This window comes from Chiloscyllium punctatum, chromosome 15, assembly GCF_047496795.1.
Source record: "Chiloscyllium punctatum isolate Juve2018m chromosome 15, sChiPun1.3, whole genome shotgun sequence".
In the NCBI taxonomy this organism is placed as follows: Eukaryota; Metazoa; Chordata; class Chondrichthyes; order Orectolobiformes; family Hemiscylliidae; genus Chiloscyllium; species Chiloscyllium punctatum.
In genome coordinates this window covers 65,230,827-65,370,580 of record NC_092753.1, presented here as the reverse complement: position 1 = coordinate 65,370,580, position 139,754 = coordinate 65,230,827, and the positions used below count along the sequence as shown (strand labels likewise).

Genomic DNA, 139,754 nt, shown 5'->3' with positions numbered 1-139,754 from the left:
TGTGTACTGCCTCTTTAGAGTCAGCTATGAAAGTATCTCTGACACGCCCCTTTATGTCATCAGCCAGGGCTCCCTGATTGAACCAGATTAACAGCCCCTCATATTGCATGCAGTCCAGCTGGCTGACCTCATTGCAATCGCTACAAGGTCCTTGAATATCAAGGGGAGATGGATAGCTTTTCTTGTTGGAGATGGTCATTGCCATTGTGTGAAGTCAAAGTTACTTCAACTTTTCAGCACAAGCTTGAACATTGTTCAACTCGTGCTGTTATGAACAAAGATAGTTTCAGTATCTGAAGAGTTACAAATGATAGTCCAATCAACAGCAAGCATCCTTACTTCTAATGGAAAGAAGGTGTCATTAATAAAGCAGCTGATGATTGTTGTGACTCAGATAACAACCACAACTATCTTCTTTTATACTTAATATGACTCTAATCATTGAAGAGTTTCTCTACCCTTCCAGTTTCGAGTGAACTAGATTTTACTAGGATTCCTTGAAATAATACTCAGTCAAATACTGTCTTCATATAAAGGGAAAATCAGTCCTATCCTCTCAGTTCAGCACTTTTGTCAATGTTTGGACCTAGGTTACAGTGAGGTTTTGAGCAAAGTGACCCAGCATAACTCAAGCTAGGCACTGTGAGAAGGCTAGGGTTGACTAAATACCACTTGATATTACTATCAATGCTAACTTCCATCACTTTGCCGATTATCAAGAGTAGACTTATGGGGTGGTAATTAGCCAGACTGCATGTATATTTTTTATGGAGAGGATATACCTGACAACTTTCCATGCTGGTGTACAAGTGCCAGAGATTTAACAGCTTGCGTAAGTACCCAATAATATTTGAGCATAAACCTTCAATACTATTGCTGAAATGTTGTCATTATAGGCTCATAGTTTTTGCAGCATCCAGTGCCTTCAACTGCTTCTTGATATCATATAGAGTGAATCAAATTGACATCTGTGATGCTGATTATGGGTCCTCTGGAGTGGCAGCAGTTTGAGGATTGACATTCCAGGCTAAAACTATTTGCTGTCATTGCTGTTTCCCCTGCACACCAACATTTCATCCCCAACTCCCCTATCTCTCTACTGCCTTTCCCTCTACCCCTAAATACACAAGTAAGCAAGAACTTTAAAATATTTTAAATTGTGTGTATATATAAATCATAATGTATCTACTAAGGACAGATAATACAAAATCTACATTAGAAAGTGAGGACTGCAAACGCTGGAGATCAGAGTCAAGAGTGTGGTGCTGGAAAAGCACAACAGGTCAGGCAGCATCCAAGAAGCAGGAGAATCGATGTTTCGGGCATAAGCCCTTCATCAGGAGTGAGGCTTGTGGGCCAGGAGGGTCTGAGAGATAAATGGGAGGGGGTTGGGCTGGGCGGAGGGGGTTGGGCTGGGCGGAGGGGGTTGGGCTGGGGGAAGGGGGTTGGGCTGGGGGAAGGGGGTTGGAGGGGGTTGGGCTGGGGGGTGGGAGGGGGTTGGGCTGGGGGGTGGGAGGAGGTAGCTGGGGATGTGATAGGTCAGAGGGGAGGGTGGAGTGAATAGGTGGGAAGGAAGGAAGGAAGGAAGGAAGGAAGGAAGGAAGGAAGGAAGGAAGGAAGGAAGGAAGGAAGGAAGGAAGGAAGGAAGGAAGGAAGGAAGGAAGGAAGGAAGGAAGGAAGGAAGGAAGGAAGGAAGGAAGGAAGGAAGGAAGGAAGGAAGGAAGGAAGGAAGGAAGGAAGGAAGGAAGGAAGGAAGGAAGGAAGGAAGGAAGGAAGGAAGGAAGGAAGATGGGCAGGTAGGACCAGTCAATGGAGCAGTGCCGAGTTGGAGGCTTGGGACTGGGATAATGTGGAGGGAGGGGCAATGAGTAAACTGGTGAAACCCACATTGATCCTGTGTGGTTGCAGCATCCCAAGGCAGAAGATTAGACATTCTTCCTCCAGGTGTTAGGTGGTAAGGATGGAGGAGGCCCATGACCTGCATGTCCTTGGTGGAGTGGGAGAGGGAGTTAAAATGTTCAGCCATGGGGGTGTGGGGTTGGTTGGTGTGGTTGTCCCAGAGTTGCAAGAGGCAGCTGGTTCAAGTTGAAGCTACATTTATTTAGCATTTTCTTTCTGTCTTAACAGTTGGGATCTCTCTCCAGATTGGCCATTTTATCTTTTCTTAAACTCTTCAGTAAAGATTGAAGCAAGGCATCTATTCAGCATCATCTCCTGTGATTTTATCTTGCTCATCCATTAAATGCCTAAAAGGTCTGCTCCTTGTTTTTATTAGAATGCTTTACTATTTTAATCGATGAATCCTAAATTCTGTACAATAAGGTCAATTTTAATTCCCCAAAATTTACAGAAATTAAAAGCTATTGATGATCTAAACTATTCACCAGTAATGCAACAAGTAATCTATGTAAATATATGATTATCAAGTTTTTATAGAAGTGAAAAGTGATCCATAAATATGAAATGTCTAAAAATCCAAAGCCCTAACTACATAAATTTCATTTCACTAAATGCATTTCAAAATGTTGAACAGTGAAGAATGTGCCACTGTTTTTTTGTTTTGCAAGTTAATAAGTGACAGCAAAAGCCAGTGAATTCCATTTATCAAATGGCATAGTTTTAAATTACAGTTTAGCCTCAATAAAAGACCTTGTCTACATTGTCACCATGGAGTTCCAAAGCTTTCGAAATCTGTTTTATGCTGTTATAGAAAATGTCTCTCACTGTAGCATCATCCTTGGCTATTACAAACTCCACAATGATGACACCTACATAAACAAAAATACTAATTTAACTAATCTCACAGTTGGCAATAGTTTTGCATGTCAGTGGTAGCATATATTTTGAACTATAACTCAAATATGCAGACTACGATGTTATTCTCCACACTGTTCCAGTCTAGACAGTAGTCCAGATAATTGCGCTCGTGATCTGGAGTGGAAGATACTGAAAATTTCTGGAGTAGGCATATTTTGTTCCTCAAAATACATATTGTATTTAGAACACCAAGACTGCATTACCAATTTGTTTTTGTTTCTCAAAGTGTAAACCGCTGAAATCTTTGCTGGAATAGAACGTTATCTCAGCCAGAAACGACACGAGTAAAGTTACAGTCACGAACTAAAAGGAAACACAGGTTTGCTGAAGCCCACATATTAGAAATATTTTACAACTGTTACGATTGTAGTGAAAATAGGCTGCCAATATTCAACTTTCATCATTTGACATTAATTCAAGGACTAAAAGAATATTACTGACCTAAAATGACTGCTGTGACCATCATCCAAGCACAGGAATCCCACATAAAGTATATACAACCAGCTACTTTGGGTCACCATTTTAATCAAGAAACAGTCAAATTTAGTGAGGTGTGACATATCTTTTTCTCCCAATAAAAGTTGCTTATAACTAGCAAACTTGAAATGAAACAATTACGCAGATAGCAGAATAAGCAAAGGACAGCATTGGAACAGTAAGCTTTTGAGCAAAAAGCAAACAAGAGAAAACAACATGGACGGAGAACAGCACAAATACTGGGAATTATTCCCACTACCTGCCTCTCACAATCTCCATCAAGCTGAGAAACTAGCTGATGAAAAGCAACTTGGAATAACAATGATTTCCTGAGAATTCTAGGATATCTACAGCTTCACCACTGCAAAGGAAACAAGACAAATGCAGCCAAATAATTGAACCCAGGTCTTTTCATTTTTTTTTCCAATCCAAAAGGACTCTTAAGATCATGTCTTTCCTGTCTTTAGTACACAGCCCACTTTGATGCTCAGCAGTTGTATTTATATTTGTTGTTGAATTGTATTATTTCTTGTTTTGGGGTAATAGGCATTAATACTCCATCCTCTTTCACCTGAGAAAACTTTGGATTTTCCTTTCCCTCATTTTTTGAACTGGCTAATTAAATTTAAAGTGCAATAGCTATGTGACAAAGAATAATATTTTACTAAAAATGTTGGTTAAAAAGAGAAGAGTTGTGACTTTCCTTACCTGTTCATAACACAATGCATTAGTTATTAAAGCGCTTGGATGTGCAAATCCCCAGATTTAAAGCTATTAAGAGCAGATACATTCCCAATTCACTATAGCTTTCCAAATTAAGCCTGAAATATTTTCACAAATGGATGATTACCATCCTAACCGTGGTCCCTTATTATCACATTTTTAAAACTTAAAATATTATTTTACTATGTCCAGAAGATCAACTACTAGATGTTACAGAAAAATACAACAAACAGTAGCTGGCACTTCAGCTACTCATACCTATTCCTCTGTTCAGATTATTTAGTTAAATACATTGTGACTGTATAGATCAACATCTCTGGATATCAGAATAAACTACTGAATCAGATTTGTAGATCTTGTTGGAATGTCTTTGTCCAGAATGATCCAGTTGCGCATAAATTACGGGTCCCTATTGTAAAGTAAAAAAAAATTATTCAGATTTTAATGCTGACATTTTAAAATTACAGATGGACAGTATTTAACATTTTCACACCTAAAAGGTTATTTTAACAAACTAAGTCAAAACTTCAGTTGGAAGTTCAGAATGCTTCTGCAAAACCCTGCTGTGAGAAATGCTGTGTTGCAGATGTTGCTTTCTGATATGAAATATTTAAGACATTATCTGGCATAAGATAACGTGAATCAAGGGGAAAGCACATCAGGGTTAGGAGCAATATTACATATGTGCTGTCGTATGACACCTGTCAGAAACACTACAAAATAAAAATCATGTTCACTGATTTATTCTTTCTATTCAACTAGGTTTACCCCTGTAGCATAAGGAGACTTTAATGGTGCAATCAATCTGAGCTCTTACAATATGGGCACTAAACAATAAAGCATTTGTCTCTTTAGTTCTTCTGATATCCATATTGTGAAGATTTAAATAACAAAAATATAACATTGAATGCATCATTTCTCATACTGATGCTCACTCCCAATTTTGGATCACCACAGGTCTTCAAAATCAGTCCTCCTAGTGTGGTATCTCATGCACTTGTACTATAATAGTTTGAAAACAGCTGCTAGAATTTGCAACATTGTAAAGCATCAGTCTATTGAGAACTTAATGGAGGACAGAGAAGTCCTAGTTCTGAAACCATAACCATTTTGACTGCTCTACCTATATTGGAGATTTTTATCAAGGAATGAAAATGTATGAATCTCTGTTGTTGGAGTTTTGTTCACCTATCACCTCACATGACTTCCTTTCTTCTGCAATTTGTAAAGTGAAGCTGGAAACAATGATGGCAGTAGTAAATAGGAAAAAATTGCAGTTAACCAAAGGGTCGAACTTTAAGGTCAACGATATCTGTGCCACCTTAACCAAATTTTCCATAACTAAGCTTGACCAAAATTGATGTGGCCAGATCAGTAAATAATAATTGAATAGCTTGCATCCATAATTGGTAAACAGCTCACGTCCATTATATTGGATATCTTTTGACTTTCAAGGTTTGTGTAAAGAATTATAGCTCAGGTGCCAGTTGTCGTGGTTGTGGGTATGTTCGCTGAGCTGGGAAGTTGACTTGCAGACTTTTCATCCCCTGTCTGGATGACACCTTCAGTGCTTTGGAGCCTCCTGTGAAGCGCTGCTGTACGTCTGGAGTTTATTTGGTTCTGTTTCTGTTGCTTCAGTTGCTGGTTCCAGTTGTTTGTTGTAGTGGCCGGTATATTGGGTCCAGGTCTATGTGCTTGTTGATGGAGTCCATGGCTGAGTGCCATGCATCTAGAAATTCTCTGGCTGTCCTCTGTTTAGCTCAATTGAATTTGTGGTCCTTGTCATCTGTGTGTATGGCTACTAAGGATAGTTGGTCATGGTGTTTAATGGCTAGTTGGTATTCGTGGATGTGGATTGTTAGTTGACTGCCTGTTTGCCCTATACAGTGTTGCATGCAGTCTTTGCATGGAATCCTGTAAATTACATTAGTCTTACATATGATAGGTATGGGGTCTTTTGTCCTGGTGAGTTGTGACCGTGGCTGTCAGTTTATGGGCTGTCATGAATCCCTGTGGTCTGAGACATCTGGGCTGTTAGTTCCAAGATGTCTTTTATGTAAGGTAGCATGGCTAGTGAGTTAGATCGTGGCATGTCCTTGTCGCGTTGTTTGTCTGTTAGGCATCTGCAAATGAAGTTGCGGGGATATGAGTTCTTGACGAATAGTCTATAGAGATGTTTCTTCTTCCCTTCATAGGTTGGGAGTGTTGCAGCGCATTGTAGTCCTTTTGAACAGGTTATGAATGCAGTTTCTCTTGTGTGTATTTGGGTGGTTGCTGTTGTAATTCAGGACCTGGCCAGGGTGTGTGGCTTTCCTGTACACTTTTGTGGTGCATTCACGGTTCTGTGTGTTTTGTACCATCACACCCAGGAATCCAGGACCCAATATACCGGCCACTACAACGAACAATTGGAACCGGCAAATGGAAGCAACAGAAATGGAACCAAATAAATTCCAGAAGAGACAGTACAGTAGCACTTCACAGGAGGTTCCAAAGTACCGAAAGTGTCAGCTAGACAAGGGACAAAACATCGACAAACCAACTTCCCAGCTCAGCGAACATACCCACAACCATGATAATTTTTTGATTTGTTCACCTGGAAATAGTCAGGAATAAAACAGTACCAGAAATCTCAAGCTTTTACAATAGAGGGGGCAGCTTAGGCCAATAGGCTCCCAAGTAGGAAGGATGAAAAGTTAAGATGTGAAAAATTGAACAAATTGACCACAAAGATGACTTGCAGAAAAGGAGAAACTCAAGTGTCCACTACTTTTACGTTACAATAAGTTGTTTTGTTGGAAAGAAAGAAACCTCACCAATGTGCTTACTCTACACTCAAATGTACAAATTGAGTCACAGAGATGTACAGCATGGAAACAGATCCTTCGGTCCAACCCATCCATGCTGATCAGATATCCCAATCCAATCTAGTCCCACCTGCCAGCACCCGGCCCATATCCCTCCAAACCCTTCCTATTCATATACCCATCCTGAATCCTTTTAAAATCTGCAATTGTACTAGCCTCCAAAACTTCCTCTGGCAGCTCATTCCACCCTCTGCGTGAAAAGGTTGCCTCTTAGGTCTCTTTTATATATTTCCCCTCTCACCCTATGACCTAATACTATGACCTCTAGTTCTGGACTCTCCCACCCCAGGGAAAAGACTTTGTCTTTATCCTATACATGCCCCTCATGATTTTATAAACCTCTATAACGTCAGCCTCTGACGTTCCAGTGAAAACAGCTCTAGCATATTCAACCTCTCCCTATAGCTCAAATCCTCCAACCCCTGTAAATCTTTTCTGAACCCTTTCAAGTTTCACAACATCTTTCCGATAGGAAGGAGACCAGAATTACACACAATATCCCAACAGTGGCCTAATATTGGTTAAATCACTGAAATCAAGTCTACCTTCAATGAGCATGAGCAAATGTGTGCACATACATGTTGATATTTGATTCATGTTACAAGGAAGTATTAATGCGACACTCCTGGATCCTGCTAGGGCACAAATGATAAAAGGGAAGAATGAGAGTTGGGGGCTTGTGTTTAAAAGTGGTAATCAAATTCACACTGAAAAGAATACAAAAAATTAAATAATGTGTATGAATGTGCTATAGCACAGAGACAGAACTGACAAGTGGCAGTACCCAAGTCAGCAGTTTGCTAGACTGTCTAACCTTTTGGGTGATCAATGAAGGAGAGGATGCAGTAATGCACAATTTGGCAGAAAAATCCTAGTTTCTTGACCCATTTATTTTACTGTGTAATTTATATCATAACATTTAAAAAAAAACTCGGCCAGTATTTCCTAAAGCCAGTAAATGAAGATCAGACTTGCCCTTGCCTATTAAATTGCTAATAGCTTTTACACAAAAGGTGCTGGAAATGGGAGTTGGAATCACTGTAGTGCCCTCTATGGGCATCTGAAAGCTGTACAAGCAGAGGAGGTTTTTGGCCTCAACTAATAATGAAGGTAATAACATTCAACATTGGTTATACACAAATCAGACACCAGCCTCAAGTGAATGAAATAGTGTGTGTAAATATTTAAATCCAGGATCTGCTGGCCAAGATGTACTATACTATCCTAGGTTGTGTGAAAGCAGTGTTTGCACTCTGGCTATCCCATTCAAATACAGTATACTGAAATGCATCGTTCCTGTACCTAGACCAAATTTTCCACAAAAAGTTGGGGCTTGCCCATTTCAGTTCAAATATCTTTCCAATTTGGTAAAACTTAATTCCTATCAAACATCTTCTGGCACTGAAAATTGACCTTTACAATTTTGTAGCAGTGACATTCAGGTTTTTTTTTGAAAAAATTATTAATCCTTCTTAATCCAAATCTATACTTCCCTCTTTTTCAGTTTGTTTTCTGTCTGGGGTTTTAGATTGACACTTACCTAATAAGACTGTTTAACAACCTTTCACTCTGATTTTATGATGAAAATACACACTCACAAAAAGCAAAAGCAAAATGTGACTGAACAAACAAAATGCTAAAAGTACTCAGCTGATTAGGCAGTAGGGGAGGAAAAAGGTAGTGTTAAAATTTCAGGTGAATGAACTTTCACCAGAACCATGGACCACTTGGACAAAAATTACCAATCTGTATTATATCTTCCTCTCTCCACAGCCAATGCCCAATCGCTCGAGTGTTTACAGGACTTAAGCAAACTATCTCAGCAAAGGTAAAAAAGTCTATCACGTCTGGAAAAAAATAAAAATAAACCACACTAAATGAAGTCAGAAAACAAGTTAGTTTGCAGGTCAGATCACCTCAAGAGATTTTAGTTTAATTTTTAGATTCTACGGAAGGTTTACACCTTTCAATACATCTTGTACAAAACATAAAGGACAATATGTCAATTGGAAACTTAAAGCTAAATAAACTATGTATTTGAGGTGCTTATTGAAAAAAAGTTTAATGAAGAGGCTCAAATGAAGGATTTGACAATAAACAAAACAATATATAAAAGTTTACTTGATTGAGAAAGAAAACAAAAGAACAAATCATACCTGGAATGGGCCAACAGACCTATGATTCATTGAGTCCTTCACACCTGATACTGCTGAATTCCTCAGGGGTTGTTCAGTTGGGAAGATATTTTCTACAGAACTGCCATTTATTTCAATGCACATTGAAGCATAAAGGAAGCACCAACATGCATGTTTGGGACAGGGAGGAAGCAATTACAAATGCTAATAAGGTACAAGCTAACTGGCACATACATTGACACATGCACAAAATACAAAGCTTCAAATTAAGCATTGAGAACCCATTTCAGCCACTTAATGTAATGCAACACTTCACTTTAAAAAAAAAAGTCAAATAACTGATTTTGTTTTTGTGCAGTGCATGCTGAGAATTGAAATAGTATATTGTCTAAATTCTAATTCAAAATGGGTTTCCAATACCTTGAGTACAAAACTTAAAAAACAAACAAACATGCAACAGATTTATAAATACACATTAACAGAAGTGTGCAAAAAGGTTTGTTTCAATACAGTACCAATTTCTTGGCACAGACAACCACAAATAACATATTAAATCAAAGGTAGCTAGAACTCAATACCAGACAACTTGGGAAATAAACCACACACATTTAAAAATAAATCCTTTACACCTCAAAGTCAGGCAAAAGTCTCACAGAAAGTTCTGTGTATGAATCAAGCCATCAAGGGAAAACATCAAGTAGATAAAAGGGAGAGCTCTAACAACTGCAGACATCATCCATGGTTTCCAACTTTCACAAATAAGGACAATGATGAGATAACATTTCCAAAACACCAGCAAAAAAAACCCCAAACATCAAATGACTTCAGTGTCAATAGCAAGTTTAAAAAAAACTGACAGAGGTCTAAAATCACATTTTATAAATGGTCAGTGTCAAACTGTAATAGTTCTAGGAAAGAGCAGAACTAAATAGTGATAGAGGTAAAAAGTTAGTTGCATTATTTTTGGTTGCAGTCCAGATTGTTCAAAATCATTCCAGTCTAATAAGACTGAGCCAATACAATAGCTTCTTTCTACTAAGCAACATCCAATGAATAAAGACGTTTGTATTGAACTAACCTGAAGCTCTAAAGAAATAAATGATGAAAAGTACAAATAGTTGTTTTGTGATGCATCTCTCAATTGGAAGTCTATTATTAACTTGAAATATGCAATTTCTGGCTTAGTTTGCAGGATTGGACTACTACAGTATGTACAGTTTTGGTTCATATGAAAGAAATACAGCATTGTTTTCAATTGCAATTCAGAGAAAATACACTTGACTCATTCTGGGATGAAAGGCTTAACTTATGAAGGAAGATTGAACAAGTCAGTCACTACTCAATAGCCTTTTGAAAAATAAGAGATGACCTTGTTAAAACATTAAAAAATCCAAGGAGACTTTACAGAGTCAAAGCATAATTGCCCTTGTGGAAGAGACAAGATGATAGGGGACACAATTTAAAAATAAGAGGGGGGGTCACCCATTTAGCGGGATGAGGAGAATTTTTTTTTCTGAGAAGGTCAATGGTCTGTGGAATTCTCTTCTGCAGACAGCAGTGGAGGTTGAGTAATTGAACTTATTCAAGGTAGAGATAAATAGATACTTGAGGAGGGGTAGGACCAGACAAGGAGCTGGAGTTGAGATTGCAATCTTATTCAATGGCAAATCAGGCTCGAGGGGCTGAATGGCCTATTCCTAATTTCTATGTTCCGTTGCAGTCCTGTCATTACTTCCCATGAAAACTTTATGATTGGAAGGCCGAGTGAAAAAAAGCCTGAGCAAGCACTTCCTGTTAGTTAATAAAGGTGGCATTAGTAGGTATCTACCAAGAAGCCATCAGTTAACATCAATGAAACCATTTCAGTTGAAGATTGAGAATGCCTCAGGAAAGCAGTAGAGGTAATTAGAAGAAGTATGCCCTGTGCGAATTGTTAAAAATACCCAGCATTTATTCATAATGGGACATATACTTCTAATGACAGAAGCTGGCAGTTTAATGTCTGAGGATAGAAGATTGGTATTTGTCAACTTCTCAGTTTATACTAGCCAGTATTTTATCAAATTTAGTCGAGATGTTGGCATCTCTAACCAAGGCAAGCATTTATTGCCCATTCCCCCAGTGCCTTTGTGAAGGAAGTGATGTTGCTTTCCCGAGCTATAGGTTCACATTACACTGCTGTCAGAAAGAAATTCTAGGATTTTGACCTAGCACAGGTGAGTAAACAGCAAAATATTTCAAACTAAGGACTTGTGCTTAAAGGTGATATTCCCCATGCGCACACTGCCCTTGTTCTTCTTGGTGTTAGAAGTTAAAGGTTGGAAGTGTCAGGTTGATGGCTTGAGTATTAGACACTATAATACTGGAAAAAGGAAAAAAGTACATGCAAGAACAATAAGGAGTGATCTCCATTAAAGCTTTTAATAGATCTGTGACTTCAACTGAATCTTTCACCCAAGAAATGACAGGAAGTGGTCTTTAAAGTTGCTTTAGTATGTTGCTGCAATACATTTTACAGAAGTTACGCATTGTAGCCACAGAGGACCGATGCTGGAGGGAGTTAAAGGTGATGGAGCAGGTGTTGAGCTTCTTGAACATGGTTAGAGTGGAACTTCTTCTAGCAAGTGTGTAATATTCCACTGCACCCCTGACCTGTGCCTTCTCGATGGTGGGTGGGCTTTAAGAGTTGGGAGATGGATTACACAGAATTCCTAGCCTCTGACTTGCTTTTAAGCCACAGTACTTGTATGGTCAGACTAGTTCAGTTTCTGGTCAATTGCAACACCCACAATGTGCCACAAACAAACTTGATAATGAAAATTTGCAGAAAAATGATTTGCGTAACACAACTTTTCTCTCCAACAGAGCAAAACAAAATCACCATTCCTTCACATCTGACCACAAAATACCTTCCATTAATGGAGGGCATCAGGTGCCTGACCATTATTCTTCATATTGAATAAAGGCTCTGAATCAGAAAGCGAGAGTGGTAGACTAAGACACGGCTAGGCATACAAATGATAATGACTGAAAATAAGCTTACATTTTGAAAAGCAAGTCCCAGACCATTTGAAAATCAAATTTAAGCTGTCTTAAAGTCTAAGAGTCTTAAAAGACAATTCCAGCCAACTTAACAACATCCTTGTAGGGATGTTACTGAACTAACAATCCAAGAAGTATGGATAATACTCCACAGAAGAGTTCCATTCCCACCATAGCAGCTGGTGGAATTTAAATTCAATTGGTTAGTAAATCTGGAATAAAAGAAAGCTCATTTCATTAATGGCCATGAAACCATCAGATTGTTGTAAATATCCATCTGGTGCAACTAATATCCTATAGCGAAGGAAATAAGCTGTGCTTATTTGGACTGATCTATATCCGACTCCAGGCCCATCACAATATGATTGGCTTGTCACTGCTTCCTGAAATGAGCTAGCAAACCACGTAGTTCTATCAAACTATTACTGCAGGTGAACCTATACTGTTTAAGTTACACTAGTTCAAGAAAAAGTCTCACTGTCACCACCTTCTGAAGTTCAATTAAAGTTGGGCAACAAATACTGACCTTCAGGACTATAAAATAATTTGATATGTTAGCAGATGGTGAACACCATTCACAAAATACCACATCAGGAAAATAGATTTCTCCTTACATATTTCTTCTCAAGGAATATTTACACTTCAAAACAAGATGAAAAGGAGTTCAAAACAAAAGTTTAAAAAAACTTTTATCAAGTATTTCAACATCAAATGCAAAAGTATTTCTTCACTCTAGATTTTCTAATAATGTTTTTCATCATGTAAAGGTTTCTTTAGGTATATGTCAAATGAATTTATAATTTTTATTTTGAACCAACTGACAAGAAAATAATGACTGCTTATTCCTAGAATGTTGAACATCAATTTTCTATTGTTCAACTTCATGACCTGATTGCAAAATTATTTTTTTCAATACAAAACTGTTTCACCAAACTAAGTTGACATGATTCACAAATTTGAAATCCTGTTCTGTTCAACTTTACTTTGTTTTAGTAACATTAATGACTCAGGAGTGATGCCAGAGAATTGCAAACACTCAGCCATTGTTCAAAAGCACTTATAAAAATTGGCCCAGCAATTAAAGACCAGTCAGTGTGACTTTGTGGTGGGGAAACCCCACAAACAATCAATCATTCAGAATAGAATTAACAGTTACTTAGAAAAATGGGGGTTAATTCAGAAGAGTCCACATGGAATCTTTAAGGCAAACTTTTGACTAACTTGCTGGAGAATTTTGAAGAGGTAGTAGAGAGGGTTGATAAGGGCAAGGCTATTGTGGTCGTGTACATGAACTTTCAAAGGATGTTTAATTCAAATCAATACACCAAACCTGTCAGGAAAGTGTTAGGTCATGGAATAAAATGAACAGAAACAACATGGATACAAAATTGTTCAAGTGACAGGAAACAAAAAGAGTAATGGTTAAAAAGCATTTTTCAGGATGAAAGGAGGCTTGTAGTGGAGATCTCCAGGGGTTGGTATTAGGACCCTTGCTTTTCTCCATTTATATTAAAGACTCAGATCTTGGAGTACAGGAGAAATTTGTGGACAATAAGAATTGAAGGTGTTACAAACTAGGAGAGCATAGAGCTTCCAACAGACACTGACAAGCTGGTGGACTTGGCAAATAAGTGGCAATGAAATTCAATGCAGAAAGGTATGATTAATATGCTTCGGTACAAAAAGCAACCTAAAGACAGTATAAAACAAGGGTTACTAATCTAAAGGGACTGCAGAGGCAGAGCGATTTGGATGTATAGGTGTATAAGTTATTCAAGGTGGCAGAATAGAGGAAACGTAACAAAACACACAGTAGTCTAAACTTCGTTAATAGGGACATGGAATGCACAAGCAGAGAAAGTAAACTCGACCTATTTAAGCCAAGATTAGGCCTTAGCTGCAGTACTGTGTGCACTTCTGGTCACAATAAATTAAGGTGGATGTGAATGCAATGGAGAAAGTGCATAAGAGTTTACAAGAATGGTTCCAAGGATGAGAAACCTTAGTTTGAGAATAGATTGCGAAAATAGCGAGTGTTGTCGTGGGGTTCCATGGAGAGGCGAAAACTATGAAAAGACCTGATAAAAGTTTTCCAAATCATGAGGGATCTGGACAAAGTAGATAACAGAAACTGTTCCCACTCATAAAAGGATTGAGAACCAGAGGGGCACTGTTATAAAGTGCTTTACAAAAGAAGCAAATGTAAGGGGAGATAAAACTTTTTCATAAAGTGAATGGTCCACGTTTCGATGATTATTTATTTTAAAACAACATGCAGGGTTATGTGGGAAAGGCAGGATTTTGGCAATAGGTTAAAATGCTCAGGGGGGAGACTGTGCAGACACAGTGGGCTAAATGGTCTTCGGAATCATAACTGTGATGCCAATTCTCCTTTGCAAATCAAGTTGCCAAGTTAGAGGTGTTACTTCCACAGAAGCACTCAATGTTAACCATGTTTTAGTCAAGCAGGACCCAGATCAGGCAACTTCTCTTCATTCAAGTTTGAAATTTTTATTGGATGTTAGAGCAATTCACACAAAATGCAATCTAAACACAGGCCTCTAGTTTTAGTGTGAGTATCATATTTTCAACCACACATTTTTCACATGTAGAATCAAAGTAAATAAAGCAGGAGCAAGTCACTTAGCTTGAGTCTGCTCTTTCATTCATTAAGATTATTGCATCTTCTACCACTGTTCCTATATAATTTGATATCTTAATATTTAGACATCTTTGGTTTCAGCCTCCACAGCTCCCTTGGGTAGAGTGTTCTGAAGATTAAACATCCAAATAAAGAAATTCTTTCTCGTTGCCAAATTGCCTATTTCTTGCAATGAGACTGTATCCTGATCTTAGATACCCTAGCCAGGGGGAACAACTTCCTACATTTATAATATCAAAGCCTGTAAGAATTATGCAGTGAATGAGATCCCCTTTCACATCAAAACTTGAGAGAATGTAGATCAACCTCTTCAATCTCTAATTATAGGTCAATCCTGCAATCCCAGGGATCAGTCTGGTAAACACTTAGAATCCCTACAGTGTGGAAACAGACCCTTCAGACCCTCCAAAGAGTAAACCAGCCAGACCCATTCCCCTACCCTACTAATGTACATTTTTACCCCTGACAAATGCACCTAATCTACACATTCTTGAACATTATGGGCAATTTAGCATGGCCAATTTACCTAACCTGCACATCTTTGTGATTGTGGGAGGAATCCGGAGCACCCGGGGAGAATGGGCAAACTCCACACAGACAGTCACCAGAGGCTGGACTCAAACCCAGGTCCCTAGCGCTGTGAGGCAGCAGTGCTAACCACTGAGTCACCATGCTGCCCTGCCAGTTCCTGACACGGAACAAATTTTTTCCTACTTTGACTCTATTTTTTTCTCCTCTTATGCAGTCCTTTCCCACTTACATCCGTGATTTCTGCTTTACATCAATTTTAACTTGTTGAACTCCTTCACTGGCAAGTATATTTTTCTTAGGTAAAGAGAGCAAAACTATAGACAATACTCCAGGTGTGATCTCACGAAGGCTCTATACAATTGCAGCAAGATTTCTTTACTCCTGTTCTCAAATCCTATTACAATAAAGACAACATACTCTCTGCCTTTTTAGTTGCCTGCTGCATGTGCACAGTAGCATTCAGCAAGGACACCTGGCTCCTTTTGCACATCAACATTTTCCAGTCTCTCACCATTTAAGCAATAGTCCTTATTTGTATTTTTCTTACCAAAGTAGACAATTTCACATTTTTCCCAAATTATATTCCATCTACTGTGATATTGTCTACTTACTCACCTTATCCAAATGCCCTTGAAGCTTCTTTTCATCATCCTAATAATTTACACAGTCTTGTGTCATCAGTAATTCTGGAAATATTACAGTGGGTCCTCACATCCACTGATACAGATTACAACCAGCTGCGGGTGCAGGCACTGATCCTTGTAGTGGCCTCCTGGTTAACAGCCTGCTAACCTGAAAATGACCTATTTATTCCAGCTGTTTTCTGTATATCAACCAATTTGCAATCTATGCCAATCTGCTACTCCCATGTGCTCCAATACTGCTATAGATTATCTAAATAAATTACATTCCCTCATCTAATTTGCTAATCCTCAAAAAATCTTGAATAGGTTTGTCAAACATTATTTCCTTTCATAGATTCATGTTCTGTCCAATCCTACCACTAAGTGTCCAAGTAACACATCTTCTATAATCACTACTAACATTTTCCCGAATACTAATATCAAGTTAATGTGTCAATACATAGTTTCCAAATTTCTCTCTCCCTCCTTTCTTAAATGATGAGGTTACACTTGCGACCTTCCAATCTACAGGAGTTAATCGAGCCACGTGCCAATTGGCATAGGGATAAGAAAATTAGGAAAGTAAACACGTGGTTAAGGGATTGGAGTGGGAAAGAGGGATTCCACTTCATGGGGCATTGGCATCAGTTTTCGAACCGGGGGGTTCTGTACCGTTGGGACGGTCTCCACCTGAACCAATCAGGTACCAATGTTCTAGCGAAGAGGATAAATAGGGTGGTCAGTAGGACTTTAAACTACTGAGTTGGGGGGGGGGGGGGGGGGGGGGGGGGGGGGGGGGAAGAAGGGAAAGTGAAAGCGACAGGGAGTATGGAGTTAAATGGAAAGATAAGCAGCAGGATAGCATGTTTGCAGGCGGATTTAAACTTGAGGCAGACTGGGAATGCAGCAAAAAGGAAGGATAACTTAGGACATCTTATGACTTTCAATATATCTAATGATAAGAAAGTTAGCATTAAGGCACTTTACCTGAATGCTCATAGCATTCGTAACAAAGCAGATGAACTAATGGCACAGATCATCGTGAATGATTATGATGTGGTAGGCATCACAGAGGCGTGGTTGCAGGGGGGTCAGGACTGGCAGTTAAACATCCAAGGATTTTCAACTTATCGAAAAGACAGGGAGGTGGGCAGAGGGGGCGGGGTTACCTTGTTAGTTAAGAACAAAATTAAATCTATGGCACTGAATAACATAGCGCGGATGATGTGGAGTCTGTGAGGGTGGAATTGAGGAACCACAAAGGCAAAAAAACCATAATAGGAGTTATGTACAGACCTCCTAACAGTGGTCAGGACCAGGGGCGCAACATGTACAGGGAAATACAGAAGGCATGTCAGAAAGGCAAGGTCACAGTGATCATGGGAGACTTCAATATGCAGGTGCACTGGTAAATAATGTTGCCAGTGGATCCAAAGAAAGGGAATTCATGGAATGCTTACAGGATGGCTTTTTGGAACAGCTGGACATGGAGCCCACAAGGGAGCAGGCTATTCTGGACCTAGTGCTATGTAATGAACCAGATTTTATTTTAAAAAATCTTAAAATAAGGGAACACTTAGGAAGCAGCGATCATAATATGGTAGAGTTCAGTCTGCAGTTTGAAAGAGAGAAGGCAAAATTGGATGTAATGGTGTTATAGTTAAATAAAGGTAATTATGAGGGCATGAGAGAGGAACTGACGAAAATAGACTGGAAAAGAGCCTAGCAGGGAAGACAGTAGAACAAAAATGGCAGGAGTTTGTGGGTAAAATTGAGGACATTGTACAGAGGTTAATCCCCAAGAAAACAAAGATTATCCGGGGAGGAATTAGACAGCCATGGCTGACTAAGGAAGTCAGGAAATGTATTAAAGAAAGAGAGAGATCCTATAAAGTGGCCAAGAGCATTGGGAAGGCTACAAAAACAAACAGAGGATAACAAAGAGAGAAATAAGGAAGGAGAGGATCAAATATGAAGGTAGGCTAGCCAGTAATATTAGAAATGATAGAAAAAGTTTCTTTCAATACATAAGAAACAAACAACAGTCAAAAGTAGACATTGGGCCACTTCAAACTGATGCTGGAAGCCTAGTAATGGCAGATAAGGAAATAGCTGGAGAACTTAATAAGTACTTTGCATCAGTCTTCACAGTGGAAGACATGAGTAAATATCCCAACAATTAAAGGGAGTCAGGGGGCTGAGTTGAGTATGGTTGCCATTACAAAAGAGAAAGTGCTAGAAAAGCTAAAAGGTCTTAAAATTGATAAATCTCCTAGCCCCGATGGGCTACGTCCTAGAGTTCTGAGGGAGGTGGCTGAGGAAATAGCGGAGGCGTTGGTTGAGATCTTTCAAAAGTCACTAGAGTCACGGAAAGTCCCGGATGATTGGAAGATGTTGTAACCCCCTTGTTCAAGAAAGGATCAAGACAAAAGATGGAAAATTATAGGCCAATTAGCCTAACCTTGGTTGTTGGTAAAATTCTAGAATCCATCATTAAGGATGAGATTTCTAAATTCTTGGAAAAGCAGGGTCGGATTAGAACAAGTCAACATGGATTTAGTAAGGGGAAGTCATGCCTGACAAACCTGTTGGAATTCTTTGAAGAGGTGACAAGTAGGTTAGACCAGGGAAACCCAGTGAATGTGGGGGTCTATCTAGACTTCCAAAAGGCCTTTGATAAGGTGCCACACGGGAGGCTGCTGAGTAAGGTGAGGGCCCATGGTGTTCGAGGTGAGCTACTGGTATAGATTGAGGATTGGCTGTCTGACAGAAGGCAGAGAGTTGGGATAAAAGGTTCTTTTTCGGAATGGCAGCCGGTGACAAGTGGTGTCCCGCAGGGTTCAGTGTTGGGTATGCAGCTGTTCACGTTATATATTAATGATATGAAGGGACTGGGGGCTTTCTAGCAAAGTTTGCAGATGATACAAAGTTAGGTGGACAGGCAGGTAGTACTGAGGAAGTGGGGAGACTGCAGAAGGAGGATTCTCTAAAGGTAAACATGCAGGTTGAGTCCGTGATTAAGAAAGCGAATGCAATGTTGTCATTTATCTCAAGAGGGTTGGAATATAAAAGCACCGTTGTGCTACTGAGACTTTATAAAGCTCTGGTTAGGCCCCATTTGGAGTACTGTGTCCAGTTTTGGTCCCTACACCTCAGGAAGGACATACTGGTACTGGAGCGTGTCCAGCAGAGATTCACACGGATGATCCCTGGAATGGTAGGTCTAACATACGAGGAATGGCTGAGGATCCTGGGATTGTATTCATTGGAGTTTAGAAGATTAAGGGGAGATCTAATAGAAATTTACAAGATAATACATGGCTTGGAAAGGGTGGACGCTAGGAAATTGTTTCCGTTAGGCGAGGAGACTAGGACCCGTGGACACAGCCTTAGAATTAGAGGGGGTAAATTCAGAACAGAAATGCGGAGACATTTCTTCAGCCAGAGTGTGGTGGGCCTGTGGAATTCATTGCTGCGGAGTACAGTGGAGTCCGGGATGTTAAATGTCTTCAAAGTAGAGATTGATAAATTCTTGATGTCACAAGGAATTAAGAGCTACGGGGAGAATGCGGGTAAGTGGAGTTGAAATGCCCATCAGCCATGATTGAATGGCGGAGTGGACTCGATGGGCCGAATGGCCTTACTTCCACTCTTATGTCTTATGGTCTTAAAACCTATGCATTTGGAAGATGAGCACCAATGCATTCACTATCTCTAGACTTACCACTCTTTCAACATTCTGGGGTATAGATCATGTTGATCAATGATTTATTTACTTTCAGTCCTGTTAATTTCTCCAATATTACTACTTTTCAAAATAATGCTAATTTCTTCTGCTCCTCATTCTCATAAGGTTCTTCAATTATCTACTATTCCCGGGAGGGTTTTTGCACGAACAATTTACTTTGCAGTATTTCTTATTCTCTGTTGTAAATTTTTCTGTCTGCCTTTAATGTTCCCAATTTTTCCTTCCTAATCTTTTCCTTTTTATGAAACATACCTATAGATGCTTTTACAGCAAGTTTGTGTTATGCTGGTTTACTTAAAATTTATTTTCACTTCATCAGGGTCTTGGTCCTCCTTTGCCAAATTATAAAATGCTCCCAATCTTCAAGGTTACTACTTTGGCCAACCTTAGAAGTATTTTCCCTTGATTTAACATAATCTTGAATTTCTTTTGTTAGCAATGGTTCGCTGACCTTTCATGCGAGGTTTTTGTGCCTCAGAAAGAATGCAGATTTGTTATGGTTTAACTATTTAAATGGTATTATGCATTTTAATGTTAGTTCCAATGCAGAAAATCCAGTTAGAAAGCCTTCCTTCAGGGGCATTTTAGATCAAGATTATTAAGCTTTCTCATTGCACAATACTAACAGTCCATTCTATAGCTAGTTCCTCAACATAGGAAATAACTCAACCATGCACACAGTTTACATCACTACAGTATTAAATATTGATCTTTTAGATTTTGCTGAATTTTAGCCACCACTTACTAGTATCAGGATCAGTTCTTTCCGGTTCCACTGAATTGCATGGAGAACAAAAATAATTCATGAAAAAATCAATCATGACAACATTCTGAATTATGATACATTACATAACAATTAGTAGCATATTTCAAATTACACCCAAATCTCCTCAATGTTACCACAAAATTTAGAAGTTTGCATGCATCAATTCTTTTAGCCACGATACACTAATTTTTCAGCATATTACATATCAAATATTTAACAGAGAGCAAAATTGCAAGCCACTAATTTGCCTTTTTACTAAACAGGATCTTTTCTCGTCTAAGTACATTGCTTTTCAAATTTTACTAATGCTGTATGTACATTTAACTGTAAGTTTCCCTAGGCTGTATGTTTCAGATCTATCACCCATGTAACCACTGACTGTAATGGTCTTTGTAATGGTCTCCTTGCTGGAGAGGCAGAACACCTCATATTAGCATGAAAAATAAATCATGACACAGAAAGCATGACTGTTGCGAACTGTATATTAAAATTAACACTTTTAATAATATATAGATGAATTTAAAGTTTATCTATGTTGAATTAAGGAATAAAGCATATTCACATTACAATTGTGTTTGTATTTTAGATCCTATTATTTTACCAACTGAAGAGAGAGGTGTATGAAGATAGTAACGGGGAATATAAACTAAAAATAGGTTGGTAAATGTAGATGATTACAAATTTTCAATTTTAACAAAGTATTCAAAATTTCTTGAGTCAGTACATAATTAGCCTCAGCCAAAAAAATGGTAAATAGTGAGATTGTCTTGGTAAGGAAGGAACAAGATTGCTTTAATTCAATATCTTGCCTCAATCAACACACGAAAACTAAATCAAAAGCCTGCAGACAAAAGGGTAAGAAGATTAATGCATCAACAGGAAACAGACTGTCAGACTTCAAGCTTGTAAGAATGTAGAAGTGGTCAGACAATGACTTTTCAGACTTTAATAAAAGCTGTGGTAGTGCCACTGTATTGATGGGTATCACAATTACAGCACTGCTCATGCCCGAAACGTCGATTCTCCTGCTCCTTGGATGCTGCCTGACCTGCTGTGCTTTTCCAGCAACACATTTTCAGCTCTGATCTCCAGCATCTGCAGTCCTCACTTTCTCCAGAAAGGTCAAGCTAGGCAACTATTGACTGGTTAGCTTTACATCAGTACTGGAAAAAGGACTACAGACAATAATACCAAATTAAACAAAAAATATTGGAAGGCATGGACTCATTATGGTAATCAAGATGGATTTGTAATGGGAGATCAGATTTGATTAGCTCAATAGTATTGTTTGGAGGGAATAAGTATTGGGGGTCGGGAGGGAGCAAAGAAGTGGGGCTAGAGGCACAGAAACAGAAACTGCTGGAAAAACTCAGATCTGGCAGCATCTGTATAGAGAGAGAGAGAGAGTTGAAAAGTATGGTGCTGACAAAGCGCAGCCTGTCAGGCATCATCCGAGGAGAGTCAACATTTTGGGCATAAGCCCATCATCAGGATGAGAGATAAATAGGAGGGTGGAGGTAGGACTGAAAGGTGGGGGGGTGGGGGGAAAAGAGGGGGAAAAAGAGGGTGGTAGCTGGGAAGGCTCTCACCCCTACCCCCACCATCCTATTTATCTATCAGCCCCCTTTCTCTACCCCCCCCCCGATGAAGAGCTAATGCCCGAAATGTCGGCTCTCCTCCTTGGATGCTGCCTGACTTGCTATGCTTTTCTTTTCCAGTGCCACACCTTTCAACTCTGACTCTCCAGCATCTGCAGTCCTCTCTTTCCCCCAGCCGGTGTAGAGAACAAGCAGAGTGAACATTTTAGGTCTAGTGATCCTTCTTCAGAACTTTTCTGAAGAAGGATCACTAGACCTGAACGTTAACTCTGCTTGCTCTCTACAAATGCTACCAGACCCACTGAGTTTTTCCAGCAATTTCTGTTTTTGTTTCTGATTATCAATTTTTGCAGTTTTATTTTGTTTAGGGGGTAGATGCATAACTGTTTCAATTTTTTACATGACATAGACACACATGGCAAAATTGAAGGGACCAACTATTTGCATGCTAACTTTTGGATTGCAGCATGTCGAGTCAGATACAAAAGGGAGACTGCTTACCAACTCAAGTGGCATCTTTTTTACTACTCAGTATAGCTTTGGAATAAAATCTCTTTTGAAACATACACAGTATTACTCATGGTCCCACCAAACTGTGCAAGTCATGGGTTCTTGGTCAGGAAATGAAAATCCATTTGCTAAAAATAATAGCTCAACAGACAAATTAAACTAGATTTTAAATCTCCAGCACAGCTAACCATAAATGACTAAGCTGCTGAAATGTTCCCAAAATACTCAAGACCTAATAATCAAAATGTTGGGAGTTCTTCAGTCAAAACCACTTTTCCATCACTATTGCACTTTTTCATGAGGTAAAAGGCTTCACTTTTCTAATGGCATTTCATCTAATGGTCAGAATGACAGATAATTAGAATGGTTTAAAGTGAAAATGAGCAAGAGAAAAAGAGTAAGAGTGAGAGAAATCAGAGGAACAGCATAAGAAAAATAAAATGTTCAAAAATAGAAAATCACAACACGATCATCCCGTAGGGGCTAAGCATCTGTATTAATATGTTAGTCAAATGATACCATTACCAGAGGAGGCTGAGGAGGGACATGATTGAGATGTGTAAAATTATAGGGGTATAGATAAGTTGGACAGGAAGAGACTATTCTCCTTGGTGGAGGGGTCAATGACCAGGAGCCACAGACTTCAAAGAATTAGGGGGTTTAAAGGGGATGAGAGGATGTTCACCCAGAGTGTGGTGGGAATTTGGAACTCATTGCCTAAAAGGATGGTAGAGGCAGAAACTCTAAGAACATTTAAGCAGCATCAAGATATATGCTTTGGCTTTACAAGTGTGTAAGACAATGGCCAAATGCTGGAAAATGGGATTAGAATAGTTATAGTATTTGACCAGAATGGATGGGATGGGCCTTCTTCTGTGCTACAGACCACCATGACTCTATTGATCAGAATTACAAAACACATTTAGGATAATAGGGAAATGTATCAAGATATTTTTTGGAAGTATGGAAGTGCACAGCCCCTTTTTGTTTTAACTGTTGTGTAGGTATGGTAGATAAAAAGGACTGTAGGGATATTCAGTTTGTTGTGCAATTGTATGGCTTACAGCAGGGTTACCTGAACATTTTTCCATTGCGACCCCATGGTGAGGCTTGAACATTGTCATGACCCTTCAGTGAGACCTGTGAAAGTGAAGTGTGTTTAGAAATACAAGAGAGGGGTGTTGGCCTTTGAGGGCAGTGACAGTAGGGATATGGGTTCTATACTTTGGTCAGAGCTGGCAACTCCAAAAGTTCTATTTGGTAACTCGATTAGGAAGTGCTGGCCTAGATGGAACACTTGAATGCAACAAAATAACATTTGGCTCTAATTTATTAATTAATTGCTAAGAAATACCAGAGTAATATCTAACCAAAAGTTTGCCATTTTAAAAAATATTCTTTTATTTATTTTTGCTGCATTCAGCTGCAACAGCAGTGTCCATTTTCTAAACTAAACTCTCACTTTTTAAAAAGAAAGCTAGTCATAAAAGTTAAACCACAACTACAGTGAACAGCTGCAGTGCAAAATTTTGAGATGATCTCATAGAAACATACTGGTACCATGCATTGTAAATTTAAATGCCATCCATGATTAAAAATGCACACTTCCTTCATTAGTAACGTGCTTCAAATTGTGAAACAATTTCATAATGCTACAAGGATTTCTATACCTATACCTAATGTAGGTCCAGTATTGCTTTGTGTTTGGCCAAACAGTAGTAGTTTTAAACCAAACAGGTAAAGTTCTGTTACAAATTCTTGGAATCAGTGGTGCCTTTCTTCTCTGAAGGTGATGCCTACGTACCTCAAGTGTAAATCGACTCTTGTCCAATACATCACACACTTGTATGAATGAGACAATACATCCACTTTGACATATGAATTAGATAGTGTTAAATTGAAATGCTCACCTGTACCTCAATAGCAAGAAGCCTGCAGTATAGCAGAAAATTGATTTTACTTAACTAAGATAGTTTCCTGCTGATGTAAATGCAGTTTATTCCTCCTTTTGCATTGTGAATAGATGCTGCACAACTTAAAATTTATTGAGTCCTATTAATACTGTATTCACTTTATGTGAATTTAAAACGGACTATATCAGGGCTTCTTGACGGGGCTTTTGAGAGATTGGAGGGAAACACATCAAAAAGGCCATGGTTCAGGCCACAAGAGGTGTAACACTGTCACAATCTTGGTTCACACTATTGCAGAGCAGTTAAGAACAGCAAGAGTAAGAGTAAACAGGAATTAAGAAGGTAAATTGTGGGACTGTCTGACAATTTAAATGACTATACTTTGACATTATATAGACTTTAAAATTTGTAATGTACATTATTCACTCTGACAGCAAGATGGGGAAGAAATGGGATTATACAATATCAGAAATTGTCCAGAATAGCAGGAAAGTGAGGTAGGAGAATTGGGTCTGCCATGGCTGCCAATTTACACATGGTAACTCGAGCTTTACACCAACACATGAAATTTGTAATCAACTTCTGAAAATATTTCATCACTAGATCATTCCTTCTCAATGTGTAAACAGCTGGATTGTGCATGTGATTACCTGGTGAAATGGTGAATATCAGGAAATGTTTGCACAGATAAAATTATAGGCGAAAAGCCATAAATCATCCAAGCGCAGGCACTGTTGCAATAGTATAAAAATTACATTGCTCATAATATCCAATTTTCTTTCACATTCGTACATTGTCGGCGGGTATTATTTTCCATCTTGCCACAAGACCTTAAAATTCCATATTGTTTAAATTATAAATAGGTTATTCTGTTCTAGATTTCATTTAGAATATCATTTACTGGACATACCCATATCTTGCCCTTTTTGGAAAAGACATTTTGCAATGCAAAGGGACTGGCTACAGAAGGGAAAATGTTGCATTTACAATGAACACAAGCTGTTTGATTGGAGTCACTCGAGTCTACAATACTTTGAGAGGTCACATGACCCAGTTTGTGGGTGTGAAGAAGCATCTGGATTTGAACACAGTCAGAGATTAACTTGCTGGAGCAACAACCTTTGCCCTCTTTTCTCCAAAACCCCCCTCAAAGTTTGACTTAAAAACCTACAGAAAGACCACGTCACCACGTGGAGGCTACCCAGAGATAGAAATTTTCATCGTCGCAATCAAACATTCTTAAAGGAAAATCAGAAATCTACTATCTCCAGGTAAAAATAGGTCAGCCCTCTGTAAATGATTGAGGAAGACACATTGGTGTCAACACCTTGCGTGAAAAGTGAGCTTGGCTACAGTTCAGCATTTGGGACAATCTGCAAATCATTTTTGTTTTAGAAACTTACCTATTACTTTGCCAAAGTTCTTTTAAGATAACACTTCACAGAGTATATCGCTGTGTATTAGTTTTAAAGACTGGTAGCACTACATATAGTTGCACAGTTTAAACTGCCAAGGAGTGGCACAAGAATAGATTTATTTCACTCCTTTGGAATCAGTTGTAACACTCATTATCATCGATTGTGCTATCCTGTCCTATTCTTAGATTAGAACTTTCTCTTCATCATTATCTTCCAATTGTTCTCCTATTTTCAAATTATTTATTGTCTTACAATCAAGTCAAGCAATGTTGCCTTCCTTGATGGAATTGAAATATACTGACCAGAGAGCAGTACATGACAACAGATGCATCCTATGTATTAAGGTAGTTTCTGTGAAATTAAACAAAAAAAGGTCCATGTGGTCACATGAACTTTCAATATGCTTAACAGATAATCCAACTAAAAGAAGCACAAATCTGGTCTTATTCATTACAGAATCGTAAAGCCTTGACTTATGCAAGTTTTGAGACTAAGCAGGCACTAAATGCACACCCACATTTCCAATGCAGGAACTCTGGCCATTCATCTACTACAAGCCCACCAACTCCCACAGCTACCTAGGTGCCACCTCCTTTCACCCTACCTCCTGTAAAAAAACCATCCCTTATTCCCAATTCCTCTGCCTCCGACACATCTGTTCCCAGGATGACCAATTCCACCTTAGAAAATCCCAGATGGCTTCCTTCTTCCAAGATCACAATTTCCCTTCCTATGTGGTTGACGATGCCCTCCAGTGCATCTCCTCCACTTCCTGCACCACCGCCCTTGAAACCCACCCCTCCCAGTGCAACAAGGACAGCACCCCCCTGGTCCTCACCTTCCACCCCGACCAACTTCTCCATACGTCGCATCATCCTCTGCCACCTGCAAACAGACCCCAACACCTGAGAAATGTTTCCCTCCCTACCCCTATCAGTGTTCCGGAGAGACCATTCCCTCCACAACTCCCTCGTCAGGTCCAGGACCACCGCCAGCACACATCCCATTCCCGGCACCTTCCCCTGCCACCGCAGGAATTGCAAAACCTGTGCCCACACCACTCCCCTCACCTCTGTCCAAGGCCCCAAAGGAGCCTTCCACATGTGGCAGAAATTTACCTGTACCTTTACAAATGTCACCTACTGAATCCGTTGCAGCCAATGTGTTCTCCTGTACATCTGGGAGACAGAACCCCTTCTTGCGTGTGAGATGTTTCCGTGAACATCTCTGGGACGCCCGCACCCACCAACCTCACTGCTCTGTAGCTGAACACTTTAACTCCCCCTCCCACCCTGTCAAGGACATGCAGGTCCTGGACTTCCTCCACCGCCAAACCATTACGACCCGACGCCAGGAGGAAGGACATTCATATTTCACCTTGGGACCCTGCAACCACATGGGATCAATGTGGATTTCATCAGTTTCCTAATTTCCCATCCCCCAACATTATCCCAGTGCCAAGCCTCCAACTCAGTCCTGTCCTCCTGACCTGTCCAATAGCTTCTCCATCACCTTCATCCACCTATCACTTTCTTAGCTACCTTCTCCCCAGCCCCACCCCCCTCCCATTTATCTCTCAGCTCCCCGATCCACAATCCTCATCCCTGATGAAGGGCTTATGCCTGAAACATTGATGCTCCTGCTCCTCAGATGCTGCCTGACCTGTTGTGCTTTTTCCAGCACCACACTCTCGACTCTGATCTCCAGCATCTGCAGTCGTCACTTTCTCCATTCATCTACTCCACAACTCATCAAACCAACCTGTGGTGTCTTCTATCACAACCTGGATGAGATCATTTATTCCTGGGGGTTTCCACAGGCTATGACTCAGGTCCTAGCTGACTAAATTCCACAAGTACTCAGGGACAGTGTTCCTGCCAGCTTGTTAGAGGTCTGTGCATGGCAGCAACTTCCAGAACCAGAAGTCAATGGTGCAAATAGTGTTGATAGCCTGATTGCATGTGCACAGCTTAGAGAGAGAATGCACCTCAGGAGAATCTCTACAGGTATCTTGATTGATATTAACTATGTGCATTTAAAAAAAGTAAAATAACCTTGACAGATTACAGCAAAAGTAAACTTAGAAGTTAAAACTTGTGCACAATACATGTTTATCATTCACTTAGAGTCATAGTCATTGAGATATACAGCACAGCTACAGACCTTTTGGTCCAACTCATCCATGCCGACCAGATATCCTAAACTAATCTAGTTCCATTTGCCAACATTTGGCCCATATCTTACTAAACCGTTCCTATTCATGTACCCATCCAGATGCCTTTGAAATGGTGTAATTGTACCAGTCTCCACCACTTCCTCTGGGAGCTCATTCTATACACGCACCACCCTGTGTGTGAAAAAGTTGCCCCTTAAGCCGCTTTTAAATCTTTCCCCTCTCACCTCTAGATTAGGACTCCCCCTACTCTGGGGAAAAAAAAAAGACCTTGGCTGTTCAATCTATCTATGCCCCTCAATAAATCTTTATAAGGCCATCCCTCAGCCCCCAACACTCCAGGGAAAACAGCCCCAGCCGATTTAGCCTCTCCCTATAGCTCAAAAACCCTCTAACCCTGGCAACATCCTTGTGAGCCTTTTTTGAACCCTTTCAAATTTCACAATATCCTTCCTATAGCAGGGAGACCAGAAATGAACTTAGTATTCCACTCTTGAACGCTGTGGTCAATATTTTGGTTGCAATGATTGAAACTGATTAATAAACATACATGAAGTGCTCCACTGATACATGGTTTCTATGCAACCAGTAACTATAACATCGGGTAAATCAGAAGAAAAGGAGTTAACCATATAATTTAATAGAAATACATGGAGATGCTTTTCCTAATTATGAAAAATGTATCTGCTGATCCAAACAGATAGGAAAGATTGCAGATTTCATTCTTCTTCTGTGCAGATTTCAGACAAGGGTGAGGATTGTTGGAATTGGTTTTAACATGCTTACCGATGAAAATGGGGAGAAACAACCATAGTTTGCTTTAATAATCATGATCCAAAGTCAGCCACTGTAAAGTGCTATATGTACTTTCTTCATTAGCCTACTGCTCAAAATGGAGTGAAAACAGAGCATACATATACACTCCATGCCACAGATTCCAAATAAGTAAGATGGCTTGCAAATTGAAAATGCAAATATAAAAGTTGATTAATTGTGAGAAATTGGATAAGTAAACATTGGCTACAAGTATTTTAAGTTCAAGAGAAAATAAATTTGGATATGCACACAATTTAAATCGGAATCAGCCACAGTTTTAAACAGAAGCTCAATTGCTTATTTAAGGGGATCTGGTAGCATAGCAGGAAATGTTCCTGGACTAGTAATCCAGTAGCTCTGGTTCATAGTCTGGTGCCACTGTTATCATATCCCATTGTTACAGCTGGTAGAATTTAAATTCAATTAATAGAATCTAGAATTGAAAGCTGATCTCAGTGATGGTGTCCAAGAAACTGTTTATTAATAAACAAGGTGGGTTTTTTATAATTTCCTCTAAGGAAGGAAAGTACTTTTTGCCTGGCCTGGCTGAGATGCGACTCCAGACCCACAACAATACAATGGACTCTTAATTACTTTCTGAAATGACCTAGCAAGCATCATCCATATTCCATAAAAGAAAAACAAATTGCAATGCTGAACTCACATATTATCATTTGCTGTTATTCATGTTGAGTTTAGAAAGAGTTACCTAATATAAGCATTCCGTTGACCATCTTTTTTTCTCTTGATAAAGTACACAATGCCAATAATTAGCAGTAATCCTACAACTGCTCCGATGACTGCACCTGCAATGATGGAATGTTTGGGTAAAGAACCTGGAAAAAGGAACAAAATTATATCAGAATGATTTTTAAAATATTTTTGGGGTTTCCCCCAAACACATTTCAAAGAATAGAATTACTGCTGAAGTGCACTCACAAGCAATACAATCAGGAATTTTGGGTTATCTTAGACAGAATACCACAAATTCCACTAAACATAGATCATGGCATTTGTTGAAATATTCCTGAACTCATTGGATTTTCAAATGGTTCCAGTGGATTGGAAAATTGCTAATGAGACACCCCTGTTCAAGAAGCCAGGTTGACAGAAAACAATAAACTACAGGTCAGTCAGCTGAATGTCTGTTGCTGGGAAAATGCTAGGGTCCATTATGAAGGAAGGCATAGCAGATATTTAGTAAAGCTGAATGCAATCAGATTCAGTAGAGTTTCATGAAAGGAAAATCACGTTCAAAAATCTGCTCAAGCTGTTTGAGGATGTAACAAGCAGAGTTGATAAAGGGGAACTGATGGATGTAATATGTTTGGATTTCCATTTGGCATGTGATAAGGTGCTACGAGACAGGAGCTCATGGTATTGAGGGTAATGCATTAGCGTAGACTGAATTTTGATCCACACACAGAAGGCAGACAGTCAGAATTAATGTATTTTAGGTTTTAAAAATAGGAAAATTTTGTTAGGACTATACAGGGTTTTGGTGAGATTGCACCTGGAGTACTGTGTAGAGTATTTAGGAAAGGATTGGAGGCAGTTCAAAAAGAGATTCTCTAGGATGGCTTCTGTGTTGAAGGGATTAAGTTATTGAGGACAGCTAAAAAGGTTGAGCCTTTAGAAAAGTTTAGAGTTCTGAGTTTAGAAAAATGAGGGTTGATCTTACTGAAACATAAGATTCTGAGGGGCTTAACAGACTAGATTTTGAGAAAATGTTTCCACTAGTGGAGGAATCTCAAATTAGGAGACATGGTTATAGAATAAGGAAACACTTATTTAATATTGAGATGCAAAACAATTTATTCTCCTGAAGGATAGTAAATATCTACAATTCTCTACCCCAGATAGTTTTCGAGATTAGATCACTGAAAGCATTTAAAGAGGAGGCATATAGATTTATGAAAAACAAAAATCAATAAGCTAAGGGGGCATGAACAGCTGGCATGAAAGAGGAGTTGAGGCCTGGGGCAGATCAGCCACACGTGATCAACAATGGCCTCCAGTGCATCTCCACCACTTCCTGCACCTTGGCCCTCAAAACCACTCCTTTAACCGCAACAAGGATCGAACACCCTAGTTCTCGTCTTCCACCCCACTAATCTCCAGATACAGCTCATTATCCTCAGCCATTTTTGCCACCTACAGTCAGGTCTCACCACCAGAGATATATTTCCCTCCCCTCTATCTGTATTCCACAGAGACCATTCCCTTCCCAACTCCCTTGTTAGGTCCATGCCTCCCCACCAACACACCCTCCATACCAGGCACTTTCCCTTGCCACTGCATGAGGTGTAAAACCTGCACCCACGCCTCCTCCTCACCTCCTTCCAAAGCCCCAAAGGATCTTTTCATATCTAGCAGAGATTTTCCTGCATATACACCCACCTCATCTACTGTGTCCATTGCTCTTGATGTGGTCTCTTTTACATCAGGGAGATAGAACGCCAACTCAGAACATTTCAGGGAATATCTCTGGGACACATGCACCAAACAACCCCACCGCCCTGTGGCCGACCACTTCAACTCACCCTCCCATTCCCCCAAGGATGTGTAAGTCCTGGGCTGCCTCCACCACCAAATCAAAGCCACCATCAACTGGTGGAAGAATGTCTCATCTTCTGCCATGGGACCCTTCAACCACACGGCATTAAGACTGACTTCAGGAGTTCCCAAATCTCCACTCCCCTAACTTCATCCCAGGTCCAACTCTCCAACTCAGTGCCACCCTCTTGACCTGTCCATCTTCTTTCCCACCTATGTGCTCCATCCTCCCCACCAACCTATTACAATTACCCCCCCCACCTGTATCTACATATTACCTTCCCACCTTCCTTACTCCACCCCCACATTTATTTCTCATCCTCCTCCCACCTCCACTTTCCTGATGAAGAGCTTCTGCCCAAAACGTCAACTCTCCTGCTCCTTGGATGCTGTTTGACCAGCTGTGCTTTTCCAGCAACACATTTTTCTGACTCTCCAGCATCTGTAGTACTCACTTTCTCCTTCTAGGATGGCAGGGCAGGTTTCAGGGCTTCATAAACTACTCTTCCTCCTCCTATTTCTTTTGTTCTTATGTGCAACAATTGTACAGCAAGCCAAAGCAGCATCAGCGAAGAGAATAGATAGTGCCATTTCAGATCCAGATTCTTCCCCAAACATTAACATTTTTGTTCTCTCAAATGATGACTGAGGTTATATTTTTAATGAATGTTTCCAATATCTGTAGTATCCTACATTGAAGGATTTATAGCTCTTCCTCTAAAAGATAAATAAGATTTTCTTCAATATGTCCAGTTGAGCAGGCAGGATTATGGATTTAATAACTCAGCACCTCCAATATGCCACAATTTGTGATGAGTCCACATAAACATTCAGGAAGGAAATATTAAAAATGACTTGATATTTTTTGCTCACCTTGTTCAACAACACTCAAGAGAATTTCTGCAGCAGTCTTACTGTAGTCAAATGGATTAATCACTTGACAGGTATAAGTTCCATTATCTTTAAAATCGATATTCTTTATAATAATGGAAACATCGCTCTTGTTGATGTTACCATCCCAAGCAATGCGGTCAGGAAATTGAGACTTGGATTGTCCTGCTAAATAATATAATATCTGTCCAAAAAGATAGAATGGATGAAGTCACATTTCAAAAATATTATTCATTAATCAATTATCTTATCAATAAATCTTCAATAAACAATTGTTGAGTTTTATATTCAATTTTCAATGGTTACAAAGTGAAGGTACTCAGAGACCAAATGTATAACAAATGACATGGAATACCTAACTTTCCAAAGTTTACTTAACGAGCAGTTTAGCATTCTTCAAGAACAAGAGAAAATTAATTCTGGAGTAGTTATAAGGAGGTAGAAGTTCTCATTGGTTGCATGAACTTATGGCACAGCAGTTCTCTCCTTGTTTACAAATCTCAGAACAAGTACTGTTCCTCAGAGTGCCAGTCACATGAATGCCAACAGGCACTTGTATAAGATCTGTGTGCTGTGTGGAATGGCCTCTGACCTTGGCACAAGAACTCTCATCACATGATGAAAAATCAAGTGACATTCAATCAGTAATTATGTAAGCAGCTGCATGTAAAAGCAGAATCAGACTAATGTGACCCATAAAATGATAATTTATATTTTACAGTGCTTCTAATGTCATAAAAACACAAAGCATTCTCACGGAAGCATTATAAAACAAATGATACAGGGCCAGATAAGGAGATATTGGGTCAAATAATGAAACATTTAATTAGAAAAGATGCATGTTTAGGAGCATCTTAGGAAAGGTGTAAGGAGAGAATTCCTCAGTTCAAGGCTGAAGTGATTCAAGGCACTGCCACCAACAATGGAGTGATTCAAATCAAGAATCAACAAACTAGAATTAAAGGAGCATAGATATTTTGGAGGGCTGGGGTGCTGGTGGAACTTAGAGGTACAGAGAGACAAAAGTTACAGTGAATGGAACTTGCTAAGGTTATACTTGCACTGGAGGTGATATAGGGAAGCTTCATTAAATAGGTCCCTGGTGTAGGAGGGTTGTTCTAGGCAGAGTAAATTGGTTCTACATTCTCTGCAGTTTAGAAGGATAAGAGATGATCTCATTCAAGACTCTGAAAGGGCTTGAGAGATTGCTCCTACTAGTTACAAAAAAATCAAAACTATGGGAGCATAATGGAGGTCAGCGTGTTCAAACATGTCAAAGGGAGCATATATCATTTGTGAATTTGCTAAGGCCATTTCAGAAACCTAACTGAAAATGATTCAAACATGGAATTCTGAAAACAAATCAAAAGTTTGAACATACTTTAGAGAGGTTAAAGTGGTTGGAGATGGGGCAATAATTCACAAGGACTTTAAGGCAAGTGTTGGCTTTTCAGCGTGGCTAGGGCAGGGTGATAATTGGTCTAGGAACATCAGTTAATCTGGGGTCTTAAGTGGTCATGTTGGGTGGCAGCAGTTTTATGGAAATATAGTTGAAGCTGGATGAGGTCACTTTCATGGAAAAGATGAGTTTGGAGAGAGGCTGAGGGATGATGGGAGAAAAACAACACCTATATGACATTCAGGGTTAGGAAATCTGGGACCTTAGAGGAAATTTAGCCCAGTGGCATAGTAATAATGATAGTAATAGCAGCTATCAAATGAAAGGAGGATCAGATGGTGCTTTCTATGATCTAAGCATTTCTAGCGATACATGGCAAAAACAGTTGTTGAACATATCTTTTCCTTTTAAGTCTCTGTCCCTTGCAATTAAAAGGGATCAGAGAGAAGTGTGAAAGCAAATAATTATTTTACTTGGCACTGGAGCATCAAAAATGGAGACAAGTCAGGTTGAATAAATTGGTCATTCAGCCTCTTGGGTGTTCCATCTTTCAAGTAGCTTTCACTACATTTGACTTTGTCCTGAATACCACTGCCTCCCTTTTTGGATCGTCAGTGTTACAATGATGTGGAGGTGCCAGTTTGGACTGGACGACATAGTTAAAAATCACACAACACCAGGTGATAGTCCAACAGATCTATTTGGAAGTACAAGCTTTCAGAGCACTGCTCCTTCATCTAACCCCACATCTTTAATGGATTGTCTGAGCTGAGATGTCATTTTCCTTTTAATAAAACCTTAAGTTATCTCAGGAATGTGACTTGGAAGACATCTGGGATTTACATATTAATCAAACCTGCAACACATTCTAAGTGATTAAGACTTAACAGCAATTTAGCTTTGTTCAAAACATCACATCAGTTGTATAACACATTGATCTTTTACTATAAATTCTGTGTCATGTGATCCTGCTCCACTAGCTACCTGATGAAGGTGCTTCCAATTAAACCTTTTGGACTATAACCTGGTGTTGTGAGATTTTTAACTGTACTACAATGGCAGTTTTCTAGTCCTCTGGGTCCTTTCCAGAATCAAAGGAATGTTTGACGATTCCGAATGCATCCACTATCTCTGTAGCTAATTCCTTCAAGATCCCAAAATGCAACCCATCAGGTCCAAGTAACCTACTGACCTTTAGCCCTTTTCTCTAGTGATAGTTACTGCATTTGTTTCCTCTCCCTGTTTTGCTTCCTGATTATTTAGTAGTTTTGGGATGCAATTAATGTGCTGCACCATGAACAATGGTGAAAAGTACTTATTCAAATCCTCTGCCATTTCTTGGTTTCCTATTAATTCTCCAACCATGTTCACTTTGGCCACTCTCCCTTTAGTTTTATGTTTCAAGAAGCTGACTGTCCATTTATATATTGCTTACTAGTTTGCTATCAGTTTATTCTCTTCCTTTCGTGGGTCATTTTGTTGCCTTTTAGTTAACCATGGTCAGTTTATCCATTTGGATGTTAGCTCACTTGGATAGATGGTTAGTGTGTGATGCAGAGCAATGCTGACAAGGTGGGTTCAATTCCTGTACTGTTGAGGTCACCATACAAGTCCTGCCTTCTCAGCCTTGCCCCTTGCCTGGAGTATGGTGACCCTCAGATTAGAGAGAGATGACTGGTAATGATTTTAATGCGAAAGCAATTCTGTGGTCCTCTGGGACGATGGCAATTTTATATCCTGTTTGAGTCCATCAACCTTACGAGGATGTTTGTTTGCTGAGAGTCATGGACCATTTACATTTGTCATTGTTCCTCATCTGTCTTTTCTGATAAACTCCTTTCCCAGTCCACTCCAGCCAATGCTGCCCTCATCCCTATGAAATTACCCTTATTTAGGTTTAGCATACTTATTTCTGACCCAAGTTTTTTACTCTCACACTGAATGCTAAGTTCTATCTGGTTATGGTCACTGTTCCTATAAGGGTAACTTTTACACTGACGTCATTTATTAAAACTTCCTCATTACACCTTACCAATTCCAAAACCAAACTGAACCTGGTTGGATCTATAACACACTGATACAGGAAGCAAAAGCCGCTGAATATCACAACAGGTCAGGCAGCATCCATTGAAAGAAAGCAAGCGAATGTTTCAAGTCTAGATGACTCTTTAATACAAGAAATTGTCCTGAATACATATGATAAGCTCTTCCTTGTGCCTACCTTTGCCAATTTGACTTTAATTAAGATTAAAACGAGCCATGATTAATGTTCTATACTAATACAACCTGGTCAACACAGATCGGACTACACTAATCTCATTTTCCCGTTGCTGGCTATAGCTCTGTACCCTATGATAATGTAACTGAATATCTAAATAACTCTTAAATATTACAAGAGTTCTTGGCTTTACTACCCTTTTAGGCAGGAAATTCCAGATTCACTGAACCCTCAGTGGAAAAAGAAATATTGTCTTAGCCTTCTATCTCTTACCCTAAATCTATACAGCCAAGTTATTGACCCCTCTACTAATGAAAAAATGCCTTTCGATCCGTCACACCTATACCTCTCAATCATATATACCCCTGTCAGATGCCATCTCAACTTTCACAGCTCAGAGGAAAACAATCCCAGCCTATAGGAAGGGTTTGGTGGGATATGGGCCAGGTGCTGGTAGGTGGGACTAAATTGGGTTGGGATATCTGGTCGGCATAGACGAATTGGACCAAATGTCTGTTTCCATGCTGTACATCTCTATGAGTCTATGATTTTATTCAATCTTTCCTCAAAGTGGAGATTCCCCAGCCCAGGCACCACCCTAATAAATCTTCTCTGTATCCTCTCTAATAAAATGACATCCTTCCCATTAATAAGACTGCCAGAACTGCATGCACTACCCCAGTTGTGGTCCAATCGGTGTTTTCTTTAGTTACAATATAACTTCCTTACTTTTGTATTCTGTCATTTAGCTAATTAAGACAACTATCCTGACACCTTCTTAACCTACTACCTTCAGGAAATTGTGGATACATACACCAAGATCCCTCTAATTGTCAGTACTTTCCAGGGTCTACCATTTGCCATGCAATGCCTGCCTTGTTCACCTTTCTCAAGTGCATTACTTCACACTTTAATGGATTGAATTCCATTTGCTACTACTCTTCCTAGTCAACCAATATCCTCCTGCAGTTTATGGTTATCCTCCACACTATTTACCAAGTTTTGCATCATCCATTAACTTCGCCATCATACTCCCTATATTTAAATCATAGTCCTTAATGCCTACTACAATACCAGGGACCCCAAAACTGAGGCCTACAGATTTCCAGTCACAAGAAACATTCCTCTGCCATCATCTTTTGCTTTCTGCTATTCAGCCAATTTTGGTTCCAACATGCCACCTTCTCTTGGGTTCCATAGACTCTGACCAATCTGTCACGAGGGTTTTTAATGAAGGCCTTGCTGAAATCCATGTAAACCACATTGAATGCATTGCTCTCATCAACACTCCTGGTTATCTCCTAAAAACAACTAATCAAATTTGCTAATCATGACCATCCCTTAACAAATCCATGCTTACTTTCCTTAATTAATCCATATCTCTTCAAGCGCAGATACACTGTGTACCTTAGAATTCTTTCTAACAGCTTCCCTACCACCAAGGTTAGACTGACTGCTTGTAATTTCCTTGTCCATATCTTGTAGCCATTGCATTTAGATGGCTAATCCAGTTCAGATTCTGCTGAATGGTAACCACCAGGATGTTGACAATGGAGACTTCAGTCTTGGTAATTCCACTGAATGTCAAGAGATGACAGTTAGACTCTTACTTACTTGAGGAGTTGCACTGTAGGCAGTTGAGAGGTGGTTCACTAGATTGATTTCTGAAAACAGGGGTTTGTCTTACAAAGAGATATTGAATAGTTTAAGCCTATGCTCTCTAGAGTTTAGAAGAATAAGAGACAATCTAATGGAGGTATACAAACTGCTAAAGTGGACTACCAAAGTGGACGTAAAGAGGATGTTTCCTCTTGTGGAGTAATGTGCAACAAAAGGTTGTAGTTTTAGCACAACGGGTAACAGATTAAAACAGATTAGAGAAATTACTTCTCTCAAAGGGTCATGAATCTGAGCAATTCACTACCCGAGAGTGTAGTGGATGCTGGAACATTTGAGTCAATTGGAGGAGATGGACAGATTTTAAATTAGCAAGAGGTTGAAAGGTTATGGAGAGAGGGCAGTAAAGTCAAGTTGAGGCTGAGGTGAGATCAGTCAAGACTGTATTGAATAGTGGAGTAGGCTCAAGGCGCTGAATTTTGTACTCCTCTCCTAATTTTTGTATTCTTAAGTTCAAATGGGCATTGCTTGGCACTTGAGTGGCCTGAATCTCATTGCTATTTGTCAGACCAAGCCTGAAAATTGTCCAGGTCTTGCTGATTTTTGATATGGACTGATTCAGTATCTGACAAGTCACAAATGTTGTTGAATATTGTGTAATCATCAACAAATTTCCTCACTTTTCACTTTATGATAGAGGGAAATTTTGAAAAGCTCTCTTCAAAATGTCAGCACAAATTTCTTTTCAAAACTCTCTCAGCTTGGGGACACACAAACTTATATCTTTCTACTGGGATTACTGTTCTCTCAAACTGAAAACTTTAATCTTCTGAACTGAAGTCAAACTAAATCAAACTAAGTATGGTATTCAGGAAAGCTCTGGCATAAAGGCATGCACTCTTTATGAAATGGGGAGAAAATTCAGAAGTCTGAAGTGCAAAGAGACTTGGGATTTCTAGTCCAGGATTCTCTCAAGGTAAACTTGCAGGTTGAGTCAGTAGTTACGAAGGCAATTGCAATGATGGCATTTACTTTCAGAGGACTTAAATAGAAAAGCAGGAATGCATCTACTTCCGAGGCTCTAAAAGGCTCTGCTCAGACCACATTTAGAGATTGAGTGCAGTTTCGGGCCCTATATTTCAGGAAGAATGTACTAGACCTGCAGCATAAGACCATAAGACATTGGAGTGGAAGTAAGGCCATTCGGCCCATCGAGTCCACTCCGCCATTCAATCACAGCTGATTGGCATTTCAACTCCACTTACCCGCATTCTCCCCGTAGCCTTTAACTCCTTGTGACATCAAGAATCTATCAATCTCAGCCTTGAAGACATTTAGCGTCCCGGCCTCCACTGCACTCCGTGGCAATGAATTCCACAGGCTCACCACTCTCTGGCTGAAGAAATGTCTCCGCATTTGTGTTCTGAATTTACCCCCTCTAATTCTAAGGCTGTGTCCACGGGTCCTAGTCTCCTCACCTAACGGAAACAATTTCCTAGCACGTTCACAAGAATGGTCCCAGGAATGAAAAGCTAACATATGGAGAACAATTAAGGATTCTATGTTTATACTTGATGGAATTTAGAAGGATAAAGGGGGGGGGTGGGGGGAATCTAATTGAAACTTACAAAATAGTGAATTGCCTGGACAGAGTGGATGTTGGGAAGATGTTTCCATTGGTCGGACAGACTAGGACCTGAGCGCATACCCTACCTTTTAGAACAGAGATAAGGAGAAACTTCTTCATCCAGAGAGTGGTGAATCTATAGAATTCATTGCCACAGAAGCTGTGGAGGCCAGTTCATTGAGTGTATTTAAAACTGAGATAGATAGGTTCTTGAGTATCAAGGCCATCAAGGGTTAGAGAGAAAGCTGGAGAATGGGGCTGAGAAACTTATCAGCCATGATTGAGTGGTGGAGCAGGCCCAGTGGGCTGAATGGCCTTACTTCTGCTTCTATGCCTTATGGTGTACTTAAAGTTTGGACACAAAATTAGGACACAGGTACAGCAAGCATATAGGAAGTCCTGCTGTAATCATGCAGGGTTTTGTTGGGACTAGAATCTCTACAGTATGGAAACAGGCCCTTCAGCCCAACAAGTCCACACCGACCCTCCGAACAGTAACCCACCCAGACCCATTCCCCTACCCGATCTTTACCCCTGGCCAATACACCCAACACTATGGGCAATTTAGCATGGTCAATTCACTTGACATGCACATCTTTGGATTGTGGAAGGAAACCAGAGCATCTGGAGGAAACCCATGCAGACACAGGGACAATGTGCAAACTTCATACAGACAGTCCCCCTGAGGCTGGAATCAAACCCGGATCCCTGGTGCTGCGAGGCTGCAGTGCTAACCACTGAGCCACCGTGCTGCTGACTACACCTAAAATATTGAGTACCTTTGGTCTACTTAATGAAGCATGTAGTTTAAATGGAGATTGTACAGTAAAGGCTCACTTGATTGTTATCTGGGATGAAAGCGATGTTCTCGGCTGAGGAAATTGGAGCTATAGTCCCTGGACAACTGGTGGTCTTATCGAAACACACAAAACACAAAGAGGCTTCAGAGGGTAGAAACAAGTTGTTTCCCCTTGCTACAAAATCTAGAACACAGCAGCACCGTCTCAGGATAAAGGATTAATCACTTAGGACTGAGCTGAGAAACTGGTTCATCCAAAAGAATGTCAACCTTTGGATTTCTCTACTCTCGAGATATATGGCTGCACCATCACTGAAAACAATTAAGGCTGTGATAGACAAATGTTTGATCCTTCAGGAAATGAGAACGTGAAGAAAAGTGAAGATCAGGCTTAATGGGCTACACGGGTCCATTCCTGCTCCAAGTTACTTATGTTCTTAAGAAGATATCTCTTCAACTCCTACATGCTCCTTTGAACTATCTCAGAACTGATAATTCCATGGTGATTTAAAAGACAACACAAATGAAAGAATTTGGTAAGTTAAAAGAGGATGTTGACATTATAATACAGTTCCGACTCATTGAAATACCAGGTCTATTACTCACAAGCTGATCTTTCCCACCAGTTCCTGGTTTGAAACTCCAATAAACCGACAAAGTCCTTTGGTCAACCTTGTTTGATTTAAATGTACATGACAATCTGACATCTGTCCCATTTTCCACGATCATTTCTGATTTTGCATAAATTTCAAAGCCAGACATAGGATGGATTACTGAAAGAAAAAAAATGGACAATTGCTCATTCAAGGGTAAATGTATCTGAATTTCTTGTTATATTTGTTAGATAATCCTATTCAGAAATTTTGAATCTAATCATAATCAATCATTATAACTTTTGCATGTTTTCTCCAGTTCTCTTAAACTGAAAGCATTGACATTGTTCAATGCACACAAATACCCTATTGCTTCTTTTCTGAGGCTTAAAAGAAAACACAAACTGAAAATGGTAATGACAGGAATTTTACACACAACAGTCCAAATGGTCTGGTTATACTGAAACTTACAACAACTAAATGCTCAGGCAGGTACAATGTAATTGAAAAATCCAATACAATCAGTGAGTCTACTCTCCTCATGAATGTTGTCGAGCTTCCTGCAAACTGCTAACATTCTTGCAACTGTGATTTGGTGGGAGCTTCCACTCATACTTTGTTCATCTTCTAGTATAAGTTACTGTTGAATGAAGACTAGCTGGGTTTTTTTCCCAAAATAGTGCACTAACTTCATAGTCACCATTGAATGTAAAATCTTATCTGATCAACCTCACTGATTTTTTTTAAAGCAACAGAGCAGACAATGGCATTGTAGTAGATTTAATGTACCTGGTGTTTAATAAGAACTTGGATAAAAGGTGCCGTTATAGACTAATAGGTTATAGAATAGGGAGTTGGTGACAAGTGGCAGAACGAATTGCTAACTGACTTCAAGAAAGCACAGAGTTGTAGTAAAGGGCACTCATTCAGAGTGGCAGATGCAAGTGGTGCTCCACAAGGATCAGTGCTGGTACCACTGCTTTCCACAAATCAAGACTAATGGCATGGACACTGTAATAAAAGATACTTTCGAAATTTGTAAACGACAACTAGGCTGGTGGGCAAGGGTGAGTTGATAATCAATGTAGAGGAGAAATGCAACAAGAACATCTCAGTAAACTTGTTGAATGAGCAAATGAAATTAAACACAAAAATATGAGACAGTACATTTTCATTGGAAGAATGGGCAGGGCACTTGTAACTTAGAAGTTACTTGTAACTTAAAAAATTACAGTAAAAACAAAACAAATTGGATATATTCAGCAGACAGGTAGCACCTGTCAAAATAAGCAGAATTAACATTTCAGGGTCAAGATGATCTTTCATCAGAAAGATCAGAGATCAGAATTCTGATTATGAGACTGTTTGGAGAAGCTTTCTTTGAGGCCAGGAGCAAGGGATGTTGCCTTGCTGTTGACAGCAAAATCCAGGCCAGCGAACCTGTGATCGCATTTGAGAAGCAATTTGTGCTACCCCAATTATTCAGGGGGACAGACATCCTTCCTTTTGGCAGAGGAACAACAGTAGCCCTGCTCCAAGGAAAGAATATCTCCCTTGACACTAGATTTTACTCAGGTCTTCTGTATAGCTTTTTGCCAAGATATCCTGGAACTCCTTGGTCAGCCTGTTCAACCCAGTAGTTTTATAAAGTTTTGCAGATAAATTTATGGGAAGGCTTTAATAAGTTAACGTTAATGTAATTAACTATAATTAATTACATAGGACAGGAAAGATACTAGGTACTCTTACGTGAGCACACTGAGGATTCAGTGGACTTAGCCCAGACAATGGTGATCAAAATGCTCACCCATGCATAGGGTCCGAATATCCAGAAAAACTGACTGGATATAGAGTCATAGAGATGTACAGCACGGAAACAGACCCTTCGGTCCAACTCATCCACGCCGACCAGATATCCCAACTCAATCGAGTCCCACCTGCCAGCACCTGGCCCATATCCCTCCAAAACTTTCCTAATCATATACCCATCCTGAATCCTTTTAAATGCTGCAATTGTACTAGCCTCCACCACTTCCTCTGGCAGCTCATTCCATACACATGCCACCCTCAGCGTGAAAAGGTTGCCCCTTAGGTCTCTTTTATTTCTTTCCCCTCTCACCCTAAACATATACCCTCTAGTTCTGGACTCCCCCAGAATGAAAAAGCTTTGTCTATTTACCCTATCCATGCCCCTGATGATTTTATAAACTTCTATAATGTCACCCCTCAGCCTCCGACGCTCCAGGGAAAACAGCCCTAGCGTATTCAACCTCTCCCTATAGCCCAAATCCTCCAATCCTGGCAATATCCTTGTAAATCTTTTCTGAACCCTTTCAAGTCTCATAGGAAGGAGACCAGAATTGCAAGCAACATTCCAATAAATATCCTGTACAGCCGCAACATGACCTCCCAACTCCTGTACTCAATACTCTGACCAATAAAGGAAAGCATACCAAACGCCTTCTTTACTATCCTATCTACCTGCGACTCCACTTTCAAGGAACTATGAACCTGCACTCCAAGGTCTTTGTTCAGCAACACTCCCTAGGACCTTACCATTAAGTGTATAAGTCCTGCTAAGATTTGCTTTCCCAAAATGCAACACTTATCTAAATTAAACTCCATCTGCCACTTCTCAGCCCATTGGCCCATCTGATCAAGATCCCGTTGTAATCTGAGGTAACCTTCTTCACTGTCCATTACACCTCCAATTTTGGTGTCATCAGCAATCGTACTAACTATACCTCTTATGCTCACATCCAAATCATTTATATAAATGATGAAAAGTAGTGGACCCAGCACTGATCCTTGTGGCACTCCACTGGTCTTCAGTCTGAAAAACAACCCTCCACCACCAGCCTCTGTCTTCTACCTTTGAGCTAGACCTTAGTGCAACAATACAAATGTCCTACAACCAACACCTAGAGCTCCATTATTTGGGGATGAGTGATCATTTGGAGGGGCTCAAGGGAATCCACTGACTCATTGTTGAATAACTTCATATTACCTTCAGTGCCAGTCAAGCAAATAAGGTGTAGGAGCAGAATTAGGCCATTCAGCCCATTGAGTCTGCTCTGTCATTCAATCATGGCTGATATGGTCCTCACCCCAATTTTCCTACCTTCTCTCCGTAACCCTTCAACCCATTACCAATAGATTGCAGCAAGTGAATCAGCCAGTGAGTAGACAAGATCTCCACCTGGAAGGCCATTTCCAGCGATGGTGTGCAGGTCTCAATACATAGTCACTTTCTTTTTGTGATAAATATTTAGACTTTTTAAAAAGTTTGCATTTTACATGAAAATTAGCTTTGTGGTTGATAATGCAAGTGAAAGCTGTGGACTACAGGAAGGTATGAATGAACTGGTTATGTTTGCAGAACAATGGATTATATCTTGAGAACTGTGAGGCAATGCATTTGGGATGGCAAACATAGCAGGGAAATAGGAGGATTCTGGACCTAGGAATGCACATCCACATATCCTTGAAAACAGCAGGATACATAGATAAAACGATTAAAGCGTATACAACATTCTATTGTCATCTGAGAGGTTAAAGTACAAGCAGAGATGTAATTCGAGAACTGAACTCCGGCTATGGCCTAATTAATGCTTTACAATATGTGCACTTTTGGTTACCAAATTCCAAGGAGGATATATCCACACTAGCTAGGTTACAGAGGAGATTTACAAAATGTTGTTAAGAATTGGACATTTTATCTAAGAGGGAAGGTTTAGAAGGGTGATTTGTTTTGGATAAGAGAAAAGAGAAGATTTAATGATGTTTATAAAATTTGAAAGGACTAATTTTCCACAGTAGAGTTGAACACAAACTTAAGAGTAATTGGTAAAAGTAATTAATCATAATAAAGAAATAGGAGTAGGAATTCCTGTACTGTCATTCAGTGAGAGTGATCTTCTACTTCAACGGTTTCCTGCACAAGTCCTTGTACACCTTGATGTTTTTAGTGCATGACACCACAGGTGAATATTGTGAACAGTTTGCCCTTGATCTAAAGGAAAATATACTGGCATTGCAGATAGAACAAAAAACATTCACTACATGGATATCAGATATTGTGGGACTGTCTTCTGAGAAACAAAGAATAGGTTGGGCCTGTACCCATTAGATATTAGAAGAATGATAGGAAACCTGGTTGAAACATACAAGATTCTTAGGGGACTTACAGGGTAGATGTGGAAAGGTTGTTTCTACATCTGGAAGAGACTATTACCAGTGGGTATAATCACAGAATATAGATTGCACATTTATGACAGTGATGAGGAATTTCTTCTGAGGGTAATGAATCTGTGGAATACTGCACAGGCCTGTCGAGGTTAAGACACAGATTTTTAATCAAGGTTAAGGTTAATTCAATGTAAGGGAATCAAAGGTTATAGGGAAAAGGTAGGAAAGTGGAGTTGAACATTAAAAGATCAGCCATAATCTCATTGAATGATGGAGCAGACTCAACGGGCTGAAGGGCCTGCTTCTATTCTTACATCTTATTGTCTTAAAGTACAACAAGCAAAACGAAGAATTGGAATGTGGCATATGGATAGCTCTTTCTTGCCAACATAGACATAATAAGTCAAATTGCTTAATGTTGCACCATCATTGTACAACAATTACATACAGCTTGAAAGAAACTCATGTTTAAGATGGTATAGGCATTGAAGTGCTGCTGCAACACTATAGCTAATTGATCAGCTTGAGAATTTCATCACATTCTAAAGTGTACTCTGAATTATTGTAAATGCAAACTGTAAAATACAAAGTCAACATGTAAACCTATGTAGTTATCAGTGTGTTGTTTCTAGCATTCTATGCAGGACACAGTTATATGAAAAAAAACTTCTAATTAGCTTTAATTATGCCACTTAGAACGATCGCAGCATTGGGTGTGGTATCAAAACAATTATTGGGTCGAGATTGCCTTTGTAATCGCCAGCGCAAACTGGCAGCTACAGCCATACAATGCAAGAATCTATGGAGAAAAACCTGACCCAAAACGAAAAAGTGATCTTTCAGACTTCACGGTAAATAAACAGCAGACACTTAGAGGGTAAAACCGTGAATCTACACCAGGCTCAACTGATTTTCAATCTCACTACACGACATACAATAGCCTCACAGCAAAGGCAGTAACTAACAGGGGAAGAAAGGTCAAATTACCGCAATCGAATATAAGAACAAGAACTTTATCATTCATCAAACACGATCCCTTACCAAATGCCAGCAAGAAGATTCTATCCCAGTAGCCCGCCATGCATATTTTAAACGATTCCACACTCTCATTCTCCTGTGAGTAAAACGATTGCAGAAAGAAGCCACAGAAAACCAGGCTTCTGTCGCTCACAGCTCCTGAGTCTCTACACCCCTCCCCCCCGACACACACACACTTCCTCCTCCTCCTCCTCCTCCTCCTTTACACACAGACACCCCTTCCCCCTACACAATCCCCCCTCCCTTACACACACTCATTCTTAACACATTCCCCTTCCGCAACACATTCTTCCTCCCACTAAACACAGCCCCTCTTCCATAAACTCTCCCACCCCCCAAACACTCATTCTTAATACACTCCCCCACCCCCAACTCATTCCTAATACACTCCCCCACCACCACCCCCCACACATTCCTGGTATATCCCCCACCCCCAACTTATTTCTAATACACATCCGCACACCCCCCCCCCCACACACACATCCCTAATATACCCCCCACCCCAACTCATTCCTAATACACATCCTCACACACACCCCCCCCCCCCCATTTGGAACGCACCCCCACCCACCCCACTCATTCCTAATACACACCCTCTTCCCCCACTCATTCCTAATACATACCCCACTCATTCCTAATACATACCCTCTTCCCCCATTCATTCCTAATACACCCCCACCCCCCAAATGCACACTCCTAATAGACCCCCCACCCTCCCAATCATTCCTAATACACATCTGCAGCCCCCACACACTCCCCACGCCCCCACTTATTCCTAACCCACTCCATTCCCCACTCATTCCTAATACACATCCCCACTCCTCACACACACCCTCTTCCCCCACTCATTCCTAATACACGCCCCCATCCCCATAACACTTATTCCTAATACACTCCCTGCCCCTAAACACACCTCCCCAATACACTCCCCTACCCCACATCTCCCTTCTACATTCCCCATAAACTGCCCCTCACACATTCCCCCCACCACACATATACCTCCACCCTACAATCTTCACACAAGCCCCCAAAACACTTTCCCTCACACACCTCTCCCCACCTTAGCACTCTCCCCAATGCACTCCCCTTTCCCCACACAACTCCTCACTCCCGTAAACTCTCATACACTCTCAATCTACCCACGCACTCCCCACACACTCACACTCTCCCCCCATTCCATGCCACGCAACACCCCTCTGCCCCTCGTGCAAACTCATTTGCCTGCCATGCAGTTACTCTCCCTCCACTCCCCCACTGTGCACACCTCCCTCATTCTCCCTCTCACTCCCCCACACACACCTAACCCCCTCACACACACCCCTCACTCTCCTCATTCTCCCCCATACACACACCCTCTTGCCATGCACACCCTTTCTCCCCCCATGCACACCTCCCTCACCCCCCAACACATACACACACACCCATTGCACCCCCCACACATACCCTTCACTCTTCTCCACTCACCCCAATGCATATTCCAACTATCCCCATGTACGTACCCTTGCCCCACCATGCAAACCCCTCCACTCCTCCCCAAGCAATCCCCACATCCAGCCTGTCTTCCCCAACATGCACACCCTGACACACTCCCTCTCCCTCCCACCAACCCGCACACACCCACTCTCTACCCACGTGCACCCCCTCTTCCCCTCCATACACACCCTCTCTCCAACCTCCATTTGGTCCTACATCTCTCACCCCGCCTCCTTTGCACCGCCTCCCATCCATACCTCGAAGGCACCATTGCCTGACTGCCCCCTCCATAGCTCTCCCCTCTCTGCCCCTCCTCCATCTATGCCTCTACCCACACTCTGCCCCTTCCCCATCTCTGCTCCTCCCTCCCTCTCTGCCATTCCCCTGTCTGAGCCCCTTCCCCATCTGTCGCTAACCCTCTGCCCCTCCCTCTCAACACAACCTCTGCAACTAACCCTCAGTAGCAGCACTGTATGCCATCTACAAGACGTAGAGCAGAAATTCACCAATACTCCTTAGACAGCATCTTCAAAACCCAAGACCACTATCGTCCAGAAGGACAAAGGCAACAGATACATGAGAGCACCACAATCTGCAAGTTTTCCTCCCAGCCAATCACCATCCTAATTTGGGAACATATCACTGTTCCTTCTGTGTCACTGGGTCAAAATCCTGGAACACCAGGATTGAGGGTGTACCTTTACCAATGGACTGTCGCTATTTAAGAAAGCAACTCACGACCTCCTTCTCAAAGGCAACCAGGAATGGACAATAAATAGTAGCCTAGTCAGTGTCACCCACATCCCATGAATGAATATGAAATAAAAAGTAGGCATGGTTTATTGTTTTTTTTATTTATACATTTTGTGGGATGTGGACATGGCTGGCTGGCCAGCGTTTATCGCCCATCTTTAGTTGCTCTTGAGAAGGTGTTGGTAAGCTGCCTTCTTGAACTGCTGCAGTTCCTGTGCTGTAGGTGATACTCCAGGAGTTACACCCAGCCACAGTGAAGGAACAGTAATATATTTCCAAGTCAGGATGGTGAGTGGCTTGGAGGGGAACTTGAAGGTGATGGTATTCCCATATATCTACTACCGTTGTTCTTCTAGATGGAAGTAGTCATGGGTTTGGAAGGTACTGTTTGAAGATCTTTGGTGAATTCCTGCAGTGCATCTTATGGACAGTACACACTCCTGCTCCAGAGTAGTGGTGGTGGAGCGAGTGGATGCTTATAGATGCAGCATCAATGAAGTGGGCCGTTTTGTTCTGGATGGCATCAAGCTTTTCGAGTGTTGTTGGGGCTGCACTCATCCAGGTAACTGGGGACTATCCATTCAGCCTTTTCCATAATTGAGTATAGTCAATAATGTAGAAGGCACAAATCTAAGGCACAGAATTTATAGCAAATGTTTACAATGGGATGTATCTGAAATTATACATTGAAAAATATTTTGATTGTCTGTTGAGTCTTTCATCTGTTCGAATACCATGATAGTTTCACTTTTTCATGTGTAAATCACAAAACGTTTTTTAAAAAGTTGCATTCTCAGGTTAACTATAACAATTGGTGTTAGCGAGACAATATGTTAAAGGTGTTAGCCCCCTGTGTTCTCTGTCTGTGCCATGATGTTTAGATTGATTCTAATCTAAAAAGTGAGATAACAGAGGTTTACATGAATTCATGTACTATTCCACAACCACCTGATGAAGGAGCGGCGCTCCGAAAGCTAGTGTGCTTCCAATTAAACCTGTTGGACTATAACCTGGTGTTGTGTGATTTTTAACTTTGTTTTGGCAGAGTACCGAAGGGCCAGTTAGTGCTTTCATGTGATCCAGCCAGACTTCATAAATAGCTAATCAGTTATGTGCTATAATCATTGAGACTGTGTCCTTTGGACTCCATAGTGTAGAATACAAACAAGATGATGAATTATAGGTAGATTTCATTCTAGCCTTTAAAGTAAAAACTGATCCATCTGATCTTGCTCCTATCCCTCTTGCCTGGATACCTGTTAAGAGGAGCATTTCTAAAGTATGTTCCAGCTGAGGTAATTCAGAATTCAGTAGTGTTTCCAGTTTCAAATACATTGTATAAAGTGGGTGCTAATTCCCTAACAAAGATACCCCATTCCCACCACTGCCTGGAGGTGGGTAAGAAATTCAGACAACTGGTTGCTAAGCTTGTTGGCTACTCTCCAAAAATAGCAGCCAGTAGATCCAAAATCACTGAGCCGTTTCCGCCTGTAGAAAATAGTGCATCTAACTTTTGCATTGCTTCTCAGAAAAGGCACATACCCTCCACTCAGGTTGTTTCTATTAAGTGTAAAATCTTGGAAGTTATGTGAGACCTTTTTTTAAATACATTAACCATCCAGTGAATATGTAAACCATCACATTTTTATTTTAAAAGAATACTTAGAACTAGGGTTGCCTATTCTGATGGAATTATTCATGGAAGTTCAAAAATGAGGCACTTGCCTGCAGTTTGCAAATTTTACTCCATTTACTTGGGTATCTTGGTGTTGAGCATCTTCACACTGCATTAACCAATAAAAATAGGTTTATTCTCAAGCAATAGTAGAGTATATATTGAAAGTAGGAAAACATAACATGATCCTACCATTCCTCTATTGTGCTTTCTCTAAGCCTCTACCATCTAGAAGAATTGTGCTCATATATTCACTTGTTACAGCCCCATCTGTTACATCTTGAAATCTCCTATAACCCTGACAGATGTTCTCTCCAATCAAGTACACTGAGAAAACAGGCACTTTGGCAACACGCAGCAAATACTGTAATATCCATAACGTGGGAAGTTTGGGTAAAAATAACCAGCAGAGACATGGAAACCTAGGACAATAGAAAATAGCAGCTTCATGGAGATAGTGAGGACTGTAGATGCTGGAGAGGCAGAGTCGATAAAGTGTGGCACTGGGAAAAGCTCAGCAGGTCAAGCAGCATCCAAGGAGCAGGAGCTTCGATGCTTTGGGCAGGACCCTTCATCATTCTCCTGCTCCTCGGATGCTGCTTGACCTGCTGTGCTTGTTCCAGTTCCAGGCTATTCAACCCTTCAAGTCTGCTCTGCCATTAAATATGATCATGGCTCGTCATCCAATTCTATACCCTGTTCTGGCTTTTTGCCCATACCCTTTGATCCCTTCAGATCTAATAAGTATATCTAATTCCTTCTGGAAATAATTTGATATCTTGCCCTCAACCACTTTCTGTGGCATCAATTTAACAAGTTCATTACTCTCTGGCTGATGAATTTCACCTCATCACAGTTCTAAATAGCCTACTCCATATACTTAGACTGCAGCCCCCTGATTCTGGCCTCCCCAATCATCAAGAACATTCTTTCTGCAGTTGTCTTGTCCTGCAACAGTTTTACAGGTTCCCATGAGATCTACTCTCATTCTTCCAAACTCCAGTGAATATAGTCCTAACCGATCCAGTCTCACTTCATAGATCAGTCCTGCCATCCCAGGAATCAGTCTGGTAAATTTGTATTGTACTCCTTTCATAGCCAGAACGTCCATCCTCAGATAAGGAGACCAAAACTGCACACAATATCCCAGGTGTGGTCTCACCAAGGCCCTGTATACAATTGTACAATTGTTCCTGTACTTGAATCGTTTCACTGTGAAGGCCAACTTACCAGACTTCAACACAACCTAACTAATTAAATGAATCCTGTGCCATGAACTTCATGTCTCCTGGGCTCATCTCCATTCCTGGAAAGAAAGAGACCTGTTAATGTTTAATTAATGGACCCTGGAGGACGAGACCTGACACTAAGAAGCAGATTCTTCAATGAGTAGACCAATCCCTAATGAACAGAGGTATTGTCATAACAACTTACTCTGTTGTAAGTATCATAGTTTAGTCAGTAAAATTCTAGTAATACACTTATTTGGGGCTAAGTATAATTTTGTTCTGCCAACTTGCAGCTAAACCCTAAACTAGGTTAATGGGGTGAGTATGGGAACAGATGAGTGCACACCCTAATAAATAAACAAAAACTGCGCCAGATTGGAGATTTCTCAGTGGCATGGAGGAGACCTTTTAAACCTAGAGATGGGTTTCCACACTTTCCAGATAAGCAGCCAGCTGGCCAACAAGAAAATATTTCTTGTATATTGCCTGAATGCAGAATGTGAAAGCTATTATTTGCCACAACAGAGTGAAGTAATCTGCCAACGAATGGATTAATAAAAATGATTGCGTGTTGAGACTGGAAATAAGGCTGAATAGTGGAATGATAGTTGAAACAAAAGGACATAAAGAAGAAGTACATTGTTGCAGTGTGTTTGCTGCAGACAGGTTAGCCTGGAGCTGCTCTGCATGTCTGGCTCGTTGGTCTAGGGGTATGATTCTCGCTTAGGGTGCGAGAGGTCCCGGGTTCAAATCCCGGACGAGCCCTTATTTTTTTTAAAAAAAACTAAATTCAAGCCCCCGCCACTTTTTTTCTCTCCCTGACGAATGTTTGAAAAAAATATCCGAGGTGAGCACGTCATGAATAGAAATGAATAATTTGGGGCGGAAAAAAAAACAACGTTTAAATAAAAACAGGGCTCGTCCGGGATTTGAACCCGGGACCTCTCGCACCCGAAGCGAGAATCATACCCCTAGACCAACGAGCCAGCTGCCATCTTACTCCCTGGCAGCCGCTTTCTCCATCTCCGCCGCTCCGACTTCACCTCCGCTTTCCCCTGCAGCTCCTGCACCGGCTCCGAATGAGGATAACCGACTTCTCCGCCCACCTCGAGCCCGGGACCCCACCTCCCCTCCCCCTCACCCCGGCGCCGAGAGCCGCTGACAGGAGACCCCCGCCGCCCCCATCTCCCCCGGCGCCAGGGGCTAAGCACGACCCGCCGGAGAAAGCGAGGCCGTTCCGCCGCAGCGCCATCCAGTGGCCCGACAAGGCGGTGCCTTCCATGTGAATGTACCGCCACCAAGCGGCGGCGCGGGGAACTACCGCCGTCTCGCACTCTAGCCCCACCCGGAGGCAATGCCGAGTATTGAACCTCCGACCACCTTTTGCAGATTGTGGTCAATGTCATTTGAGTGCTACTGCCGTAATTCCTGTACATGCCACGATGTAGCAATGTGGTATTATATCTGAATTCTGCAGAGGGTGAGTGGCTAAAGTCTTCGTTATTTGACGGCACTGAACTCCATTTAAATGGCAAATAACAGCAGAGAATAGCAATATAGCGTGACATTCTGAAATATAGAAATAAGAAATATCCAAGTACATGTGAAATGGAAAAATAACAAGGGACACTAATAAGTTGCAGACACTAATAAGACACTAATAAGAAATAATTTACAGCTCTTTGAATTTAATGAAACATCCAAAGGCAGGTCACAAGAGTATTATGAAATAAAATATGACATTGAGCCACAGATGACCAAAAGTTTGGTCAAAGGCAGTGATTTTAAAGAGAATCTTAAAGAGGAAAGTGAAATTGAGAAGCAGAGAGGTGTAGGGAGGGTTTTCCAGAGCTTAAGGCCTAAGTAACTGAAGGAATGGCCTCCCATGGTGCAGCAATTAAAATTAGGGGCGTTCAAGAGGTCAGAGTTACAGGAGTGCAGATACCTTCGGGCTGGAGGAGATGACAGAGATAGGGTGGGGTGAGGCATGGAGGGAATTGAAAACAAGGACAAGATGGATTGAAGATGGTGGGGTAAGAATAGAACTTGGAGCTGTGACCAAAAAGAAAGTCTTCAGTCCTTCCCATATTTAATTGGAGGGAATTTCTACTTACCCAGTATCGGATGTTGGATAATAGTCTCATCATTTAACAAGAGTGGGGGCATTGAAGTAGATAGTTGTGAGGTGGAGCTGGGTATTGTCAGTTCACACGTGACACCCTCTGCTGTGTTTATGGATATCAAGAAGCAGAATGAAAATATTAAATAGGAGGGGGCCAAGGATAGATCCTTGCTGACACCAGAGGTAACAAGACAGAAGCAGGAACAAATAGTTCTCTAATTTCTGGATGTAGGTTTGCTCACTGAGCTGCAAGGTTTGTTTTCAGAGGTTTCATCACCATACTAGATAACATTATCAGTGAGCCTCCAGTGAAGCACTGGTGTTAGTGACCCGCTTTCTATTTCTATTCACATAAATAGAAAGCAGATCACTAACACCAGTGCTTCACTGGAGGCTTAATAATGATGAAACGTCTGAAAATGAACCTTCCAGCTCAGTGAGCAAACTTACATCTCTGCCGCCTCTGTTCTGATGATGTCCACCAGTCACAGCATGACTCCTTGAGTGGGATTTATTGGTTTGGTACATGATTTTATCAACTAGGAGAAAGTGAGGACTGCAGATGCTGGATTGATCAGCGTTGAGAGTGGGGTGCCTGAAAAGTACAACAGGTCAGGGAGCATCCGAGGAGCTGGATGTTTTGGGCAAGAGCCCTTCCTCAGGAATAAGGCTTGTAACCCGAGGGGATGGAGAGATAAATGGGAGAGGGGTGGGGCTGTGGGGAAAGTAGCTGAGAGTGTGATAGGTAGACAGAAGTGGGGGTAATGGTGATAGATTGGAGAGGAGGTTGGAGCAGATAGGATGGAAAGAAGATGGACAGGTAGGACAGGTTATGAAGGCGGTGCCAAGTTGGAAGAGATAAGGTGGGGGGAGGGGAAATGAGGAAATTGGTGAAATCCACATTGATGTCGTGTGGTTGGAGGGTCCTGGAAGATGGGGCATTCTTTCTCAAGGTTTCGGGTGGTAAGGGTGTGGGGATGGAGGAGGCCCAGATCTTGACAGAGTGGGAGGGGGAGTTGAAGTGTTCGGCCACAGGGTGGTGGGGGTAATTGGTGCACGTATCACGGAGGTGTTCTCTGAAATGATCTGCAAGTAGATGTCCTGCCTCCCCAATGTAGAGGAGATCACATCGGGAGCAACGCATACAGTAAATGATATGTGTGGAAGGGAAGGTAAATCTCTGAAGGATGTGGAAGGCTCCTTTGGGGCCTTGGACGGAAGTGAGGGGGGAGATGTGAGTGCAAGTTTTGCATTTCCTGTGGTGGCTGGGGAAGGTGCCGGGAGGGGAGAGTGGGTTGGTGGGGGTTGTGGACCTGTCAAGGGTGTCGCGGAGGGAATGGTCTTTACGGAAAGCGGATAGGGGAGGGGAGGGAAATTTCTTCCTGCCTATTTGCTCCACCCTCCTCTCCAACCTTTCACCATCAGCCCCCACTTCCATCTACCTATCAGACTCTCAGCTATCTTCCCCCCAGCACCCCCCCCCCCCCAACCCCCCTCACATTTATCTCTCTACTCCCTCAGCTCACAAGCCTCATTCCTGATGAAGGGCTTTTGCCCAAAACACCCATTCTCCTGCTCCTCGGATGCTGCCTGACCTGCTGTGGTTTTCCAGCACCACACTCTCGCCACACGACTGTTTATGGCTGCTCTGCCAGAATGATTTCAAAACTGAGCATTTCCTTGATGAGTGCAGAAGCCACGCTTTCCCCATCTCTTGCTATGTTTGGGTGCTCCAGTGATTACATATGTTTATACTTAGACCTTTAAACACTGTCAGCCTGTGCAGATCACTTTATACTTACCTCCTTCCTTCATTAGCTCTTTGATACTATAGTCCCTGGTTTATCCCATGAATCTTTCTGGTAAGGTTCCATGGGAGCAGAGATGATTACCAATTCTACAAATCTATTTGCTCACAATACATTTTTAAAAATCACTTCTTTACCTTTTGCCCTGCATCTACATATGAAATGGTCAATGGGTTGTGTAGGCTTCTGTCTAAATCACATGAATTCCAGTCAATGAATGCAGAAGTTTCATCTGACTTAGTCATCAAAATGGGGTACATATCTTTTGAGGATCTTTTAGCTCTTTGGCTGTTAACCTCGATATGTTAAAGTTAAAAATCACACAACACCAGGTTGTGGTCCAACTGGTTTATTTGGAAGCACTAGCTTTCAGAGCACTGCTGCTTCATCATCTGATGATGTTACCTTCATCATCAACCACCTGATGAAGGAGCGACGCTCCGAAAGCTAGTGTGCTCCCAAATAAACCTGTTGGACTATAACCTGGTGTTGTGTGATTTTTAACTTTGTTCACCCCAGTCCAACACCTGCTCCTCCAAACTGATGTGTTAAGTCTGTGTAGACTTTCAATACTCAACTGATAAGCAGCTTTTAAAGGCTTGCTTTCCTGCATAAGACACACTCCAGTCCCGAAACTATTTCAACATTTAAAATGTTATTAGGAGGTCTGTGTCCTACTTTAAAGTAGAAAACATTCGGGACATTGTGACAACATGCGTATTACCTCCTCTTGCTTGTGATCAGTCCACACACCCTGATCACTTACCTTTCTCAAATGAGTAAAAGTGACCTCTCAGTATAGCAAGCGGGCATTACTGGATTATCAGCAGTCTCCAAGAGTGTGTGTGTTATCTCATGCACATTGTCTCATGCACTGACTGTCAACCGTGAATTTCACATGGAGATTAAATTGCTTGCTGATTACTCAAACACGATAAACCACATCAGCGCAGTGCTTTCCGCTGTTGTTCACCATGTCATGTTAATGATAATACACCAATGATCGATTGCTAGTCAGAGGTTGATGAACTTCATGGGTTTTAACCATTTTTAAATGGTATGAAGCAGACAGGTTATGAAGCTGACAGGACAGCAACAAACTGTTTCCTGTGAGTGCAATTAACTTGCAGACAGAGCTGCAATGTCGTATTAACACTCTATGTGGAGTCCTTCAAGGTGGAATCCCTTAAAGGCAAGGTTCACACAGTGGAATGCAGCAGAGGGAACCGATTGGATTGTCGCAATCCTAGTGAGAATAAGTCCTGGAGCTCCCCACGGCGTTGTTGGAAGAGAGAATGAAGGGACGGGAGAGAGGGACTAAAGGTGACCATTTTGCACTAAAGAAGGTATGGGCTATCCTTGCAATCCAGGATGATCTTCAAACAGTTTAAGCAGCCAGGCACAGGAGCAGGTAATGCTTTCTGTGGGCCAGATTAATCTGGTGGTGAATGGTTAGCACATCATTGACCAGATGGGGCTAAGTTCATGTCTGGTGTAATTGTAAGCCTCGAGATGAGAGCCTGACCAGGAAGAATGATCAAAGAGAGAGAGAGAACAAGAGAAATTTCGGGGGGGGGGGAGCGGGGTGGAGAGAGAGGGAGAGACATAAATGAGAAGTTGCAATTTTAAGACTGGAGTTGTAAGTGAATGGGTGAAAGATACAAAAGCATGTAGTGTGGGTGGTGATAGATACCAGGAAGTGATTACAGATGGCCTTATCTGTAACTGATACACTCGACCATGTGAGATGACAAGGTATTGGAGGAAATGGTGAATTTGATTGGAATATTGCAGGCAGTTTTAGGGAGAGTAAGACAGCTGGGAACCCAAAAGAGAGAATATGACGAGTTGAGATGAAAGTTAAAATCATCGAAGCTGAGAAGTTGGTGCCAAAGCAAAGGGAGGAGAGCCGTGAAGACAACTTGGTGAGATCATTTTAATGATAGTTGGAATGGCAGAGCAGAACAATGATCTTTAAGGAGAGGTGAAGGGCTAAAAAAAGGGGAAATGCTCAAAAGATGTGAAATTGCAAGAGCTGTTGGGGACAGATCTTAAGATTTGGTGATAAACTCCACTGCCAAGGCCATGATCTTAATGGGATAAGTGGTGGAAGATGAAACTGGGCATGGAAGGAAACTTCACAAAGGGCAGAGATATCATTGACCCTCAGCCAGACTTCCAGTAATGCCATGCAATTGATGCAATTTTCTGAAATGAGCATATGGAAGGCCAAAACCTTATTAACCACTGAAAAGACATTCTGGATGGACCTGCATAGAGAGGTAGTGAAAGCTGATCCTCTGACACAGTCTGCAGGGTCAACAGTGGGAGGGGTGACTTGGACATGAAGGGGATTAGCTCCAAACTAGCTGCATCAGATGTGAAGGCCAATGAGATAGTGGGGTAGGACAGTTGGGAGTTGCAGGCCATCATTCACCTGCCCTTCATGCTTCATTGATCCCTTCAGAGAATGTCAAGAGAAGCAAAGGGGAAGCTGCAGCCATTCCAAAGAGGGAGTCGAGCCTGGAATGGTGGGAGGAGAGTAGGAAGGTCATGGAGCAGTGGAGAGTTAGGATAGTAAAGTGGGAGAGTTGAGCACCTGAGAGTGAAGTAAAATGAGGCATGACAGCATGAGGCAGAGAGAACTAATAGAGAAGAGAAGGTAAAATGAACTTAAATGGAAACAAATCCAGGCACTTGGATCTGTCGTGGCAGACAAAATGCGTAAAGCTCAAGTTATGTATGGATGTTTACATAAAAATTAAAGGAATAAAAATGAACTATGAGGAGTTTTATCAGTATGATAACAGGTTGAGGAAATTCAGGCAGTTGGAGAAATAATCAAGAACTTCAAGTTCTCAGGAATAAGTATCACCAACAAATTTCACAGAATGTAAACATTGTAAAGAGCAGCAGCTATTGCCCTTCCCCTTGGATTAGGTGGCTCAGTGGTTAGCACTGCTGCCTCACAGCACCAGGGATGCAGGTTCAATTCTAGCCTTGGGTGAGAGCGTGGCATTTACACAATCTCCCTCTGGGTGCTCTGGTTTCCACCCACAGTCCAAAGATGTGCAAGTTAGGTGTAATAGCCATGGTTATAAAGTAGGGGAGTGGGTCCGGTTGGTATGCTCTTCAGAGGGTTGGTGTGAACTCGATGGGTTGAATGGCCTGCTTCCACACTGTAGGATTCTATGATTCTGACCTGTCCTGGTCCATCCACATTGATGCTATGGAGAAGGTGAGGACTGCAGATGGTGGAGATCAGAGTAAAGAGTGTGGTGCTGGAAAAGCACAGGAGGTTAGGCAGCATCCAAGGAGCAGAAGAATCGACTAAGCCCTTCCTGTCTATTCTCCTGCTCCTCAGATGCTGCCTCACCTGTTGTGCTTTTCCAGCACTACTCTCTCCATGTTGACATCTGGTCAAGAACATAGAACATAGAAGAATATAGCGCAGTACAGGCCCTCGATGTTGCACCGATCCAAGCCCACCAAACCTACACTAGCCCACTATCCTCCATATGCCTATCCAATGCCCACTTAAATGCCCATAAAGAGGGAGAGTCCACCACTGCTACTGGCAGGGCATTCCATGAACTCACGACTCGCTGAGTAAAGAACCTACCCCTAACATCTGTCCTACACCTACCATCCCTTAATTTAAAGCTATGCCCCCTTGTAATAGCTGACGCCATACGTGGAAAAAGGTTCTCACTGTCAACCCTATTTAAACCCCTAATCATCTTGTACACCTCTATCAAATCGCCCCTAAACCTTCTCTTCTCCAATGAGAACAGCCCCAAGTGCCTCAGCCTCTCCTCATACGATCTTCCTACCATACCAGGCAACATCCTGGTAAACCTCCTCTGCACCCGTTCCAGTGCCTCCAGTGCCTATAGTATGGCGACCAAAACTGCACACAATACTCCGGATGCGGCCGCACCAGAGTCTTATACAACTGCAAAATGACCTCAGGACTCCGGAACTCAATTCCTCTACCAATAAAAGCCAGTACACCATATGCCTTCTTCACCGCACTATTTACCTGGGTGGCAACTTTCAAAGATCTGTGTACATGGGCACCAAGATCCCTCTGCTCATCCACACTACCAAGTATCCAACCATGAGCCCAGTACCCCATCTTTTTGTTACTCTTACCAAAGTGAATCACCTCACACTTAGCTACATTGAACTCCATTTGCCACTTTTCTGCCCAGCTCTGCAGCTTATCTATATCCCGCTGTAACCTGCCACATCCTTCCTCACTGTCAACAACTCCTCCGACTTTTGTATCATCCACAAACTTGCTCACCTAACCTTCTAACCCCTCCTCCAGGTCATTTATAAAAATGACAAACAGCAATGGTCCCAAAACAGATCCTTGCGGAACACCGCTAGTAACGGCACTCCAAGATGAACCTTTACCATCAACTACTACCCTCTGTCTCCTTCCAGCCAGCCAATTCCTAATCCAAACCTCCAACTCACCCTCAATGCCAAACCTCCGTAATTTTTGCAGTAGCCTACCATGGGGTACCTTATCGAACGCCTTGCTAAAATCCATACACACCACATCTACTGCTTTACCCTCATCCACTTTCTTAGTCACCTTCTCAAAGAACTCAATAAGGTTTGTGAGGCACGACCTGCCCTTCACAAAACCATGCTGACTATCCTTGATCACATTATTCCTATCCAGATATTCATAAATCCTGTCCCTTACAATTCTCTCTAAGACTTTGCCCACAACAGAAGTGAGACTCACCGGCCTATAGTAACTAGGGTTATCCCTACTCCCCTTCTTGAACAAGGGAACCACATTTGCTATCCTCCAATCTTCTGGCACTCTTCCTGTAGACAACGAGGTCATAAAAATCAAGGCCAATGGCTCTGCAATCTCCTCCCTTGCTTCCCAGAGAATCCTAGGATAAATGCCATCAGGCCCAGGGGACTTAGTATTTTCACCCTTTCCAGAATTTCCAACACCTCTTCCCTACATACCTCAAAGCCATCCATTCTACTTAATTGTGACTCAGTATTCACATCGGCAACAATGTCCTGTTCCTGAGTGAATACTGACGAAAAGTATTCATTAAGTGTCTCCCCAATCTCTTCAGCCTCCACACGCAACTTCGCACTACTATCCTTGATTGGACCTATTCCTACCCTAGTCATTCTTTTATTCCTGACATACCTATAGAAAGCCTTAGGATTTTCCCTAATCCTACCAACTAAGGACCTTTCATGTCCCCTCCTTGCTGCTCTTAGCTCTCTCTTCAGGTCCTTCCTGGCTACCTTATAACTCTCAATCGCCCCAATTGAACCTTCACGCCTCATCTTTACATAGGCCGCCCTCTTCCATTTAACAAGGGATTCCAATTCCTTATTAAACCACGGCTCCCTCACAAGACCCTTTTCTCCCTGCCTGACAGGTACATACTTATCAAGGACACTCAATAGTTGCTCCTTGAACAAGCTCCACATATCAATTATGCCCTTGCCTTGAAGCCTATTTTTCCAAGCCACGCATCCTAAGTCATGCGTCACCGCATCATAATTTCCATGCCCCCAGCTATAACTCTTACCCTGCAGTGCACACTTATCCCTCTCCATCACTAAAGTAAAAGTCACCGAATTGTGCTCACTGTCCCCAAAGTGCTCACCTGTCTCTAATTCTAACACCTGGCCTGGTTCGTTACCCAGAACCAAATCCAGTATGGCCTCACCTCTTGTTGGCCTATCTACATATTGTGTCAGGAAACCCTCCTGCACACGTTGGACAAACACCGACCCATCTAACGAACTTGAGCTATAGCTTTCCCAGTCAATATCAGAAAAGTTAAAGTCCCCCATAACAACCATCCTATTACTTTCACTCTTCTCCTGAATCATCCTCGCAATCCTTTCTTCTACATTTCTAGGACTATTAGGAGGCCTGTAGAAAACTCCTAACAGGGTGACCTCACCTTTCCTATTCCTAACCTCAGCCCAAACCACCTCAGATGGCGTGTCTTCATCCATCGTCCTTTCCACCGCTGTAATACTATCTTTGACAAGCAATGCCACACCTCCCTCTCTTTTACCCCCACTTCTGACCCTACTAAAACATTTAAACCCTGGAACCTACAACAGCCAATCCTGTCCCTGCTCTACCCATGTCTCCGTAATAGCCACAACATCGAAGTCCCAGGTACCAACCCACGCTGCAAGTTCACCTACCTTATTTCGTATACTTCTTGCATTGAAGTATACACACTTCAAGCCACTTTCCTGTTTACAGGCACCCTTCTTTGAGATCGATGTCATGTTCCTAAACTCCCTACACTCCAGGTCCTGCACCCTAAAGCTACAGTCTAGGTTCCCATGCCCCTGCAGAGTTAGTTTAAACCCCCCCCAAAAGCACTAGCAAACCTCCCACCATTGAAAGCGCATCATTGCCTCTACATCCTCAGAAGGCATGTCCACAATGACTTTTATCAATTTTATCAATCATAGAAAGCATTCCATCTGGATGCATCACAGCTTGGCATGGCAACTGCTGTGCCCACGACTGTAAGAAATTACAGAGAGTTGTGAACACAGCCCAGTCCACCATGTAATCCAGCCTCCCATCCATTGACTCCAGCTACACTTGCTGCTGCCTCAGGAAAGCAGCTAACATAATCAAAGACCTCTCTCACCCTGGTTATACTCTCTTCTGTCAGGCAGAAGATATGAAAGTTTGAAACCATCTACCAACAGATTCAAGAGCAGCTTCTTCCCTGCTGTTATCAGACTTTGAGTGGGCCTCATATTAGAGTTTATCTTTCTCTGTGCCTTATCTGTAGCTGTAACACTATATTCTGCATTCTGTTCGATTATCCTGATGTACTTGTGTGAGGGATGGTTTACTTGGCGAGCACGCAACACAATACGTTCCATTGTTATCTTCGTATATGTGACAATAATAAATGAAATCAGATCGGAGTGCTAGCTTGGACACAGTGGGCCAAGTGACCTCGTTCTGTGCTGCAATCATTTGGTTTTGAAGAACTGGGCAGAACATGAGCAGAAATCTCTTCTCACAAAGAATTATGATTTGGAGCACTTTCTGAAAAGATTGATGTCATCTGATTTCATAAGGACTTTCAAAGGCAATTCGACATGTCTTGAAGAGAACTCATTTTCAGAGCCCTGGGGAAAATGGTGTAATATGAAATTAGATTGGAAACCTCTTTCAAAGAAATCTCTCTGTTCTTCTAATTCCATGACAACAGGACCATTTAGAATTTAATGTTTATCCATGTTGTACCTCCCAAATATGAGGGGCTTATGCCCGAAACGTTGATTCTCCTGCTTCTCGGTTGCTGCCTGACCTGCTATGCTTTTCCAGCACCACACTCTCGACTCTGATCTCCAGCATCTGCAGTCCTCACTTTCTCCTAGTTGATTTCAACACTACTGCAAAGCCTTTTCCAAGGATGTCAACCTTGAAGAAGTTCTCCTCCTCTCTCGATAAAGAGTGAATCCCTCTCGCACTGCATCCCCCAGATCATCAACTCCTGATAAGGGCTTATGCCCAAAACATCAATTCTCCTGTTCCTCAGATGTTGCCTGACCAACTGTACCTCCAGAAATGTCTCACTTCACTTTGTTTCACACTTATTCAGATTAAATTTCATTTGCCTATTTCATAATTTCCTGCTTGAATGCCTCGGTTTTTTATTTAAAATGCAAATATTCCTAGGATGTGGTCATCACTGGCTGGGCCAGCTTTTATTGCCAATTCCCACTGATAGTGGGCTGTTTTCTTGAACTGCTGCAGCCCAACTGGTCTAGGTGGACTCACTGTGCCTGTTAGGGAGGGAGTGCCAAGATTGTAACTAAGTGACAATCAAGTTATCATCACAATAGCAGAAATCTATTCTATGGAAATAAAGTGAAATTTTAACCAGTCTTAAGACGGATCTTTTGGTGCCCAAGTGGCAGTTTAAATTTACCAGATAACATCAGCACCAGAACCTGGCCTAGTTTAACCAATAACTCTATGGGCCCAAAATGGCTGCTGTCCAAATCAAACCAAATATCCTCAGTCATTGTAGTTTCCCATATCACAGTGACACTGTGCTGTTAAACCTCAAGAGCTGCTTATGATTGAAAAATCAGGATCGAAGCCAAAGCCCATAAAGCAATTAAGAACAGGAGAAGGTTAAAAATGTGTTGATACAGCAAATCAGGTTGTAACCTTTTTTAAATTCACACATCGGGGGTGTTGCTGGCTGGACCAACTTTTATTGTCCCCACCTTTCTTGCCCTTGAGCAGGCGAGGGTAAGCCACCTTCTCAAACCACTGCAGCCCAGTTGGAGGGGGAGAAGGTACACCCTGTGAGGAAGGAAGCTCCAGGATTTTGACCCAGTGACAGTAGAAGAACAGCGATGCAGCTCCAAGTCAGGGTGGCGTATGGCTCGGAGGGGAATTGTGGGCACTGTATTCGCAAGCAACTTCTGCTCTTGACCTTCACAGTAGTAAAGATTGAGAGCGTGGAAACTGCTCTTGAAGGAGAGAGAGTTGCTGCACTGCATCTTGTAGGTGGTACAGACTGCTGCAATTTGCATCAGCGGTAGAGGAAGTGCACGATGATGGCGATGGATTGGGTCCACAGCAAGCGGGCTGCTTTGTGCTGGCTAGTGTACAAGTGTTGTAGGGGCTGCAGTCATCCAGGAAGATGACAGTATTCCATCACAATCCTGACTTGCGTCGTAGCTAGGTCGTGGATTTCAGAGTTGAGTTACTTGCCGCAGAACTCCTAGCCTCTGAGCTGCTCTTGTAGCCAAAGCATTTATATAACTGGTTCAGTTTCTAGTCAATGATAATCCCCAGCACAGTGGGCGGCACGGTGGCACAGTGGTTAGCACTGCTGCCTCACAGCGCCTGAGACCCGGGTTCAATTCCCGCCTCAGGCGACTGACTGTGTGGAGTTTGCACGTTCTCCCCGTGTCTGCGTGGGTTTCCTCCGGGTGCTCCGGTTTCCTCCCACAGTCCAAAGATGTGCAGGCCAGGTGAATTGGCCATGCTAAATTGCCCATAGTGTTAGGTAAGGGGTAAATGTAGATGTATGGGTGGGTTACGCTTCGGCGGGGCGATGTGGACTTGTTGGCCCGAAGGGCCTGTTTCCACACTGTAAGTAATCTAATCTAATCTAATCGTGGGTGATTCAGCAATGGTGATGCAACGGAATGTCAAAAAGGATAACAGCAGCTCAAAAGCCTGAAAATAGCAGAAAGGAACAGAGAAGCAAGAGATCAGGAGTTCAAAAATGTATAAAATGTCAACTAATTTGAATACACTTGACACACTAACTCACGCATCTGCAAACTCTAACAGGTTGATTTTTGTTTTGAAAAACTTGCCCTCCACAAAGGCATAATCTCAAATTGATGCACAGCTAGCAAATCTCAGCAACTATACTCAGATTTACAGCACAGCTGATGGCCAGTGGGTCAATTCTGTTGATGCTATCTGCATGGAAGAATACCATCCCCCCCCACCTCACACCAAGCATCCTGTATCATCATCCTTCAAATATCTATCCATTCTTCCCTCAAGTGGTCTCTGCCTCAATTACTTGTGACAAACCTTCTCCCCCCCCATTTCAATCACTATCTGAATAAATAAATGCCTCCAGCTTTCTTCACATCTGTCAATTTCAATTTTTGCATTTTACGTAAAGTCACCCCAACCAGAAAAATTCACTGAATTAACAGCAAGGTTACAGAAAGTCTCAACATTGTTAGACTAACATTAGAGAAATGAAAGTGTGTCTAACAAAGTGAAATCACGTTGACAGGGGAGTTACTGTCATTACTGAGAAGGTTCAGAGTTTTTAGTAGTTTGTTCACTTCCTGTTAGTCCCCCCTTCGTCATTGACTTGAAACAAAACTTCATCATTGTGTGGTGATATTTACATGTTTTTGGTAAATTGTTTCCTCTTCTGGTCAAGGTTGTTTTCATGTGTCTTGATACTTATTCAAAAGGTGCTAAGTTCGACTGAATGCAAGTATTCTTCCTGCTGCAGCTGTTTACCAATTGGGTGGGTGAAAGCAAAATTTAAAACATGGCAAATCTACGCTCGAGAACCCGGAGTACAGATTACCATTAAGCAAGCAGCAAACTAATTACAATGCACAAATCAGATGCACCTCAAGTGCTTAATAGGTTTGCTCATTTTGCAACATACCTCATTCTGCACACCTTGCTGAGTGTTGCTATACTTGGAGCCTTGCCATCTAAAACACACCTTTTGCAAGGAAAATACTAAGATTTATGACTAAAACTTCATAGAAACTGCAAAACTGGTTGGAACTTGGTCTACAGCTAACAAATAGACATAGCCATTGCAAAATCTGATTCTACAATGAATCCAACTTCTTTAAGAAACAGTTAAGAAATACCACTGCTAAAAAGTGGTTGAAATAATTTCCAAATACCTGTATCTATTACCAAAGAGTTTTGTCACTGTTGCAAACATACAATCGGAGAGAGAGTTAAAGCATATGCAAGTCCAGTGTCAGGCTGCCCACAACTTGGGACTGGAAGACTAGGGATTACGAAACCCTGATAAAGGGCTTATGCCCGAAACGTCGATTCGCCTGCTCCTCCGATGCTGCCTGACCTGCTGTGATTTTCCAGCACCACACTTTCAACTCTAATCTCCAGCATCTGCAGTCCTCACTTTCTCCTGGAAGTGAAGAGTGACATTCCAAATGGTACTCACACCTTTTCCCACTTTATGAATATTTTCCACAAAAGTACAGAGATTCCAGAAGACAAGGATGTTGCCAGGGTTGGAGGATTTGAGCTATAGGAAGAGGCTGAACAGGCTGAGACTGTTTTCCCTGGAGCATTACAGGCTAAGGGATGACCTTATAGAGGTTTACAAAATTATGAGGGGCATGGATATGGTAAATAGGCAAAGTATTTTCCCTGGGGTCAGGAAGTCCATAAACTAGAGGGCATAGGTCCAACCCATCTGATCGGCATGGATGGGTTGGACCAAAGGACTTTTTCCATGCTGTACATCTCTAGGACTCTAATACTTTGATTGAAAAAAAAGGCTGAAATCAGAAGTCTCAATTTCATAGTACATTTTTATTTTCACTTAAAAGCTTACAAAAGCAGCATTTTTGGCACCATATATTTACCAAGAATACAAAGCAAACACTTCCAGCATACACCTCACTCCATTGAGAATTTTACATTCACAGTCACAGTCATTCAGAAGTGTTATATCTCTAGATTCTAAATTCAGGACTTGAAACTGCACTATACATTAGGATACTAATTGCAAGGTAATGCAATAATTTGTGCAGTAGCAAAATTAAATGCTCCTGCTCAGAGACACCAGCCCACTTAAAACATTTTCACTTCAATACAACTACTTTTTTTGGTGTGATCAAAGGATTTATCTTGGAGGTCCCTAGTAGAAATTACATGCAAAACCTATTAATTAGGAAATGTTGGTGGAGATAGCATTGTCCCGTTGTTCAGATCATCTCCAATATTTGAACCAACTCACATGAGTTGCACTAATATTGTAATAGTAGTGAAGGAAGTGTCCTTTGCCAAGTAAATGTCTGATTAACAACTTTACAGTTAAGTGGTATAAAATCAACAAGCCTGCTTTATTTGGTGATTGTAAATAAACAATTGTGCACAGTTCCTTTACTTTCTCTATGTCGCAATATTCAGCTTCAAAAATATGCAGGAAATCAAGAAGAAATATATGGACAGATTGTGAACATTGTAAAAGGGCTTACAATTTAGGTCACTCAGGCAAAAATTAGGGTCATCAATTCCAGTTGTTTTCTTGCCAAATACACAATATTGATTTTATTAGAATCAGTGAAATACTGACCCATGGCTAATCATTCTGTAACTTACTGATTTATTACACTTCTATTATCAATGCCTGCAAAATCTCAAATCTGTTGGGGCTACTCTGATCAAACTTTCCTCCTGGTTGATTTCTTAATATACACTTCTCATTAACTTAGTATTTCGCATCTGAAGGTAGTTGATCTGGAGTTGTACCTACGTGAGAAATTTTGACTAACACAATTTGATTGAATAATTTAAAACCAGCATTTTAAAATCTGTTGAGAGAGAAGGTTATTCAATGACAAGTAAAATTGTTTCGTTAGTTGAAGCAAGCAAGTGTGGCAGTATAGCTTGACAGGAAGGTTATTTACAGCAAGACCGTGCTCCTATTATACATATTTCTATGGCTGCATGAAACAAGAGGTCATTGTAGGTATCAAATGGGATTAATGTCTTCCTGCCACTGAACCAATTTGTTCTCATGTTTCATGTGTACATTTTGATGAGGCAATGTGTTGATAAATATATTTCCACCTGGACGTTTTCGTCAATACTCAAATTCAATTTTTTTTCAATGAAACCACATTTTAAATCTTTCATATATTAAGCCAGAAAATATCAATTTACATTATTCAAATCAAATATTTTCTCAGCTCAGATTTATTGAAACAAGAATTCCATGTTCCTATTCTCTTAAACCATAATAAAGTCATAAATAGCTCTTGCACAATTGTCCAGAGACTAATAATTTCAGTTTGGATTCTCTGGTTCATATAATCTTGTTGAACAACAGTTTCCTCATCTTATTTGCCAAATTTTAAAAAAAATTCAGTAAAATGGGACTACACTGACTGGTGTTTTCTGACAAGTGGAGGGGAAAATCAGAAATGAATAATTTCACAGTGACTGAACTCAATGAAAGCTGCCAATGCAATGCACAGGTTAATTTGAAATTTTAACAAGTTCATTACATGTAGATATTGCCTTTAATGAAATTTCTTAATGAATAGAATAATCCTGATCATTGTTCATCCAAGTCAGTCATGGAACATTGAGATATTCATAAAAAAAAACAGAAACAAGCAACCATGTGTGAAGTGCATAGTGACTCTGCATCAGCACAGTGTGGTGAGATTATAAAGTACTTATGTGGATCTACAGAATTGTAGGCTGCTGCCAGAGTCCCCTTTAACTGCTATGGAAAAAGGCAAGCAGAGGGCAACGCTGCACTATAAAGTATTCCACTGTGGTTTTCACATTTTAACTTCGTAAATACCATGAAAATGAACATATATAAAAGGTTTGTGAGAAACACTTACTGATGTAAATCATTTTATTCATTGCAGTGTTTTCACATATATTTGTTTTGTAAAATACTTGACCAGGACATTTGTAAAAAACACTTTCCCATTTCTGAGCTTGACTTGTAATTTGGTATGTATTTTGAATGCTTAATGTGCATGAGCAATGGAACTGAATGAAGTGTTAAAGTATGATCACATCATCATTTCAGTCATCTGCAGATGTGTTGCCATTAGTGGATATGAAAGTGTTGAAAGCCTCTGCTCATTGTGAGGGTTCAAAATTCAACATTCCATTGCCAGAGAGACTAAAATATTTCCCAGCATTAATAACAAGCAAAGAATTAAATCTTCCATCAGGACATTTTATCACAAGCATAAGAGGGTTTCCTACTCCAAAGGTTTCCATGTAATTGCAGCATCTTATTGGGCTGTCCTGGTTAAAGGATGCACAAATAAAACAATTCTCTATTTGTAGATAGTGGTGAACTGTTCCTGGAAGGGGAGAGGTTGGATCTTTACTCAATGACTAACATCACCCAGAATGTGTGCACCTCACCACATCTTTCTCAAGATGGGAAACAAAATCCCTGATGTTGAGGAAAATGAATTCAGAGGAAACTATTCAAACAGGAGTTCAGAGCAATTTTGTCTTAAACAGATAAACTGAATTAAAGTTTCGCAGAAGCTAACATTCCTAAGTAAATGATAATATATATAGTGGCTTTTATTGGTGACAGTTTTGAATCAAAGGCTAGGCGGATCGTTGATATACAAGAACTTTGTTTTCAATCTTTAAGGCAAACAACTGAATAGGTATTCACATGAGACAAGTAATACATAAATTTAAGTCAATCATCTCCTTGATTTTAGGTCCCATGTTTGGTTGAAATCAGGCTTGAGAGGTATGGGGTGTAGCTCGAGTGTGTTAAAATGAAGCAGGGAATTATCTATTCCTTCCCTGGCCTGATTTGACAGATTGCAATGGACATTTTCCAGTCCTGATCTGCCATTTTAAGCTATAGCTTCAGAAGAGGATTAGCAAGTTTCTTCACTCCATCAAACTGCTGGGATTTAAGTTGGAGACCCCATAAACTAACTACTGAGCTCTACTTCAATCCTGCTCTGTCTGTCCCACCAACCAACTGATCAGCTATTGTGTTGCCATGTTTGGCCAATCTCCAAAATAGAAGTGTTAACAGAAGGACAACAAATATATACAAATCTGTAACTTTCCTTCCATTATTTTTTATTAGAGATACCTTATTCTGAAATAAAGCTGGAAGGCAGCAGCATGGAGGACCTGACTAATTGGGGCATTTTTACACTTAAATAAATCATTGGCATTAATTACTGTATATTTGGAATCTTCTCATTTGATTCCCCTGATTCTAAGATTGCCATTTTTTTGGTTTCAGGGAATTATTCGTTCTGTTTTTTAAATGATGCAGTTGTGTGCAAGTTTCACATCCACTATTCCACACATACATATCTAATTGTAAAGGTCCAGCACACAATTCTTTTTTGGCATTTCTGTGCTATTTTATTTATTGACATTCATTTCAGTCACTCCTTGTAATGTGCAGCTAGAATTAAGTATTTATCCAAAAGAGAAATTTTCAAAAGCATGATGCACGAAGGAAATACCTGAGTAAATTGGGATAGATCTGTGAATGAGTCCAGCCCTTAATGAGCAGAAGCAAACAATGTGCAGGGGAACTATACAGAAACGTGCACACACCCTCGCAAACAAAAGAGCTAAACGTTGCGCAGAAAGAACAGTTTTCTTTCACCTGTAGGCACAAAATAAACAGATTTAAATTGAAAACTTGTCAGCCTCCAATGAATATCAATTGGACCGAGTTTGATATAGTCAGGTACATCTTTCATCTTCAGTGCCCTCAGGAGACATTTCCTAGAAAAGGAATAAAGATGCAGATTGAATTAACACACTCAGTGCATTGCGTTTCGCTAATTGCTACATTTTCGTCCATACATTATGCACAATTAACAAAAAAAATTGCTGGAGAAACTTAGCACGTTTGGCAGCATTTTTGGAGAGAAAGCAGAGTTAACACTTTGAAATCAGTGGTTCTTATTGAAATCATACAAATGGACTTGGTTGAGCTCTCATGTCAAACATTATGCAAATCACTTTTTTGTAATCAAATGTCATACAAGTATGAACTTTTTCAATGCAGGTACTAAAACAATGAAACTGTTTATTTCTCTCCATTGTGTGTCAATCATCACCAAGTATTCAAAGCTCAATTTTAATGTTCAGTGTAAGCTAGCTGTGTTTTTTTTAAAAAACAGGGTAAGAGTCAGGATGAACGTACAAACATACTAATTGGAAGTAGACTATTCAGCCCATGAGCCCACCCTGCTATTTGATAAAAATACATCGGAGCAGTTTGTCACCGTAACTTTTCTGCAGCTCCTGAAATTCATAGTTGCTGGTTAAAGGGACTGCTCAGTTGTTGTGCTATTGCATTGAGAAAAGTCAGGGCTGAGCAAGAGCAAAGCACTTCCACTTTAGGATAGAACCTCAAAAAAAAGATGCAGATACAAAATATGGAGTGTTTCATTCACCTTCCTCTTAAGAAATATGGCCATGTTGATTGGGCATTGCTACTGGTACTCACATCTTGAGACAAGGAAAATGTCCACCGGCAGGACCAGTCACTATCACACAAGATTCAGCAGGTAAACCAAGAAGGACAAAATCAGCAGTTTTGTCACCCATTTAGAGCCTGACTGAGGACACTCAAGTTAATTATAACAAGCATACCCCACGCTGTACCAGAGCAGTTTATTGTTCACACTTTCAATTGTAATTGCTGTTCCATGACTGGAAACTGACACCCACTCACTAAACTTACCAGGGACAGCTAACCACTCGGAAATATTGGTAAACAAGAGGAACACATGACTATGTCATCTTCTGTATATTTTTTAAATCTTCCATAGTTTGATGCTTTTTGTCTACTAGCAGACAATGGCACTAAACAGAATGGTGAAAACTGATGTCCTGGTCAATGTAATTAGACTCTCCCAGAAATGATTTGGAGATGCTGGTATTGTACTGGGGTGTACAAAGTTAAAAATCACACAACCAAGTTTAGTCCAACATGTGCGTACATGTACACACACACAAAAGATTGTGGGGTGAATTTGTACTTACAGAATTACATTTTATTTTGCTCAGAAACTGCGTGAATCCATAAGATTCTGTAAATCCTTTTTTAGATTAGAACCAGTTGAACATTGGGGCATAGACAGCCTCACACAGGGCACCTCACACCTTCAATGCATTATCTAGGCCGACATGGCACCTATTGTTAAAGTTCACTTGAGAATTAACTTTAAAGAAAGTTCATATGTAAATCCCAGAAAGAATTGAAACCACATGGTCATTCTAAAAGGTGAGAGACGTAACAAACATTCTCGGTCTTTTTCAATATATAATTTCAGTTACATCACACTGTAAACTTTTGTTATACATTCTGTGTCTTATGATCTTATACTCCACACCACCTGATGAAGGACCAGCGCTCCGAAGGCTAGCGCTTCCAAATAAACCTGTCGGACTGTAACCTGGTGTTGTGAGATTTTTGACTTTGTATACCCCAGTCCGACACTGGCATCTCCAAATCACAGAGAAGGATGTTATATTCAAACATGTTAAAGGCTGCAGACAGGTCAAAAACACAAATTGGAGCAGGGTTAGACCATTTGGTCCCTCAAGCCTGCTCTGCTATTCAATAGGATCATGGCTAATCTCAGTATCTATCTCCCCATTTCCTTTGATCCTTTCAGCCCCAAGGACTTTCGCTAACCTCTTCTTGAAAACATTAAATGTTTTCACCTCAACCACTTTGTGGCAGAAGAAATTTTCCCTCATCTCAGTCCTAAATGCTCTACATAGTACCCTTAACAATTTCACCTTTGAATCCTCCCACTTCCTCCAGACCAAAGGGGTAGCCATGGGCACACGTATGGGCCCCAGCTATGCCCGTCTCTTTGTTGGCTATGTAGAACAGTTGATCTTCCGTAATTACACCGGCACCACTCCCCACCTCTTCCTCCGCTACATAGATGACTGCATTGGCGCCACCTCGTGCTCCCGCGACGAGGTTGAGCAATTCATCAACTTCACCAACATATTCCACCCTGACCTTAAATTTACCTGGACCATCTGACACCTCACTCCCCTTCCTGGACCTCTCCATCTCCATTAGTGACGACCGACTTGACACTGACATTTTTTACAAACCCACTGACTCCCACAGCTACCTGGATTACACCTCTTCCCACCCTATCTCTTGCAAAAATGCCATCCCGTATTCCCAATTTCTCCGCCTCCACCGTATCTGCTCCCAGGAGGACCAGTTCCACCACAGAACACACCAGATGGCCTCCTTCTTTAGAGACCGCAATTTCCCTTCCCACGTGGTTAAAGATGCCCTCCAACGCATCTCGTCCACATCCCACACCTCCGCCCTCAAACCCCACCCCTCCAACCGTAACAAGGACAGAACGCCCCTGGTGCTCACCTTCCACCCTACAAACCTTCGCATAAACCAAATCATCCGCCGACATTTCCGCCACCTCCAAAAAGACCCCACCACTAGGGATATATTTCCCTCCCCACCCCGTTCCGCCTTCCGCAAAGACCGTTCCCTCCGCGACTACCTGGTCAGGTCCACACCCCCCTACGACCCACCCTCCAATTCTGGCACTTTCCCCTGCCACCGCAGGAACTGTAAAACCTGTGCCCACACCTCCTCCCTCATCTCTATCCAAGGCCCTAAAGGAGCCTTCCACATCCAACGTTTTACTTGCACATCCACTAACATCATTTATTGTATCCGTTGCTCCCGATGTGGTCTCCTCTACATTGGGGAGACTGGGCGCCTCCTAGCGGAGCGCTTTAGGGAACATCTCCGAGACACCCGCACCAATCAACCAAACCGCCCCGTGGCCCAACATTTCAACTCCCCCTCCCACTCTGCTGAGGGCATGGAGGTCCTGGGCCTCCTTCACCGCCGCTCCCTCACCACCAGACGCCTGGAGGAAGAACGCCTCATCTTCCGCCTCGGAACACTTCAACCCCAGGGCATCAATGTGGACTTCAACAGCTTCCTCATTTCCCCTTCCCCCACCTCATCCTAGTTTCAAACTTCCAGCTCAGCACTGTCTCCTTGACTTGTCCGGACTTGTCCTACCTGCCTATCTCCTTTTCCACCTATCCACTCCACCCTCTCCTCCTTGACCTATCACCTTCATCTCCTCCCCCACTCATCCATTGTACTCTATGCTACTCTCTCCCCACCCCCACCCTCCTCTAGCTTATCTCTCCATGCTTCAGGCTCACTGCCTTTATTCCTGAAGGGCTTTTGCCCGAAACGTCGATTTCACTGCTTGTTGGATGCTGCCTGAACTGCTGTGCTCTTCCAGCACCACTAATCCAGTATCTACATAGTACCCTGTCTAGTCCTGTTAGAATTGGAGGGATTTCATTGAAATCCCCCTAGTTTTTCTACACTCCAGGGAAAACAGTACTGATCAATCCAGTCCTTCTTCACATGTCAGTCCTGCCATCCCAGGATCAGTCTGGTAAAACTTCACTGCACTCCCTCCATAGACATAGAACATAGAACAATACAGCACAGAACAGGCCCTCCGGTCCACGATGTTGTGCTGAACATTTATCCTAGCTTAAGCACCTATCCACATACCTATCCAATTGCCACTTGAAGGTCACCGATGATTCGGACTCTACCCAGAGAGTGGTGGGGGCATGGAATGCGCTGCCTGTGGGAGTGGCAAAGAACCTACCCCTGACATCCCCCCTATACCTTCCACCCTTCACCTTAAATTTATGTCCCCTTGTAACACTGTTGTACCCGGGGAAAAAGTCTCTGACTGTCTATTGTTTCTTTTCCCCAGATCATCTTATAAACCTCTATAAAGTCACCCCTCATCCTTCGTCGTTCCAATGAGAAAAGGCCTAGCACTTAACCTATCCTCGTACGACCTATTCTCCATTCCAGGCAACATCCTGGAAAATCTCCTCTGCACCCTCTCCAAAGCTTCCACATCTTTCCTAAAATGAGGCGACCAGAAATGCACACAGTACTCCAAATGTGGCCTTACCAAGGTCCTGTACAGCTGCAACATCACTTCACGACTCTTGAATTCAATCCCTCTGCTAATGAACGCTAATACACCATAGGCCTTCTTACAAGCTCTATCCACCTGAGTGGCAACTTTCAAAGATCTATGAACATAGACTCCAAGATCCCTCTGCTCCTCCACCAAGAACCCTACCATTAACCCTGTATTCCACATTCTTATTTGTCCTTCCAAAATGGACAACCTCACACTTGACAGGGTTGAACTCCAGCTGCCACTCCTCAACCCAGCTCTGCATCATATCGACGTCCCTTTGCAGCCGACAACAGCCCTCCTCACTATCCAGAACTCCACCAATCTTCGTATCCTTCCTTCCGCAATAAGACAACCAAAACTGAACACAATATTCTTGGTGTGGATTTACCTGGGCTCCATATAATTACAACATAGAATAGTACAGCATAGGAACAGGTCCTTTGGCCTATTATGTCTGTACCAACCATGACACCTTTCTAAATTAAATCAGGTCTGCCTGACAGGGAGTACAAGGATACAGACCATCTTTTCATGTGTCTGTCTAAATACTTAAAATGTTACCAATGTATCTGCATCTACCCTGGCAGCACATTCCAGGCATCTATCACCCTCTATATTAAAACCTTCCTCATGCATCTCAATCGTTTCTCTCTCTCTACCTTAAACCTATATTCCCTAGTGTTTACATTTGCACCCAACTGTTCATCTTATCCATACCTTTTAATTTCATATATTTTTATCAGGTCACCTCTCAGCCTCTCACCTCTAGGAAAAACAATCCAAGTTTGTCCAATCTCTCCTTATAGATAATATACTGCAATCCAGGCAACATCCTGGTAAGCCTCTTACACACCCTTTCCAAAATCTCCACATCCTTAAATTATAGCAAGTCTTCCTGCATCCTTCTCGAATCTTCTTGCTATGAAGGTCAATATACAATTAATCTTCTTCACCATCTGGTGCACTTGAGTGCTTGCCCTCAGTGACTTGTTGGATAAAGACACCCAGGTAAAAACAAGGACTACAGATGCTGGAAACCAGATTCTAGATTAGCGTGGTGCTGGAAAAGTACAGAAGTTCAGGCAGCATCAGAGGAGCAGGAAAATCGACGTTTTGGACAAAAGCCCTTCATCACGAATAAAGGCAGGGTGTCTGCAGGGTGGAGAGATAAACAAGAGGAGGATAGGGGTGGGGAGAAAGTAGCATAGAGTACAACAGGTGAACGGGGGTGGGGATAGAGGTGATAGGTCAGAGGGGAGGGTGGAGTGGATAGGTGGAAAGGAAGATAGGAATAGGACAAGTCATGGGGACAGTGCTCAGCTGCAAGTTTGGAGCTGGGGTGAGGTGGGGGAAGGGGAAATGAGGAAACTGGTGAAGACCACATTGATGCCCTGGGGTTGAAGATCAGGAAGAGCTTATGCTCGAAACGTCAATTCTTCTGCTCCTCAGATGCTGCCTGATTGGTACTGGAAAAACATAGCCACACTTTTTGACTCTAAATTTAACATAGCCCACATAACTATTTAATGAAAATCAGGGAATTATCCTTATAATCCAACCAGTAGTTTGGGGTTTACCAACAATAGATGTTCCATTCCCTGTTTATTTACTACACGACTGCAGTCCAAAGTAATGCATTGTTTTAAAAGACTTTGAGATATCCTAAGGAAATTATTAAGTATGATTCAAATGCAAGTCCCTTCTTTTTTTGGGCAATTCTGAACACAGGTCTCCATGGCGACAATAAGTCCCGAATCTCAAAAGTATCCAGCATCACTTGCGCAGCTAGTAACAGAAACTAGCACAGAGGAATTTAAATCATTAGTTTGAGGCTGTATCACAAGGCATTATGGACTAGTCATCTTTTGATTAGGAAGCATTACACAACACATCCTAAAAGCACATTTTAATTACCTGATACAACTCTGCTCCCCCACTCAATGTGACGCAAAATGAAATGGCCCAAGTGCATAAAAATTAGAAACGGTCTTAAAAGTTGAATACACAGCAGCAGGACCTATGGTCAAACTAGTACTGAAGACCTGAGCTTGGTACATCATTTCAATATCTCCCAGGAGAATGGCCTCAAGATTGTAAAGAAATTGATTGTTGTTACTGCTAGAATCCATACAGGCTTATTTGCTCTAATAAAACCTCTTTCACCTACCTCTGCTTTGGAATTCTGCTGCTGAATATCAATTGCTTTCACTTCTTCAATTTTGGGTTCTTCTTTAGAGGTCTCAGAATCTGCAGTCTCACTTCCTGCTATGTTGTGATCACTGCTGGCAGAAGCCTCATTGTCCTTGTTTGAAGACTCCTCAGTTTCTTTTGTAGTGCTAGCATTGTCTTCCATGTGTTCACATTGGCTTAGATCAGAAGACAATTCAGATTCTTGGCTCTGAGATGATGAGAGGTGATCAAGCTCTTTCTCGGATGTTTGTTCAGGAGAAGATTCTTTTGGTGAGGGGGGAGAGTCTTCTTCAGGCGAAGGGGAAGTCTTAGAGGTTGCATCATCGGTTTGAACTCCATCATCAGTAAAAACATCATTGCTTTCCTCATCTGGTGTTCCATTCTGTTCTGGTTCTGCATTCTTAGGAGACGTGTCTGTTTCTGCAGAGTCAGAGTTAGCTGCATCTTCAGCAACTGATCGTCGAAATCTCCTGCTGGGTGGCCGTCGTTTCAATGACACACGTACCCGGTTCTAACAGGTCAAACCAAACAAAACACAAACTTGGGATCAAGAAATCAATCACTATTCACAAACAGGTGTCAGTGCCTGTTAGTGATTGCCTGTCCATATCTATTATTTTGCAAAATAATGATATCACAGGACTGGGAGAGAATACACTAACCTCAATTCTGAAAATGTGAATTGACCCAGCACCCAGGCTCATTTCAGGGACTGTGACACAGATTATCTTTAAATTAGAAAGTCTTCCTAATTTGAGTCCAAAATAAGCAGCTTCTAATCTTAAAATTGTACCCCTTTGTTCAGAAATAAAACACAACAAATTGATGGAGAACCTCAGCAGGTTTGGTCGCATCATGTGGAGAGAAACAGAGTTAATGTTAAATCCAATATGATGACTCCTCAGAACTAAAGAATACTGGAAAATTAGTTTTTTTTTTGTGTTGGCTAAGGAGGAGGAGTAATTAGAACAGGTTGTGAAGGTGCCTAGAAAAAAGACAGAACGCAGATGTTAATTGAGGAGAGATACAGAAATGAATTAGATAGTAATGGTAAGTGGGAATAGTAGAGAATAGACTGGCTTTGCTAAGAGCGAAGCCATGCAAACAAGACATGGGAAGGGGCTCAGAATGGTGAGGGAACAGAGTGTATCTATACTGGAGGATAGTGTTCACACTCTGAAGTTGCTGAACTCCATGTGCACTCCTGAAAGCTGTAATGAACCCAAGCAGACAAACAAAATGCTGTTTGTCTTTAAGTTTGTGTTGCGATTTGATGGAAAACTACAGCAGGCCTTGGACACAAATGTGAGCATGAGGTAAAGATAATCTATTGAAATGGCAAGCAAGTGAAAGGCTGGGGTCATGTTTATAAGACCGAGCAGAGGTTTTCTGAAAGACAGTCACCCAATCTGCATTTGGTCTTGTCAACACAGAGGAAGTGGCATTGCAAGCAGTTAATACTGTAGACTGTAGGCAGTCCCTGGGTTGTAAATGGGTTCCCATTCTGGAATCTGCTCGCAAGATGGAACACAATGCAGGACAACGGTACGCAGCCATTTGCAAGTATTTGAAACCAGGTTAAAACAGATTGAGACCAGAAATATTTGTACGTTGGGTCTTTGGATTTTAAAACACGATCTCCTGCATTGGTCTTAAGTATGAACATTTGTAAGTTGGACTTTCTTAAACACAGGTACCTGTCCACTGGCTCACTTCTTACTTGGAGAATGAGTTTAGCCAGATGAAGGAGGGTGGTGGTTGGTGACAGTTCAGACCTCCCTTCAAGGAAGGAGCAGAAAGCCTTCAGGACACTGGATGTGGAGAGGAACTTTACATCCATGATTAAGGTGGATGAGGCAGCTGGGGCCAGGAACTGGAAATTATGGGACTGACAAAATCTCAGAAGAGTCAAGAATGTTAGTGGGAAGAAATTGAATGAGGAGAGGAAAGAAGTGCCAAAGATAGGAAGAAAGGAGATCAATGGGGCTGAAATCAGCTGAAACGGATGGGTCTACCAGGATGGTCCGGTTTATAGATGTTGGGAAAGAAAGAAGTTGGCTGTGCAGGATTGGGGAACATGAGGTGGGGAAACTAGGTCAGAGACTATTCCCTTACTCCAGATTTGTCTATCAAAAGAAATTGTTTCTTTATGTCTACCATATTCAAGTCTGTTATTTTTCCAATCTAATCAAATTGTTCAAAATGAAGTGTAACTTTGTCACTCCAAAGAACAATACAGCCCAGGAACAGTCCCTTTGGCCCTCCAAGCTTGTATTGGCACATTTTGCCGTTCTATATTAAAACTACTTTCACTGACAGGATCCATATCTCTCTATTCCTTTCCTATTCATGTATTTGTGCTTCTTGAATGCTGCTATTATGTCAGCTTCCATTACCTCCTCTGGCAGCACCTTCTAGGCACTCAGAGTCAGAGATGTACAGCATGGAAACAGACCCTTTGATCCAACCTGTCCATGCCGACCAGAAATCCCAACCCAATCTAGTCCCACCTGCCAGCACTCGGCCCATATTCCTCCAAACCCTTCCTATGCATATACCCATCCAAATGCCTTTTAAATGTTGCGATTGTACCAGCCTCCACCACTTCCTCTGGCAGCTCATTCCATACATGTACCACCCTCTGCGTGAAAAATCGTTTCCCCTCATGTCTCTTTTATATCTTTCCCCTCTCACCCTAAACCTATGCCCTCTAGTTCTGGATTCCCCCACCCCAAGGAAAAGACTTTGTCTATTTATCCTATTGATGCCCCTCATGATTTTGTAAAGCTCTGCAAGGTCACCCCTCAGCCTCCGATGCTCCAGGGAAAACAGTCCCAGCTTGTCCAGCCTCTCCCTGTAGCTCAAATCCTTCAACCCTGGCAACATTCTTGTAAATCTTTTCTGAACCCTTTCAAGTTTCACAACATCTTTCTGATAGGAAGGAGACCAGAACTGCACACCATATTCCAACAGTGGCCTAATCAATGTCCGAACAGCCACAACATGACCTCAATTCCTGTACTTCATACTCTGACCAATAAAGGAAAACTATACCAAATGCCACCTTCACTATCTTATCTACCTGTGACTTTACTTTCAAGGAGCTATGAACCTGCACTCCAACATCTCTTTGTTCAGCAACACTCCCTAGGACCTTACCATTAAGTGTATAAGTCCTGCTAAGATTTACTTTCCCAAAATGCAGCACCTCGCATTTATCTGAATTAAACTCCATCTGCCTCTTCTCAGCCCATTGGGCCACCTGATCAAGATCTCGTTGTAATCTGGAGGTAACAGTCTTCGCTGTCGACTACACTTCCAACTTTGATGTCATCTGCAAACTTATTAACTATACCTCTTATGCTCACATCCAAATCGTTTATACAAATGATGAAATGTAGTGGACCCAGCACTGATCCTTGTGGCACTCCACTGGTCACAGGCCTCCAGTCTAAAAAACAACCCTCCACCACCACCCTCTGTATTCTGACTTTGAGCCAGTTCTATATTCAAATGGTTAGTTCTACCTGTATTCCATGAGATCTAACCTTGCTAACTGGTCTTCCATGGAGAACCTTGTCGAACGCCTGACTGAAGTCCATATAGGTCACATCGACTGCTCTGCCCTCATGAATCCTCTTTGTTACTTCTTCAAAAAAACTCAATCAAGTTTCACCACCGTTTGTGTGGAAAAATGTACCTTGCATATCTCTTTTAAACTTTCTCCCCCTCATACCTTGAACCTGTGTCCCCTGGTAATTGACCCCTACACCTTTGGAAAAAAGCCTCATACTTTCCATTCTATCCATGCCATTCACAATCTTATAAACTTCTATTAGGTCACCTCTCAACCTCCTGTGTTCCACTGAAACCAAACCCAGTCTATCCAACCTTTCTAAAGTCAAGATCCCCCATACCTAGCAACATCCTTGGGCGGCACGGTGGCACAGTGGTTAGCACTGCTGCCTCACAGCGCCAGAGACCCGGGTTCATTTCCCGCCTCAGGCGACTGACTGTGTGGAGTTTGCACATTCTCCCCGTGTCTGCGTGGGTTTCCTCCGGGTGCTCCGGTTTCCTCCCACAGTCCAAAGATGTGCAGGTCAGGTGAATTGGCCATGCTAAATTGCCCATAGTGTTCGGTAAGGGGTAGATGTAGGGGTATGGGTGGGTTGCGCTTCGGCGGGGCGGTGTGGATATGTTGGGCCGAAGGGCCTGTTTCCACACTGTAAGTAATCTAATCTAATCTAATCTAATCTAATCCTGGTCAAACTTTTCTGTACCCTTTCAAAAGCATCTACATCTTTCTGATCGTGTGGTGACCAGAACTGTATGCAATATTCCAAGTGTGTCCTAACTAAAGGACTATAATGCTGCAGCACAATTTGTCTACCCTTATACTCAATGTCCCTTCCAATGAAGGCAAGCATGCCATAGGCCATTTTTATTACCTTATCAACCTCCACTGCCACTTCCAGTGATCTGTGGATCTGTGGACCTGGACACCCAGACCCCCTGCAAATACAAATAGTTCTGCCATTCACTATATAATTTCCATCTATACTTGACCCTCCAGAACGCATCACCTCACATTTGGCTGGATTAAACTCCATATGCCATTTTTCTGCCCAGGCTTCCAACTGATCTACATCCTACTGTATCCTATGACAATCTCCTCACCATCCACAAACTTTGCATTTTCTGCAAACTTACTAATTAGACCAGCTACATTTTCTTCCAAATCATTTATGTAGACTGCATTTTCATTTGCTGGAGACTAACATCCCCAGTTGATATTAAATTTTATTTTGCACTTGTGCATGGCTCAGTAAAAGCCAATATACATGTCCCTCCAGATCCTAACTCCCACCATGTTCGAGTTCAAGTCAGAGCCAGAGCCATCAAGAAGCCCCAGGCATTCCAAAGTTATCACAAGAAATAACAAGTTTTTGTCTCAGTCCTTTTCTTCCTCTTCACCGTGCTCTGCTAAGTTTGCAAATGCAATCGTATGGAAAATCTACCCTATAGTCCCAATTATAACCAAGATCTCTTTTTTGGGGGTACTGATAATCTTGCCCTGTATTTCTGGCATTACCTATTTTTATTTCACATTCTTGTATATTTGCAGCTTTGCTTCAAATTCTTGAACTCAGCAGCTTGTATTAGGCCATCTAATGTGGGTTATAATATTCTAGCCACCACAGAACAGTTTTTTTATTGAAAGCTCATATTTATAGCTTTTTTTATTCCACATTCACCAATTTTAAATTTTATTAAAACCACTCAAAACTGTTACTGCATTTTTACCTTGTGCAGACTGTGCAAAGGTTCCCTTTCTGCAGGTTGGTCAAATGAAACTGGCCCTCCATCAGATTCACTAGATTGGGAGCGTGTTCCAGGACTGTCAGGTGTGGAAGCAGGACTAGTTAAAGGTGAGAAGGAAGATTTTAATGGACTCTTTGGACCAGCACCAGGCAAGAGAGCAATCGGGGAGAGACACAAGTTGGCCTATATGAGAAACAGAAGACATAAAAAAAAGGTTATATTCTATTGGCCTTAATTAGATTTTGTATCTGTCTAATAGCTTTTAGAATTTCAGTTCGTGAACCCAAAACACACTGTTCCTCCACAGTCTCAAGTTTCTGATCTTAAGAGAATAATAAAGACATAGTTCAAAACTCAGCGTTATGATCAGAAGTTGAGTAGAGTTTTCTACTGGAAAATGTCATGCTCAAATCAGATTGCTCCGAAAACTAGGTGTGCAGCTTTCAGTCTGAGATGCAGAGTTTATATTAAAAAAACGTGTTCTTAGGCAATTCTGAATATTTGTAAAATTCAAGCTTTATCAAATTAAATATTCCTTTGTAAAACATAACCAAAGGCTAAGATAAAGAATAAAAAGTGTTAACAATTATGGTGTTTTTTGAAAAATTATAAACTATAAATTATATATTAGGCTGCAGAAAGGTTCAACATTGCGACTCTTAAATGTTATTTAAACTGCTTTATCCTCTTCAGGAGAAGACAATTTTCTGAAAGTCTTCTCCCTGTGAAAACGTTCAGTCGTCTTCCAAAATCCTCCATCAACAGGGTGTATTACGTGACATGATAGCCCACCTTTTTACTTCGGACACTGACCGGTCCTTTGTTACCTGCATTTTGTGTTGTTCTTCTGCTTTACTATCTCAATGCTTAACTGTCTGTTCCACACACCCATTACTCTGTACATAATAAGCCACAGTTACAGGAAGTGGCAAATATTCTCAGAAACACACCTGGAGTTTTTCAATGAGTGGGGAGGAAGTCTTCAATTTCAACTTTGGTGGACGGTTGGAGTCACTAACTGATGACTTCTGAAAGAAGTAGCATGTTGAGAAGCATGTAATATGAAAAATGAAACGAGACTCAAATTACAACATTAATTTAAATATGCATTAAGTGATCGCAGATCATTAGAATTTTAGCTTTCATTCAGGAGGTTTGAGTTTTCATATTACCTACAGGATTGGCACTATAGGATTATTTTAAAAGGCAAGTAGATGCTTTCAAATGATTATTTTACCTCATCTGCATTACGGTCTGTTTCATTGTCATTCTTCATCCCACACAAAGGCAGTGAGCTAGGAGGCTTTTTCCGAACTGGTCTCTTGAGCGGTTTCTAAGGGAAAAAGGAACACAGCTGCATCGAAATAAGTTTCAGAATGTTCTAAAGTGAATCACTGTCAATAACTCTAGAAAGTGTAATCATGGCAGTCATGATGCACAACCACAAACGCAGGCCAAACGTTCCTATTGGAAGTCATAAATGGATCAGAGTTGTTCGGTAATTTGAGCTGTACACCCAGGAAATTACTAAAACTCAGCCAGCTATTTGGAAAAGCCCAGCTGGTTCACTAATATAAAGAATCCAGTCCACACTACCTGATGCGAAAAAATTATTAAGGATGGATAACACATTGTATTGCCTTGCCAGTGATATCAAAATCTAAAAAAAAACAGTTCTAATAAAGATACAGGTAGATTAAACATTGTGTGAACAAATAGAATAGCCATTTTCTTCACAAGTTCTCAAAAGAACAAGGAGATAAATTGTTCACTTATTTTTAGTGGCGTTGGTTTAAAAGGGGATTATTAATTGAGACTACACAAGGAACTTCCTGCACTTGTCAGATAGTGCCATGGAATATTTACCGTTCACCCAGACAAGCCTCAGTTTAACAATCATCTAAAGAATGGTACTTCTTCAGCACTTCCTCAGCATTGCATTCAAACACTTACCTAGAATGACACATTTGAGTCCTTAAGTAGGACTTGAACCCACAACCCGCTGAGTCAACAGAGAATGCCACAAATCGAGTGACACTAATGAGAGAGATGCAGAACTTTGAACATTTAGAAACAGGAAATTAACTGAACTTGTCTTCCTTGCAATGCTTCAGGCAGCATTGGCTTGCCTTTAGGGAAAAAAAAAGCATCCTCGAGACACAACTTCACACATAGTAAGTGATACTATGTGCTGTATAATGAAGTATTAAACTCTTTTCAGTTCTTCCAAAATACAGCAAAAACAAAGTGCTGGAGAAGCTCAGCAGGTCTGGCGGCATCTGTGGAGCAAGATACAGTTAAAGTTTGAGTCTGGTAACACTGTTCTTCAGTATAGCTTCTTCATCATTCACAAACATAATCAATAACACATCACTTTAGAATTGGTGGCACTACCCCATGTCTATCTTCCAGCATGGAACTGACTGACTTTCTCCAGTGACTTGACGTCTCTGCTAACAATTCAATTTCAAGATACTTGATTCCTACTTTCATAATAAACACTTCCACACCTCTGAATACTCTTTAAATGCGAAGCCAATGCAAGATTTGCATACTGCTCTCACATCTCCAGGTGCTTCTCAGGTCCTCTTTAAATATTACTGCCTTGTTACAATCCATACCATCAAAACAAAGCAGTCACCCTATTTACTTCCCTCAACCTTCCTTCTTCATACAATCTCCAGGATTTTAACATCCAAGCTTACCTCCACCTTACAATTGTGTTCTAATTTATCTCAACCTCATTTTCACTCTGTTTAACTTCAGGGTATACAGTCAAATAGCGCAGAAACAAATACTTTGGTCCAACTCATCCATGCCAACCAGACCTTCCAATCTGACCAAGTCGCTTTTGTTAGCATTTGGCCCATATCACTCTAAACTCTTCCTTTTCACATACCCATCTAGATGTCTTTTAATTGTAATTGTACCCATCTTCACCACTTCCGCTGGAAGCTCTTTCTAGACACACATCACCTCTGCATGAAGCAGTTATCCTTCAGGACCTTTTTAAATTTTTCACTTCTTACCTTAAACCTATGCTCTCTTGAATGGGACTTCCACACCCTAGGAAAAAGATCTGTTCATACACCTTATGATTTTATAAAACTTCTAAAAGGTTCATCCCTGTGTCTCCAATGCTCCAAAGAAAAAAAAAGTCCCAGCTTATTGCGCCTCTCTGTAGCCCAAACCCTTCAGTCCCAGCATTACCCTCTAAAATCTTCTGTACCCTCTCAGGTTTAACAATATCCTTCCTATAGCAGTGTGACCAGAATGTAGTATTCCAGAAGTGACCTCACCAATGTCCTGTAGAGCCAGAACATGACATCTCAACTCCTATACTCAATATTATGACCAATGAAGGCAAGCATGCTATATGCCTTTTGCACCACCCTGCCTACCTGTAACTCTTCTTTCAAAGAACTATGCACCTGCACTTCAACGTCTCTTTGTTCAGAAACACTCCTCAGGACCTTACCATTAAGTGCATAAGTTCTGCTCTGGTTTGCCTTACCAATATTCAACACCTCACATTTATTTAAATTAAAACGCCATCTGCCACTCCTCAACTCATTGGCTCATCTGATCAAGTCCTATTGTACTCCGAGATAATCTTCTTCACTACATCACCTATTTTGGCATCATCTGCAAACTTACTAACCCATACCTCCTATATTCACAACCAAATCACTTATATATGCAACAAAATGTAGTGGACCCAGTAATGATCCTTATGGCACACCACTGGTCACAGGCCTCAAGTCCGAAAAACACCTCTCCACCACAACCTTAGGTGGTCTCCTATCTTCAAGCCAATTTTGAACAGGTCTAGACTACAGGTGACTGCAGACCCACATGACTTACAATGACCCTTAACACCCCACTGAGCAATGAAAGATGGGCCATAAAGAATTAAGAAAATTCCAGACAAACTTACAGCACAGACAGAGGCCACTCAGCCCATCATTGCTACACCAGCTGATAAATGATTCCCATATTCCCACTATTGGTATGTAGCATTAAAGATTTCAGCAGTATACAAGCTTATCCAAGTACTTTTTGAACGTTGTGAATTTTTGCCTAACTAGCGTTTTATATAGTTCTAGCATAACTCCCAGCTCTTATACACAATGTCACAATTAATCAAAGGCAAGTATCCAAGCTTTAAGTGCATCATAGCTACCTGTTCAGTCACATTCAGAGGTCTGTGCAGATGCACAGTTCCTCTGCTTCTCAGTATCCTACCATTTATAGCATATTCTCTTGCTCTGTTGACCTTCAAATAATAAATCAAATTAGAAGAAAGGTAACAAAGATTGACAGAAATAAGAGAAATCAGAGAGGCTGATGCAACAACAGGTAATGGGGAAAAAAAATAGAATATTGCTATATGTGGTGAATCTAGTATTGCAAGGGATGAAAGGGAAGTGCAATAAGGGAAAATCCAAAAGAGAGAGAATATAGTAAAAAGGAGAGAGAAAAATCGCAAAAGTTCTCAGCTGCTAAAATACCAAAATGTTAAAAACCACTTGAACTGCAATGGAATTATAAATGACCTGTATGGATGTGTGATTTAGAACTGACTAATTATTTATCTTATTTTTAAAAGATATACATTTCCTAAGAAGAGTGAAATGTCATATACTATTATATAATAATAAGGACAAATGAAGTACGTGTGTGTAAAATGTGAACGTTTTTAATCCATTTGTGAAAATAGAATAAGGAATCTCAAACTTTTTTTGCTATAGTTTTGTTATTAATGATGGAACCATTATTATTATTGCCGAATGTTCAATATACTTGCAATAAAGTAACTTGCAGCAAACATTAATTTCATAAAATAAATAAATGCTTACCTCATTCTTTTCTAAGGTATTGTTTGTTCCTTGTTTAAATTTTGATGCTAATGCAGCCACTGACATAGGCTTTTCTTCCATGGTTGGCACTGCATCTCCTGAACTCTCCTAAAATGAAAGACAGGCAGAAATAAAATTGAGTGACCTCACTTACTGATGACAACTTCTGGTCAAATTAGAAGGCAGTATATAATCACATGCAGTTAAAAGCATACAGCACCTTGGTTATTGTGTTCTTTACATAATGTCAAATAAGCGCGATACATCGCGCCCAATAATGTTCCTTAACAGCAGTCCCTCTACATCATTCCAATCCATTCTTCGGCGTTAGTCTGTCAAATATACGTCACTTAAGGTCCCTTACATTGAGAAGTATAAAGCATTCATTCAATTACCTGGTTCAGACCTAAATTTGGGTTTAGGCTATTGGATTTGATTATCATAAGATTTTAAAATAAAATTTGGTCTCAAGATATAGGTGCTACCAGCATCAGTGACATTTATTGTGCCCCTCTGGTCACGCACATTCAGTTGTTATGGGCCTCTCTCTTAGACCACTACAATCCAAGTGATTTGAAAAAATCTGAGGAAGCATTAACCATATTATAAAAGCAAAGTACTACAGGTGCTGGAGATCTGAAATAAGAATGAAGTGCTAGAGATATCTGGGCATCTCTCTCTGGAGAGAGATATAGAGTTAATGTTTCTAATCCAATTTGACTCTTGTTTGGAACTGAAGGATATTCCTTACGGTGTCAACTAAAACTATTCATAAACAGGAAATAATTCAGATTAATCACTCAATGCTAAAATGGCTGATAACATGGCTGCCAGAACTTGCACTCACAGGACCAGTGATGTCATTTGGTCACAACAGCTTTCACTGCTGATGTCGCCATGTTCCAAGCACAGTGATGTCAGCACCAGTGTATACATAGACTACCCCACCTTTAAGACTTTAAAAAGTGACTTCTCTTGCACTCTCCCTAACCTCCTATAACTTCAGTCCAGGCAGGGGAGGGAGGAGAAAATAGCTTCAGAAAGAAGTTGAGCCTCAATTAGCCAAAATTACTGTATAGACTCACATAAAGCAGGTTGTTTTATACTGTTACAATGCATTAGCAATGAGAGTGGTACTTTCTACTGACAGACTGCCATCAGTACAGAAAGATGGTCTGCCTGCCACACAATTGAGCAATATCATGTCTGACTTTCAGTGACAGTGTAATAGCAGGAATACGGGCTGACTGTCCCAACTGATCTTCAGCATCTGCAGTCCTCACTTTCTTCTGACTGTCCCAACTGTTCATTGCTCAAGTCTAACAGCAGTTTCTTTAGTTGTCCATGATACATGGTGCATAGACTAAAAAAACAAACCATGGCTGTTAAACCCAAAACAAAATGTTATTCTGTGATTGGTTAGCATTTGTTGAATAATACCGAGTGTACTATTGCTACACTAGGGACTAATTGAAGACGAAGAGTGAAATTTATTACTTTGGTTTTAGTTTTACATTGTATAGAAAAGTGAAATACTTTCAAACAAGAGAACCTACCTTTTTTTAAAAAATCAAATAGAATATGCTTAAGCCATACACACATTTTGAAATACCCTAGAACTTGGGGAAGATATTGTTCTCTTTCATTTTCTCCATGGCAATGCCTCGTCTAGAATTAACTTGCCAACTAATCAGCAGGCATTTCTCCTATCATATAAATGCTGTGATCATGTGCCATTTGGCATTCTTGCATTTGTCCTGATGCAAGTTGTAATGTTTCAGCATGGTCTTCCTTTTCGGTAATATTGCTAGCTATGTTCCATCTCTTGCTTATTGCTCATTAACCCAAAATGTTCTTAATCACTGCAATCCTCCAGTTGGTAATGCTCCCATGGTAAGATTTATATCCAAGATTTTGGCTCTCATTACTAGTGACCTCCACATGCACCCCACCCTCCCCCCAGATGTTGATGGCCAAGAATTTTGGTTAATAGTAATACTTTAAAAACCAGAGGAAGGTGTGATTTTTCTTGATAGAGACAGCCATTATTTGACAATAGATGGTATGAATCAAAGTCAATCTAAGTCTGATTATCGTCCATATTCTGCTATACACTCTCACAACCTTTTCTTTATTAGAAGAATCGTGCATGGAACTGAACAGTATAAGATCAGTAATCTGCCCTTCTCTACCATGACAAAGCAGCAAAAAAAAAGAGAGTGAGGCCAAGCACACCTCCCTAAGGAATTTCTGCAGTAATATCCAGCAACTTTAATCACTATACTTCGCCAATCATAACTTTCTTTGTGACTGCTCAGGAAAACCTTTGAGCCACTGTTTAGTAATCCCTCGTGCCCTATTCAGTTGACACTAACCTGATACAAAAACAATTATCCTTTCCCTTTCATGTAGCACTCCGTCATAATATCAAGGCTGAATTAAGGTGAGAACAAAGACTGCAGCTGAGGGATTTTCTCTGAACCCATGCTGTAGTATATGCCAATCCGAGAGTAAATTATGGACAAATGTTTGCTGATGGTATAACTACCTACGGCTCTTCACACACGTGTAGCACAGTGGTAACACGCTTGCCTCTGTAGCAGGAGGCCCAAATCAAGTCCCACCTACTGCAGGAGGTAATAACATCCTTGAACAGGATTATTCATAGAGGGAGACAAATTAGCCAGGTTAAATTTGCTCATTAGATTAGCAATTTTTATTTCAACATTTGAATTAGAAGGAGGCGGCCATTCAGCCTGCTGAAGCCTGTTCATATGGTCATGGCAGATTTTCTTGCATTTGGAATTCTATATTTGCATCCACCTCCTAATAACCATTGATTCTCTTGCCCAACAAGAATCTCTCTCTACCATACAAAGCATTAATGATCTCACCTTTGCTGCCTTGAGGGAGTGTGTTCCAAAATTTAAGCCTTCTACAAAAAAATACATAAAGAGATAGCATAGGGGGAGCTAATTTGCAAAAGTGGGAAAATGTGCACGTATAGATTTGTACCAGAAACATGTTGGTGGGCATCAGATAAGAAGTGCTGCTCCACCTGCACACAAGGGAAAAGTACACTAATTCCCAGTGACAGTCTTCACCTTTGCTATCACAACATATGGAAGAAAATGTCTGAAAAACCTCAGTGCAACTATGGTCATCATTGCCCAGAATTTTCACTTGACATCTTGATAACACAAGAGATATCTTAATCTGTAAGTGGACTAGACGATGAAACAGTAGTTGTTGATTTCACGCAGTTTGCTTACAATTTATTTTCTTTGACAGCCAACATGTAACTCTAGTTACACCCTCACCTGATGCATCCTGTTCACACCCCTATCTAAATCTATTTCTGTCTTCATGTGTTGGGTATATATAAACTGATTCTGTTTTAAATATATATCCAGCTGTCATATACTGCTGGGAGTTTTAGGTTCACACAACTTGCTGATAAGATGCTCAGCCAGTAAAGGCAGTCTGCTCGCATGGCTGGATTATCTTTTCAATTCATGGGCAGTAGCACTAGAGCTATTTTTAAATGACCCCTATTAAACTGACTTTTAAACATAGCCATCTGTATTGCTTCTCACAATAATCTTTGAAGTTCAAACGGAAAACAATGACAGGAAGCCCAGCCTTTATGATGAGAAATTGTAAAAATGCCATCAACAGCATTAAGGCAAGAGCACTTAACTGCTTCACATCTTATAGTCAGACTGCTATGCTTTTTGTACATGTGCAAATACAAAAGTGCACATTTCAGAATACAAAACAATGCCATTTTAGGAAAGTTTAACAGTAAAAAATGATATAATTGTATCATTTCTTCAATCCTCTAAGCCTTTAACATAACAAGCAGTCTTCAACCAACAGACAAACTAAGTAAAATAAGTTAAAATGCAGGAGTTATTTTGGATATAGACAACGTTAAAAACATGGTATGTCACCAAACATTCAGTTCCATTGAATTCAAAAGTGTGAATACCGTACGTTATGTACATAGAGTTAGATTATGGGCTAGGTCTTAAAACATAGCCTCGTGGAGTTGTCAGACAACCAATGCCATGGTTCTCCAATTAGCAGAAGATGGAATACTGCTTTTTCAAAAAAAAAGAGCATTTACGCAAGAAAGGTTGGTGAGACTTATTGACCACTATAACAAAAGTGCAATGTGAATGAACAATTTTTTTTCTGTTCAACAGGTAATAGCCACACAAACAATAGGTGTTCATGGTACAGGAGGAATAGGAACACATCAACCAATTTATTAGTTTGCCTGCCTTTAACATGTCATTGATCTGCAGTCCAATGATTAGGTCCAGATGCGAGATTCAAGTCCCTGAAGAATTGTGCATGTTTCAATTAGATCACCTCTCCATCTTCTAAACTACAATGAGTACAAGCACAACCTACTGCTTCCAAAAAAAAAAAACCCTGTATTCCCAGGACAAACCGAGAAACTTCTCCAGATATCCTCCAACGCCAGTATATCTTTCCTTAGGAGACCAACACTGTTCACAGTATTCTAAGTGTGGACTACACTCCCCCTCAACTTTTTTTTTTAAAAAAAGACTGCATGAACTTTAGGGTCCAGACTGCACTGATCAGTCGGATATGCAAAGGGCTGCATAGGTCAAAGGAAATGTTGGGTATGGCCTTACTCGCACTTTATATAGTTTAACAAAACCTCCCTATTTTAATTCTCCAATCCCTTTGAAACAAGAGCCAACAATTCTATTTGTCTTCCCGGTACCTGCTGAACTTGTATCCTAGATTTATGATTGCTGCAGATGGACCTTCCCCCTCCACCCCCCCCACCCTCGCCCCCCCAACGCCAACGCCCTTATGCTGCAACTTACTGCAGTCTTTCTCCATTTGAGTAACAGTAAGCTCTTCTGTTCTCCCTGAAGCGCATAACCTCACATTTTCTCACACTGTGCTCTGTGAAAAGTTTTTGTTCACTCACTGTCACTGTCTATATCTGTCTGTAGACTCCACGTCATTCTCACAATTTGTCTTCCTACCTCTTTTTGTAGATAGTATATTCACTTTCCTCATCCAAGGCATTAATATATATATAGTAAATAATTGTGGACCCAGAACAGATTCCTGTGGTACTCCACTAGTCACAGGATGCCATCCCGAAAATGCTCACCTTATCCCCATCTGTGAATTTTAGGAGTTAGCTAATCCTCTATCCATGCTAATATACCGTCCCCAACACAATGGACTCTTATGTTAAGTAGCCATGCATAGTACCTTATTAAATGCCATTTGGAAATCGAAATATATTACATCTATTGATCCTTCTTTATCCTCCTTCAAGAACTGTAAATGTGCCTGGCATGATTTCCCTTATTAAAGCCACCTTGGCTATGTTTGAATTGATTATGCATTTTCAGTGCTCTGCTAAGGGGCCTATTCCACGTTGCTCTCTATCTTTTCATAGATAGAATAAACTTTTACTACCTGTTTGATAATATATGTTATTGAATTGAATTGAATTTATTGTCACGTGTACCAAAGCACAGTGAAAAGCTTGGTCTTGCAAGCAATGCAGGAAGATCACAGAGTTAAGTAGCATAGATAAGTAAATAATAGGTAAACAGCAGCAAAAACAAAAACACAGGTACAGGCGAATGTTAAGAGTTGGTGAGTCCATTCAGTATTCTGACAACAGTAGAATAGAAACTGTTTCAAAACCAAAGGGTGCATGTGTTCAGGCTTCTGTACACTCTCCCTGACGGTAGAGGTTGTAGAAAAACCATTTCCAGAGTGGGATGGATCTTTGAGAATGCTGGTGACCTTTCCTTGACAGCTGGCCTGGTAGATGGATTCTATAAATGGGAGGTTAGCCTTTTTGTCTGGGCAGAGTTCACCACTCTCTGTAACCGTGTCCAATCTTGAATGGGACAGTTCCCATACCAGGTAGTGATACAACCAGGCAGAATGTTAGTTTACCTTCAAAGTGGTTTTCAAATCTAGTTATTAAATTTGTCAAATTTTGTTGGTTTCTAACATTTTCCAATTCTCTTGCTGTCTAATCTTTTTCTCATAAGTTTTTTTTCTTTCAATTTGATGTTGTTATCCTTAACTTCCTTGATTAACCATGTTTGGTTTAGTCCCCTATCCTTTGGATATATGGTTGTGAATCATAAGCTATTTTCTTAAACATCTGCTACTTTTTCCTTAACTGTCTTTTCTGCTAAATTTATTACATAGTCCACACCAGCTAACTCTGCCCTCATGCTTTGTTAATTTCTCTTATTTGTTTAGTTCAGTTGCTTCTTACCCAGGTTTCTCACAAACTGAATGCTGAGTTCTAGATATTAGACTCACTGTTTCCTAGCAAATCTGTAACTCTCAGATCATGTATTAAACCTGCCTCATTGCACACTATCAGATCCAAAAAAAGCCTGATTCCTACTTAAGGAATCGTAAGGGATTCAATGGGTCTAAACCGCAGTAGGTTTCCTGAAGCCTCCTGTACCTTCCATAGTGAGGAAAAGTCACATGCTTCAACTTTTGAGTTTTGTTCACCCCTTTGAATTTCATCTACTATGGTGATTCTTGCTTTTTAACTATTCTACAATTTTCTTAAGATCTCTTATTAGCCTCAATGTTGTAAAGTCTTTTTTTTGGACCATAAGACTGAAAAAAAAGGCATAAAATATTGATTTAAACCAAAGAAATTGGAGGAGGAGATATTACATTTTTAAATACAACTTACTGAAACACATTTGATTTGCATGTACAATGTTGCCTTATTCAAGCAGTGGGGGAAGGATGTTACAAACCTCAGATGACGTACACGCTTCAGGGTAGTTTTACCCAGGGACAGCCCTTTGATTGGTTTTTCAATTGACCAGCCGTTGAAGATTCAAGAGAGCGCAGCATTCTAACAACCACATGATTGGCTTCTAGACAATTGCTACACATTGGTAGGTGGTGGACAGCAGAGCAGAAACATCAAACCTCCAAATAGAAAGCAACTCACTCTCTTTCTGCCTTCCTCCTGGGAGGAGAAATAACAAAATCTGATAGCCATTCTCTCTCTCTACTTTGATCTAAATTGCTCTCTCTGTAAATTTCTTTATTGAAAGGAAAAGAGCTACCTTTGCAGCCATTGAAAAGGTGAATCCTCCAACAAGTGAGCACAAGACTGAGAATCAGGGTATCCACAACCTCACATCAATAGGAAAAATTCAGTAGAAAGGAATTCAGTAGAAGTCTGTGATCCAAACGGAGGTCAAAATTGTGCTTCTTTGACTTTTCTTCCCCACATCCATAGAAAACCTGTGTCTGTTTGTATGTGTATGAGAATGTTTAAAAAGTGTTTTAGTTATGCAGATGTAAGTTAGCAATTTATAGTCCTTTCTTGCAGTTCATTAAAAACAATTGGATTACAACAAATGGTATTTCCTGGTTTAAAAAACCTCACTTGACCTGAATTAGACAATTAGGCAAAACTGGGCATTTCACTGGTTTAACCAAATTTTCACATTCCTGACAATTAAGACCATAAGATCATAAGACCACAAGACATAGGAGTGGAAGGCAGGCCATTCGGCCCATCAAGTCCACTCCGCCATTCAATCATGGCTGATGGGCATTTCAACTCCACTTACCCGCATTCTCCCGTAGCCCTTAATTCCTAGAGACAACAAGAATCTCTGCCTTGAAGACATTTAGCGCCCCAGCCTCCACTGCACTCTGCGGCAATGAATTCCACAGGCCCACCACACTCTGGCTGAAGAAATGTCTCCGCATTTCTGTTCTGAATTGACCCCCTCTAATTTTAAGGTTGCGTCCACGGGTCCTAGTCTCCTCACCTAATGGAAACAATTTCCTAGCGTCCACCCTTTCCAAGCCATGTATTATCTTGTACGTCTCTATTAAGTCTCCCCTTAATCTTCTAAACTCCAATGAATACAATCCCAGGATCCTCAGCCATTCCTCATATGTTAGACCAACCATTCCAGGGATCAGTGTGAATCTCCGCTGGACACGTTCCAGTGCCAGTATGTCCTTCCTGAGGTGTGGGGACCAAAACTGGACACAGTACTCCAAATGGGGCCTAACCAGAGCTTTATAAAGTCTCAGTAGCACAACGGTGCTTTTATATTCCAACCCTCTTTTGAGATAAGTGACAACATTTCTTAATCACGGTTTCTTAATCACGGACTCAACCTGCATGTTGACCTTTAGAGAATCCTCGTCTAGCACTCCCAGATCCCTTTGTACTTTGGCTTTACGAATTTTCTCACCGTTTAGAAAGTAGTCTATGCTTTTATTCTTTTTGCCAAAGTGCAAGACCTCGAATTTGTTTACATTGAATTCCATCAGCCATTTCCTGGACCACTCTCCCAAACGGTCTAGATCCTTCTGTAGCCTCCCCATTTCCTCAGTACTACCTGCCTGTCTACCTAACTTTGTATCATCTGCAAACTTCGCTAGAATGCCCCCAGTCCCTTCATCTAGATCATTAATATATAATGCGAACAGCTGTGACCCAAACACTGAACCCTGCGGGACACTGCTGGTCACCGGCTGCCATTCCGAAAAAGAACCTTTTATCCCAACTCTCTGCCTGCTGTCAGACAGCCAATCCTCAATCTATACCAGTAGCTCACCTCGAACACCATGGGCCCTCACCTTGCTCAGCAGCATGTGGCACCTTATCAAAGGCCTTTTGGAAGTCTAGATAGACCACATCCACTGGTTTTTCCTGGTCTAACCTACTTGTCATCTCTTCAAAAGATTTCCAACAGGTTTGTAAGGCACGACCTCCCCTTACTAAATCCATGGTGACTTGTTCTAATCAGACTCTGCTCTTCCAAGAATTTAGAAACCTCATCCTTAATGATGGATTCTAGAATTTTACCAACAACCAAGGTTAGGCTAATTGGCCTATAATTTTCCATCTTTTGTCTTGATCCTTTCTTGAACAATGGGGTTACAACAGCGATCTTCCAATCATCCGGAACTTTCCCTGACTCCAGTGACTCTTGAAAGATCTCAACCAATGCCTCCGCTATTTCCTCAGCCACCTCCCTCAGAACTCTAGGACGTAGCCCATCGGGTCTAGGAGATTTATCAATTTTAAGACCTTTTAGCTTTTCTAGCACTTTCTCTTTTGTAATGGCAACCATACTCAACTCAGCCCCCTGACTCCCTTTAATTGTTGGGATATTACTCATGTCTTCCACTGTGAAAACTGACGCAAAGTACTTGTTAAGTTCTCCTGCTATTTCCTTATCTCCCATCACTAGGCTTTCAGCATCAGTTTGAAGTGGCCCAATGTCTACTTTTGCCTGTCGTTTGTTTCTTATGTATTGAAAGAAACTTTTACTATCATTTCTAATATTACTGGCGAGCCTGCCTTCATATTTGACCCTCTCCTTTCTTATTACTCTCTTTGTTATCCTCTGTTTTTGTAGCCTTCCCAATCTTCTGATTTCCCACTGCTCTGGCCACTTTTATCATAGAAATAACGAGGCTTGATTTCCAGCATGCTACCGCAACGAGTTATGATGTTGTCTACTACAATGAAGGAAAAGTGAGTGAAATAATGTGTCACATCTAATGCAAACGTATAACCAGAATATATTTCCAATGTAAATATTTTATGAAAACTAAAATAAATTCAGAAGAGACAGCAGAGGAAGTTAATTTGAAAATCTGTCAATGTTTTAATACCCTGTCATGTCACACTGACAGAATCAATAGTGTTTTCTTCAAAAAAAAAGGGGAAGCCATTGGTTTCCATAACAATCTCATGCACAATAACTTTTTTTTACATGTTTCTGCGTTTGCATTAAGAGTCCTGAGGAGGCTGCAAGCGATCAATTATTTATCGTGACAATGTAATTCTAAATGTATAAAACATGGCCAAAAAATACAGCATTGATAAAAAGTTTTTAAACACAAATGCTGGTCTAAGAATTGAGTCCATTGAAAGTCACAACAATCAAACCCATAACATGAAAATACAAAAAACACCCAGGAGAAAATTCTGATGTCAGTTTCCTGTCTTGTCGGACTTTGAACAGAATGATTCAGTTTCTATTTCTCGTTTTGTACTTTAAGTTTTAGTGGGAAATGTATTCATTTTACATTTTAAAAAAATGAGGTAAATGAAATTTATTTCCCACGTGTGGGAATGTCTACTATATAAAAGAGAAGCTCAAGTATAGATAAAAAGGGAGGTTTTAGATAGATAAAAGGAAATGTTTTAGTTTGGAAATCATAGATATTATAAAAGAAACAATAAGGTACAAGCATATCTGACATTGTTTAGATTTTATAAATTTTCCAAATCATCCTTGTTTTTCTAAACAAAAATAACCACATCTCTATTTCCCAACCTTTTACCTATATAGGCTCAGATGTACAAGCACAGAAACAGATCCTTCGGTCCACCTCATTCATGCCGACCAAATATCCTAACCTAATGTAGTCCCATATCCCTCTAAATCCTTCCTATTCACATACCCATCCAGATGCCTTTTAAAATGTTGTAATTGTACCAGCCATCACCACTTCCTCTGGCAGCTCATTTCATACATGCACCACCCTCTGCGTGAAAAAGTTGCCCCTTAGGTCTCTTAAATTTTTCCCCTCACCCTAAATCTATGCCTCCTAGTTCTGGACTCCCCCATCCCAGGGAAAAGACCTTGTCTATTTACCCTATTCATGCCCATCCTGAATTTGTAGATCTCTATAAAAGGTTACCCCTCAGCCTCCAACACTCCAGCGAAAACACCCCAAGCCTATTCAGCCTCTCCCTATGGCTCAAATCATCCAAATTGGCAACATCCTTGTAAATCTTTTCTGAACCCTTTCAAGTTTCACAACATCCTTCCAATAGGAGGGAGACCAGAATTGCACGCAATATTCCAAAAGTGACTCAAACCAATGTTGTAGAGCTGCAACATGACCTCCCACTCCTATACTCAATGCTTTGACCAATAAAAGAAAGCATACCAAATGCCTTCTTCACCACCTTATCTACCCAAGGCTCCACTTTCAAGGAACAATGAGCCTACATTCCAAGGTCTCTGTTCAGCCACACTCCCCAGGGCTTTACCATTAAGTGTACAAGTCCTGCCCTGATTTGCTTTTCCAAAATGCAGCACCTCACATTTATCTAAATTAAATTCCATTTGCCAATCCTTGGTCATTTGGCCCACCTGATCAAGATCCCATTGTAACCTGGAGGTTTCCTTCTTAGCTGTTCACTACACCTCCAATTTTGGTGTCATCTGCAAACTTACTAACTATACCTCCTATGTTCACAACAAAGTCATTTATGTAAATGACGAAAAGCAGTGGACACAGCACCGTTCCTTGTGGCACACCACTGGTCACAGGCCTCCAGTCTGAAAAGCAACCATCCACCACCCTCTGTCTTCAACGTTTGAGTCAGTTGTATATCCAAATAGCTAGTTCTCCCTGTATTCCATGTGATCTTACCTTGCTAGCCAGTCTATTAAACCACATACATACCATGCTTTCTGCTTTCTCCAATCAAAAAAAGGTAGAAATGTTGGTCCATGTACTTTTAAACATTCTGAAATTATTAATAGACAAGTATCAGGAGGCTGGTTGATGCAACCTCAAATAGACCAAATGTTTGCAAAAATCGGTCTCTCAATAAATGCAATTTCTTCCAGTAACCAAGTACAATGAATAATTACTTAAAAAGTATTACTAAACTACTTCTCAGGGATCATTGCTCCGTATAGTGTTAAGACCATATTTTAATTTTCCATATCGGAGTGCTGACTTAAACAAAAAGAGGACAGTTTTAAAACCAAGCACTGTGCAAAGAATTGCTGCACTTCTAAAACCCACTTACTGAAACTCATTGTATGTGGCAATGACATTGCTGCTTTGTTCTAGGAGTAGGTGGAAGTTGTTCTTTGACATCATAGCACGATAGTGCATGTGCAGAGTGAGGGGTGGCTGGCAACAAGTAGCTGATTGACAACTGCTTATCATAGCACAAACTAAATATGACAATACTGATTAGTTCCTGAGCAGCTGGAGTATGGACTTCTGAAGGCACAGGTTTGTGTCTCTCCTTGTTCAGTAAGACCTAAAGAAAGCAAATTACTTTTTTCCACCAGTTGCTGGAAGCAACTTTAACCCAGTAAGTAAAAGTTTTTTTTAGTTAGTGTGCCAAACAACCTGTGCCTCCTGTGAAAGAACCTGGAGACAGGAGATTGAAGAACTCCAAGTTATGGCAAGCAAGAGGAACATCTCAAATGAACCTATGGACTGATAGATTGCACAGTGCTGTCGCAAGATTTTCTCTCCACTTTTAAAACCAAGGTTTTTTTTCTTGTTTGTCTGGATGTTTGAAGGGGTTATAAAATGGATTAGAGTTTTAACTAGTACAATCATATGCTGAGTGTTCATACCTATTTACTTGTGCTTAGGAAACACTCAAGAAGCTTGATATCATCCACAACAAAGCAGCCCATTTGATTGTGGATGTATTGCTAGTCAGTCACTCCACTGCTGATGCTCAGCAGCAGCAATGTATACCATCTACAAGATATGCAGCAGAAATTCACTGAAGATCCTTACACAACATCTTCCAAACCCAAGATCACTATCATCTAGAAGGACAAGAGATGTATGAAAAAAAACACTACCTGCAAATTATCCTCCAACCCATACACCATCCTGACTTGGATATATATAATCATTCTTTCAGTATTGCTGGATTAAAATCCTGGAATTAATGCCCTAACAGCATTATGGGTCTACCTAGAGCACATGGACTGCAGCAGTTCTAAGAGGTATCTCTGAACCATTTTTTTTCAGGGCAATTAGAGATGGGAATAAATGCTGGCCCAGCCACTAATGCTCATATTCAATGACTGAATTAAAAAGTAATTAACAAATTATAGTTCTTATTACGTACAGGAAGCTGATCAGTATTTCTGTTAATTTGATTCCAACAGACAGGAAAAATTGGGGATGGAGTGCTTTGACCAAATCATTAACTTTCACAGTGACCCTGGGAATGATGGACATGAGAGTCAGTACATTGTCCCCAAGTAGGTCACAGCAATATTGGTACCCATAATGCACCTCAAGGCCCATTCTACTTTCATCAACAGCCTCCATTAAAGACAATGCTCCACGTGCAGCTAAGTCTTCATTTACAATCTCTCAGCTCTGGGCTACTATTAAGACTTAGATGCAAGTATTTTATTTCCCACTAAAAAGTTGATAAATACATAACTTTCCCTCCGTCGTAAGATTAGAAGTGAGAATGTTCACTGATTATTACACAAATGTTCAGCATCATTTACTATTCCTCAGATACTGAATCAGTTTGTGTTCAAATGCAATGAGATTTGGACAATATCCAGGATTGGGCTGACAAGTGGCCAGTAAAATTTGTGCCACACAAATGTCAGACAATGACCATCTCCAATATCTAATCATGAGACCTTGATATTCAATGAATCACCTACTATCAACATCCTGGGGGTTATCATTGACCAGAAACTCAACTGGATTTGCCATATATGTACAGTGGCTACAACAGCAGGTCAGAGGCTAGGAATATTGCAACGAGTAATTCTTAAGGCACACAGTCAAGAATGTGATGGAATACTTCCCACATGCCTGGATGGGTGCAGCTCCAACAACACTCAAGAAGCTTGACATCATCCAGGACAAAGCAGCCCATTTGATTGGCACCACATCCATAAGTATTCAATCACTCCACCTGCGATGCACAATAGCTGCAATGTATATCATCTACAAAATGCACTGCAGAAATTCACCATAGCTTCTCAGACAGCACGTTCCAAACCCACGACCATTCCCATCTGGAAGGAAAAGGGCAGCAGATATATGGGAACACCACCGTCAAAAGTTCCCTCCAAACCTCTCACCATCCTAATTTGGAAATATATTGCTAATCCTTCAGATTCATCGAATCAAAATCCTGGAATTCCCTCTCCAAGAAAGTTGTGGTCTACCTATCAGAAACGGACTGTGGTGGTTCCAGGCACCAGCTCACTATCACCTTCAAAAGGGAGAACTAGGGCTGAGCAATAAATGCCGGCCAACCAGCGACACCCATGTCCCACTAGAAAAGTAAAGAACTGAAGTCTTCAATTTTTTTTATTGTAGAGTGCTGTGCACTGATACAAGTTAATACATATGTATAATGAACAGTGAGACTCCAATATGATTAAATGAAAGTGCCAGCTGTTCCACTCCCTATCGACACCCTATACTTAGAAAGCTGATCCCATAAAGTTGACTTCCTTCTCTCGAGGTTATTCATTACTGTTGCGTGCTGCTGCAATCCATATTCAGGTAAGTTGGAAATTAAAAGGCCAATAAGTTTTTTTTTTCCATAACCACTGATACAATTGTCAGAAGGCTGGATTTTGATTTTAGCAGTAACACTGCCAGGTAGTTTTATGGACTGACCCGACGATAGAGCAACATTAGTTGAATGCTTCACTTCTATTGGCACAGCTGAAAAACTCATTTAAAAAGCATACCAATTACAGCGGATAAAACTCAGTAAAATAAAACATATACTCAGACTTTTAAAGTTCATTACTAGACTCGGTGAGACCTGCAACTGCATAGCAATTTTGAAGATACTGGAGACGTGCTGAAGACCCATCATAATAGAACAAAATGCAGATTTTTTTTGCACAAATACTTGGTAGTCAAAATATTAATAAGGCTTCTCGCTAACAAAGACCATTTTTTAGAGAAGAAAGCTAATTTACATTTTTTCCTAAAAGTCAAATGTTCACCACATAATCGGATAAAACAGATCTTGATAATAGGTTTGTAATGTACAGGAGTCCCCGAGTTACAAATGGATTCCGTTCTGTAGTCCATTTCTAAGTCGATGTGTACGCAAGTCGGAACACAATGCAGGATAATATAGTCTATCGTAAATACGAGGAAATATCATTCTAAAGTTAATATTAATACACCTATGTGGGATTGTGTTTTTAAGTCGGAGACCTCTAACAGTTTTAATTGCATTTCTCATCGTGTGTCAAACGTGGCTCTTGCTTTTGAAGGTCTGGTTTCAAGTCTGGTTCCAGAGCTTCAGACTAGGTATCAAGGCCGAGATTCCAATTCAGTATTGGGCGTTGGAGTTACACAGGTAAATTTAAACTGCACTATTTTCTAACATGGAATCAACCAACCAAAACATCATGATATTTTCAGCATACACACTTATTGTCCAACATTTAAAAATGCAGAAGGACCCAAACCAAGAGCCAAATTAAGCTAAATATATATGTACGAAATAAAGATAAAATCGCCATAGTGACAGGGGGAATTGGAGAGAGACACCTGGTAGTGGTAGTTTAATCTAAAAGGTTACCACACCTCAGACAAGAGGATAGGATGAGAAGAAAAAAAATTGTGGTAAACTCAGCCAGTGTATAAATTAAAGACGCACTATTGGCATCACTAATCAGCTATCCAGCAAACTGAGCTAACCAACACCTTTTGTGTGAAAATGTGCCATTTTAAATATTATAAATATATATAATAAAGAACAATAATGTTTCATTTTTATTTTATGAATAAAATTAAAGCCAAAGTGGAAGAAAGAGCAATTTTTCACCTGAATTGTGTGTAATTTGAAAATTCTAATAAGTGAATGTGCAAGTAGTGATACTACCACAGTATTCTAACAGATGAAAGGCTTAACAGAGTCAATTTTTCAACGTATAATTTCAGTTACATCACACTGTAAATTTTTTCTATAAATTCTGCGTGTTAGGATTGAGCCCTCCACTACCACCTGATGAAGGAGCGTTGCTCCGAAAGCTCGTGCTTCCAATTAAACTTGTTGAACTATAACCTGGTGTTGTGTGATTTTTAACTTTGTACACCCCAGTCCAACACCGGCATCTCCAAATCATCACTTTCCTGTGAGCCTGCTATTTTGCGCTGAGAGTCATAGAGGTGTACAGCATAGAAACAGGCCCTTTGGTCCAACTCTCCATGCCAACCAGCTATCCTAAGTTAATCCAGTCCAATTTGTCAGCATTTGGCCTATATCCTTCTAAATCCTTCCTATTCATATACCCATCCAGATGCCTTTTAAAATGTTGTAATTGCCACTTCCTCTGGGAGCTCATTTCACATATGCACCGCCCACTCCGTGAAAAAGTTGCCCCTTAGGTCCCTTTTAAATCTTTCCTCTCTCGCCATAAACCTAAATCCTCGAGCTTTGGACTCCCCCCCCCCCCCGCTCCAAACTCCAGGTAAAAGACCTTGGCTATTCACACCTCATGATTTTATAAACATATAACAGGTCACCCCTCAGCTCCTGACACTCCAGGGAAAATAACCCCAGCCTATTCAGCCTCTCCCTATACCTCAAACCCTCTAACCCTGGCAACATCCTTCTTTAAGCATCTAAATAGACATGTCACTAGGACAATTATTTAAACAGGTCTGTGACGCTATTGTAGAGGACACAACATTTAGTCAAAAGAGCCCAACAAAAGCCTTGTGAATTCTTGTTAAGTGGTCATCATGATCAGACTGCAAGCACTAGTTTAATCTGTCACAGCTCCCACATCCCAACCCCTCCCATCACCATTTCATCCACTCAAACTAATCACCGATAGCAAAGAGATCTTTTATTATGGACAGAATAGACAGACTGATATCACAAACAAAATCAGAAATTGCTGAAAAAATCCAGCAGGCCTGGCAGCATCTGTGGAGAGAAAGCAGAAGTTAACATTTTGGTCCAGTGACCCTTCTTGAGAACTGATATCATAAATGTCTATTTATAAGACCTGAATGAAGTTCGTGAAATGATCACATGGACACAAAGAACGTATAACTTTCATATAAAACAGTCTAGTTAGCTCCAGGTGTACAAGCTGCTACTGGATATTAAGATGGACTGCAACTGCCAGGAACCAGCCACAACCTCATATTTCCCCAGAATCTCCACTGCTTCTGTCAGTATTGTTAAAATTTTGACATTTTACCCTTCCTAGGCAAATCTACTGCAGCAGGTGCAAGTTCAACTAATAAACATAATCTGTCTGACCACCTTTCTTATCATTAAAGTTTGAACTTCGATGAACTAACTTTAAATACATCACAAATTTTTAGTAAATAAACATGTAAGCAAACCTTTCCATTGTTAGCTGAGCTGTTTCAAGTTCTATTTGTTTACAGCTAATTATGAGGATTAGTCTTACTGTTTGTGTAGGAGGTACTAGCAACCACAGACTCAGAAAAAGTCCAATACAAATTTTTTAACTTACTGCTTGAGAAAAATAGTGCAGTCACAATAAGACAAACTACAAAACTCTCAAACCTTCACCACACACACACTGACAGTGCGTTCCAGATCAGTCAAGATCTGGTAAAGCTGCCAGATAAGTGAGCAAATGGAGGGAAAGGTTTATTCTGTAGGCATAAAAGAGGAGAAGCAAAAATTATTGACTTTGACTGCAGATTTCTATTTTCAAATAACTCCAACCTAGGATGTTCCACTGGGAGTATAAGTTTCATAGCATGAATAAACTTGCATCATATGATACTTTTATAACTCTTAGAATGGTATGTTAGTGAAAAATAGCCAAGTCAGTTCTTGAAACCAGACTTCCGTTCGATGTTGCAAGAACATTGAAGTGTGTAGAAAGGGCTGTTGGCTCTGCCATTGTTCCACACAAACAGCTGTGTCCACCCTGCTAAGCAGCTGCTTCCAAAAGCAGTCTCTTACTTAAATTAGTGGAAATGAGGCAAGAGGCTAGAAACAGAATATAGTTTCACAACACCCTGTTTCTTGGATTTGTGGTCATTGTAAGCCACTATGCTCAGTGAGATAGTAGTCCACTATCTGAGGAAAGATCAGCACACACACAAGAATCGAAGGCTCTGTACTTAACAATGTGGTGCTCTCTACAGAAATATGCAAACTAAATTTCAGAATCCTTAGAGTCAGATCGTTCAATAACTAAGAAAATTTGCCCACATGTTCCAGAGGTGTGTCATAATATCTCTGAATAGGTTGGTTAGAAAATATCTACAATTCAGATAAATTCATAAATATCCTAAGTATTGTAAATAAAAGGCAAACTTCAAGTTATTCAGAGTCCTGCTCTGTTGCTGGATTAAATTTAGCCTGAGTTGCAATAATTTATTCTCATTTCTGATAATCCAAACCATTTAACTAATTCTGGATTTCAAAACTGACAAGATTGAGGAAAAATGACAAATGGAGCTGACACCAACAAAACAGAACACAAAACTGTTCAAGGACCACTTTTGCTTGCTTAGGATTTGGAATATTTGAGCACAAGGGATACGGTTATGATTTTGTAGCATCATAGGAAGAATTTCCCTAAATTGAAACAGATCATGTCAGAGATTCACTTCAAAAAGTCTTTTCAACATAGTTGCTAGTGGTAAACACATACAATATTACTACAAACAGACTATTTCATCTAACAGCAGGCAAAAACATAAGAAATAGGAGGAGTATGCTCAAACAGGAAACAGCCAATCTGAAGTTGGCCTCAACACCACTTTCCTGCCTTTTCCCCACTCCACCTGATTCCCAAAGAGGGCATCCATGCTTAAAAATGATTCTCACTGCAAGAAATTGAGTTTAAGATTATAAATGTCCAGTGGTTCATTTGCACTGTTAGCACTTTGCATTCCCATAATGCAGTGGAACAATATCTGGACAGCTGGAGTATTGCTTTTTTGGAATTACTTATGTTGGAGCTGAAATAAAAATAAAACTAGTCATTTCAACACATACTTGTTTCTAGTACACCAAGGTCTCGTAATGGTACCATGATAACAGACGACTTATTCTAGGTTGGTCCCAAATAAGGCTATCAAAAGGAGGTTTTAAAACAGACAACAGATCTGTTAATGATACTAGATTAGATTCCATACAGTGTGGAAACAGGCCCTTTGGCCCAACCAGTCCACAGCAACCCTCCGAAGAGCAACCCACCCAGACTCATTTCCCCAGACTCATTTCCCCACCTAACACGATGGGCAATTTAGCGTGGCCAATTCACCTAACCTGTACATTTTTTGGATTGTGGGAGGAAACCGAAGCACCCGGAGGAAACCAACGCAGACACTGGGAGAATGTGCAAACTCCACACAGACAGTTACCAGAGGCTGGAATTGAACCTGGGACCATGGTGCCGTGAGGCAACAGTGCTAACCACTGAGCCACCGTGCCACCCCAGAATGACTGGATCGCTGGCAGCGGTAGGATTTGAACCCACACCTCAACTGAGACTGGAATTTGGAGTCCAGCGCATTAGACCACTCAGCCCAGCTTTTTCTCAGAGGTACTACATAAAGTGAAGAAAATGACTTTATTAGCTAAATGTTTTCTTTAATATCTTAGTAACGGTCCATTTTAGCTATCCCGTGATTATGCAGATAAAAGACAGGGGAATTCCAAAGTCCAATTATTTATTATCTATTTAGCAGTATAACCTTTTCAGGAGAAACCTCTTAAGCTAGAGAGACTGGTGAGTCTATGGAATTCATTGCGACAGAAGGCTGTGGAGCCAGGTCATTGAGCATATTAAAGACAGAAATAGGTAAGTTCTTGATTGCCAAGAGGATTAAGGGTAACAGGGACAAAGCAGAAGAATGGGGTTAAGAAACTTATCAGCCATGATTGAAAGGCAGAGCAGAACCGATGTGCTGAATGGCCTAATTTCAGCTTGTATGTCTTATGGTCTAACATTCCAAATTCACAAACAAAGAACATAAAAACTAGGAGCAGGTCAAGGCAATGCAGTCAGTCAAGCCTGTTTTGCCATTTGATACGATTATAGCTGATTTCACCTCAGCTTAAACTATCTCCTGCCTATTCTCCATAACTCTTCAGCCCATTACTAATTAAAAATCTGTCTGTCCATCTCCTCAAAGTTACTCAATGTTTCAGCATCTACCATTCACAAAGACCAGATCCCTCTTGCACAGAAACACTCTGAACTTTCTCTCCATTTAGATAGGAAGGTGCCTTTCAATCATCTGACCAAGTGGATAATTCATAATCATCCATGGTAAACTTCATGGGCCAAATTTTGGCCCGTCACCAAACCTATCCACAATTTGTAAACTTTTATTACAAAATTACTTGCCCACCTATTTTAGGTACCATCTGCAAATTTGGCCATTGTATTTTCTATCCCCACATTGAAGTCATTAATATAGATTGTTATTACTTGGGCTCTCAAGGACCAAATCCTGTGACAACAATTAGCCATTGTGCCAACCAGAGAAAGATCCAGTTATCCTGACCCAGTTTTCTGTTGGTTAGCCAATCCTCTATTCATGTGACCTTGATGAAAACCACATCAATAGCATTGAGGAGGAAGTGAGGACTGCAGATGCTGGAGGTCAGCTGAAAATGTGTTGCTGGAAAAGCACAGGTCAGGCAGCATCCAAGGAACAGTAGAATCGACGTTTCGGGCATGAGCCCTCCTTCAGGAATGAGGAAAGTGTGTCCAGCAGGCTAAGATAAAAAGGTAGGGAGGAGGGGCATTGGAAATGTGATAGGTGGAAGGAGGTCAAGGTGAGGGTGATAGGCCAGAGTGGAGGTGGGGGCGGAGAGGTCAAGAGGAAGATTGCAGGTTAGGAAGGCAGTGCTGAGTTTGAGGGATTTGACTGAGACAAGGTGGAGGGAGGGAAATGAGGAAACTGGAGAAATCAGCGTTCATTCCTTGTGGTTGGAGGGTTCCTAGGTGGAAGATGAGGCGCTCTTCCTCCAGCCGTCGTGTTGCTATGGTCTGGCGATGGAGGAGTCCAAGGACCTGCATGTCCTTGGTGGAGTGGGAGGGGGAGTTGAAGTGTTGAGCCACAGGGTGGTTGGGTTGGTTGGTCCGGGTGTCCCAGAGGCGTTCCCTGAAACGTTCTGCAAGTAGGCGGCCTGTCTCTCCAATTTAGAGGAGGCCACATTGGGTGTAGCGGATGCAATAAATGGTGTGTGTGGAGGTGCAGGTGAATTTGTGGTGGATATGGAAGGATCCCTTGGGGCCTTGGAGGGAAGTAAGGGGGGAGATGTGGGCACAAGTTTTGCATTTCTTGCGGTTGCATGGGAAGGTGCCGGGAGTGGAGGTTGGGTTGGTGGGGGTGTGGACCTGACGAGGGAGTCACAGAGGGAGTGGTCTTTTTGGAACGCTGATAGGGGAGGGGAGGGAAAAGACCACTCCCTCTGACCTGATGAGGGAGTGGTCTTTTCCCTCCCCTCCCCTATCAGTGTTCCAAAAAGACCACTCCCTCTGTGACTCCCTCGTCAGGTCAACACCCCCCACCAACCCAACCTCCACTCCCGGCACCTTCCCATGCAACTGCAAGAAATGAAAAACTTGTGCCCACATCTCCCCCCTTACTTCCCTCCAAGGCCCCAAGGGATCCTTCCATATCCGCCACAAATTCACCTGCACCTCCACACACATCATCTATTGCATCTGCTGCACCCGATGTGGCCTCCTTATATTGGGGAGACAGGCCGCCTACTTGCGGAACGTTTCAGAGAACAGTTCTGGGACACCCGGACCAACCAACCCAACCACCCCGTGGCTCAACACTTCAACTCCCCCTCCCACTCCACCAAGGACATGCAGGTCCTTGGACTCCTCCATCACCAGACCATAGCAACACGACGGCTGGAGGAAGAGCGCCTCATCTTCTGCCTAGGAACCCTCCAACCACAAGGGATGAACTCAGATTTCTCCAGTTTCCTCATTTCCCCTTCCCCCCCCCCCCCCCCCCGCTTGTCTCAGTCCCAACCCTCGAACTCAGCACTGCCTTCCAAACCTGCAATCTTCTTCCTGACCTCTCCGCCCCCACCCCCACTCAGGCCTATCACCCTCACTTTAACCTCCTTCCACCTATCGCATTTCCAACGCCCCTCCCCCAAGTCCCTCCTCCCTACCTTTTATCTTAGCCTGCTTGGCATACTCTCCTCATCCCTGAAGAAGGGCTCATGCCCGAAACATCGATTCTCCTGCTCCTTGGATGCTGCCTGACCTGCTGTGCTTTTCTAGCAACACATTTTCAACATCAACAGCATTGCCAACTTGTTCAGAAATATCGACTGGACTATTATAAAGCATTTCCTTTCCTCCATTGGAAAAGTGCAACATTCCATGTCTCTTCCATAGCAGCCTCAAGATGTTCATTACATTGTACATGGGGACGATAGCCATGCACAGACAGGAACAAATTAACTTGCATCACATGGAATTTGCCTGGAAATGTCACTTAACACATGACCAAAAATCTGTGGTCAACTCCCTGAGACACACTCAATTTATTGAGTGGTTTAGATGCACAATAGCCTTGATCCTTAGTGTTAGTGGCTTGAGTAGAATAATGTTATAATTGTTAGCAGTAGAATGACTTACATCAGGAAAATTTAAAATGTGGATGTAGTCTTATGTACAGAGTTAATTCACCTATGGTTAGTGTGTAGGTTTCCAAATATGTTATACAGATGTAGCAGGAAGTCAACGCAAGACTGAGTTTTTGAAAAACTCTTAATTGAAATTTGATATCACACTTGAAGCTACATTAATTTTTAGTATTAACCAGTGGTCTGTGTCATCTTGGTAAAAAAAACCTATCTACATTCAGCTTAATATGTGGAGCATTCATATTTTCAACGAAATACAATCCTGATTAAACCTCATACACAATGTGGTCACTTAAATGACTGCAGCAGATGATCTCAGAAGTCTATAGCATTGTATTTGATATAGGAATACGTTAAGATCCTAGAATGTTTTGCTGATATTAGTAGCTGTGAATTTGTAGTGTGACATGAACTAAGTTTGAATCAACTGAGTAAAATGCAGATATCATTGTTGTGCCATTGGAATCTGCATGTGATACCTACCACTGATTTCAACATTTTAGCTTATAAAAATAAAATGTTTAAAAACACAAGCTCACTTATCCAGAATAAGAACATTTAAAGCTCAAAAGAACACAAGAAACTGGATCTAGAGTAGCCGTTTTTCCTCAGGTAAGAACAGCAAGCCTTAGACTGTACTTCTGGTGTGCCCTCATCAATGCTCTCTCCAATTGCAGTACGATAGCTTTATTCTTGTAGTCCAATCTCTGACAAATATGATTGCTATACTTGTTATTGAGCATTAGCCTTTTGATGATGACTAATTACTTAAACAACTGCAACCACATTCAGAAAAAGTATTAACAAGACCAAAGTAATTTACCTTCATCGATGAGGCAGTGTTTCTAAGGTGAAGAATAAAACCTCTATTTTTAGTAACACAGGAACTGGCAATTTGTTACAGGGAGATCAGATGTACAGTAGAGAAGTGCTGAAACGGACACAACTGCACATTTTGCAGAAAGGTCTCCCATGCTCCAACCTGAATGACACTGCATGGAGGTGAAAGAGTTGGAAAGACAAAATGGAAAAACCAAGTCCTGGAATAGATTATGATCAGTCAACGATAGATCACCGAACTGCCTATTAACTCCAGTGAATTGTTCCTTATTGATTAAGATTCAAATAGACCACACCAATCAATAGACTAGTGTTTAACATTCGTGTGATTGGGATATGACACTTCAACACTTTTTTTTATTACAGTAATATCAATTTCTGATCTTACAGTAATTGAAAAAGACACAATCAAGCCAGAGATTGCCAATGCTTAAGATTTCTATTGTGATAACAACTTTGAAAAAAAAAGTAACTTCAAACATATATGCATGATAGAAAAGCTTTGAAAGGTTGTTTGGTATCGTGAGAAGCCAATAGCTTAAATCACCATTGTGAACACGGGGCAAGTTCCTACTTTGGGTGTAATTGCTAATCTTAGTGCAAATTGCATGAATTTTCAGTAGCTTTTTTTTGTTTAGGTTTCTGAAACTCATTTGTATAGTGCTGGCCAAAAATGTTATGAAGCCGAAAGCCGACAATAACTGAAAATTGCTTTTAAAAATGTACAGAATGATATCACATTGGTGTTAGCTGCCAATCTCTGCCGTACATTTGACCAAACATAAAATTCCAATTTCTATAGTATTAGCTAAAAGTAGAAAGTTTTATACTTTCACATAGAAACATCACCGCTAGGAAGAAATAATGTCGTGTTGGTAATATCCCTGTTTTTCTTGATGTGGTTCCAGTCCCTGTAAATGATACTCAACATCAAACTAAAAGAAAATTAACAGTGTTTTTTAAAAACACCCCAATTAGTACAGTTAAACCTCAAAAACTCAGCATAATTTTAACATCCTTTTCCAAGGCTCACAAATAGATGTAATTAATGGAAATTTGCTAGGCTAACTCATTTGATTTGCAGCGTGGACAGTTTTGTGGGAAAGGCCAGCTTTCACATCACTTCCTTTTAACAACTAATACAAAATGATTACAAAAACTTGTGTTACGCAGATGTGACTGGTGAAAATATTTTCTTGACTTTTAAGCTTGCTTGGTTTAAAGGCAATGGCCAAGTGGTATTATAGCTATAACACTATTAGAGTAATAGAGATATACAGCATAAAAACAAACCCTTCAGTCCAATTTGCCCATGCCAACCAGGTATCTTAAATTAATCTAATCCCATTTGCCAGCACTTAACCCACACCCCTCTAAATCCTTCCCATTCAGGTACCCAACCAAAGCTTTTAAATGTTGTAATTGTACCAGCTTCCACCACTCACTCTGGCAATTCATTCCATACACACAACACATTTGGCATGAAAAAGTTGTCCCTTAGATCCCTTTTAAATCTTTTCCATCTTGCACCTTAAATCTATGCCCTCTAGTTTTGGACTCCCCTACTCTGGGGAAAAGACCTTGACTAACTTAGCTATTGTTTTTGGGATCCAGGTTTAAACCTTATCATGGAAGATTTGAATTAAATTGAATAGAATAGAATAAAGAATTCAAGAATTTGAATTGAATAAAGAGTCGAATAATGACCATGAAATCGTTGTCAACTGTTAGAAAACAATTTGGTTCATTAATACCCTTTAGGGAAGGAAATCGGCCATCCTCATCTGGTCTGACCTACATGTGACTCCAGACCCACAACAGTGTGGTTGACCCTTACTTGCCCTCTAGGCAATTAGGATGCGCAACAAAGGCTGACCTAGCCAGAGACACCCCCATGCTGGAGTGAATAAAGATAAAGGTGAACTGTTCCAAAACAAAATTAAAAGTGGAAGCTCTCACTTACTTATATTTTGTTTTAAACAGTCAAAAAGAATTATATTTTTCATATTATTTGTTCATGGATTGGCATTATTGGCTCGGTCAGCATTTATCCCCCATCCCTAATTGCCCTGGAGAATACATCTTTAGAGTCTAGGGACAGCCATCATGCTATTAGGATGGCAATTCCTGGATTTTTACTTGGCAACAGCAGTACAACTATCGTAGCAATGCATTGAAAATCAATATCTGCCATTCTCACATACCTGTGTTATCACAAAGATTAGACGTTTTTTAAAAAAATGCAATATTCCCCTAATTTGTAGACCCAAGTTGATAGAAAACTTAGACGAGGAGATTTCTATACTGTAAATGAATCGCTATTGATTGTAAATAACTAGACTCAAGCTACAAGTAAACAAATCATAAACCATTAGCTTATATTGCTACTAAATAAAATTCTAGTACCCTCAAACACCCCCTTACACAGACAAGGAAAATAAGTTATGGAAAAAAGCTGGAAAGACATTTCAGTAGTCTGCTCCTGGGTTCTGTTTTTGAAATAATCTTTATGAATAAACTGCTGGACAGTACTTTGTTTGAATCTCTTTCTCCAGTTTCTTCCACTGGTTGAAGAAAGATATAAGATGGTCAGTTCATTTATCAAGTCTTATGACGTATCAGTTAAAAGTCATAGCTTGCAGTCACTGTTGAGGAAACTGGTTTTCTGTAGGTATACAATGAATTTACAACACCTGAGCTGAAGAACCAAATACGTCTTTCTCGATAACTTGTTCCCAGCTCGAAGCTGTTCAGTTACATGAGAATCAATCTCTGACTGGCAGGCAAAAAAAACAGATTGGTGATTGATAATTGGTCACTTGTCCATGGACTAATCAACTTCTTTTGACAAGCAAAAGTTGCATCAGGGCAACCTCTTGGCTCCAAATCATTTGCAATTCTAGTCACTGCTTGTGCAAATAATTGTTTATATGATGTCTAGCATGGGTTTCAGGTTACTTGCTTTGCAAAGCTGCAGCCACTCTTGCAAACACTTATTTTATACAACTCTCTCATTTCAGTCCCCAGTTTTTAAAAAATACAAAATAAAAAGATACAGTTCTTCCAGTCAAGGAATGGGTAATATAGTTCCAAATCAGGATGATGGGAAACATGAATCTGCTGTCCTTATCCTTCAAGGTGGTAGAAGTTACAGGTTTGAAACATGCTGATGCAGAAGTCTTGGTGAGTTACTGTACTGCATTTTATAGATGGTACACACTACTGCCAATGTGTATTGGTGATGAAGGGGATGACTGTTGAAAGTGGTTAATGGGGTGCTAAACAAGTAGGTTGCATTGTCCTAGATATGATTAAACTTGATGAGGGTCACTTGGGAGGTTTACTCATCAAGTGAATAGGATTCCATGACATTCCTGATTTGTGCCTTGTAGGTGGTGCAAAGGCTTTCAGGAGTTGGGAGCAGAGTTACTCTCCACAGATTTCCTAGCCTCTAATGTAATTTTCTGGCCCGAGTATTTAAGTGGTCCAGATCAGTTTCTGGTTAATGGTAAATTCCAGGATGTTGATAGCAAATGATACAGTGATGGCAACACCACTGAACATTAAGGAGCAAATGTTTTGATTCTCTCTTGGAGATGGTCATGGTCTGAAGCTTAAATTGCAAGTAACATTTGCATCAAAGAAAGACCTGGACTTGTCCTGTCCATATGCAACTTTAGTATTGGAGTATTGGAAGTGGTGCTAAACATTGTGTAATCATCAGCAAACATCCCCACTTCTGACATTATGATGGGGGTGTGGTGGAAGATTATTGATAAAGCAGTTGAATATGATTGGACTGAGGACACTCCTAGTGATGTTTTGCGGTTGATGTGATTAACCATCAACAACCACACATCATCTTACTTTGTGCAAAGTACGAGTCCAACCAGTGAAATGTTTGTCTTGGATTCCCATTGACACCTATTATGCTCGTGCTGTTGAACGCCACACTCCATCCAATGCAATTTTATCTCAAAAGCAATCACTCTCATCTCAGTTCTGGAGTTCAGCTCTTTTGTCCACGTGTGGCCCAGGCTATAATGAGGCCAAAGGATAAATCGGCCTGGAAGCATATAAACTGAGCAGTTAGGTTATACCACTGTCAGCACCACCTGACAGTACTGTCAATGTCCCCTTCCATTGTATTACTGATGATCAAGAGTAGACCAACAGGGTGGTCATTAATGGGTTGGATTTATGCTCCTTTTTGTGATTTGGGCATAAAAATTCGTAATCCTACACGTGCATGCTATATTTTATAATTACATTTGTAAATTTGGTTGGAAGGCTCATGTTTATTTTTGCTTTTGGCTAGGATGACAATGCAATGGTCACTGAAAGAAGGAAGGTAAAGCCACGTGGGAATTCGTATCCAATTGGAAGTAGTTCTTCACACTCACTTCACAAAAAAAAGGGCCCTGTAGGTTGGCACTTTTTTTCCCCTTCCACTTCTTGTTTGTTCTACTCAGTGTGGCCTCTGATTATCCTCCAAATCATGCTCTATTCGTAAAAGTAAGACCCAGTGCCCACCACGTCTGGCTGCATCTGCTTGTGCAGAAACCTTAAAAATCACAATCACAAGCAGAAACTGCCAGGAGAAATTAACAAGCAATTAAGCTGTAAGGAGATGACGACCCCGTTAAACTGCAATGGTGAGGGGGTACTCTGCGAGCTGCCAAGCGTGTATTCAGCCGTGAGAGTCTGGAATGTTGAGCTGCAAATTGTCAGCTGTAGCCTCAAATCAGCACACACACACACACACACACACACACACATCAACTCAGCCACTGTGCAACATCCAACACAATTCAGAAACACCTAAAACATTTAGGTGGCAGATTGGTTAGCACTACTGCCTCACAGCGCCAGAGACCCGGATTCAATTCCTGCCTCAGGCAACTGTCTATGTGAAGTTTGCACATTCTCCCCGTGTCTGTGTGGGTTTCCTCCAGGTGCTCCGGTTTCCTCCCACAGTCCAAAAAAATGTGCAGGTTTAGGCGAATTGGCCATGCTAAATTGCCTGTAGTGTTAGGTGAAGGGGTAAATGTAGGGGAATGGATCTGGGTGGGTTGCTCTTCAGAGGGTCAGCATGGACTTGTTGGGCCGTAGGGCCTGTTTCCACACTAATTAATCTAATCTAATCTAAAAAAAGTGACACTAAATAACCCAATTTTGTGCACTACATACTAAACCTTCAGTGAAAAAAATGTAGCATTGGACACCAGCAGAGCACTCCACTTCTGAGCATGGAAAAATGCGATTAGAATTAGGTCCGCCCTGCAAAAATACCCCCAAGTCACAGTACATGGAATGGTGGAATCCTACCATCTTCATTCTTCCTTTAGCTGAAAACATAAGGCCAACACTGCTTAGCCTAAATGGGAAACCTTACAAGCAAGCAGCACAACTGGTTTTAACTTCCCTTTTTATTGTTTTTAATGTAACACGGAAATTAACTTAAAGAAATTAGTGACACCACAGCATATCAGATTTACAAAATATAGGGAGGTGCTATTTGTGTGAAGTGGCAGAAATCATCCAGGACTGATTAGAACTATTCCACAATAGCTCACTATCTCAATACTTAACATAAATAAGACATCAAAAGCTAAAGGGGATGAAATAAGCTAGTGTGGGAATTGCTTTATAGTTCTGTTTTAAAGCAATACATGATACCACTTCCTTTCAAAACGAAGAAGATTAGTTAACACAATATTCAGAGGCGGTATGCTTGAAAAAAAGCTGACGAATGAAATTGAGAATGCTTATCATCTTCTGTTTCACCACTTCTTTTTTTGCAGATTTCACTGATAGATTGTTTTGTACCAAGCTGTACTTGTTACTCAGGAGTAACAAGCCTCAATTGGTCTTTGTTCAGCTCCAGCTAACAACACATTTATAGAAATGCCTCATTTCATGATAGGTGGTTTGCATAGCCCCTTCACTCTTCCCTTCAAAGTTTCTTTCCTGAAATTTCCTTTATCAAGTGATAAATCCACTGAACGTGAAGGCCAAATCCTTAACTTGACCTAATAAATGTGCTTTCATACAAACTTATTAGGACTGAACAAAGGGAGAAAAGTAAGAATCAAGATAGGAAAAATCATGCGGGCTGAAACAATGGGTCTACCAATGGAGTCCTGTACATGGATTCTGGGAAGATGATAGAAACAGGTTGTTCTGGTTTGGGAGAACTGAGGTGAGAAACTGTGGAGGGAAGATCTCCATAGATCTGTGACAAAACTGGAAGCAATGGCTTGATGTTCAACACTAAAGTTATCGCGTCCAGGAGAGATCGGGTCTAAGAGTTGGTGTTAGTCTTACCAAGGAAGAGGTTGGTACACAGACACCAAAGCACCACCCATGTCAGTGGGTGTGATGACAATGTCAGGATTAGATCTGAGATTGCTGCAAATTCTGAGGGAGCCAGGTTAGAGTGGGGGATGAGAGCAGAGAAACTAAGATGGTTGTTACATCAACAGTTCTCATTGAATAGATCAAGAGCAGGTAAAAGGCCAGAGGGAGCAGTCTGGATGGAGGGACAATACTGGAGATGGGCAAATAGGTCTGTTGTTTGGCAAGAACACTCTTATCCAAGGAAGCAAGCATGGAGGGGAAGGTGACAGGAGAAGAGCTGAATGATGTACTGAGCTCAAAGTTCTTTGAGACAGAAATGTAAGAAGATAAAGTGGAGTCCTTTGCTATGCACGGATTGTTCAGAGAGCAGAGGAGGTCAGAAAATGTAATGAATATACAGTTAGCAAGTAGTGAGATCAGAAGAATGGATGGGGTCAGAGAAGAGGAGGAAGGATCCAAAGCAGATTCATGCACACAAGGAGATCATTTTCTTTTTCTTGCAGGTGAATACATGCATTGGCGAAGGGTCAGATGGCAAAGTATGAAGTGAAACTAGCCCAGAATAGATGCTGCAATAGGGTGAGTCAGTTGCAGAGAGGTTCTGCATATACATGCAGGAGAAAGAGGTCTAATAAATATTATATGTCTCAGTGAATCTCAAACTGTTCAGTTTAATAGAGATTTTGATATATTTATATAAGGGATTACAAAAAGCTAGCATGCAGACATAGAAAGTATTTGGGAAACCAAATGACTCATTGATCTTTGTTGCAAGAGAATGAGAACAAAGAGGTTTAACTACAAATGCTTAGTGCTCTGGTGAGACCATGTTTGGAATCCTATGTGCAGTTTGGTCTTAAATATTTAAATAAGGATATATTTGCATTGGAGCCAATACAAGAAAGGTTCACAAGATTGATCCCTAGAATCAAAGGGTTGTCCTATTTATTTTGTTGCCACTTGTAAACAAATGGTCTGTTGCATCCCCTGTTTCCTAAAAGTGACTATGGACATTTCCTAAATCAAACGGTTTAGCAATGCTATTAGCTACCTCTGTAGCAGGTGGAACATGAATTTTGGTCTCCTGACTTAAAAGTATGGACACTATGACCATGCCACAACAGCTGCCCAGAGGGTTGTCCTGCAATAGGAAGCTGAGTGAATTGCACCTACATTCTCTAACATTTAAAAGAATGACAGGAAACATTCAATATTGTGAAGGGCTCAAAAAGGTTAACATTGAGATATTGCTTGAAAACAGAAACATTCATCTCAAAGCATCTTTGAATGAGATTCATAACGCTCTGCTCACTAGAGCTCATGATGACTTTTCTCAAATAATCTTTCTCCCTTCATCTTATTAATTATGCAACTGACCACTACGGCACCAGTTGTGAAATCACATAGCAGGAGAGGGGAAACTGCCAGGACTTTGCAACATTCACTCTGCTTGTACCACACTTAATCCCCAGAGCAATTCAGATGATGAAAACCAGGACCTTCCTTTCTCAGTGGGGCAATATTCCATGGTTCCCAAGGAAGTAGCCAAAAAAGGCAAGTTAGCTTCTCTGTTCACTGACAGACCTGGAGGTTTTAGTAGATGGGGAGATGGGGGGGAAGTGCAGTGATGTATCCTGCTAACTGGCAAAGGAGGCCACACTGCCAAACCCAACCAGTCTGACTGGAGCTAGCAATCAGGTCAGTGCAGTGTTCTGTGTGAAATGCAACACATAGCAGTACAGGAAGAAGAGGTTAATGATCTTCTACACTGCACAAGAATAGTTTATATTACTATACTGGGGAGACAGGCCGCCTACTTGCGGAACATTTCAGAGAACACCTCTGGGACACCCGGACCAACCAACCCAACCACCCCGTGGCTCAACACTTCAACTCCCCCTCCCACTCCACCAAGGACCTGCAGGTCCTTGGACTCCTCCATCGCCAGACCATAGCAACACGACGACTGGAGGAAGAGCGCCTCATCTTCTGCCTAGGAACCCTCCAACCACAAGGGATGAACTCAGATTTCTCCAGTTTCCTCATTTCCCCTCCCCCCCACCTTGTCTCAGTCCCAACCCTCGAACTCAGCACCGCCTTCCTAACCTCCAATCTTTTTCTTGACCTCTCCGCCCCCACCCCCACTCTGGCCTATCACCCTCACCTTAACCTCCTTCCATCTATCGCATTTCCAACGCCCCTCTCCCAAGTCCCTCCTCCCTACCTTTTATCTTAGCCTGCTTGGCACACTCTCCTCATTCCTGAAGAAGGGCTCATACCCAAAATGTCAATTCTCCTGCTCCTTGGATGCTGCCTGACCTGCTGCGCTTTTCCAGCAACACATTTTCAGCTACACAAGAGTAAAGGCCACCATCTTTTCTATGCTACATCACAATCACAAGTCACATTCTAACTCTGCGACTGCATAAGCCTCTCACCAAGGCTCGTGGACTACAATGCTCACTATTGAACACATCATGTCTACTGAACAGTTCTCACCTATCTCATCCTCTCATACAACTAAACCTTCCTGCTCACTCACTGGGATAGTCTACCACATCTCCAATTCCTTCTTCACCACTAACTGCTCTTCCATCCACTGTCATCATACTCAGTCCTTTTCGTAGTCTCATTAGAGGAAATACTGGTCCACATCCTGGACTATGGTACCCCAGCTTATGTATTGGTTACACTTGGCCTGCTGGAATGTCTGTTGTCCACTCCCAGGATTCTGGCAGGACCAAGCATATGTCTGACTCTGGCCAACCCCCTAGGCTGGAATTAGACAGGCCCTTGATTGTCTGTGGCACTACCCTCCAACTGACTACCATTCCCCTTGACTCCATTAAGAACTGCTACTCTTATTTTTACATATGCTTCAACCAAATAGCCACATGCAGTGTGTTTGCCATGTAAGCTGCTGGCACATGCTGTAGGTGCAAGGCTGCCATAGTACAATGCTGCTCAGAAACATTTCCATCCCCTTGACCTTTCAGTGCTCTGATCTGTGACAAGCTGCCTGTATCACCATATGTACTAGAAAGCAATGCAAGAATCTTCAGACAAAACTCAAAATTCTTTTCATAGCATTAATATTCTGTTTTATTTTCACATTTCCTATGTTTCCCTCCCTTTCACAGAATTATTACAGGGAAAATTGAAGCCATTCAGCCCATTGTACCTGTGCCAGCTTGATCACCTAGCATAAAACACCTGCCTATTCCCTATATCCGTGCACATTACAATCCAAATAGCCATCCAATGCCCTCTTGAATGTCTCAATTAAACCTGCCTACAACACTTTCCCAGCACCCTAACAACACTGTGTGCAAGTCATTTTTTTTTCCAGATCACCCTTCCTTCCTTTTAAAATCATTTTTCTTGTCAATGCCTATGCCACTCAATGAAGTGGAAGATTCTGCTCATATATTCTTCCGGCTGGGAAATCTAGAACAAGGTTGGGTAGTTTCATGATCAAAAGACTGTTCATTTAAGTTTAGGATGAAGGGAAAATTTCATTCAAAAGGGTTCTATCCGAGAGGGTCATGGATACACCATTATTGACCATATTTAAGGCAAAGGTAGGTAGATTTTTGGTGTCACAGACAATCAAGGGATATGGAGAGCAGGGCTGGAAATCAACACTGAAGCACAAGTCAGCCTTGAACACATGAATCCTGCAGCAGACTCATATGGTTGTCTCCTGCCCCTACTTCTTTGGCAAACGAAAAGGCAAAGCAATTGGGAGGGAGATGGAAATGATTAGGAGACAACAAATTACTTCAGTTTTCAGATAAACCTCTTTCTCAATTGTAAACTTGGAACGATGGCCTCGATGGTTCCTTTAACGCCCACTGGTTACAACACAGAGACCACACTTTCCATTCAAGAGGTAGAAAAATTATTACAACACATAACATTCATGAGCAACACAATTGGCTTAAAAGAAATTTCACTTTCTACAAAAAAAAAGGCCATTTCCAGAGGAGGACTGTGTCTATTTAGAATGTAAAGTGTTCCATTAATTTCTTAATTAGTTTAATTGTACAGAAAAATTGCAATAGACATAAATGACTGCAGCAAAACAAACATTCTAAACAAAACTATACAACAGCATCTTGAATGGATTAAAAAAAAAGTGCAATATACAATTAGGACATTAGTAAGAAATCAATTACCAATTTAACAGAAAGCTAAAATTTCATGGTATTGACATTGCAAACTACAATAGCTTCCTTATATACTATATCTAAAATAGTATAAGTTAATGTTTATCTATCTGAAACTTACATACATTAACACTTGTTTCCCCATACAGGCTTATGATGTAATAGCAACAACATGCTTATGATTGAAGGGCAGGATATTTCAGTTGAAGACTAACCACTGAATACCATCAGCCACTGTTTGATCAGCTGACAGGAAGCACACTTCACAACATGTTGGCTCAAGTCTAAAATATCTTTTACTTTTGTTTAGAAACACCTTTATTGCAAGTTTTAATGTCAATCAGCCAAAATACCAATTAAAGCTTTATTTTTCAGGTAATTTGTTTCCTTTTGTAGAATGATAGGAAACCAGCCAATCATGAAGCAGTTTCACACTTCTCGCTAATCAACAGAGTTCTTATCCTGCACAAATAGTGAAAACTTAATTCATTCAACTGTAGAGTGCACAAAACCAGCAGCAAATCCAACAAGTCCATTTCACAACTGAAGCAGGAGTATTCTAATAAATATCTTTCTGGTGAGATAGCCTAATATATGAGAACAGTAAGATAGTTTAGAAACATTCTATATAGAATAAAATCATGCCAAAATGACAAAAAGTTTTGGTTTGAATGTTATACAAAGCTAGAAAATTTCAGGTTAAAATCAGGATCATATTGTAAATTACAGCAAAGCATGGATACAGAGCTGAAGTTGAACAGTATTTATTATAAGTCGATGCAAGAAACTTTAACTCACTGTGTGTCAGATAGCTCTCACATTCCTTTAACTGTTATGCTTAAAGGCTTTTGGTCACTAACCAAGCAACACAAATGTAAGAACTTTGGTAAAAGAATCAGTGGGAGGTGAAACAAAGGTAATATTATTTATGTTGTGTGTCATTGTGATCAAGGATGCAAAGGCCAAGAGGTGTAGAATTAGGTTCAACAGGGAATTGGATATTCTTTAGAAACACAGAATTATTACAGCACAGAAAGAGGCATGTAGCCTTTTACAAATATATACCCATCCTCCTCTCCCAGCACCTTCCCCTGCCACCGTAAGAGGTGTAAGACCTGCACCCAAACCTTCCCCCTCGCCTCCATCCAAGGCTCCAAAGGATCCTTCCACATTCAGCAGAGATTTTCCTGCACATGCAAGCACCTCATCTATTGTGTCTGTTACTCTCAACGTGATCTCTACATTGGGATTACAGGATGCCAACTCATGGAACATTTCAGAGAACATCTCTGGGACACACGCACCAAACAACCCCACTGCCCTGCAGCTGACCACTTTAACTTTCCCTCCCACTCCTCCAAGGACATGCAAATCCTGGGCCTTTTCCACTGCCAAATCCTAGCCACGCGACACCTGAAGGAAGAATTCCTCATCTTTCACCTTGAGACTCTCCAACCACATGGCATCAACATCAATTTCACCGGTTTCCTCAATTCTATCCCCCCCACATCATCCCAGATCCAACCTTCCAACTCGGTACCATCCTCTTGAACTGTCTCACCTGTCCTTCTTCCTTCCCACCTATCCACTCCACCCTCTGCTCTGACCTATCACCATCACCCCCCACCTGCATCCACCTATCACTTTCCCAGTTACCTAACCCCCAGCCCCACTCCTCCATTTATCTGTCAGCTCTTCCCCTTCCACAAACATCTCTGATGAAGGGGTTACGCCCAAAATGTCAATCCGCCTGTTCCTTGAATGCTGCCTGACCTGCTGTGCTTTTCCAGCATCACCTTTTTCAATTCTGATCTCCAGCATCTGCAGTCCTCACTTTCTCATAATTTAGTCCACTCTACCATTCAATAAAATTGGTGGCACATCAGTTTTTGTTCTGAAATTGACATTCTCATCCATCCTTGATAACCTCTGATTCTTTCACCTAACAAGAATCTATCTAAATTTGCCTTAAAAGAATTCAGTGACGCTGCTTCTACCATCTTCTAAGGATCAGAATTCCAAAATCGCACAACACTTGAGAGAAAAGAAAATTCTTCTCAACTTTAAACTGAAAGGGTGATTCTTAATTTTAAAACAGTAATCTCTAGTTCTGGACTGATCCCAGAGAAAACATTCTTTTCACATCAACTTTGTCATGACCATTAAGGTTCATTAAATGTAAATCAATCATCCCTTGCCCTTCTCAACTCTAGTGAAAACAAGCCAGCCTGTCCAATTTATCCTCATAAGACAATTCGTTCAAGCTATAAATCTAGTAAACTTCTTCTGATCTGCCTTCAAAGATTAAATTTACAACAACTTGCTGTACTTGCATACTAACCTTTTGTGACTCATGCACTGGAATGCCTAGTTCTCTCTGCTCTTCAGAACTCTATACTTATTGACTACTTAAATAATACTTCAAAAGTAAAAATGGTATTATGGGGTAACATGAAGGTCACAGAATTAAATGGTTAGCTCTTACAAAGAGCTATCACATGATGGTCCAAATGGCATGTAAAATGATTAGTGTGTGGATACGGAATGGGTACTCAGGACACCCAAAAGAAATCAATAATATCCTGGGAAACAGATTTATGTTGATGACATCGCAAATTAACAAGATAAACTATGCATGGGTGCACAGTGGTTCAGTGGTTAGCACTGCTGCCTTACAGTGCCAGGCACCTGAATTCAATTCCACCCTAGGGTGACTGTCTATGTGGAGTTGGTACATCACCTGCATGGGTTTCCTCCAGGTGCTCCGGTTTCCTCCCACATTCCAAAGATGTGCAAGTTAGGTGTATATGCTATGGTAAATTGTCCACAGTGTCTAGGGATGTGCAGTCATGGGGAATGCAGACTTACAGGGACAGGGTAGGGACAGGTATGGGTTAGGTACTCTTCGGAAAGTCATTGTGCACTTGATGGGTTGAATGGCCTGTTTCCACACCATAGGGGTTCTATGGAAATTTTGAAATAAATAAGAATGAAAGGAAACCTTATTGAAATATACAAGACTTTTAGAGGCCTTGAGAGGTGGATGTGGAAAGGTAGTGAAGAACAGGGAAGAAAGTAGACCTCAGGATTATCACATTAACCACAATTTCTCTGAATGGCCTACTTGTGTTCCTCCCTCTAATGGTCATATGGTCTTAAGATAAAAGTAGTTTGTTCTATTTCAATTTCACTCATGCACTCACAAATTAACCATCCAATCCCAAAACAATTATAGTCCATGAACAGTGAAATATGACTTCATATCCTCAGTGCCTTTAGACTCAAACAAAGAATTTAGAAAGAGATAGGCAGGAACATTAATGGAACAAAATAAATGAAGAACAATATTTTCAGGTACAGGATAGTAAGGTACAAGAAGTTCAGAGTTGTCATGGTCAATTCTAGACAGCTATCACAATGCAATGAGTTTCAAGAAACAGTGGTTAAAGCTAGGACATCGGACTGACTTAAAGGACAGATTGATCCTGTAATGAGGACATTTTAAGAGATTATTTATCTGAAGATATTCAGCAAAATTACAGTTATATCATAAACCTTTCAAATGTGTGGGATAGACAATAGACAATAGGTGCAGGAGTAGGCCATTCTGCCCTTCAAGCCTGCACCACCATTCAATATGATCATGGCTGATCATCCTTAATCAGTATCCTGTTCCTGCCTTGTCTCCATAACCCTTGATTCCACAATCCTTGAGAGCTCTATCCAACTCTTTCTTAAATGAATCCAGAGACTGGGCCTCCACTGCCCTCTGGAGCAGAGCATTCCACACAGCCACCACTCTCTGGGTGAAGAAGTTTCTCCTCATCTCTGTCCTAAATGGTCTACCCCGTATTTTTAAGCTGTGTCCTCTGGTTCGGCACCCACCCATCAGCGGAAACATGTTTCCTGCCTCCAGAGTGTCCAATCCTTTAATAATCTTATATGTCTCAATCAGATCCCCTCTCAGTCTTCTAAACTCAAGGGTATACAAGCCCAGTCGCTCCAGTCTTTCAGTGTAAGGTAATCCCGCCATTCCAGGAATTGACCTCGTGAACCTACGCTGCACTCCTCAATAGCCAGAATGTCTTTCCTCAAATTTGGAGACGAGAACTGCACACAATACTCCAGGTGTGGTCTCACCAGGGCCCTGTACAGCTGCAGAAGAACATCTTTGCTTCTATACTCAATTCCTCTTGTTATGAAGGCCAGCATGCTATTAGCCTTCTTCACTACCTGCTGTAGCTGCATGCTTACCTTCATTGACTGGTGTACAAGAATACCCAGATCTCTCTGTACTGCCCCTTTACCTAAATTGATTCCATTTAGGTAGTAATCTGCCTTCCTGTTCTTGCCACCAAAGTTGGTAACCATACATTTATCCACATTAAACTGCATCTGCCATGCATCTGACCACTCACCTAACTTGTCCAGGTCACCCTGTAATCTCCTAACATCCTAAACACTTTTCACCCTGCCACCCAGCTTAGTATCATCAGCAAATTTGCTAATGTTATTGCTAATACCATCTTCTATATCATTAACATATATTGTAAAAACCTGCAGTCCCAGTACTGATCCCTGCGGTACCTCACTGGTCACTGCCTGCCATTCCGAAATGGAGCCATTTATCACTACTCTTTGTTTCCTATCAGCCAACCAACTTTAAATCCTAGTTAGTACTTAGCCCCCAATACCATGCACCCTAATTTTGCACAGTAACCTCCTATGTGGGACTTTATCATAAGCTTTCTGAAAGTCCAGGTACACTACATCTACTGGATCTCCCTCATCCATCTTCAGAGTTACATCCTCAAAAAATTCCAGAAGATTAGTCAAGCATGATTTCCCGTTCATAAATCCATGCTGCCTCTGACCTATCCTGTTACTACTATCCAGATGTGTCGTAATTTCATCCTTTATAATAGACTCCAGCATCTTTCCTACCACTGAGGTCAGACTAACTGGTGTATAATTTCCTGCTTTCCCTCTCCCACCTTTCTTAAAAAGTGGTACAACATTAGCCACCCTCCAATCCACAGGAACTGATCCTGAATCTATCGAACTCTGGAAAATAATCACCAATGCATCCACGATTTCTCGAGCCACCTCCTTCAATACCCTGGGATGTCGACCATCAGGCCCCGGGGACTTATCAACCTTCAGACCTAACAGTCTCTCCAACACCAATTCCTGGCAAATATAAATTCCCTTAAGTTCAGGTCCTTCAGCCACTGTTACCTCAGGGAGATTGCTTGTGTCTTCCCCAGTGAACACAGATCTGAAGTACCAATTTAATTCTTCTGCCATTTCTTTGTTCCCCGTAATATATTCCCCTGTTTCTGTCTTCAAGGGCCCAATTTTAGTCTTAACCATTTTTTTTGCCTTTCACATACCTAAAAAAACTTTTACTATCCCCCTTTATATTATTGGCCAGTTTACCTTTGTTCCTCATTTTTTCTCTGCGTATTTCCTTCTTAGTAATCCTCTGTTGTTCTTTAAAAGCTTCCCAGTCCTCTGTTTTCCCACTTATCTTTGCTATGTTATACTTTTTCTCTTTTAACTTTATATGTTTCTTAACTTCCCTCATCAGCCACGGCCACCCATGCCTCCTCCTAGGATCTTTCTTCCTTTTTGGAATGAACTGATCCTGCAACTTCTGCATTATACACCGAAATATCCGCCATTGTTCCTCCACGGTCATCCCTGCTAAGGTATTGCACCGTTGAACTTTGGCCAGCTCCTCCCTCATAGCTCCATAGTTCCCTTTATTCAACAGAAATATTGTCACTTCCAATTGTACCCTCTCCCTCTCAAATTGCAGATTGAAGCTTATTGTATTGTGGTCACTACTTCCCAATGGCGCCTTCACTTCGAGGTCCCTGACCAATTCTGGTTCGTTGCACAATACCAGATCCAGAATTGCCTTCTCCCTGGTCGGCTCCAGCACCAGCTGTTCTAGGAATCCATCTCTGAGGCACTCCACAAAGTCTCTTTCTTGAGGTCCAATACCATCCTGATTCTCCCAGTTTACCTGCATGTTGAAATCCCCCATAACAACTGTAGTAACATCTTTGCGACAGGCCAATTTCAGCTCCTGATTCAACTTACATCCAACATCCAGACTACTGTTTGGGGGCCTGTAGATAACTCCCAAGAGGGTCTTTTTATCCTTAGTATTTCTCAGCTCTATCCACACTGACTCTACATCCCCTGATTCTAGGTCCCCCACGCAAGGGACTGAATCTCATCCCTTACCAACATGGCCACCCCACCCCCTCTGCCCGTCAGTCTGTCCTTACGATAGCACGTGTAGCCTTGAATATTCATTTCCCAGGCCCTGTCCACTTGAAGCCACGTCTCAGTTATCCCCACAGTGTCGTATCTGCCACTTTCCAAAAGAGCCTCAAGCTCATCCATCTTATTTCTAATGCTTCGTGCATTCATGTATAGTATTTTTAATTTATTACTGCCCTCACCCTTCCCATCAATTCCTATTTCACTCAACCTTACAGCATGATCCCTTTCTGAGTTTTCTGCCTCATTGATACAGTTGTCTTTCTTGACTTCCCTTATTCTAACTTTCCCTTCAATTTTCTTCTTAAACATCCAGTTTGTCCCATCCCCCCCCCCATGATTGATCTAAAGAAATGGTATAGATCAATCTGTATGTTCAAAATTACACACTTAAGTCTATCACTCATGCCAAACTTTACAGTAACTAAATGAATGTGTCCTTAGACATTCAGAATATGTCATCTGTTCTATTAACAAAGCAACAGCAATCAAGTGAGCTGCATTCCCAAGAGAGTAATAATTAGCCTAAACTATCACCATATGTAAGAACATAAGATGTACAGCAGGAATAGAGCATATGGCATCTTGAGTCTGGTCCATCATTTAATATGATCAGCTTCAATTTCACTTACTTGCCTGCTCCATACATGCCTAATTCCCTAAGAGACCAAAAATGTATTGTTCTCAGCCTTAGTCTAATTTCAGTCCTTCAAGCTTCATCTTCAATACTTTTGCTCTGAAGATACTAATTATTTACATTTCTCATTCATATTAGGCCCTGAATTGCCTTCTATTTCTGGTGTGTAACTTAGGTCTTCTATTGTGAAGCTAGACACAAGATATTTGTTCAATATCTATGCCAGTTCTGCATTCCTTACAGTAATTTATCTATGTCTGCATCTAGGGTCAACATTTATTTGAGCAACTCTCTTCCTTTTTAAATGCTTGTAAATTCTGTTCTGATATTCCTGGTTAGTTTCCTGTCGTTCTATTTTCTCCATTTCATCAATTTATTGTTGAACCTCGTAAGTTTCTAAAACACTCCTAATCATTAGATTTGAATTATTATTTGCAATGTAACAACCTATAATTTTAATACAAAATTTCCTTCATAAAGCATCAATTGATCTTTCGTGTGCATATTTTTGTTGAACATGCATTTGAAGTAAACAAGTGTGGTGAAGTGCAAACAAAGGTGAAGATTGATGATGGAGATCAATATATTCTCTGTTCCTACTGATTCAGCTGGAGATTTCAATCAGAGTAAGCCTATTTTCTAGTGAAGAATATGAAAATACATGGCTTACATAGTATATAATACTTACCACCATTGACACTCAGTGGAATGAGTAAGGTGATATTTGAATAGGAAGCTTTAGCTGGTTCCAGCCTGTTTATAGAATCTTTTCTCTTCATCTTCTTTGTTTCTGTCTTCTGGTTACAGTGGCTTGTTTGCTTTTGGACATAACCTTTTCCTTGATCTTTCATGGTTTGCAGGAGCTCCCTTTAAATTCCAATGCTTGATATCAAATATCTTAAAGTATCTACAGTTTTTATTTTTCTGAGGTTCACTGAGAGATATTGTAAAGCTCTCCCTCTGGATACTCAGAACATTAGAAGCTTTTCTGGAGTCCCCCAGTGCCTTCTGAGTGGGACTGTATTTACCTAAGTCTTATGTGTCTTGTTGCATTTGTTCTTTCCTGCATATGAAACTGTTCATGGTTATGGTTTTCTGCATATCTCAGAGTGGAAACAGGCCCTTCAGCCCAACAAATCCACACCGAGACCCATTCCCCTACATTTACCCCTGACTAATGAACACTATGGGCAATTTAGCATGGCCAATTCACCTAATCTGCACGTGTTTATGACAGTGGGAGGAAACTGGAACACCCGGAGGAAACCCACACAGACACAGGGAGAATGTGCAAACTCCACACAGAGTGTCGCCCGAGGCTGAAATCGAACCTGGGTCCCTGCCACTGTGAGGCAGCAGTGCTAACCACTGAGTCACCATGCCGTCCATGTTGAGGAGTCAGCAATCGACTCTTCCTTTTTCTTTTAAAAGATGAGTGATGTTACATTTACTTAGAATGAGAATATATCTTATATTTTCCAAAAAGCTTGCATTCATATGCATTTTTTTCTATTAGAGTTACACTGTATACATAAAAGGATGAAATAAAAGCACTGCCATGCTATGTATTGTTGATATTGTTAATGATGTTGTTAGTTGAATGAATACTTCATGCATACAATCAGTGTAGCCTTTCACCTTATGAAAGTCATCAATGTGGCAAAATCACAGTTGATGCTGTTGTTGAATCAACACTCTTGAATATTGCAGGAAGGCTTCATTTACCTCCCTAACAGAAAACTGGACAGATAATCAATGAGTGAATCCAATTAGGTCTCCTAAGTTGAGGGAAAATGTGAACTGTACTGTCACCAATGGTGAATATTGGTATTTGACTGTCCATGAAAACTTTGGTGTGTTGTAAAACTGTTCACTTGAGTCTTGAGCTTTATTCTTCTGTTAGTCATTCACATAAATTAAACTGCATTTATTTCAATGCAAGGGGCCTAACAGGGAAGGCAGATGAACTCAGGGCATGGTTAGGAACATGGGACTGGGATATCATAGCAATTACAGAAACATGGCTCAGGGATGGGCACGACTGGCAGTTTGATGTTCCAGGATACAAATGCTACAGGAAGGATAGAAAGGGAGGCAAGAGAGGAGGGGGAGTGGCATTTTTGAGAAGGATAGCATTACAGCTGTGCTGAGGGAGGATATTCCTGGAAATACATCCAGGGAAGTTATTTGGGTGGAACTGAGAAATAAGAAAGGAATTGTATTATAGACCCCCCAATAATCAGAGGGAAATTGAGAAACAAACTTGTAAGGAGATCTCAGCTATCTGGAAGAATAATAGGGTAGTTATGGTAGGGGATTTTAACTTTCCAAACATCAACTGGGACTGCCATAGTGTTAAAGGTTTAGATAGAGGGGAATTTCTTAAGTGTGTGTAAGACAATTTTCTGATTCAGTATGTGGATGTACCTACTAGAGAAGGTGCAAAACTTGACTTACTCTTGGGAAATAAGGCAGGGCAGGTGACTGAGGTGTCAGTGGGGGAGCACTTTGGGGCCAGCGACCATAATTCTATTCGTTTTAAAATAGTGATGGAAAAGGATAGATCAGATCTAAAAGTTGAAGTTCTAAACTGGAGAAAGGCCAATTTTGACGGTATTAGGCAAGAACTTTCAAAAGCTGATTGGAGGCAGATGTTCGCAGGTAAAGGGACGGCTGGAAAATGGGAAGCCTTCAGAAATGAGATAACAAGAATCCAGAGAAAGCATATTCCTGTCAGGGCGAAAGGGAAGGCTGGTAGGTATAGGGAATGCTGGATGACTAAAGAAATTGAGGGTTTGGTTAAGAAAAAGAAGGAAACATATGTCAGGTATAGACAGGATAGATCGAGTGAATCCTTAGAAGAGTATAAAGAAAGTAGGAGTATACTTAAGAGGGAAATCAGGAGGGCAAAAAAGGGGACATGAGATAGCTTTGGCAAATAGAATTAAGGAGAATCCAAAGGGTTTTAACAAAGAGTTTAAGGACAAAAGGGTAAGTAGGGAGAGAATAGGGCCCCTTAAAGATCAGCAAGGCGGCCTTTGTGTGGAACCACAGAAAATGGGGGAGATACTAAATGAATATTTTGCATCAGTCTTTACTGTGGAAAAGGATATGGAAAATATAGACTGTAGGGAAATAGATGGTGACATCTTGTAAAATGTCCAGATTACAGAGGAGGAAGTGCTGGATGTCTTGAAATGGTTAAAAGTGGATAAATCCCCAGGACATGATCAGGTGTACCCAAGAACTCTGTGGGAAGCTAGAGAAGTGATTGCTGTGCCTCTTGCTGAGATATTTGTATCATCAATAGTCACAGGGAAGGTGCCAAAGACTGGTGGTTGGCAAACGCAGTGCCACTGTTTAAGAAGGGTGGTAAAGACAAGCCAGGGAACTATAGACCGGTGAGCCTGACCTCGGTGGTGGGCAAGTTGTTGGAGGGAATCCTGAGGGACAGGGTGTACATGTATTTGAAAAGGCAAGGACTGATTCAGGATAGTCAACATGGCTTTGTGCGTGGGAAATCATGTCTCACAAACTTGATTTGAGTTTTTTGAAGAAGTAACAAAGAAGATTGATGAGGGCAGAGCAGTAGATGTTATCTAAATGGACTTCAGTAAGGCGTTTGACAAGGTTTCCCATGGGAGACTGATTAGCAAGGTTACATTTCCTGGAATACAGGGAGAACTAGCCATTTGGACACAGAACTGGCTCAAAGGTAGAAGACAAAGGGTGGTGGTGGAGGGTTGTTTTTCAGACTGGAGGCCTGTGACCTGTGGAATGCCACAAGGATCGGTGTTGGGCCCTCTACTTTTTGTTATTTACATAAATGATTTGGATGCGAGCATAAGAGGTACAGTTAGTAAGTTTGCAGATGACACCAAAATTGGAGGAGTAGTGGACCTCAGATTACAACAGGATCTGGACCAGATGGGCCAATAGTCTGAGAAGTGGCAGATAGAGTTTAATTCAAATAAATGCAAGGTGCTGCATTTTGGGAAAGCAAATCTTAGCAGGACTTATACATTTAATGGTAAGGTCCTCGGGAGTGTTGCTGAACAAAGAGACCTTGGAGTGCAGGTTCATAGCTCCTTGAAAGTAGAGTCGCAGGTAGATAGGATAGTGAAGAAGGCGTTTGGTATGCTTTCCTTTATTGGTCAGAGTATTGAGTACAGGAGTTGGGAGGTCATGTTGCAGCTGTACAGGACATTGGTTAGGCCACTGTTGGAATATTGCATGCAATTCTGGTCTCCTTCCTATCGGAAAGATGTTATGAAACTTGAAAGGGTTCAGAAAAGATTTACAAGGATGTTGCCAGGGTTGGAGGATCTGAGCTACAAGGAGAGGCTGAACAGGCTGGGGCTGTTTTCCCTGGAGCATCGGAGACTGAGGGGTGACCCTATAGAGGTTTACAAAATCATGAGGGGCATAGATAGGATGAGTCGGCAAATTCTTTTCCCTGGGGTCAGGGAGTCCAGAACTAGAGGGCATAGGTTTAGGGTGAGAGGGGAAAGATATAAAAGAGACCTAAGGGGCAACCTTTTCATGCAGAGGGTGGTACGTGAATGGAATGAGCTGCCAGAGGATGTGGTAGAGGCTGGTACAATTGCAACATTTAAGAGGCATTTGGATGGGTATATGAATAGGAAGGGTTTTGAGAGATATGGGCCATGTGCTGGCAGGTGGGATTAGATTGGGTTGGGATATCTGGTCGGCATGGATGGGTTGGACCGAAGGGTCTGTTTCCATGCTGTACATCTCTGTGATTCTATGATTCTATCTAAATTGGTTGTGCTGAATCCACTGTTCTATGAGCCAAGCAGTTAATCTGTACTTCCAGACTGTTCTCACTGCCCTGCTGCAACAAAAGGCACTCTACCCAAACTTATAAGCCTGAAAACTTTTCTATGTTGTTTATTTTTGCCAATTCTAAGCAATATTACTTCCGAATTTGTGTTCAAGACTCACTTTTAATTCTAACGTTTGTATTCACACCTGATATAATTTTACAACAACTACAATTCACAAACAGAACATAAAAAATACATCACGACTTTCTGTTTTTCTTAGCACACTATAAAATATCATTGATTTCCAATGCATGATTGTGCTTTTTGATGACATTTTCTGGCTTTCAGCTTAATTTGATAAAGCCAAGTGGTACACAAGGAACAAATGACTGAAGTGAACATTATTACAATTATAAATTTAATTTCAGAGGAACTTCCTCTTTATTCATTGAAGCATGAAGCATCACATGATCTTCTATGGTTTGTTTGCAATTGAGGTTGAAAATTGATATTTGTGGCGCTCATTTTTCAGTTATCAAATGGCAACACAGACATTTTAGCAATAAGATAGTCTGTGCCAATCTGTCCTTCTGCTAAATTCATGAAGCCCCTTTTTTTTCAGGTGCCTCATGGCAATTGCCTGAAACAGGTGTTAGGTCTCTGAAATATGAAGTCCCTGAAAGCAGAAAGGAGAGAGAAAATTGAGAGCTAAACACCTGTTGGCCTGATGTCAATCATAGGGAAATTACTAGAACCTATCATAAATGATGTGTTAGCAAGACAGTTAAAAAAAATTTGATGCACATATGAGGGGGAAATCATGGTTGACAAACCTGTTGGAGTTTTTTGAGGATTTTACCAGCAGAGTAGATAAGGGGAACCAGTGGATATGGTGCATTTGCATTTTCAGGGGACTTTTAAAAAGGTCCCATACAGAAGGTTCGTAAACAAAATTTGAGCCCATCAGATAGGGGATTACGAAGGCATTGATTAAGGAATAGATGACAGAAATGAAACAGGAGGAACAAATGAGTCATTCTCAGTTTGGCAGGCTGTGACTAATGGGGACAGCAAATATCAATGCATGTTCACAATCTACGTTATCAATAATTTGGATGTAGAGACGAAAAATAATATTTCTAAGTTTGTGGATGACACAAAACCAAGTGGAAATATGTGTTCTCTACTATGTTAAGAGGAAGAGAGTGTCAGAATATTTTTAAAACAGTGAGAGATTGGTGTTGAGGTCCAAAGGAATCTTTGTCTTTTAGTTCACAAATCACTGAAAACTAATGTGCAGATGCAATAAACAATTAGGAAGGTAAATGGTGTGTTCGCCTTTATCACAAGAGAATGTGATGATCAATGATTTCCTGCTTCGATTGTACCTTGGCAAGAGCACACCCTGAGTGATGCAGGCAGTCTGGTTACTGAAGAATAAGAAGAATTTCGTTTCCACAGGCCGAGTAAAGTGTATGTTTGCCAGACTTATTGATGGGATGGTGGACCTGGGGCAGGGATGAAAATTATAGACCCCGTGACGCTCCTGTCTGGGGCACCTGTCCCTATCCCCAAACACAGCGGACTCTTCAGAGCTCTGGGTCACAACTATTGAGCCCTGCTCCAAATCCTGGGCAGGACTGTCTTATGAAAAGAGTTTAAGGAGCTTAGGTCTACACTTGTTCGAGTTTAAAAGAATGAGAGGTAATTTCATCAAAATCCTTAGAGGACTGGACAGAGTAGATGGCATGAAGATATTTTCTTTGGCTGCTGGGCCAAGACCAATGGAATGATCCTCAGAACAAATTGCGGGCCATTTATGACTGAGACAAGCAGAAGTTTCTTCAGTCAGTGGAAAGTGAATTTTTGGAATTCTCTACCCCCCCAGAGTTGTGGAAGCACATTCATTATGTTCAAGGTGCAAACTGCTAACAATATAGATAGAAATGACATCAAGGGATTAATGTATATAGAAATGACACTGAGGTAGAAGATCAGCCCATGAACTTGAATGGTGAAGTAGGATCAAGATTCTGATGGCCTACTCCTATGACCAACATTCCTTCTAATCGCACAGCCACTCTAAGGTTCAGTACATTTAAAATTAGAAACATAGAAGATAGGAGCAGGAGTAGGATGTTCAACCCCACGAGCCTGCTCTGCAATTCAATATGATCATGACTGATCATCAAGCTCAATACCATAATCCTATCTTTCCTCATGTCCCTTGACCCCTTTACCCACAAGAGCAATTCACCTTTCTTCTAGAAAATTTTCATCTCAACCATTTTCTACGGTAGCGAATTCTATAGCTCACCACTCCCTGGGTGAAGAAATTTCTCCCCGTCTCACTCCTAAAAGTTTACCCCTTATCCTTAAACTATAACCACTGGTTCTGGACTCCCCCACCATCTGGAATATCGTCCTGCATCTAACCTGTCCAATCATGTTAGAATTTTATAGGTTTCTATGAGACTCCCGACTCCAGCTCTTCTAAAGTCCAGTGAATCCTAACCGACTCAATCTCTCCTCATACACCAGTCCTGTAATTCCAGGAATCCATTTGGTTAACCTTTGCTCCACTCCCTACACAGCAAAAACATATTTCCTCAGATGAGGAGACTAAAACTTCATATGACATTCTAGGTGTGGCCTCATCAACGCCCTGTAAAACTATAGTAAGACATCCTTGTTCCTGTACTCAAATCCTCTTTCTTTGAAGGCCAACATACAGTTTACCTCTTTATTACCTGATGCACCTACTTGCAGCAACTGGTGCATGAGGACACCCAAGGCTCATTGCACATTCCCCACTCTCAATTTACAGCCAGTCAAATAATCTCCTTTCCTAATTTTGCTACCAAAGTGGATAACTTCACATATATCTGCATTATACGGCATCTGTCACATATTTACCCACTGATTCAACCTGTTCAAATCACACTACAACATTTCTGCATCTGCCTCACAGCTCACCCTTCCACATAGCTTTGTGCCATCTGCAAATTTGGAGATATTACAGTTAGTTGCCTCACCTAAATCATTAACATATATTGTGAATAGTTGGGGTCCAATCCCTATATTACCACACTAGTCATTCAGAAAAAAATCCATTTATTCCTACTCTTTGTTTTATGTTTCTAATCAATTTTCTCTCCATCTCAATACACTGCCCTCAGTCTTACACAGAATCAGACAGTCAGTGCATTTCCGGTTCTGGAGGTCGCTGCCACTCATGGACTTTACAGGCCCATTCAGCCAGACCAAAGGCTAGAGGGAATGTTGCCTACAATCCGATGGGCCAGATAGCCATTGAGAATTCCAAATGAAAAACCTGTAGGGTCATAGAGTCACACAGTCCTAATCACAGATACAGGCCCTTCGGCCCAAACTGGTCCATATTAACCAAAATGTCCATCCATGTTAACCCCATTTCCCTGCACTTGGCTCATATACTTCAAAGGTAAGGCCTTCCTGATGAAGGGCCTTTGCCCAAAATGTCAATTCTCCTGCTCCTCGGATGCTGCCTGACCTGCTGTGCTTTTCCAGAACCACACTCTCAACTCTAATCTCCAGCATCTGCAGTCCTCACTTTCTCCATATATACTTCTAAACATTTCCTACCCATGTATTTGTCCAAATGCCTTTTAAAAGTTGTTAATGTACCTGCCTCAATCACTCCTGCTGACAACTCATTCCATATGCATACCACCCTCTGTTTAAAAAAGTTGCCCTTCAGGTCCACATTTATTCTTTTGCCTCTTATCATAAACTGATGCCCTCTAGTCCTTGATTCCCCAACTCCAGGAAAAAGACTGAGTGCATTCACCCTTACCATGCCCCTCATGATCTTATACACTTCTATAAGATCCTCCCTCAGCCTCCTACACTCTCAAGAAAACTGTCCTAGCTTGACCAACCTCTCCGTATAACTCGGTCTCTTCAGTTCTGGCAATATCCTTGTAAATTTCTTCTGCACTCTTTCCAGTTTAAAAACATGCTTCCTATAACAAGGTGACCAAAACTCCAAGTGTATTAGTGATGAGTAAGTTCGGCTCAGGTTCAGACCAAAATCTACTCCTTGATTTCCACAGTACTTCAATGTCATGTTTCACAGTAACTATAAGACATAATGATCAAGTTACCATTGAGAGCCTAATTTCAAGAGAATAATTGGCTCATCATAAGTTCTTTGTTGTCCCTAAAGTTGATTTCAAAATGCCCTGCAAGTTGCCTAATATTATGCATGAGATAATTCATTTTTCCTAAATGTGCAGTATCTTCAATTATGTTAGAAGGTACTGACAAATCTGTTTTCTGTGAATAAAATAATAAGTCACTGAAGCAACACAGGCAATGTTGACAATGGAAGTCAGAAAATCATTTCTGTGTCATATATAGAAGACAAATGTAGCTCTTGTCAAATACAATATCATTCATTGATAAGGCTGTCTGTATGGAGTTTTCATATGCTCCCTGTGTCTGTGTGGATATCCTCCCACAGTCCAAAGATGTGCAGGTCAGGTGGTTTGACCATGGGAAATGCAAGGTTACAGAGCTAGGAGAGGGGACAGGCTGCTCTTCGGAGGGTTGGTGTGGACTCGATGGGCCAAATGGCCTGCTCCACACTGTAGGGATTCCATTATTTTATGATAATATGATTTTTAAAAAATCTTCATAGTTTAAATCTCTCTCATTTATCTTATTAAAAGCAGCTACCTTACTCTAAGAATTCATCAAAAACCTTTGACCTTTTCTACCATTTACCATCCTTACCTTCTTTTGTGGCTGTAGTATATATTAGTTTTAGCTGCATTTATAGATTCACTTTTATCAATTATATAATGAATAGTACTGAAGCTGAAAAAAGAATCCAAAACATTATTACTGAGATTGCTGCACCAACTCAGTGTTAACTTCCCAGTGGATTCTGTGTGTAATTTCAAATTTGCTACAGTTTAAGGCTTATAGAATAAAATGTATTCATCATTATACAAATCCCCAGGATGGCCGGCATGGGTATGATGGGGTGAATGGCTTTTTGCTACACTGTTATGATTTGATGAATCATAGCACACATAACTTCTCCTGATTTTTCTGACAAGCATTTTTTTTTTAAATGTTTTGATAATGAATGAACTGTGTGTGCGTTTATATATAAAGGCTTCCTTCATTCCAGCCGAAATGTTTGGTACTCCACCCCAGTAAATTTTAAAGAACTAACATTTTCCTGAAATGTTATGCATCCTAATGAGACTATTTACACTGCTACAAAAGTCAGAAAACTATAAATGATTTAGAGAAGAAAGAAAAATATCTTTATTAGAACAGTAATATTTGTCTTTTATTTTCTGAGGACAGCAATAAACTGCAATACAGTTCCATAGGCACCAGAAGCCTCTACCAAGTGGTTATTCGCTTGTCTATCTATCCAATAAGCTATTCATCAAAGCGAAGCTTTTTACGCAGTATCCACATTTGCTAGAGAGGAGTCAATCTCTAAAAATCAGAAAAGGGAACCCTAGTTGATACTAGTCTCCCTCTGCTGACCCTGAAATGAGCAAGCTCAGCACAGATCAAAGAATGAATCTCACACTGTTTTAGTTTGTTAGCCTTAGGAACTCATTAACAATACTATGGGTGTTCCTGCACCACATGGACTTCAGCGGTTTGAGAAAGCAGTCCCTCGCCACCTTCTCAAGGGCAATTAAGGATGGGCACCTCGCCTCACCAGTGATGCCCACATCCTGTGAACAAACAAATAACAAGTACCAGCCCATCTGTTGTTTTTTTGAGCAAGTAAAACTCTTGAAAACAGCAGAATTTACATTAAAGGTGAATCCACATTTTCTGTAGTTTTGTACATTATTCTACAGCAGCAAAGTACAGGATTCTTTAACCCTTCCCCAGCATCAGGATAATGTTACCATTTGTCTGAATTATGTAACGAAAGGCCTCATTACCAAGCATTTCACTGGACACTTTAGCTATACAGAAATTTATAACTTATCACACCCTTAGTGCCAAAAAGGAAAGTATACCTCGGGATATCCCACTTTAAAGACAGGTGCAGAAATAGAGCTCATTTTTGTTGCAATATTGTGATAAATAAGGATACTGTAGAACAATGTACATTGGATGTCAATTTTCACAGCAAAACATTATCATTTTCATTTCTGTGAACGAAAACAAACTATTCCTTCATTGACCTTTGCATGAATTTATTTTCCAATTGCTGCTCAATATTAATGAGTTTCTATTTCAAGCTATTTCAACGTATTTTTGGATAAAGTGGCAGGTCATAGGCACCATTTAATACACGGGTACACTGACTAATCTCCATGGCTAGGATCTGTAGTTCATAAATGTAATTATTTGGGGGGTTCAATTCAATTATTGGGGGGGGGGGGGGGGTTCAATTCAAAATGCGACAAAGAAAATTGCAAAACTTCCCGCTGAAGACAGAGGATTTATGATTCTTAACTTCTCGCTCGGTCTTAACTTCGGTATGTTGAGAAAAGATTCACCGAAATTGTACTCGATGTTTACATTTATCGATGACAATTAGTTGCTTCTGCCTATTAAAACTTTATTGTAAACTACAATCTAATCTGTAACTTCCACACACAGCAGTTTCAAACTAAAATAACGGTTTGCAGTATGAATACAGTTGCCACAAACTCTATGCTCCTTTAACACGAGTACATATGTTGACATGAACAAGTGGAGTGGACAGGAGATTGAACAAGAAGCATGAAGAGAGAGTTCCCGAGCATTGGAAAGTGACACATCTCGATAAAGGCGATCTGTAACGAAGCTGCCAAGTTCACCTTACCTCCATTTTCTCCAGGAGTCCTGGCCAGCAAGTTATTTGTGTGTAACTGATCCGAGAGAGATAGCCGTTGTGTTCTCTGTTCTCAGATCACAAAGTCATGCACTGGAATAACACACATGCTACCCAGTCTCTCAGCTTCACACATCCCGATGACACAACTCTTGTGGTCAGAGGCTGATCTGGACCCAGCAAAGTCTACCATTAGACACGGAGGGGTGGAGGGTGGTTAAACGTCTAAAAGCAGAGCAAAACTACAAATGATTGGTTCTGTTTAGATTCCCCGAATGGTCAAAATTTATATGGTCTTTGTAATAAATATGACCCAAAGCTTTAATCTCAATCGGTCGACCGCACAGTGATTTAACCAGTTAGTTCCCTTCCTGGAGTAGATAGAGAGCTGTTATTCTCCCATAAACAGCGTGTGCATGTCAGATTCTTTCCGAGGCGTTCCTCATCGCTGCAGACTGACAACAGTGGCCCCGATTTAAGCTCTTGGGTCAAAAAAGTTTCTCCCAACAGTTGCAATACACGCGATGGTAATGAACATTTCAAGTAAATACAATCAAAAGTTTGTGTAGTTTTTTTGATATTTCGAAAAAACGAGCTAAAATGTTTTCGACCTTCCCTGAAAATATTAACTGCATGCACAAACCACTGGATTAATGATAAATAACCTTTTAATGTTATTATTTATATTTGTTTGAAATATTTTATTCGTATTTTAAAGTCAATTGGATGTGTGGTCTTTTTTTGCATTTGTTGTTTATATTTTAAAATATTTAAACAATTGTATAATATTTGGTGTCAGAACTTTTTCTTAAAGTTTAATTCCTATAAACGGTATTTCTGAGCACTTCCTCTTTTTCATTTTGACATG

General features: G+C 40.9%; 2 protein-coding genes and 2 non-coding genes across 6 annotated transcripts; 1 reads left to right on the top strand and 3 right to left on the bottom strand.

Annotated features, from left to right (window-relative positions):
• Nucleotides 1-2,414: 2,414 nt before the first annotated feature.
• mpzl1l (myelin protein zero-like 1 like) lies at nucleotides 2,415-45,899 on the bottom strand. The gene is made up of 6 exons (XM_072585343.1): nucleotides 45,749-45,899; nucleotides 40,533-40,699; nucleotides 32,249-32,450; nucleotides 29,529-29,655; nucleotides 9,041-9,140; nucleotides 2,415-4,426 (listed from the first exon to the last, which is right to left on the bottom strand). Exons 1-6 carry the CDS (start codon nucleotides 45,786-45,788, stop codon nucleotides 4,325-4,327), a joined length of 738 nt encoding a protein of 245 aa, XP_072441444.1. The 5' UTR covers nucleotides 45,789-45,899; the 3' UTR covers nucleotides 2,415-4,324.
• A 5,669-nt stretch (nucleotides 45,900-51,568) lies between these two features.
• trnap-agg (transfer RNA proline (anticodon AGG)) lies at nucleotides 51,569-51,640 on the top strand. The gene has a single exon. It is a non-coding gene; the product is annotated as a tRNA-Pro (tRNA).
• Nucleotides 51,641-51,789: 149 nt separating this feature from the next.
• On the bottom strand, nucleotides 51,790-51,861 carry trnap-cgg (transfer RNA proline (anticodon CGG)). Its single transcript has one exon. It is a non-coding gene; the product is annotated as a tRNA-Pro (tRNA).
• A 14,050-nt stretch (nucleotides 51,862-65,911) lies between these two features.
• On the bottom strand, nucleotides 65,912-139,310 carry LOC140486341 (capZ-interacting protein). 3 transcript variants are annotated; one of them, XM_072585341.1, is made up of 8 exons: nucleotides 138,878-139,310; nucleotides 98,020-98,083; nucleotides 86,506-86,613; nucleotides 82,884-82,979; nucleotides 82,597-82,674; nucleotides 81,629-81,829; nucleotides 76,302-76,835; nucleotides 65,912-69,875 (listed from the first exon to the last, which is right to left on the bottom strand). In XM_072585341.1, exons 2-8 carry the CDS (start codon nucleotides 98,020-98,022, stop codon nucleotides 69,834-69,836), a joined length of 1,062 nt encoding a protein of 353 aa, XP_072441442.1. In that variant the 5' UTR covers nucleotides 98,023-98,083; nucleotides 138,878-139,310; the 3' UTR covers nucleotides 65,912-69,833. The 3 variants fall into 3 exon arrangements, with proteins under 3 accessions (XP_072441442.1, XP_072441441.1, XP_072441443.1); XM_072585340.1 differs by lacking the exon at nucleotides 98,020-98,083 and having other exon boundaries at nucleotides 138,878-139,309; XM_072585342.1 differs by lacking the exons at nucleotides 98,020-98,083; nucleotides 138,878-139,310 and having other exon boundaries at nucleotides 82,884-83,000; nucleotides 86,506-86,557.
• Between the last annotated feature and the right edge of the window lie 444 nt (nucleotides 139,311-139,754).

Coding starts and splice junctions, on each gene's coding strand:
- mpzl1l (XM_072585343.1), bottom strand. CDS start 45,788: ATGGCGGGCTACTGGGATAGAATCTTCTTGCTGGCATTTG. Junction 40,700..45,748: donor AATCTTCTTGCTGGCATTTG/GTAAGGGATCGT, acceptor TTTTTCTTTCAG/TAATCCATCCTATGTCTGGC. Junction 32,451..40,532: donor CTGGTGGGAAAGATCAGCTT/GTGAGTAATAGA, acceptor CTTTTTGGACAG/ATATTATATTATTTAGCAGG.
- LOC140486341 (XM_072585340.1), bottom strand. Junction 81,830..82,596: donor CACTCATTGAAAAACTCCAG/GTGTGTTTCTGA, acceptor TTTCTCATATAG/GCCAACTTGTGTCTCTCCCC. Junction 69,876..76,301: donor AGCAGAATTCCAAAGCAGAG/GTAGGTGAAAGA, acceptor TTCCTTTTCTAG/GAAATGTCTCCTGAGGGCAC.